The sequence below is a fragment of the Magnolia sinica genome, chromosome 12, assembly GCF_029962835.1.
Source record: "Magnolia sinica isolate HGM2019 chromosome 12, MsV1, whole genome shotgun sequence".
NCBI classification, from domain to species: Eukaryota; Viridiplantae; Streptophyta; class Magnoliopsida; order Magnoliales; family Magnoliaceae; genus Magnolia; species Magnolia sinica.
Genome location: NC_080584.1, coordinates 39058247 through 39202425, shown reverse-complemented (window position 1 = coordinate 39202425; position 144179 = coordinate 39058247). Strand labels below are relative to the sequence as shown.

At 40.3% G+C, this 144179-nt stretch overlaps 2 protein-coding genes and 2 long non-coding RNA genes across 9 annotated transcripts in view; 3 read left to right on the top strand and 1 right to left on the bottom strand.

Annotated features, from left to right (window-relative positions):
• The first annotated feature begins 33676 nt into the window (after positions 1–33676).
• On the top strand, positions 33677–83181 carry LOC131221248 (conserved oligomeric Golgi complex subunit 1). The gene is made up of 6 exons (XM_058216443.1): positions 33677–35933; positions 52830–53021; positions 77752–78056; positions 78286–78465; positions 80745–80925; positions 82251–83181. Exons 1-6 carry the CDS (start codon positions 33765–33767, stop codon positions 82377–82379), a joined length of 3156 nt encoding a protein of 1051 aa, XP_058072426.1. The 5' UTR covers positions 33677–33764; the 3' UTR covers positions 82380–83181.
• An 8080-nt stretch (positions 83182–91261) lies between these two features.
• On the top strand, positions 91262–99057 carry LOC131221245 (uncharacterized). 4 transcript variants are annotated; one of them, XM_058216442.1, is made up of 5 exons: positions 91610–91626; positions 95661–95803; positions 97830–98005; positions 98206–98476; positions 98573–98710. In XM_058216442.1, the coding sequence occupies exons 2-5, from the start codon at positions 95793–95795 to the stop codon at positions 98580–98582; spliced, it is 468 nt and encodes a 155-aa protein (XP_058072425.1). In that variant the 5' UTR covers positions 91610–91626; positions 95661–95792; the 3' UTR covers positions 98583–98710. The 4 variants fall into 4 exon arrangements, with proteins under 4 accessions (XP_058072423.1, XP_058072425.1, XP_058072424.1 ...); XM_058216440.1 differs by lacking the exon at positions 95661–95803 and having other exon boundaries at positions 91262–91626; positions 98608–99057; XM_058216441.1 differs by lacking the exons at positions 91610–91626; positions 95661–95803 and adding an exon at positions 93057–93594 and having other exon boundaries at positions 98608–99057.
• Positions 99058–103180: 4123 nt separating this feature from the next.
• LOC131221247 (uncharacterized) lies at positions 103181–106831 on the top strand. The gene is made up of 2 exons (XR_009159132.1): positions 103181–105104; positions 106489–106831. It is a non-coding gene; the product is annotated as an uncharacterized LOC131221247 (long non-coding RNA).
• A 35005-nt stretch (positions 106832–141836) lies between these two features.
• Positions 141837–144179, bottom strand: part of LOC131221244 (uncharacterized) — a 5218-nt gene continuing 2875 nt past the window's right edge. Inside the window, exons 1-2 of one of the 3 annotated variants that reach the window (XR_009159129.1) lie at positions 143360–143611; positions 141837–143157 (exon numbers count right to left, since the gene is read on the bottom strand). This is a non-coding gene — a long non-coding RNA (uncharacterized LOC131221244). Of the gene's footprint in view, positions 143158–143359; positions 143612–144179 lie in introns of those variants that run through there. The other 2 variants (XR_009159130.1, XR_009159131.1) reach the window with 2 other exon arrangements.

Genomic DNA, 144179 nt, shown 5'->3' with positions numbered 1-144179 from the left:
AGCTCCAAATACATCACAATGGGCCTTAATACATAGGCCCTAATACATCACAATGGGCCTCAATCCCATGGGCCTTGAATACATCACAATGGGCCTCAACCCACGGGCCCTAATACATCACAATGGGCCTCAACCCATGGGCCCTAATACATCACAATGGGCCTCAACCCATGGGCTTCAATTACATCTAATGGGCCTCATAACATGGGTTTCATATATATCAAGGTGGCCTCAACGGATGGACCATAACTACATCAAGATGGGCCTAATCATATGGGCCTCATATATGTACCAAGGTGGGCCTCAATGGACGGCCACAAATAAATCATGATGGGCTTCATACATCCCCAAAATCATATTGGAGTATCATTTGGCCCATAGCACAAATAGCAATGGAGATAATAATTTTCCTAGTTAAATAAATCACAAGGCCCACTATAAAGTTTATTTTCCAACCAATCTAATCATAAGGTCATAAAGACCTGGATTAAGAGGGGAAGACAAATATCATATAGGTCCAAACCCTATAGCCCAAGGGTTTTAATGGTGGACATTCAAACCCACTATTTCCTATAATGTGGTCCACCTGATCAACGGCTAGATGGTGTGGCCCACCGTGATGTATTTTGAGATCCAACCTATTCATAGGTTAACATAGTGAAGTGAAGATAAATATCAGTTTAGTTGAAAAACTACAATGGCCCTAGAAGTTTGAACGATGGATGTCACTGTCCACATTGATGGTGGGGGCCACGTCCAGTGGATGGACGGTTAGTATATAACACATACTTCATGAAGTGGCCCACCGTCCAGCCATATGGACGGTGTGGACCAGCTCATACATCACGGTGGGGCTTGACAGGCGCAGCACAGCGCAGGTGCAGGCATAGATAAAACACGTACCGCATGGTGGGGTCCACACATGTGGAATACAATGTATACATCAGTGGGTCCCATGTGGGGCCCACCATAATGTTATATGTCATCCAACCTATTGATAAGGTTACGCTGACCTGGATGGAAGGAAAAACAAATTTCATATTGACCCAAAACTTCTGTGAAGACCCAAATGGGTTTCAATGATAGCCATTCAATCACCATTATTTCCTATGATGTGGGCCACCTGAGCCACGTATACAGCTGAAATTTGGAGGGTGGCCCACTGCCCTAAGGGCCCATAAAATGGACGGTGTGGATATTAAAAACACATCATGGTGGGGCCCACGGCTGGGACCGTGGGTCCCTACCTATCCAGCGTCAGACGTCAACGCAGCAGCCGTAGCAGCGCCTGCTGCCTTATTTATTTTATTTTTTTTTGAAAAATGTGTGTTTTCACAATTTTTCGTGTGTGGGGCCGGCATCGGAAGAATCCACCCCGCTCACTGGTCCCCATAGCTCAAGACAAGTCAAACAAGCCCAATATTCAATATATTTTAGGGTATAGAAATGACATGGGATATTTCAACGGCAAAAATACTCTTTGTTATGCTATGGCCCACTAGAAAATCGGTTAAGCTTCATTTTTCGGCTCAACGCCTCAAATAATCTTAAGAATAGGATGAACAACATGGATTACATTCATGCATCAAGGTGGGGCCAACACAAGTGGCCCACCCCAAATGCTTTACACCAAGCTAATATTTGTGTTTTCCATTCAACGTCCAGCGTCTAGGGACGCTGGACTATTGTGCCTTTCAAGTGGGCTGGCCACGTGGGCCACCAAATGATGGATGGGGTGGACACAACACTTATAAAGTGGCCCCACCTATAGATGATTTAGATAAAATACATGCCTCATAGTGGGGTCCATCCAAGTGGGCCACACGGCCACATCATAACACATAAAAAAATGGATGAAAAAGAGAGGGAAAGAGAGATAGAAAGAGAGAGGGACACGTGTGATGGAGGGCTTCGCCACTATAAGCCCTCCCTTGCATTCAATCATACATCAAGTGGGTCCCATAACAACTGGGCCCATCAAATCAAAGATCAACGGTGGAGATTCCTTCTCCACTAAAATGGAAGGTTTAGATGACCTCTTTCAAACTTAGAAAGTAAACATCATGATGGGGTCCATGGAGAATGACCCCATCATGGAATGATCATGATAATCAAGGTGAGCCATCGTCACATCTTAGGGTCCAAATTGAGATCCATACCATTGATCAATAGGCCTCACTTGGCCCATCATAAAAACATGAAAATCTATCCTATAGAAGCACCCACCGTTCGATCTTCTTGGTCCATTGGAAAGCTGATCTCCTTGTGTCTCACTTTGATGGTGGAAGATGAGAAATGAATGGCTAGGATGAGAGTCTTAGGATGGAAGTGGGCCACACACATCTCACTTTCTCTCCTTAGAATACATGGACGTCCATCACTTTCTTTGGTCTTTGTTGCTTGGAAAATGTGAAGAGAAATGAGAGAGAGAGAGAGGGTTGTAAGGAGAGAGAGTGATGGGTGATGGATGTGAGGTGAGTGATGGATGTGAGGTGAGAGGTTGGTTGATTTAGTGGTTGCTTGACTTGTGGAGAAAGGAAGTATAGGTACTCTTGTACTTGACATGAGGTGATTGATTGATTGATTGAGTGATTGATTGATGGGACATGTTGTAGAGATTCTCTTGGGATTGCAAACGCATGGTGTTTTCTTGGAAATAAACGCCGGCCCACATCTCCCTACCAGGGTATCAGATCGGTATGCAAGGCGAGGCGTTGGAACCACGGTGACGGTGGAATCGCATTGGTACAAGTCTCGAATTAGGCCGACTCAGATCTATGGGATATGACTTAGGGTCGTGCACAAACATCGATTACAAGTCACGGGTTACCGAAATTCGACGAGAAGGATCGCGGGAGTCGACGGAACAGTATGGGCTAGGATATGGGTCTTACAAGGATCACAAAGTTTCTCCGACAAGCGAGACCAAATATTGTAATGTAGTTCCCAACATATACTTGAGGGACTTAGCTCACGTGCATCAACCTAAGTCACCTCCAAGCTGCCAGTCGACGGGTTTGAGTCGTTAGTTAACAAATTTCAAACCTGAAACGGATCTAAATGGCATGAATACGTGCGCGTTGGACCGTAAAAATAGACCATACAAGCCTAAGACCCCAAATCATGAAATTCGGTGGGGCCTAGGGAGTCCCACAGACCAAAACACGTCACCAGGGGGTGGCCACCGCCAGACGGACCAGATAGGGGTGACAGTGCCACGGGATCAGCGGCGCACTGCCGGCTGAGCCAGACAGGCGTGGCGGCGCTACACGATCGGCAGCACGCCGTCGACCAGTCTAGCAGGGCGCGGCGACGCCACAGGATCGGCGACGCATCGCCATCGGCTGACCAAGTGGGGTCCCTTCCACATGTGGGGGCCCCCTTTTAACACCCTTAGCACCATTTTTTCCCTCATTTCACCCTTTCTCAACCCCTCAAACACTTCCAACCCTCCCAAAAACCCTCTTTCTCTCTCAAATCTTCATTTCTATACTTCCAATCTTCCATTTTCTCTACATCCTACACCCCTCCACCACTACTTCTCTAAAACCATCCTTTACATCTCTTAATCTCTCTTATTCTCACTCATTTTAGCACAAAACCCTCCTTTTTGTGTCTCATAATCCCCATACCTTCAAATCCACCCCATCCTTAAGTGTTTCCATCTTCATGGCTCTTTTCTAGCTTGCAATTACCATCTTCTCCATTACGACGCTCCTTTCCCTTATGGGAAAGAAGAGAGTGGCCCCGGATGAGGCCGGGCTAAGTCGTCTAAATCGCTTTAAAAAGAAGACAAGTGCTGAGACAAGTGCGAGCGCCGAGCGGAGGTTAAAGCGGGACCTCGATCCTCAAATCCTAGTAGAGAGGTCCCTACCGGCAGGCACCTGACTCAGTAAGTTCCGTAATCACAAGGTTGTTTTTGAAGCTCATGTGGATAAGAAATTATTTGGGACATATCCAGTGATCGACCACCTCCTGAAGAACAGGTGGGGTCCTATATTTGAGGAAAAAACACAAGCCTTCTATGCACACATACGAGACCCAACTCTTGAGCCCCTCCAATTTATCATTCCGTTGGGAAGAACAGAAGCCAAGGTCGATGTGGATATCATGCCACGTATCATGAGAATAGAGCGTGGTGTTGTACATGTCAGTGATACTAATCTCGCTAGTGGACGGGAAAGAGATCGTCACACTCGCTTCCTTTATAGCCAACTTGGTAATTGGAGGCGAGGGAACAGCCTCGCATCGACACGTATGATGGAAGATTTCCACCTGCTCCACCATATATGCACGTACAACGTGTATCCTAGGTGGAGTAACCGTACAGAATGCACAAGATTTATGGTGGACTTCCTGTATCAAGTTGGACAGGGAGAAATGGTGTGCTTGCCTACTCTTGCCATGACTCAAATAGTTAGTACGGCAAGATCTACTTGGGGGGACACCTCCCTCCCATTCGGCCGACTCATTTGTAAGATTGCTCGTAACTTCGGATTCAGGATCCACATGGACAATCTCGCCATCAATGAGACTACTCTCAACAACATGAGAATAGGCCCCAAGCAATGCCAAGCCAGAATTGAAGAATTTGGGGATGAGATAGAAGAAGAGACCAAAGAAGAAGAAAACAATGAAGGAGAGGAAGACAGTGAAAAAGAGGAGCAGGACGAAGAAGAGGAGGCCTAGGACTCAGACGGGGAGCCTCCTACTACTCATGATGACCGCCATGATCGGGCCGCCATAGATGCACGCATGGCTAAGATCGAGGAAAATCAGGCCTACTTAAAGCAGAAGTTTGAGGAAAAACAGGCCTACTTGAAGCAAAAATTCAAAAGAATGTCTCATACCCTGAAGGCCCTCCTGTGCTGCATGCAGGATAAGGGAGCACCTCTGCCTTTGCCAGAATCGGAGGACTAGTAGTATAGTTGTAGCCACTTTTTGTCACTTTTTGTAATAGCCTTGGATAGGCTTAGTTTGGGTGCTAGGATAGTTAAGTGGTGAAGCTTTTTTTAGTAAGCTTTCATGTATTCTCTGTCATAGTACATGAATGCCACAGCATATATAACTGTGATAAATTTTGTTAAATGTAATGCATGAAGCTCCTTTTTGTTTAAGAAATGTGTAGAATGTTTGGAAAAAAGTGGATGTTGTTATCCTAATCATATAAATGTTGTACCCTATGTTGTATATAGGGAATGCCTCCTAAAACTACTCGGAACATGGCACGTCTCCCACTTAGCGGGTCGATTGATGGGGCCCCTCCCCCAAGCGATAGCCACACGGACCCTAATTTGGGCCCGAGTAGTGAGACGATGCTGGATTCACAACCGGCCACTGGCCCCATAAATGGGCCAACATCGAGTGCACCACCGGTTCTGGGTTAAAACCGTGTGTCTTCGTCAATGCCTCACATGCCTCAGACAACCTCTCCCCCTGATAGGTTGGAGCAGATGATGCTCCTAATGTAATAGTAAAATAGGTTCTGACCACTATAGCGGGGGCCATCCACAAAACATGAATGTGGCCCCGCTGATGCCACAGTACAGGCTACTGGGACTATGACTGCAAGTGGCCTATTTGAACGCTTTCAGCACCTCCGTCCTCCCACTTTTGCGGGTACTTATAGACCCGAGGAGGCTCACTATACTGAAGTAAAGCAAGTCGAGCTTGTTACGTATATGTTTGAAAAGGAGGCTAGTCTCTGGTGGGATAGCATCCTACGAACCATTCCCACAGGATTTGCGTGGATGTGGGACGAGTTCGAAACACGTTTTCACGAAAAGTATTTCCCCCTCACTTATCGTAATGAAAAAGATGGTGAATTTCTCTACCTCAGACAAGGGAGAATGACCATGGCAAAATACGAAAACCGATTCACGGAGCTAGCCAGATATGCTCCTTTGATTTTAGCAAATGAGCCAATGAGAATGCGGCGATTTTCAGATGGATTATGGGCTGACATCCTCACCAAGATGTGTTGCGCTTGCATCCCCAACTATGTTGAGCTAATGAACATGTCCTTGTGAGCTGAGTAGGATGGTGAACGAGTGTCTCGAACCCGCATGCCAATGGGCCCGAAGCCTCGGCCTAAATTACAGAACTGGCCATTTTTTGGCAAGAGGCCGCATGTGAACTCACCTCTGAGACCAATGGCTCCACCGGCTCAACAAAGGTGATATAATCTTTGGTGTACCTATTGTAATAAAGCGGGTCATACTGACCCCTTTTATTTTACCAAGATGAAGGACAACGGCTACACACCGCCTCAGAGGGTTAACCACCAGCCACCACATGCTATTTCGGCTCCACCTCTGCGATCCGTAGCACCAGCGCAACCATACAACTGACCTCCTGTATCCTGTAATAGGCCGCCCCAATGACCTATGATAGCACTGCCTAACTGCCCGCAACAAGCTCGCGTACATGCCCTCACCGCCGAAGCATCTGAATCTGCAGTTGTAGTACCGCTAGCCTTTGAAGTCACTGCCCACATCCAAGGTACACCTGTATTTCTATTGGTGGACACTGGGTCCACTGTTTCTATGGTAGCATGCTCTATAGTCAAGCGATTAGGGTTGGACACTACCCCTATGGTTGGGGTGAGAGTCATCGCCACAGTATGAACCTTCTCAGACGCCACTAAGCTTTGTAAGAGTCGCCCGATAGACTTAGGAAGTAGAATGGTGCGCATTGACCTGATCGTCACCAAGATATATCATTATGATGTTAACCTCAGCATGGATTGGCTCACCGAAATGAAGGCAGAATTGACTATGAAACCAGATTGGTGATAGCCCATGGGCCTGATGGCACAACCTTCACCTTCCCAGTTCAGGTTAGTTATGCTTATCGCATTCGTTGTTACGCCTCCCTATTAGAAAATTTTGATAGTCCATCACCTGGGGACATGCCAATAGTCTAAGATTTCACGGACGTGTTCAGAACAATCCCTGGACTACCTCCTCAGCGCGAGATCGACTTTAACATCGACCTTGTGCCGGGTGCGACACCTGTCTCCTTACCGACGTACCACATGCCTCCATGTGAAATGGAGGAATTGATGAAACAAATTGATGATTCGTTAGACTTGGGTTTCATACGACCGAGCGTATCTCCTTGGGGAGCACCTGTGTTGTTTGTGAAAAAGAAGGATGGATCACTGCGGTTGTGTATTAATTATCGCAAGCTAAATCACGTCACGGTAAAGAACAAGTATCCTCTGCCCGGGATAGATGATTTGTTCGACCAATTAAAGGGGGTTCAATATTTTTCTACGATAGAGTTATAGTTCAGGTATCATCAATTGCGCATCAGGAATGAAGATGTGCAGAAAATAACTTTCAGAACCAGCTTCGGGCACTACGAATTCCTCGTGATGCCGTTTGGACTTACAAATGCACCGACCATATTCATGGATTTCATGACCGGGGAATTTCGGCCATATCTTTACCGATTCATCATCATATTCATAGAGGACATTTTAATATACTCAAAGAGTCGGAAAGATCATGAAGAACACCTGCGAACAGTCCTTGATACTCTCAGGCAGAATCAATTATTTACACAGTACTGAAAATGCGACTTCTGGAAGGAAGAAGTCAAGTTCTTAGGACATGTAGTTTCCAAGGAAGGAATTGCCGTGGACCTTGCCAAAGTGACCACGGTACAAGACTAGGAGCATCCCGGCTTAGTTACAGAAGTGAGGAGTTTCCTCAGATTTGCCGGCTATTATCGTCGATTCATTAAAGACTTCTCCAAGATAGCCCGACCGTTGTCTCAACTTACACGGAAAGATCTTAAGTTTGCTTAGAATGAGAAAGCAAAGGCATCCTTTCAGGAATTAAAGGATAAGCTGACATTTGTGCCCGTACTAGTACTGCCAGAGCAAGGGGTTAGATATACTATTTACACCAATGCTTCTTAAGTCAGTTTAGGTTGTGTACTTATGTAGAAGGATAGGGTGATCACCTATGCCACACGAAAGCTGAGGAAACAGAAGAAAATTAGCCCAGTCATGATCTAGAGTTGGAGGCAGTCTTTTTCGCATTAAAGCTTTGGAGACATTACCTCTACGAAGAGGAGTTCGTGCTCTTTTACAACCACAAGAGCCTCAAGTACATCTTTACACAAAGGGACCTGAATATGAGGCAACGACGTTGGATAGAGACTTTGAAAGACTTCAAGTTTGAAGTCTCCTACCATCCTGGCAAGGCCAACCTTGTGGCTAATGTGTTGAGCCGTAAGAAAACGGTAGAATTTGCAGCCCCACTAATGGTAGAAGAGTGGAATATGGTGGAGCTCGTGCAAGATTTCGAACAGAAGCTGACAGTAGATGAGCCATTTGAGAGTGTTGCACACTTCCACGTGCAATCACTTATTGACGACCGGATCATTGTGGCTTAGAAATATGATGAGCTACTGTCGAAGATGAGAGAGCATGCAAGCGATAGTGAAGAATCAGAATGGAGGATTGGCTTAGATGGAGGTTTGGGATATCGTGGTCGCCTATGTGTACAGAACCTTCACGACTTAAGGAGAGAAGTTCTAGAGGCCGCTCACAATTCAAAGTTGGCGATGCATCCGGGTAGTACAAAGATGTATCAAGACGTGAAGCGTTCGTACTGGTGGGACAACATGAAGGCATAAATAGTAGATGTTGTGTCTCGATGCCTCACGTGCCAGCAAGTCAAGGCCCAGCACCGCCAACCCCCTGGTTTACTTCAGCCCATGCCCATAGCTGAGTGGAAGTGGGATTTCATATCTATGGATTTTATTTCTGGGTTACCATAGACGAGAAAGGGGCATGACTTCATTTGGGTAATTGTGGATCGGTTGACGAAATCAGCCCATTTCCTCCCGATTAGAGTTTCTAATTTGGCAGATGACCTAGCCAAGCAGTATATTAAGAAAATAGTACAATTGCATGGGTTTCCTATAGAGATTGTGTCAGATCGTGACACACGATTCACGTTTATTTTCTGGACTCGAATCCAAGAAGCAATGGGGGTGAAACTGTAATTCAGTGGCGCGTTCCACCCTCATACCGATGGACAAACGGAACAGGTAAATCAGATACTCGAGGACATATTACGAGCATACGTACTTGACTTCAAGGGCAGCTGGGATGACTATCTCCCTTATGTCGAGTTTGCTTATAACAACAATTTCCAAACAAGCATTGGCATGACTCCTTACGAAGCCTTGTATGGACGCCCATGTTGGGCTCTGCATTGTTGGGTGAAAATTGGCAAGAAGAGCTTGGTTGGCGGAGACCTGGTTCATGCGACCTCAAAGAAGATCGATATTATCAGGCGTCGACTCCTTACAGCTCAGAGGAGGTAGAAGAGCTACGCAGATACGAGACGCAAGCAATTGGAATTTGAAGTTCGGGACCATGTATTCCTTAAAGTTTCTCCAATGAAAAGAGTGCTTCATTTTAGCAGAAAGGGAAAACTCAGGCCGAGATTCATTGGCCCGTTCCAAATTTTAGACCGAGTGGCTGTGGTGGCATACCGTCATGCCTTGCCCACACCACTCATAGGCGTGCACAATGTATTTCATGTATCAATGCTGAAGAAATATGTTCCTGACCCTACATATATTATCAAGTGGGAGCAAGTGCAACTAAGTGAAGGTGCTACCTATGTATTGCGGCCCACGCATGTTCTAGATAGGAAGGAACAAGTGTTACGCAACAAGGTCATCCCACTCGTGAAAGTGTTATGGACACACCATAACGAGGAGGAGGCTACTTGGGAAAGAGAAGCTGAAGTCCGTAAGAACTACCCACAGATCCTCGAGGAGTACGAAAAGGTACTAAATTCGGGGACGATATTTTTCTTTAAGGGGGTAGATTTTAACGTCTCAGAAAAATCCATACAAGGACCCAAGTACCACCTCTGGCAGGACTGCCCAAGGACCGCATCCTGTCAAATAACTTTGGTAAAAATTAGTTAAGTACTAAACTAAATAATCGATGGATTAAGCTCGGGCCACCATTTCCACAAATGAGAAGGCATGAAACCATTAATACAGGGAGCTCAACGTCACTTAAAGACCTAGGAGAAATCTCAAGAGCTTGTCGCTCTCAGGAGTACATTGAAACTCTGTATCGTACCTAGACCGCATGTCGAGGGTCCTATGACCGCGAAACTATAGGACTATGTCCGTCTTGCTGGGCTTGACAACCATCGCGGGAATCAAGCCCATATAGTGTCCAGAAACGTACAACTTGAGCCAAGAGTGAAGTGTGTGAGAAGCGCGAATACCTTTAGAAAATGAACCAAAACTTAAGTGAATTGGGTCGTTCACTCTCACGCGACATTGAGGATTTCAGACCGTCAGTTTCTAGCCAAACTTCACCCATGGGGAAAGAAAATTTCCCTGCACATATTCGTCTAGTTGTGGACCCGATTGAGTAAGTATGACCGTTGATCTGACGCAGGCTCTCCACGGTCGATTAATTTATCCGATCCCACCGAAATCGTGTCCTGACATGGATCCATTGTCAGAGAGCATACCCTATGACGTAGGTGGGTAGTGGGCCTCCCTATGAGCCCTGTTTGTCAAGAACAATAGCCCAAAGGGTATAAACCATTCATATAGTGGCCCTAAGGCCATTTGCATCACTTCTAGGCTTATAAATAGCCCTTATTTCACACCACCTCTCTCATATACGAATTTCATCAAACCCTAAGGGAGAGAGGAGAGAAAAGAAGAGAAAAGAGGAAAGAGAGAAGGGAGATCTTAGGAGATCGTTGTAGGAATCCTCTCCACGATTCCACGCACCAAGTCGCCTCCCCATCGCGCTACCGAATCTCTTCCGGTTACGATTTTGGGCAAGAAAACCTAACCCTAATGTCGTTGTAGAGATCCAAGTTGATTGTTTATCAAACTAGCTAACCTATTTCATCATTTAACTGCCCGACATTCCGTTTTCGAAAACGTAGAATTTGAACTGAGTCCGAGTCGAGCATCCCAACAAAATGTACAGGCTATAAACAATTAGGTTGCGGTTATCAATGCTTTCATGTCAGCTAATGATTTATGTCTGACTTAATTATTGCTGTGTTGTCTTAGGTACGCCAATTTCTATATGAAATGTGCATACGAACTGTGATGAGTAAAAGATGCATTCCATGTGTTTGTTGAAATGTTTAAATGAGCATTTGAATATGATTTGTGCTTACCATAATTACTTATCTAGGATTAATCATTGTTATGTGCATGTTGATCGCTCTGTATAAGGAATTGTTAAAATATATGTTGCAACTAACCTAGTCTATACATTTGGTGAGGTGTAGTCTAAGTGTTTGATGAATTGTCCGAATGAGAAATTGTTGATGATTTGTATTTATTATGAGTATTAAGATAGGATTCTTAATTGCCTTATACATAGGTATAGTTTCTTTCATGTAATCATATTTGCCTCTATACAATTTATTGATAAAATGCAAGTGTTTGGTAACATGATCAATGCGTTTGATGAAATGCTCAAATGAGGAATTCACTTCGATTGTTAGTTAAAGGCTGAAATGATTATCACATGTGTTTATTTACTGCATCTGAGTAAGATTGGGGCTACAATGTAGTCCAGGCAATTGGTAACAGTCCCTGTTCGGGTGGCCGAATTAGTCTTGCCACATTGGGTACACTCGATGAATCCGAGTCACACGACGATTGTCAACAATAGTTAGGCCATAAGAAGTGCTTATGCGCTCCAGTCGATTAAGTCAACATGTGCCCATACCAATCGAGCTTGCCTAATAACCCGATTGGCCTATTATGTGTTTACCATGTATGGACACTACTGCTTAAATCTAAGGTACCTCTCACTAGTGTTAAGGCCCACTTTAACCATGGTACCACGATCCGCTAAGACTCATGAGCCGGGCATGGTGGTATGGGACACCGTGTTCGAGCTGTCAGCCTACGCTGGGGTGGCGAGCCTCCCCGTAGTGACAAATGAGCAATTAAGACTTGTGAGCCGGGTATGGTGGTATGGGACACCGTGTTCGTGCTGTCAACCTACGCTAAGGTGACAAGCCTCCCGTAGTGACCGCGAGTATAAATTCTTGAATTTACCTATCGACTGTTTTTCATTAGGAGTGATGACCCTACAACTTGCCTATCGTATGTGCTTAACTAGGAGTGACGACCCTAGATGGATCATTCGTTCAGGTCAATGATATAAAGGGAGGTACCCTTGCTTCCCAAACCTGTTGTATGAATAACCTTAATTAATTACTTAGCTAACACGACCATGCATCGCACTACATTAGTTAGGATGTGCTTTAAAGGCGATGAAGTTGCACCGTTTGAGGAAGTGATGTCATATACGAAATAGATTGTCGGAGTCGCTTATGAGAGAACTTCGATACGAGGGCATACATCATTACTTGCACTCCATTCCTGCATTAAAAAGAGTAGTTAGGAAGTGATTGTTATAATTGGCTTATCATTATTGCTTAATTGACTTGATAACATGTTAACTTTTACCTTATAGTACCACTAAATTGGCCACTCACTCCCACTCTGGGACGGTATTTTAAAATACCAACTAGACTCTGATTTAGATGCAGGTGCTGATGACGTCTATGCTATGGAGTAGGACTTCGTGGATGAGGTCGAATTCTCCTACTTTCAACTCTTGGGCAAGTCAATGTAGACCTTGTACCGATGCACAGGGACTATGGGGATATCTAGCTTAGTTGGACACTTTACATTTCCATATTTTGTTCATTTTGAAACAATTCATGTATATATTAAACCCAGTTATGTACTCATACTCTGGAGGTTTGTGAAATGCCCACATGTTTAAATATATATGTTTCAGACTTCCGCTTGCCTAATTTAATTATATCCGGAGTATGATATGTTGTTTTAATATAATCTCACTCATGCTTAACTCATTAATATGGACGAAATCTGAACATCATCATCCATATTGCATAAGCGATGTTCTGAATCTCGGGAGTAGAGCTTTGCTCGACTCTCGAAATTTAGGGCGTTACACTCAGTATGATGAGCATCTTCGCTCTTTAGAAGAGAAGGTGGATGCCTTGAAAGTTTCTCAAGACAATCTGCATGAGAGTCATAAAGCATCTATGAAATATATGCGAAAGTATTTTCATCGCATTACTAGAGGACTCCGTCAGATTGATCCATCTATTCCACCTCTTTCTTCTTCTGGATCAGATTAGTGATCTTTTTATTTATCTTTTTGGCATGTCTAACTTGGATTATCACTTTATCTTTTACTGGACTTGTATGACTTGATATTTTGGATGCTTATCTTTATGACATTTATTATCCCTCGTTATATTGTTTACACTTTACTTGCTTTAACTTTTCCTTTAAACTCTTCTTCTACTACTATTATCATAATCACAATTATGGTTGTTTATTGTTAATCTCTTCTTTTGTCAAGTTGTGACAAAAAGGGGGAGAATTTTGTAGGCTTTGTGGTTATGGGAGAGTTTAATTGGTGTATGGTGTAGAGGAGTGCATTTTTTTGGAATATATGTGTATTTGTTAATATAGGTACTCAACAACATGACGTCACGCCCCAAACTCGGAAACCGGGCTCACAAAATTTTTGATCGCCGAATTCAGCGCTGACAGCCTCCGTAGTACCCCATTTTCAACTCCTGGCACCCATATACCAGATTTTGAAACTAGGATCCTGCAATGAGGATTTTTCAGCATGAATTTATTCCGTAACAAGCATTACCATAAGCATAACCCACAAACAATAACCAAGACACCATCACAAAATCCACTATAATTAAAAACTTTAAGGTACAACGTGTATAAAGGGAAATACAATAACAGAATTATAAGCTCCAGAAGTCCGCTACACGCTCCAATCTCAATGTTGCTGCGGCATCCTAGCGTCACCTGCATGCAACGGTCGTGCATAAGCTTACGAAAAGCTTAGAGGGTGGTAAGAGTGTGTTCGCAATATAAGCGTGCTTAGAATGCAATATCAGAATAATACGGAATATGCTGGCGAATCGATGAATACTATCAGCCGTACCAAGGCTATGCGATGCAAGGCATAAATGATATCGGTCATATCAAGGCCATGCGATGCAAGGCATGAATGATGTCGGCCATACCAACGTCATGCGACACGAGATGCAACTCAGGCATACTAATCCTCATCTGAATCCACATATCAGTACTGTACATCTCTGGGATCATCACCAGGTTCTAGTACACTCCAAATGGCACTGCCCCTTTCCCAAGCGCATAGTCCAAGTGAGCATAAGAAACCTCACTATCCGCCTGTATGAGTGGCCCACCAAAAAGCCTTAAAATCAAACTACTTTTTATAGTGAGTACACCTCACTGTCTGTTCACACTTCAATGAACACGTCCAGCGTCCAGGGACGCTGGATGGACTTTGTTCACATTTAATCAAGGTGGGTCCCACATAGACGTGGCCCACTTGATTTGGATCAACCTGATGTGTGTTTTCCCATCACCCCAAGGTAGGGCCCAAATGATTTGGACGGTGTAGATCTAACACATCCATCAAGTGGGTCCCATGAAGGTGGACAACTTGGATAAATTGCATACATCATGGGGCCAACAACAAGGGAAAAGAGAGAGAGAGAGATCGAGTGATAGAGGGACTCTGGCACTATGGGCCCTTCCTTCCATGATTTACAACATACATCAAGTGGGTCTCATTACATATGGGCCCACCGATCAAAATCAATGGTAGAGATCCTTTCTCCACTGAAATGCAAGGTCTAGATGACCCTATCCATGCAAGGGAAATAAACATCATGATGGGGTCCATGAAGAATGGCCCCATCATGGAATGATCATGAGAATCAAGGTGGGCCATCGGCCATATCTAGGGTCCAAAGTGAGATCCATACCATCAATCGGTAGGCCTTACTTGGTCCATCATCAAAACATGAAAATTTAGCCTATAAACCACCCACCGTTCGATCTTCTAGGTCCAATGGAACGCCGAGCTCCTTATGTCCCACTTTGATGGAAGGTGATGAGAAATGAAGGGCTAAGATGATGGATCTTAGGATGGGAAGTAGGTCACACAACACACTCTCTTTTCTCTCTTTTGGAAGTGCTTGGACGTGCACTATTTTTGGCTCCTTTGTTGCTTGGAAAATGTGAAGAGAAAGAGAGAGAGAAGGGATGGTTGTAAGAGAGGTGATGGATGTGAGGTGATAGTTGTACTTGACATGTATGGGTGTGTAAGAGAGAGAGAGAGGGAGAGAGTTGACTTTGGGGTTACTCTTGTACTTAACATGAGGTGATTGATTGATTGATTGATGGAACATATTGTAGAGATTCTCTTGGGATTGCAAACACGCGGAGTTTTTCTTCGAGATAAACGCGGGCCCACATCTCCTGGCCAGGGTATCGGATCGGTATGCAAGACGCGGCGTTGAAACCTCGGCGACGGTGCGGTCGCAATGATACAAGTCTCGGATTAAGCCAACTGAGATTTATGGGATACGACTTAGGATCGTGCGTAAATGTCGATTATAGGTTGCAGACTGCCGAAATTCGATGGGAAGGATCGCGGGAGTTTACGGAACAGTACGGGCTAGAATACGGGTCTTACAACATTGGATTCATCCTTTGGTACCATTGAATTTAGGAATTTCCACCCAGGGACATCTATGGCGCCCTGATGCTAGTACAATATTTTTGGTATCCAATTCGGCTCTCCACGATGTGCCTGTGAAGGCCACGGCCCTGATATCACTAAGGCATACAGGGATCATATCACACAAATGCAAGATGCATGAATCATACTATCTAGTCATGCAGCAATCTTGCGCATACCGCACACTAATGTAGGGCAACTCCACCTATCAGGGAGTCCCATAATAATCTGTCAAATGGCAGATGGTATGATCAATCACTCCTCATATCAAGCATACATATAATGCGCATGGGCATGGGTCGTGAAGCTGTACTAAGCATGTTATATGATGATGATATACTCTCCTTACATCAAGGATGGGCCTAGACGGCCTGCTCATATTGAGAATGGGCCTAACGATCATGGGGGCCCAACGGTTTAAATTAGCCCACTAAGGGGAGGTGAGATGGGCCTAACAATGAGCCCTAAGGAGAGTTACAATGTGGACATTTAACTATCATTGCTCTCAAGGCATGGCCTATCATAAACATTATTACATACATCATGATGGAATCACACATCACATCGGTCCTCATATACATCGCTTTGGGCCTCACAGAAGGGCCTCATATACATCGCTTTGGGCCTCACAGAAGGGCCTCATATACATCGCATTAGGCCTCACTCATGGGCCTCACATGCATCACATTATGCCTCATACAAGGGCCTCATATACATCGCATTGGGCCACATCCCATGGGCCTTAATATATCACAATGGGCCACATCCCATGGGCCTTGAATACATCACAATAGGCCACGTCCTATTAGCCTCTCATACATCACATCGGGCCTCACTTATGGGCCTCACATACATCACACTAAGCCTCACTCATGGGCCACAACAATGGGCTTCATATACATCAAGTGGGCCACATCACATGGGCCGCACAATGGGCCTCATATACATCAAGTGGGGCACATCACATGGGCTGCACCATCTAGACCATATATCTATTTTAAAGATCATTTTAGAGCATTACCTAAAAAAATGGATCACATCAGAGGATCATCTAGACCATACCACAAATAGTAGTGGAGATAATGATTTCCACCGTTAAACAATTCACTGGGTCGGGGCCCGCCATCACATTTATTTCCATCTAATCTGTTCATACGGTCACAAGGACCTGAATTAAGTGGAAAAACAAACTTCATACTGATCCAAGACTTCTGGGATACCAAAAGGATTTTAATGGTAGTCGTTCAATCGTCCACTGTTTTTTACAGTGTGGTCCACCTAATATTGTAACGACCTTGGAATTTTTGTGCTAATCTTTCCTTAAGTAGTTGTTTTGGGGTAATTAGCGCTATACTCATTTGCTTGTGAAATTCGCATCAATCACTTTAAATTGTATCTGCATGGCTCAAAACTTGTAGATTAGTTAGCGCTACGTTACTCTGAAATCTGGGATCCATCGCTAAATCCAATTGTTCTGGGGAATTTTTGGAAGATCTGGATCGGACCTGGACCGCGCGTCGAAAGTCCTATAGTGATGATCTTAGGCTTTTGTGGTCACCATGTTGGGCTTGACCATCACCTCGAAAATCAAGTCCATCTGATGTTCTGGGTCGATTTGATTGAGTTCGGAGTGAAGAGTGTGAGAACGGTTGGATATTTAATAAGTTTTTATGAAATCTGAGTCGTGTTGCTTGCGCGACGATTTTAAGTTATCTGACTGTTGGATTCTGACCCAATTTCACCCTCTGATCAGGGAAGGTGGCCCAGGCATATCCTAGTGCTTGTGGACCTGATCGAGATTCCGTGACTGTTGAATTGAGTGTGGTCCGCCACGGCTGATCTGAAGAGCCGGTCGGTACGAAAACTCAGCTTGACCTAGATCCATGGTCAATGAGCTTAAGTCCGACCTTTCGTGGTTATAGGCCCACCAGAAGTGCTTCATTGGATTGCGAGAGTCGGGTTTTGGTTATACCCTAAGTATACCTTGACCCTGGGGTTATTTTCATCAATTATAGGCCTATTTATAGTCCTTAAACCCTAGCCCTCTTTTCCATACGAATTTTCTCTAGCCCTAGCTTGGAAAGAGAGTGGAAAAGAGAGAGATAGTGAGAGAGATAAGTTGGTGAATCATCTGGGATTCCTCCTTGTTCTTCTTCATCTTTGAACCTTCACTTTGAATCATTATTCTGACAGTTCTGAGTTCATTTTGGGGTAAGTTAACCTAACCCTAACCTGTGTTAGAGCTTAGATTAGTCTTGGTGTTATTGTATCTCATTTCTATCCTTGTTTTAGGGTATTCTATCGCCGTCGACGAAGACAACTCATCTAAATCAGTCCGGTGTTTCTTTCCTTGTTTAAGGTGCGGACTTTAAGTGTATAGGTTATGGTTTTCAAGGCTTTCAATGCCAGTTAGTGATTTATTCTTGTTATGGATGAGATTTCACATGCCAAATGTTGTGTTTACGTTGCTTTCCTGATATGCATGTGCTATATTGAGATTTGTGTATTCTATGTGTATTTATAAAGTACCGTATACGTATAAAATATGCACTTGTGTTTGCCATGATTATTTGTCATGTATGTATGCTAGATGTATGTATGACAACTCCTTGGTAAAAGGAATTGTCCAAATGCATGTATTCCAACATACGTCATGTATGTTGTATCATGTATGCTAAGTGTTTGTAGAAATGCATGAATGATCTAAAGTGTAACTTATTACACTAATTGCGGGCATTGAGAAGTGATTCTCAACACTCCTATTGATGTGCATGATTTCCTTTATGCAAGTTACATTCCATGTTATTTAAATTCAAGCATTTCATATGCTTACATTTATGTTAAGTTGTATTCTTCAAATGTCTATGTACCATGATTTAAGTTGTTGTTCCTTTACTGTTTTACATTCAATATGAACATCTGTAATAGTGTAATGTGTTTGGGACTATGCATTAGTTCAGGAAATCGGTAATCGACCCTATGTTTGTGGCTGAGATTACTTTCGCCACGTAAGACGTATTAGACGAACCCGAGCCGTATTAGAGTTGGCGGCAGTGGTTTGGCCACGCGGAGTGTTTGCGCACTCTATGTCGTTGTACTTAACGTGCGCTCGTGCTAGTCGAGTTCGTCAAGTAACCCAATTGTCCGATGGATGTTCACCATATATGGACGCTACTGCTTGAATCTAGGGTACCAAACTTACCAGTGAAATCCTGTTAACCATGGTACTTGATCCGCTAAGACTCATGAGCCGGACATGGTGGTATGGGACACCGTGGTCGAGCTGTCGGCCTACGCTGGGGTGACGAGCCTCCCCGTAGTGACCAGTGAGCAACTAAACTCGTGAGCCGATTATGGTGGTATGGGACACTATATTCGTGCTGTCGGCCTACATTGATTGGTGACGAGCCCTTTGTAGTGACCTCGAGCATACCTGGATATCGCAAGGAGGTGACGAGCCGAACTGTGGTAGTAAAGGTATGAAAGGCGTGCATTGATTGGTGACGAGCCCTTTGCTACGACCTGAAACCATATGATCGTATGAGATGCCTAGGATTGACGACCCTAGTATGGATCACTGTTTAGATGGTGATATGAGGAAGGTATCTTAGCTTCCCAATCCTGCTGTATGAAAAGGACTAATAACAACTTGGTAATCATATCCATGCACCGCATTTGCATGTGCTTTGTAGATGTGGCGCACTTTGAGGTCGTGTTATGCGTAACGTAAGATGAAGACGCTGAGGGTGTACGCGTGAGGGCACGCATCATATTGCATACATCCTTGCATTAACAAGAGTACTTAGGATTTATTTAATTGTTCTGCCTTATCATTACTACTTGATTGAACTGATAATATGTTAACCAGTGCCTTATTATTCCACTGAGTTGATCACTCACTCCCATGTTCTGGGGCGGTGTTAAACACCCACCAGACTCTGTCTTAGGTTCTGATGTTGCAGATGTTGATGCGACTTCTGAGGCAGAGCGGGAGATGGATGATGATGAGGCTGCTTTCTCTTATATGCAGTTTTCAGACGGGTTCTAGCGAGCCTTGGTCTGATGCGCGGGATGCTGGGATTTCTTTTTGAGAAATTAAATGATGTAACTTAATACTTATAATTTTGTTAAGTAACACTTTCATACGACCTGGTTTGTATATGTACTTCAGGGATTTACACTTGCACATATATTTTTCTATAAGTCTTCCGCTTGCTTTATTCACTTATCCCTGAATCATATCTGTGTTTTGGCTTAATCTATTCCATGTTTTATGCACTAATACAGACAACATACATCCATCATTAAATATGTTGCATAAGTGATGTTTTGGAACTCGGGAGCTGAGTTATGCTCGACCCCCGAATTTCAGGGCGTTACAAGCTGGTATCAGAGCATGATCTAGATTAAACCGGACCTGGGTTATGATCACACACCGCACGTTGTTGCCACTTTAGTGTATTTGGGTGCAGGTCTATCATAGATTGTGTTTGTGCTCCGTAGCTTCTATCGGCGAAAGTTTCTTGAAAACCTTCGCCGAGATCGAGTCTGTACTCTTACCTGTTCACACACAGCGACCCGAAACCTTTCCTAGACCATCTATTAATGAGTTTAAATGGTTTATCTTCCCTTTTTAACCTTTAAACCTTCAAGAAATCTCTATTTTAATCAGATTTCTGCCAGAATGACCCGATAGGCGTCAAATCATGCAAGGGGCCAATCGGGGCATTCCTGTGGGGCCCAGGGGGGAACCACATCATTCAGACTATGGGGGACCAGGAGGGCCTCGCCAAAACGGCGAGGCATCGCCGGAATGTCCAGAGACTGGCGATGCCATCGCCGGTTCGACGAGGGATCGCCGGCCAACGAGCCAGGCCGGGGGGGCCGGTGCTGGCCGACGCTTCCTTGGCCTAAGGTGGCACACCCCTCCATGGTTTTCTATTTGAAACCTTTTCTAAACCCTTTTCCCTTCACAAATACCCCTCCCAAGCTTTCCCTTTCTTGAAAATCCTCTCCAAATCCTTCCAAATCTCTCCCAAATCTTCTTCTTCTTCCATTTTTCGTGCAAACCCATCACCCCATCTCCAAATCCTCCCTCCCATTGCTGATTTCTCTTTCTTTCCTTCTCATTTGAGCTCTTGCATTCCTATTTTAGCTATTAGGTGTATGGAAGCTTCATCATCTTCCTATTTCTCTCTTTCTCTCATTTCTCATGGCCCTCTTTGAGATTGTGACGGCCATCTTTTCTATTTCTTCCCTTCTTTCCTTGATGGGGAAGAAGAGAGCGCCCGTGGATGAAGTTGGGCCGAGCCGCCCAACCCGTGCATAGAGGTCGAGAGGTGCCGCTGCGAGCACGTCCGCCGCTCTTGAATTCCAGACGAAGCGGGACCTTGATCCTCGAGCTCCTGTTAGTAGGACTTTGTTGGCGGAGTTGTCGCATGGAGCCTATGAAGGCCGTAGAGTCCTTTTTGAGGCTCATGTTGATCCGCGACTCTTTGGTGAGTTTATGTTGTTGGAGCGCCTAGAAGGGGCTGGTTGGGGTCCCTTGTTCGAAGGCGAGTATCGCCCGAATGCTAGCACTGTTCGAGCCTTTTATGCAAATATTCTTGATCCTTCACTGGAGCCTCTATAGTTCAAGATTCCATGTGGTAGCGGTCGTGTGGGTATTGTCGATATTGCTTTGATATCCCGCCTCCTGAAGGTGCCACTTGGTGAAGTGCATGCCAGCGAGAAGAATGTGAACAGTGTGCGCGAGAGGGATCGTCGCACCTGATCCTTATGTGGTCGTCTGGTTGAATGGCAGCCGAATAGGAGTCTTCTGGCTACCTACATGATGGACGACTTTCGTTTGCTTCACCACATCTTTACGTTCAATGTATATCCAAGGTGGAACAACCGCAGCGAGTGTACGCGCCTGATGGTGGATTTCCTATATCAGGTGGGGCAAGAAGCGAAGTTGTGTGTACCGACGTACGTCCTGCGCCAGATTATTCTCATCGCTCATTCGAGTAGGAGGACTGAGTCGCTTCTATTTGGCCGCCTCATTTGCAAGCTTGCGCATGAGTTTGGCTATAGGCTTGGAGCTGAGAAGTCGGTTCTTGTTCGTCATATCAATCTGAGGACTCTTAAGTTGATGGAGGTTGGTTCTGGTCGGCATGCCTCAGAGAGTGAGGCTGAGTCTGAGAGCGGTGGTGAAGAGAGTTATGCTGAAGGTGGTGCGGAGATTGAGGAAGAAACAGAGCAGGACGAGGAAGGAGATGAGGCACAGGATTCGAGTGATAGCTCTCCTCCTGTGGCGCCAGAGCAGGGCGTAGAGCAGACTGCCAGAGATGCCCGTCTTACACGGCTTGAAGAAGGGCAGGCTATTTTACGCCAGGATATTGTTGATCTTCGAGGCCTTGTTAAACATAAGTTTAAGAAGGTGACTCGAACTCTGAAGTCTATCCTGTGTTGCTTGCAGGATAAGGGTGCTCCGCCTCCATCTCCTGATTCCGACGAGTAGCTGTCGTCGTGGCCGTCTTTTGCTTTATTTGTTGTTTTCTTTCTGTGTGTAGCCGTTGTTGGCTTGTAGTTGGAGTGTTGTAGTTGTTGCAGTTGTTTGTGGTTGTTTGTAGTTGTTGTGGTTGTTTGAAGTGTTAGATGTTGTTGTTTTCATGCTTTCCTAGTCGTGATTCATGTATTGCTGCACTACTTGTATTGTGACGATTTTGATTAATGGAATGCATGTTGTTTACCTTTAGAGTTGTGCTGTGTTGTTGTATGGATGGATTATGTGACGTAGAATCTGACAGGTTGCATCCTCTGTTGAATGTAGGGATGCCTCCTAAGGGTTCGAAGTCTTCGGCCCGTCTCTCTTTGATTGAATCGCTTGCTGAGGTTCCTCCCTTGAGCGATAGCCAGTCAGATCCGCAAGCGGGTCCATCTCGTGCCGGTGTTGGGTCGACACCTATGGCTCCTCCAGTCACACCCTCGGTTCCTGAGCCGAGCCGTGCACCTTCGTCTGCTTCGCCGTCTGATAGGTTTGAGCAGATGATGTTGTTGATGCAGTAGCAGCAGATTCAGCAGCAACACCACCACCAGCAGCAGCAGGAGTTCCTCTCTTCCATGGCTGGCATCTTTGCTCAGTCAATGGGGGCGACTCCACCTGTTTCACCTATGCCTCCATCTGGGAGCGCCAGTGCCAGCGGCACTTTCGAGCGATTCCAGCGCTTGCGACCTCCTACATTTGTGGGTTCTCATAAACCCGAGGAGGCCGAGTATTGGATCGACCGCATCTCCAAGATGCTAAGACCACTGCACTGCACTGAGGTTGAGCAGGTTGAGCTTGTCACCTCCATGTTTGAGAAGGAGGCCAGTCTGTGGTGGGACAGTGTTCTTCGCACTGTCGAGGAGGATTTTGTTTGGTCGTGGCAGGCGTTTGAGGCGCGCCCACGAGAAGTATTTCCCGGTCACGTACCGACATGAGAAGGAGAGTGAGTTCCTTCGCCTCCGCCAGGGAGGGTTGTCGGTGACGGAGTCTAAGAACCGATTTACTGAGTTGGGGCGGTATGTTTCTTTGATCCTGGGTGATCAGCCGATGAGGATGCGGCGTTTCTCTGAGGGATTGAGACCTGAGATCCGATCGAAGATTTGCTGTGCTAGCATTTCTTCGTATGCGGAGCTGGTGAGCATGTCCTTGCGAGTAGAGCAGGACGGGGATAGAGCGTCCCGCATGCGAGCACCGATGGTTCCTAGGCCGTGACCGGACTTTCAGGGTGCACATTTCCTCGGCAAGAGGCCGCGAACAGATTCTCCTCCGAGGCGTTCAGCGCCGCCCGCTCAGCAGATGAGAGCTAATCTTCGTTGTTCCTATTGTGGGAAGATGGGGCACTTGGACTGTTTTTACTTCTCCCGTATGCGAGCCGGTGGTTTTACTCCACCGCAGAGGGTTAGACGTCGATGCCTCAGGTTATTTCTCCTTCACCTCTTCGATTAGCGCCGGCTCATCCATCCTTTAGACCTGCAGTTCCTAGCTTCAGGCCACCTCAGTGGCCCATAGTTCCTCCACCGAATCGTCAGCAGTAGGCTCGAGTTCATGCGCTTTTAGCTGAAGCGCCTATGTCTGACTTAGTGCCAAGGTCCTTCGAGGTGACAGCACACATTGAAGGTATTCCAATTTCTATGTTAGTGGATACAGGGTCCACTACTTCTCTTATATCTTATGCGGCAGTTAGGCGTTTGGGTTTGAGATCTGTTCCTATGCAAGGAGTGACGCTTGCTACCGCTACGGGGATTTCCTCTACTTTGGGCAAGCGTTGTATGGATTGTTTGGTCGATCTGGGAAGTGGATCGATCCGTGTTGATTTGTTAGTCGCACCGTTTTATCACTACGATGTTATTATGGGTATGGATTGGCTCACGAGGATGCGAGCTGAGATTGATTGTGAAGCTAGATCAGTGACGCTCCATGGACCTGAGGGTGAGACTATTACTTTCCCAGTTCAGGTCAGTTACCCTCTTCGTATTGATTTTTATTCTTCTCTGTTGGAGAGTTCGGCTGAATCGGTGTTGGTTAGTACGCCGGTAGTTCAGGAGTTTGAAGATGTGTTTAAGTCGATTCCTGGATTACCTCCTCAGCGTAAGATTGATTTTGCTATCGATCTTATGCCTGGTGCGGCGCCCATATCTTTACCCACCTATCATATGCCTCCGAGTGAAATGGAGGAGTTGAGGAAGCAGATAGATGGTTTGCTGGATTTGGGTTTTATTCGGCCTAGTGTGTCTCCTTGGGGAGCACATGTTTTGTTTGTGAAGAAGAAGGATGGTTCCTTGCGATTGTGTATTGATTATCGCAGGTTGAATTTAGTAACTGTGAAGAATAAGTACCCTTTGCCCAGGATTGATGATCTGTTTGATCAGTTGAAGGGGGCACGGTACTTTTCGAAGGTTGATCTGCAGTCAGGGTATCATCAGTTGCGCGTCAAGGATGGGGACGTGCAAAAGACCGCTTTCAGGACTAGCTTCGGTCATTATGAGTTCCTTGTGATGTCGTTCGGTCTGACGAACGCACCGGCCGTATTCATGGATCTGATGAACAGGGTGTTTCGGCCATTCCTGTTCCGATTCATCATTGTCTTTATTGATGACATCTTGATTTATTCGGCATGGACGGGCAGATAATGGACGGGCATGGACGGGCAGATGATGGACAGGGTGAATATAGATCACATACATCATCAGGTGGGCCATCATACAAGGGACAAAGAGAGAGAGAAAATCGAATGGTGAAGGGAGGGGCTCCGCCACTATGAGCCCTCCCTTAGAAATACAATATGTATAACAAATGGGTCCCACCACATGTGGGCCCTCAAATCAAAAGAATCAATGGTGGAGATCCCTTTTCCACAAAAAATACAAGGTCTAGTTGACCTTCTTGAAATGGAAATCAAATTAAACATCATGATAGGGTCCATGGAGAATGACCCTATCACGGAATTCATATATGAATCATGGTGGGCCATCGGCCACACATAGGGTCCAAAGTGAGATCCATACCATCAATCGGTAGGCCCCACTTGGCCCATCATCAAAAATAAAATCTAAGCCTAAAAACACCCACCTATGGCCTTCTTCTTTAGCTTATTGGACTCCTAGGCTCCTAAGCTAACTCTTTACAGGTGGATGATGAAGTTTGAAGGGTTGGATGGTGAGATGAGGGGGTAGGAAGTGATCCTTGATCTTTTCTCTCCTTAGAGCTTTTCTCTCATGAAAGCTTGGGAAATGGTAAAGAGAATGAGAGAGGAAAGGGTGTTGTAAGAGAGATAGGATGGGAGGAATGGATGTTGTAAGAAAATGACATGGAGGGTATGGGCTTGGTTGAATTTTGGATGAGAGAAGGATGGGTGGAGAGAGAGAGAAAGTTGACTTTGGATAAGGCTTGTATAAGAGAGGGATGGGTTGTGTACTTGACTTGTGATTGATTGATTGATGTGATGGGTTGTAGAGATTCTCTTGGGATTTACAACATGCGGTATTTTTCTCGAAATAAACGCGGGCCCACAACTCCTGCCCTGGTATCGCATCGGCACGCAAGACACGACATTGGAATCGCGACAATGGCGCGGTCACTAGGGTACAAGTTTTGAGTCGAGTCAACATAGATATACAGGATGCGACTTAGGGTTAAGCGCAAACACCAATTATAGGTCGTGGGTCACCGAAATTCAACTGGGAAGATCGCGAAAGTCTAAGGAACAGTACGATCTAAGATATTGGCCTTATAAGTCACCAAGCTCAAACTGAGGGGGAGTTTCTTTTTTTGGAAAGAGTGTTAAGATATTGTAGACTTCTGCATTATGTATGTATAGGTTGATCTTTCAAGTTGGTTTTGTCCCAAATTTGACAAAGGAGGAGATTGTAAGTGATGTATTATATATGAAGCACCCTTAGTTGTCAAATTTCGTTGTGACAAACCACTTTGGATTAATGAACCTGTGAAAGTGATGGAAAGTTCACCTTCAAGTGAAGATGTGCTACATTCAAGTCATGAAGTATTGCATCAAGTTCAAGTGCGGCTTCAAATTCAAGATCAAGTTAAAGTGCTAGCTCTAGTGCAAGTTCAAGACCTAGTTCATGTGCTACTTCAAGTCTTTATGTTAGCTCAAAGGCACTACATGGACAAGATTAAGTTTAAGAACTTCAAAGTACACAAGATCAAGTTTAAGAACTTCAACGTACATAAGATCAAGTTCAAGATTTCAAGTGTACAAGATCATGCTTAAAGAACTTCAAGTACAAGATACAATTGAAGTTACATGGTTCAATGTTCAACTTTCAGGTATATATGACCCTAGAAAGACCTTAGGGTTAGGTCATTCATATTGCATATTCTATATGGGTTAATATGCTTATTATAGGTTTTGCTTCGACTAGTCTTAACCTATGTTCGACTAGTCCAGGCTCTGGCTTGACCAGTCCAGGGTTTGTCTCGATCAGTCCAGGAAAAAACTCAAATTTTCGGATTTTTTTGGTAAGGTCACGACCAGTCGAGCACCCTGCTCTACTAGTCATGTGAACAGTGCTTAACCAGTTCAGCAGGGCTCAACTCGAACTCCAGCAACTATTTTTGGCCCCACTCGACCAGTCGAGGGTTGGTTTTATCCGATCGCGCTGGAATTTTTGAAGTTTGTTTATTCTCAGGACCAGTCGAAGGTTACCTTAAACCAGTTGAGGGAACTGTTTTTCTACCTATAAATAGAGGTCTTTTCTTAGTATTTTTCATTCATTCCAAGCTAAATCAAGCCACTACTCTGAGAAAAAAGTCCCTGTGATTAAAAAGCTGTTATTCGGTAATTTTAAATTCTTTTATAGCTTTTTGATTGTTTAATTTCTTGATCTCTTTTTCAATCTTACTTTATAAAAGGGGAATTCTTATCTACCCTTTGAAATCTAAGAAATTCAATCAAGTAGTCATGTTTTAAGCTTAATTAAAATTCATTTAGAACCTATAACCCTTCTATATGTGTGTTGGACATTGAACATCCTCATCTACAAGTGAAGCGGTTCTACCGGGCTACAACAAAGCAGAATCTACAGATAAGTACATTTTTATTTGCTTTATTGGTTTGTGAGATAAGCCAGAAAATCTCTATTTTGATTTTTGAGATAAGCTAAAAAATCTCTTGTGGTTTTGACTGAGATAAGCCAGAAAATCTTAGCGCAAGGTTTTTAATTGTGATAGCCCATTGAAAATACAATTGTAAAGGTTTTAAGGTGAACCTTGGAAAACCTTCTTTCATAGTGAAAGCCAATATCACGTGGGTTGTGATTATTGGGAGTGGAGTAGGTGTGGCTATTTGCGAACAGTTGGTGTACACACCAAACCACTATAATTCTTGGAGTTGTGGTGGATAATGATGATGATGATGTATGTGATGTATGTGTGTTGAATGCTTGTATCTCTTTCATGTACATGTGGTGAATGTTGTAATAGTTAGATTCTTTTCTATTGCTTCTTGCTTTAGTTTAAGTTTTTGATCCTTACCGAAGTTCAAGATATCAGGTTGTCCTACCATAAACTTTGATTTTTTGTGTAAGGTTGTCCTTCGAACAGCATTTATATCAACCTCTCAATATTATTGCAATTGAGATTGTAATTTATTTCGGCTATCTGCTTTTATCCGCATTTTATTTTTATTTGGCATAGTCCTATTCACCCCCTCCCCCCAGGACTAAGAGCTTACCGTCTTCATGTTCTTGATAGTCAGTGAAATTCAAACATGAATCCTCTTGGATCGTTTCTGGTTGGATCTCAAAGGTAGGAGATTCAAGATAATAATCATTATAACATGTTGTTGGTTCATCTTTCCAATTTTGATATTTCCACTAATCATAGTCATACGGATCATAAGTAGGAGAATATGATGGTTGTTGATACATATTATCACCCATAATATAATCATGCATTGTTTTCTTCTTATCTGATCGGTGATAATAGTTCTCACTCCCATAATTATGATAACCCCAACACTTACATACTGTCTTCTTAATCCGTGAGGTGCAATTATTTTCCCACATATGATCACGTAAGGACTTCTTAATTGGTGGAGCATTGTATTTCATTTAGTTCTTGATGATGGTTTCAGAAAAATTTTGAGACATAGGTTGATTTCTATCATAATCATCATACGTCCCTTCCCAATATCTCTTATCCATTTCAGCATACTGATGTACCCACTCTTGCATGGTGAAACCCTAACTCTGAACTTAATCCTAAAAAATAAAAGAAAAATCCTACAGTAATAAGAAATCTAGAAATAGAAAGAGAGAGAATTAGAAAGAAGTTACCAATTTAGAAGGTCTTATGTTAGAATCCTGCAGAAGAAAACAAAACAAGTCAGTTTCTAAAAACAAAAATTCTAAAATTAGAAAGTTTCTAAAAACAAAAATATAAAGACGAGTTAGTTTCTAAAAATAAATTAGGAAAGTAAACTAGTTTTTAAAAAGGAAAGTTTCTAAAAACAGAAAATAGAAAATTTCTAAAAAGAGAAAAGGAAAGTTTCTAAAAACAAATTAGGAAATTTTCTAAACCTAAAAATAGAAAGCTAAGGTAGTTTCAAAAATAATTCAGAAAACGTTAATCGTAAAAATAGAAACTAGAAAAACCATAATCTTAAACTAATTCCAAAACTAATTAATCTTAGAAAAACACAACCGTCAATCCCCGACAACGGCGCCAAAAACTTGTTCACAACCCCAAGTGTAGGGTCGCGATGCAATAATAATCTCGGTGAGACTGAGGATGAATCCACAGGGACTAATCTCGTGTGTTTTCTGAAAGTAACTAAAAGAAGAACTAGAAGAAGATGAAAACTTAAATCTAGAAATAAAGGGAGTAATTGTGATGTATGGAATTAGAAACTTAAGAAATTAGAGGTGGTAACTAGGGTTTCCAAGGATCCACTTTAGTAATTGGGAAGCTACCTTGTATGATTCAAGAGGACATAATTGAAATCAGAGTCCTATCCTAATCCAATTGGTAAGAAGAGATTTGTCATATCTCTAAACTTCTCATGGATCTAATCATCAATGGATGAGAGTGGTGAAGATTTGGAAGTGATTATGTCACCAAACCATGATCAGGAGACAAGGCAAACAACAACAATTTACCAAACCTACAACCAATCATAAGAGAATAAGGTTAGGAAAGATCCAATCATCTAACCATGCCCAAGGGACAATGGAGAACAACAGGATTTCCTAATTTCACAATCTCAATACATGAAAAGAACATACTCAAAGCTATCGCAGCTCTATTATAATTTAAGTCACAATAAACCATTGAAAACTGAAAGTATTCCTTATAATCAAACTAGAATCAAAGAGAGTAAAATATAAATATGAATCAAAGCAATAGAAACATCTCATCACGCTACAAGCTTCACCTCTTAGCCCTAGCTAAGAAGTTTAGCTAACCATAGACATGATTGAACTAGAATCTCTTAAAAAAAGCATAAAAACAACTAAGAAAAGGGAAGAAAAACTCTTGGCAACGGCTTCTCCATGCTTTTGCTCCACTCCTCAAACCCGAGATGATGCTTAAGGATGCCCTAAGGACCCCTATATATAGTTTTAAGCCTTAAACTTTTTCACCGAGTGAAAATTTCTGAAAATCATCTCAAATTTATGCAGTCCATGCAAAAATTGTGTAACGCTCGACTGGTCACGGGCTGTCCTCGGCTGGTCGTAGGACGCCCTCGACTGCTCGAGCAGGATGAAAATTTAACTATTTTAGTCGCTGGAGTTCGAGTCGAGCACATTCGACCAGTCGAGCTAGGACTGGTCGAGCAGAGTCTAAGACTGGTCAAGCGTACGCAGGACTGGTCGAGCCAATGTCAGAACTGGTCGAGGATTATGTAAATTCACTTCAAAACTCCGATTTTCTTCATTCTTGACTTGATTTTCTTAGATCTTTGGTGTGTACATTCTTCATTCTTGGTTTCATCAGATCTATTCTTAGCTTTGGTGATTTTTAAGCGTTAAATTCATGTTTTTAACATCCTTTTCAATCCAAGCTCTTAAATTCACCTTGCAACACAAACATGATTAAGATAAAACATTAAGCATTATCATGTTCATAAAATCAAGTAATAAATAGGGTCCAATATGCAATATTTGACCCTTAACAGTGGTCCAACAACATACTACCCAAAAAAAGGCTACACATTTCCTAGACAACTAGTATGGTTGCCGAGCATCAAAGTGCACAGTAGTTCTTGGAAAAGTAAGAGAATTCCATGGAAAGGTTTTCCGAGCTAATACTTTGAAAATAGCTTTTCTAATTAACGAAGAAAACTACTTGTGCAACCACAAAACCCACGACAATCCTTCTTTTTCCCTTGTATTTCCATGGAAAAGTTCTCCAAGCTAATACTTTGGAAATGACTTTTCTGTATGCAACCCCCCCCGAAAAGCTAAATTTCAACTTATGCAATGTTGGATACAGCTTTGAATTTTAAAGTTGAATTCCCTGAACTTAAGGAGCACGATAAAATGTACACATACATGCCTAGTGATGAAGACTGGATGAAAGCTGAACATGTTCATCAGTTTCTCAAAGTTTTTTACGACTGCACGAAGATTTTTTCAAGGAATAAGTATCCTACGACAAATCATTCTCTTCTAGAAATTATTTTTATTATGGATGCTATAAAAAAGTGTGCAGATGAGGGTCTAATTTTTTTTTCACAAATGATGGCTTTGAAAATGCAAATGAAATTCGATAAATATTAGGCTAATTGCCATTTGTTAATGGTCATTACAATTGTTATGCATCCGCGAAACAAGATGACAATGGTTAAGTATGTTTTCAGATCACTTTATTCCAGTTTTAAAATAGTTTCAACAGAGACCGCCATTATTCGTGCTGCAGTTGAAGAGTTGTTCACTTTATATGTTGGTATTTTGGCCATAACATCCAGTATAATAGTTACTCAATTTATGGGGTCGGATAGTACTTCTATTGGAGGAAAGAGACTTCGTGAATTTATGTCTTTTTTTAGACGAAGAAGAAATAGACACGCATAAAACTGAATCAGAAGTAGAGAAGTATCTAAAGGACCCGATCATAAGGTTATAAGAAGATGATTTTGATGTTTTGCAGTGGTGTAAGTCTAGAGCTCGTGAATACCCTAGACTTTCAGTAATGGCACGAGACATATTATCAATTCCAATTTCAACCGTGTCATCAGAATCAGCTTTTAGCATGGGGAGTAGGGTTGTTAGCAAGTATCGAAGCTCACTTGCCTCGAAAACAATTGAAGCACTGATATGTACGTAAGATTAGTTGCATTCAGTTTAGGGCAGTAGCAGTTTCGATGTTGAAGAGTATGATGACAAGAATGAAAGTGAAGATGATGTCCAAAATGCATCTAAAACTGCTTGAAGGAATGTAAGCTTTTAAAATTTTGTTTAAGCTTTTATATTTTGTGATGTGTTTTCGCCTTTTGGATTTGATGTCGATGACCAACATGTGGTATTTAGAGGTATATATGACACTTTTTTTTTGGTCTTAGTAATGTGGCATGTGAAACATTTTAGACTCAATATTGTTAATTTTTAATTCGTACTTTTTAGCAAAAAATAATAAATTGATGTGAGAACAGGCTCGACTCGACTCGATCCACTAGCTCTACTCAAAAGTTTTGGCAAACAAGCCAAGCTCCAATGTTGAGCCTGAGGACGAGCTCGAGTAGAGCACGTACAAGTCAAGTCGAGCTTGGCCTACCTTGACTTAGCTCGATGTACAGCCCTAATCAGGCCATCTAGATGCTTCCCACATTCTGATGATTGCTTCAACCGTTCAACAATACTTGACTTCCCCTGTTTCTCCTTCTACCATCTGTCCTATAGTTGCTTCCTCACGATTGGTCTTCCATTGGTCGCTTAAACAATAACATGACATTGTTTGATGTGTTCCAACTATATTACCAAGAAATCTTCTTTGTATATCTCTGCAAATCTTCAAATACAACATGTAGATTCATCCAGACTACATGAAACCTGATCTAATTGGTTCTTATTAGGAACGACGATAATGGGGATGAATAATTGGATGACATAAAAAAATACGGAGGGTATGACAGAGAGTCCGGAAGGAATTGATGGTAAGAGTCTTGATCAAAACTGTTCCCTGCCGTGTGACCCACATATATTTTGGATTGGCTTCATTTTTTGGGCACGATATGACAGAGAAGGGACACACCTTATGAATTGAGTGGATGTGGTTGCTAAACCACTGTGGGCCCAACACATAACATGGTGGAGTAAGCTTATTCTACACTAATTAGAGCAACCATCCTTGTTAAGAGTGTTAAAATCAAAATTGTATTTATGGACCACTTTAAAATGAACGCCACTTTCCAAAATAAACATGCTACATGGTATAGTTGTATGAAACCTATGAACCAACTACGCATGGAGCACAACTTTTTTCTTTTTCTTTTTTTAATGAGATTATACTAATATTATTTATTAGGTTCGAATTTGCACCACTCACTTTTTTTAGTTTTAACCATTCATTTCATAGATATTAATTCCATGGTTAGGATTGCTAGATCAGTTTGAATTTAAAAACATTCCCCATCCACATAGGGACCCACAACTTGGATGGTCTGGGTAGCTATAAAATCTTGTTAAATGTACGAAGGATGAGTCACCACCAATTTTAAATGGTGCAGAAACTAACAAAGGAGTGTAGGCCGCATTGTATGTTTCCCCCGCATTCTTTCCCTTGGCTGCCGTCGACCGACAGGGTGCTTACGTTAATCTCTCATCCGCCGTACGTTCAAGTTAGCAACCACCTTCCCCCAATCTTCTCCCACCCACTGGAGAGAAGTTAAAATACCCCACTCGGTCTTTCCCTTCAAAAACCCAATTCCTCCTTCCTAGAATATATATAAAATAATAAAAATAGAAATAGAAGGGAAATAATTCTGTGCGGTCTAGCTGTGGCCCCACTGTGATGCGTGTCGACATCTACCTCATCAGTCAGATGCACCGTTCGATGGTAGGCCTCTAGCTTAAAAATCAAGTCAATCTCTAACTTGTGTGGGCCACACCACCTACAAAAGTTGAGAGGGGTTATCCTCCCATTAAAACATTTTTAATAATTTTTTGGATCCATTGAAATTGGTTCACAAATCTAGACCATCCATTATGTGTGTTCCACTTGGATGAGGGGTCAGACCAAGTTTCAGATGCACTAAAAATTTTATATGGGCCCCATTAAGTGCTTTTATATGTTTTAGTATGTCTTCACATGATTTTAGATGACATAGCCCACCTGAGTTCCATATACGGCTGATTTTTGGAATATGACCCATCAATTGCACGGAGTTGATGTTCTACACGCATCACGGTGGGGCCCACACAGCTCTACCTCATGGGAAGGTCCCATGAGCTCGACGCATAGAACCATTTCCTGAAATAAAAATCCATTTTTTACGTTTGATCTCAACACAGCCCACTCATGGGGAGGTCCCAAAACCAAAAGCCCTCAGATCGCAATTTCTTAATGCCAGAGAATTAGGGCAAAACCAAAAGCCCTCAGATCGCAATTCCCCTAAGTTCCGAAATGAGGAAGCCTTCCCGCCCGTCGACTGACTCCACCGCTGTGGCTCCCTCCCGTGATGCCGAATCCCTCTTCAGATCCAAACCCATCTCCGAGATCCGGAATGTCGAATCCTCCACGAAGCAAGAGATCGAATCGAAGAAGGAAGAGCTCCGCCAGCTTGTCGGGACCCGCTACCGTGATCTCATCGAATCTGCTGACACCATTATCCTCATGAAATCCTCCTGCGAATCCATCTCCTCCAATCTCTCTGCCATTGACTCTGGCATTCATTCCCTTTCATCTTCGCCGCTTGAAACCCCCAAGCTCGCTCCTAATCCTGCCCGGGCCCGAATTTATGGGATCGCCACCCGTGTCAAGTACCTCGTTGACACACCGGAGAATATCTGGGGGTGCCTTGACGAGTCCATGCTTCTGGAAGCTTCTGGAAGGTACCTCCGGGCCAAAGTCGTTCATGGCCTTATAACCAGCACCGGTAATGCAGATCTTGATTTCCTCTTGAATTTCCCGCTCCTTGGGCACCAGTGGCAGATTGTTGAGAGCTTCAAGGCACAGATCTCGCAGCGAAGCCGAGAGCGACTGATGGATCAAGGACTGAGTGTCGGGGCCTATGCAGATGCGTTAGCGGCCGTTGCTACTGGCGACGAGCTCAGCCCAAGGCAGGTGCTTGCACTATTCTTGGAGTCACGCCGGTCGTGGATCTCACAGAAATTAGGTAATTCTGGATCTGCTACTTCCGTTTCTTCGGTTTTCTGTGACGTAGTGAAGATTATCCAGACTAGTTTAGGACAAGTAGGAGAACTTTTTCTTCAAGTCTTGAACGATATGCCATTGTTCTACAAAACGGTTTTGGGAACCCCGCCGGGCACACAATTGTTTGGTGGTATCCCGAATCCCGACGAAGAAGTCAGGATTTGGAAATTGCATAGAGAAAGATTGGAGTCCATAATGGTTATGCTCGAACCGAATTTCGTTGCCAAGACCTGTTTGTCTTGGTTGAAAAACTGTGGTGAAGAGACCGTTGGTAAGATTAATGGGAGGTATTTGATTGATGATGTTAAGAGTGGAGAAGAGCTTGCATTGGCTGAGAAGATGGTACGTGATACATTGGATGGTCGAGATGCATTGGAGGGGAGTTTGGAGTGGTTGAAGAGTGTCTTCGGATCTGAGATTGAGTCACCTTGGAATCGGGTCCGTGAGCTCATATTGAAAGATGATAAGGATCTTTGGGATGAGATTTTTGAAGATGCTTTTGTAAATAAGATGAAAGAGGTTATCGATTCAGGCTTCAAGGACTTGAGAAGAGATGTTGATGTGAGGGATTCCATTAAAGCCATTGTGGCGGGTCCTGGAGAGCAGAATGATTTTGAGGCGTACTTTAAGAAGCCTTCTACGGGTGGTGGTGTGTGGTTTTTGGAGCCAAACAATAGAAAGGTTACTATGGGATTGAGCTTGAAAGCAGCGGCAGCAGATGAGAATGATTTCCGTACATGTCTAAATGCATATTTTGGACCTGAAGTTAGTCGAATTAGAGATGCTGTGGACAGTAGATGTGAGTGTATTCTGGGGGATCTTTTGCATTTCTTAGAATCCCCAAAGTCTACTTCGAGGTTGAAGGAGCTACTGCCATATCTGCAAGATAAGTGTTACAGAACTATATCAACCTTACTGAAGGGACTTGAAGATGAGCTTGGGCAGCTCTCTACTGCCCTGGACAATAGCAAAGAGGAAAAGGACTCTCAGCCACCAGCTATTATTGTCGAAAGATCGCTTTTCATCGGACGCCTCTTATTTGCATTACGGAACTACTCAAGTCATATTCCACTGGTACTTGGTTCCCCAAGGCTATGGGTGATGACTGAAACAAGATCCACGGTTAAGGCATCATCTATGTCGATGCACTCCAGGTTGGCTTTGGATTCTCCTGTGCTTGATACACCTAGAAAGCAAATGCTTGAGAGCCCTAGAAGGCAAACTTCATCAGTTACTGCTGCTCTGTTTGGAGTGGATGACATTGCCAATCCAAAACTCGATGAACTTAACAAGGTTTTGTGTGATCTTTGCATTAAGGCTCATAGCTTGTGGATAGCATGGGTGTCTAATGAGCTATCAATTATTTTGTCCAAGGATCTTGACAAGGATGATGCATTGTCTGCAACAATGCCATTGCGGGTAAGTATCTAATATGCTTGCTAGCCCTCTTTTACCATGTACTCTTTTCTTTCTTCTCATGCATTTTCTCCCAGATACTCTACCTTCATTTCTTTTTTAAAATTTTTATTCTTATTTTTATTTTTTTATTTTAGTTTTTCCTACGGAGGTCTGTTTTGCACTTAAACAATTTTATGCCTACATGGATATGATGGATAAATGTGTCTTTAAAGTAGCGATGTTCACATTTTTCTGTTTTATTTAGAAGAAATTTTATTCTTATCCAATTAGTTCTTGCTATTATTGTCATAATTATAGTTTATTTATTTGAAGGTTGAATGGGTATAGTTCTTTTATTTATTTTTTATTTTTTATTTTTGTAAGTAATTGTTATAATTGTTGTTATCATCACTTTCTCAATTGTGTTGCCCCCATTTAGGAGATTGTTACTTCCTCTTCTCTCCATTTATAACTAGATTTATCCTTCTATTGCATTTGAAGATGATAAGTCTCATTGTGTTCAGCCCCCATCTCTATTGAAGAAGCTCCTTGGAGATCCATTTACAAGGATAGTGGTGCAACCCAATTATCGAATCGATGAGATTTCGGCACCTGAACGATAAAGAAATGGAGAGAGGGAGGAATACTTTATTGATATCAAACTTCTTATTACAAAACTTAAGAAAAATTACACTTATAAAATTTGAAATGACTACGTCTTGCACCACCCCTCCTTGTACACTCTAAGTGAATCTCTAATGAGAATCCCTCAGCTAAGAGATTGATTTCAAATCATTCATAGTTGACTTGAAATCAATTTAATTCACCTAAAATGATAAAAAGCCTAATAATAGTAAAAGCAAATATAAAAAATAATCTTAATTACATCTCTAAATAAGTCTGATAACTTCAATCACACCCCCCTTGTGTCTTTAATCACATCTTTAAATCAGCCATCCCATTGTCCAAAAATAGTAAATTGCAATATTTGATCTAGGCTCCCAAATCTATAAATAAATAATTTAAAAATCAACACATGTTAGGCCCTACGGTGGACTATGGGCCTGCATCATTGTTGGGCCCTATAGGGGGCCTAGGTGGGTTGTGGGCCTGCATCATTCCCCCTCTGTTGGAAAGAACTCGACTTCGACGAGTTAGACGCTTCATACAAATAATAGAGGTTTAGATCCAATCATTTCAATTCGTTGCTTGTGATCCATGTGCATTCAAAATATAACATGTTCTTTCATTTCACAAAGTAATGTTTGTATCGGCCTCGTCGAGTGTCAGTGGTCTTCATTCTCAACACTTGTTCAACTTCTTCCTTTTCTTTGGCAACCGTTTATCCATATTGATAATGGCTAAACGCTTTTCAGCGCTTTGCCATGTGACTTGAAAATCTGCCACATTGAAAGTCGGCGAGATATACAAGTCATTTGACAACTCGATCACATAGACATTGTCACCCAACTTCCTCTTGTCTCGGCATGGACTAATCCTTTTAGACTTGTGCTTGTTGTAAGTTCCCCTTGGAAACGTTTCTTTGCAGAGATAAATCATTACTAAGTCACCTTCTTTATCTATCTTTTCCTGCCGATGTTCATTTGTAGCTTCTCAGTACTTGGTGTTGTTTTATTCAGTCTTCTTCTTCATCTTGGCTTGCAATTCTTGTATGTGCCTGATGAAAGTGTTAATATCTTCACTCACTTGATCTTATATTGATAATGATATTGAGTCAAGTACATGATGTGAACTTTTCCTCTTTCCAATTTCAAATGAGGATTTTTCAGTGGTACGATTGATTGAGCCATTGTAGGCAAACTTGGCTTGGGGTAGTGCCAAGTCCCACCGAGATACGTTGCCGCCTACGATACGCAAGAAGTTACCGAGGCTCCTATTGACTACTTTGGTTTGGCCGTCTATTTGAGGATGATATGCACTAGAGAATTGAAGCTCAGTCCCTAACCCCTTCCATAAAGTGCATAAGTGGCCCACAAACTTCGAATCACAATTAGAAGTTATTGTTTTTGGTATCCCATGAAGTTGCACAATTTCTGCAAAAAATATGTTGATGTTATTCGTGGCATCCATTATCCTTTTGCATGGAATGAAGTGGGTCATCTTTGAAAAAGGTCAACCATAATAACAATTGAATTTGCTCCCCGTTGAGTCTTAGGAAGATCTAAAATGAAGTCCACAGAAAAATCCACCTATGGTGCGATTGAAATTGGAAGTGACGTATAAAGGCTGATATTCTGCACATGACCTTTGAAATCGTGCTATGAATCGTTTAACGCCATGGCACATACAAGGGCCAATAATATTTTTCTTCCATCATGGCCAATATTTTCTCTTCCAAAGTGTCCGCCCAGTCCCCCTCCGTGTAGCTTAGATAGAATTTTCTCTTGTAACGATCCTTCGGGAATGCATATGCGAGAGCCCTTAAAAAACAGATATCCATCTCATGAGATGAATTCACAGTTTGGATCTTGACTATTTCCACACCTACCTAGTACCTTACCAAAAGAGGGCTCCTCCTTGTATTGTTCTTTTAATACCTTGAATTTAACGATCTTTATGGTAAGAGTTCCGAGTAGAATCACTCTCCTCAAAGGATCTGCCACTTTATTCTAACTTCTAGCTTTTTAACGCAAGAGGAAAGTATATTCTTGCAGGAAAGCCATCTACTTCACTTGACGAGCACTCAACTTCTTTTGGGAGTTGAGATATTTCCACGCCTCATGGTCTGAGTATAAAATGAATTATCAATAAATCAACTAATGTTTTTAGTGTTGTAGTGCTTGGACCGCTGCATAGAGCTTGAGATTATACGTTGAGTAGTTTTTTTGTGCATCATTAAGCTTCTTGCTAAAGAGAGTGATTAACTTTCCTTAGCATCGCACCAATGAAAACATTTAAATCGTTGCTTTCCACCTCAGACTTTATTGTAGTTCGGAAATGCAAGAACTAGAGCATCTATCATCTTCTTTTTTGCTTCGATCCAGTCGTTTAGCCTATTTGAACTTGTCATCTTGCTTGCAATCGGTGACAAGTGCAATGATGGTGCTGAAATTTTAGATAAGTATCCGATAAAATGTAACTAAGCCATGGAAAGGACGAACCTTTGAAAGGGTTTGTGGGGTGGGCCACTCAACAAAGGCCTTGATTTTCTCTTGGTCAACCTTAGTTCCTTCTGCTAACACAACATTATCAATAAGGAAGGAGCACTTTTTTCAAGTTAACAAATGGTGACTCCCTCCTTAGTGTATCAAATATTTGTCGTAAATGATCAAGGTGAATAGATGAGTCAGGACTAAAAACAAGAATATCATAAAAATAGACTACTAAGAACTTTAGCATAAAGGGCCGAAGTACCTCTGTCATAAGCCTCGTGAAAGTGCTCGACACATTTGAAAGGCTAAATGGCATGATGAGTCACTCGTACAACCCGTTTCGAGTTGAAAAGGCAGTCTTCTATTCATCCCTAGGCCGAATACGTATTTGATGATACTCCAATATTTGAAAAGACCTTTTCTCCATGCAGCATGTCCAGCATATCGTTGAAGCAAGTAGTATGAAACTGGTACTTGACAGTAATTTGGTTGATCACACGACTATCCACGCACATCCTCCAATATTCATCTTTCTTTGGGGTTAATAATGTGGGAACAATAGACAATGACATGTGTTATGGGTAAAAATGGACTGACCAAGGAGAAGAGGTCAGCTTGGACATCTGTGCTCATTGCGTGATCGACTAGTGCCGAGCATGACCAAGGAGCCCCTCAGCGGCTAGAAAGCAGTAGTCCACTGCAGGGAAACCCGCCTATTCCTCGAGCTCGACCATCGGAAGATAAAGTGTCTCTGCTTGCATCGAACATCGAGCTATTCCACAGTCTTATCCATTTGCGAGCTATTGCTCGGATCATCCCTTGGTAAAAGACTTCGAGGTATGACTCAGTATGAGGCAAGACGTCGAGCTACTACGCTCAAGGAAGCCCTGCACCGTACAATAAGATGAAGATGATGGTCATTACCGACTTCGTCTATGTTCTACTAAGGAAGGGAGCTCAGCCTCAGTGCTCGAATATGACGTCCAAGGGCAGGTCGGCAGGTCAGTGATCCGCTCAATGATTGAGAGAAAACTCGACCACGATTCGCTAGAGAATCTAGGTCGGCAAACTACTCCTTGGGATTGCTATGTAGGCCACCTCGAATGCTCGACCTCGGCCTACTATATGTTTCCTCTGATTCCGTCTACTTAGATCTTATTGAAGAGATCTGCTCGAGATCTCAGCTGAAGAACTCGGAAGATAACTGCAACACGGGCTTGTCCAAGATCTTAGCCGAAGATCTCAGAAGATAATCGCGACACACTCGGGATACGAATCCCTTTACAATACGCACCTATTAAATAGTGAGATTGCCCCGTATGCCACCACACCTTTCAACTATAAATAAGAGCATCCCCAATGGTGAAAGGTAACGCACAAATCACACCTGAAAACCCTACGTTCTATTAGACCTAGTTTGCTTGTCTGACTTTGGCATCGGAGGGTCCCCTGCTGCAGCCAGGGTCTCCATCTTTGTCTTCTCTTGCAGGTCTCAGTGGTCTAAGGAGGACGTTCAGATTTGTACATCAACAGGTCCAGTGTGATGTTTGTGAGAAATTCACCTCATCTATTTTAGCAGCATACGGGCCGTTACGGGCCCGGTAACTTTTTTTTTTCATTTTTAGCTCATTTTTTGCTGTTTTTTTGAAACCTCTTGCTTCCAAACTGTTTTTCACTCCTTCTACTACTAATTTCGACCAACCTTAGCTAGGTATTTGAGATAAAAACACATTATATTACAGATTTTTTTGAATCAAAGCTCGGTGGGCCATTTTTCAGAAATTCGTCAAAAATAGGTATTTATACTTTTTTTAATATGTTTTGCTGTTTTAATCATGTCATATGATGTGTTAATCATAGTAGAACATGTTAATGTACATTTTACAGATTTGGGGTGCCATTTAATAATTTTTTAATATTTTTTCTATTTACGCATGAATTTTGGCCCCTTTTTTTAAAATTCGAAAAATCAAATTTTAATGGTTGTTTTGCTGTTTTAATCATGCCATTTGATGTGTTAATCATAGTAGAACATGTTAATGTGCATTTTACAGATTTGGGGTGCCATTTTATATTTTTTTAATATTTTTTTCTATTTACGCATTTATTTTGGCCCTTTTTTTGAAAATTCGAAAAATCATTTTTTAATGATTCTTTTGCTGTTTTAATGACGTCATATGATGTGTTAATCATAGTAGAACATGTTAATGTGCATTTTACAGATTTGGGGTGCCATTTTATATATTTTTTATATTTTTTTCTATTTACGCATTTATTTTGGCCCTTTTTTTAAAAATTCGAAAAATCATTTTTTAATGATTCTTTTGCTGTTTTAATGATGCCATACGATGTGTTAATCATAGTAGAACATGTTAATATGCATTTTACAGATTTGGGGTGCCATTTTATATTTTTTTCTATTTACGCATTTATTTCGGCCCTTTTTTTGAAAATTCGAAAAATCATTTTTTAATGATTCTTTTGCTGTTTTAATGATGTCATATGATGTGTTAATCATAGTAGAACATGTTAATATGCATTTTACATATTTGGGGTGCCATTTTATATTTTTTTATATTTTTTTCTATTTACGCATTTATTTCGGCCCTTTTTTTGAAAATTCGAAAAATCATTTTTAATGATTCTTTTGCTGTTTTAATGATGTCATATGATGTGTTAATCATAGTAGAACATGTTAATGTGCATTTTACATATTTGGGGTGCCATTTTATATTTTTTTTATATTTTTTTCTATTTACGCATTTATTTCGGCCCTTTTTTTGAAAATTCGAAAAATCATTTTTTAATGATTCTTTTGCTGTTTTAATGATGTCATATGATGTGTTAATCATAGTAGAACATATTAATGTGCATTTTACATATTTGGGGTGCCATTTTATATATATATTTTTATATTTTTTTCTATTTACGCATGAATTTTGGCCATCAAAAATAATTGCAAACACCTAAATGTAAGATATTTTTATATTACATTCATTCTAATATATCTCTCATTGATAGTAGATAGTTAGAAAATTAAATATATGAATTTTGTAGTCAAATTCAGGTTATCTGGTTTATAAATTCATCAAACAGTCTGATACAACTTCTCACCAAAGAGTGGACCGTTACACCACCATAAACATGTTCCAATTTATAAATGAATGCATATTTGGAATGCTTAGAATATTCCGGATTTAATCCATATTTTTTCATATTTTTTTGGCAAAAAAAAAATTTTGCGCTGTTACGGGCTGTTACGCCCCCGTATCCGTATCGGTTTTGGAGGTCACCGTTACGCCAACCGATACCGATACGGGACACCTTGGTCTCAAGTGGTCTAAAGAGGACGTCCATATTTCTGCATCAACAACATGCTTTCTTGAATTAAACCTTTCTATAGCGACTTAATAACATGCCAATAGAGCTCAACATGTTCAGTTGGACTCATTTGGTAGCGTGCAATATTTGGTAGATTCGAACCTGACGCTAAATCAATGTTGTGTTGAATATTCTTCATAGAGGAAGTCTAGTGGGGAGTGCTTCAAGCACTAAGTCTTTATATTCATGAAGGAGCTCTTGTATAGGAGGCGGAACATCTGTTTGCTTTGTGTCTTCTTTGGCAACCAAGACATAAATGATACCAATATCCTTGCTTTACTCTTCAAACTTCTGCAGACATTGATTTTTTTTATTTTTTTTAAAAATTATTTTTTAAGGCCAACCAAAATATTATTAAGAAAGCTTCAAGGTGGCGCAAAAGCTACAAGCTTATAATTGAAACAAAGAGGAAAACTTTACAATCCTTAACCGAAGAAATACAAGAGGCTCGCTCCACGACAAGCATGATAGCCTTAGAGGAGACATTTCCTTCCCACCCTGGAAGATTCATTTAGGAAGCACTTTCTATTTTATTTCCCCTATATTGCCCACAAGGTGGCAAGAAGAGCCAATCTCCAAAGAGCCTTCTTGTCCATGGTTAACTTTGCCCCATGCCAAATAGAAAGAAGTGTTCTATTGAGGCCGACATAACTCACATTGCATAAAAAAGGTTGAAAATGTTGATTCCATATCTATTTTGTGAATGAGTAAATGATGAAGAGATGATCTACAGATTTGGGATCCACAAGCACATCACATAAACAATAGGAAGTATCATAGTTTTTTTTTTTTTTTAATTTTTGGAGATTGTCAATGGTTAAGACCCTATTTTTTCCAACTAATGATATGAAGGCTGCGATTTTCGAGGGAGCTTCGTAGAGTCACACATAAGATGTATGAGAATAAGGAGGATCCTTGGAGGAGGATTAAAGAGAGTTGAAGAAGGATCGAACTGAGAATCGATCCTATTTATCTAAGCCAAATCATACTATCGATACAGGAAGGCAATGTTGGAGATGGTGAAGAAGCATAACGAATTCCTGAATTTCCTCGTTCAACAAGTTCCTACAGAAAGGCGGGGTGCACACCACCTCATCCCCTCTCCATGTGAAGCATCTTAAAACTGAGATGTTCTCCATAGATAAACGAGCTAACGTTGGGAAATCGAGTCTCCCTCTTATACGGTATGCCCACTAACTAATTCGGGGACCGATACAATATGAACTAGCAGTCGAAACCCGGTGCTTGTACATCCTCCCAACATTCTCACTCCCAACTCGATTCGGGTACACAATCGTCTTGAAGCTGGAGGAATTGAATCACTAGAACCAGGCATGGGGTGCCTGCTTAAGTCTGTAAAGGCATATTCTGCATGCATGGGGGGCCGACGTCAACTTATGCACCATTTGTAACTTCATCTAAAACCCTAGCAGATTTCCTAAGAGGGGCTAGGGTGGAGTTGATGTTTCCATCTCCTGAGGGTGGGTTGCTAGCTCTGTTCACCATCCAGGATGAGTAGGTTATGGATTCCTGGATTCATTCTCGTCCGGATCCACCATTGAATTTTTGGAATCTATAAAAACATTAACGGAGACGACTCTTGAGGGGGGAGGTCCCAAGTCACACATCCTGCCAAAAGTGGATTCTTTCTCCATTTCTAAGGGAGAAGCCCACCCCTTCCATGAACCTAGCATGCACAGTCGAGATCCCCTTCCATAAGCCTGATGCCTTGTACATCGAGGAATCTCTGATCCACCAATCACCAACATGCAACTGTACTTTTTTGCTACGATTGCTTTCCACATATAGTTCTCTTCCACCTTGAACTCCAATACCATTTTTCTAAAAGAGCTAGATTCATCATTTCCAAACTCCTTATACTTGCCCCCCAAGATTTGCAAACTTCTTTGCAATCAATAATGTGGAACTTTGTCTTATCATTTGAACCTCACCATAAAAAACTCCTGTCTTAGATGTTCTAGCCTAGCCAGAACTGACCTTGGGCATTTAAGGAGAGACATAATATAGAGAGACATATAATATAGAAGTAAGTTTGTTAGTGCTACCTTAATGAGGGTGATGCAATCTCCAAGGGATAAGTATTTACTTTTCCATTTTGAAAGCCTCCCCGTGAACCTTTCCACAACGACATCCCAAAGATGCTTTGCCGACTTGTCGATGCATAAGGGGAGCCCAAGGTAAGTAGAGGGGAAGGAGGCCGCTTGACAACCAAAGATGTTTGCCATTCGCACAGTTTCTTCCTTGAACAAATGAACACTCAACACTTGCTCTTGGCAATATTGACTTTTAATTATGACACCGATTCAAAGCAAAGTATAATCGTCCTTAGCTTGTCCACAGTGTCCTCATCAGCTTCGTAACAAAAGATTGGGTTGTCAGCAAATTGAAGATGGGAGATTGGAGGATTCGCCTTGTTGACCCGAACTCTATGGATGAGCCTAACCTCTCGAGTCTCGACTCTTCGCTAACATCCTACCTAAGGCTTTAGCCAACACCACAAAGAGGAAGGATGAGAGGGGATCACAATGCCGAATTCCTCTTGGTGGCTTAAAGAAGCCTTTTGGGGACCCATTGATTAAGGCTGAGGATCCAACTAAGCTCACACACTCCCTCATCCAATCTCTCCATTTTGGACCGCAACCTAGGCACCTTAGCAAGTAGTCCAAGAAGTTTCAATTAATGTGGTCAAAAGCCTTCTCAATATGTCCAATTTACACACTCCCTCCTCCCCCCCCCCCCCCCCCCTTTATGTCAAGAATAAATGCATTCATGAGCAATTAGAGCACTGTCCAAGATTTGCCTTCTAGTGATGAATGCACTCTGGCTTTTTGAGATGACGTTAGCTAAGGTTGCTCGAAATCTGGTGACTAAAGTCTTTGCGATAATTTTGTATGGATCCCCAATCAAACTAATTGGCCTGAGTCTTTTAGGCTATCCACCTTCGTCACCTTTGGTATGATAGCAATAAAGGATGCCCTCAACAAATACGACAGTCGACCCTTTAGGTGGAAGTGGAACTCAGCCATGAAGCTCATAACATCACCTTTCACCACCTCCAAGAATTCCTGATAAAAGGCCACAAGGAAATCATCAGGGCCTCAAGCCTTGTTGCCTTCCAAAAACATAACTGCTGCCTTGACCTCCACCTCTAAGAAGAGGTTCTGAAGTGAGGCGGCTTTAGTGAGGGAAAGATGATCGGAGTTTAGACCATCCAATAACGGCTTATCCCCACTTCTCATCTATTAGAAGGGAACTATAAAAGTTAATCATTGAATCACATATATGTTTTTTTTTCCTCGATTCTCCTTCCCCCCCACCACAAGGCTAATAATCTTGTTTCTCCTAGCTAGTGCACTTGCAATGCTATGAAAAAACTTCATATTTTTTGTCCCGCTCTTTGAGCTAGTGGCCCTCGAGCATTGTCTACACTTAATTTCCTCCTCCTTAATGTGGTTTGAGTAGTCTTGGTCTAACTTCACCTTGAGAAGTTTATCCTCTTCTAAAATCTCTATATTCTCTGACTTAGTGCCGAGAGCCTGAATGTCTTTCAAGATATTGGCAGTTTCTTCCGCCTGGTTTCCCAACACCTCAAGTGCATATATTTCCTTTTAAGAGCTTAAGCTTTTGAGATAATCTGAAGCTTGCGTAAACTTTCATGTGAAACGATTGCCACTGATCTTTAACTAACCTGGAGAGAACTTCTACCTTGAGTTAAGCAAGCTCGAATCGAAAAGGCTTTGGGCCCCAGCTCTCGCATGATAGGGCATTGATCTAAGATGGGTTTCAGTAGCCCCCCTCGAAGAGACCAAAGGGAATCTTTCCAACCAGTCCATCGACACCAAGAACCTATACAACTTGGACATCACAACTTTATCTTTACCATTCAATGAGTGAATTTACCATCAGCCAATGGGAGATAAACCAGTTTGTGCGCACCAACCCAATTGGAAAAATCTATCATACTTCGAGTGATCTTTCCTCCACTTGATTTTTCAGAGGTACATGGCCCAAATAGGGCTAAATTCAGTCTAGAAATCCCGCCTCTTGGCTTACTAGTTCGGATAGTACACAGATGTGAAGCACCACTGGAATCCCGATGTGTTGTCCTGGAGTACCATAGAAGCAAAGAAAACACCTCCCCACCAATCCCCTCTGGACTAGATATTGGAGTCATAGGCTACCACTGCCCCCTTAGCTGAATCAACAGAATTGATAGTGACCCACTCCTTCGAATGAGCACTCCACAGAGAGTCCATTTTTTTGTCAAAGGCTTGTAACTTGGTCTCCTCAAACGTGATCACTTGAACTTTCCAATCATGACAAACGTCTCTTATCTAGCGCCCTTTCTGTTAGCAACCCAGTCTTTGCACGTTTTGACTAAGAATCTTCATTTGGGCATTGATCGACCTCGTCCCCTTCTTCAAACTAAAGGTTGAGCCCCTCAACTCAAAATTAAAATAAGAAACTAGACTTACCAATTCCCGATGCCCCTTGGGGGAGAGCAGGACCTTCTGAGACATATGAGAGACACCTGGCTTCTCTGATCCTTGATGAACTGGAAGAGGGCTCGGTTGAGGAGACCCCGACCATTTGGCCCACCTGATGTATCGTAGCCTGCAATGCAACCACCTTTTGCCACTAGCAATCGTCGCTTGACAGTGGAGGGTGCTGAGCTCAACATCCCCATGATCTCTTGTTGGAGCTACTTGGATTGGCTTAACCTCGAGAATCTCCCTCAGAGTCTCTTTATAGCCGTGATCTAGTTAGGGGTTCTACTCGATACTCGGAATTTCCAAGTCTTCAGCACAAGGGACTACCACTAAGCCTATAGATATCTAGCGCCAAAACCAGATTCTTTGAGGAGAGCCTAATTCCATGATCAAGAGCAAGCCAACCTTCTCAGACTCACCTCCTAGGAGGGATCCCGGGGTGGGGAGCTTGGAGAGAGCTCTCTCAGTATATGAATTGGGTTTTGGTGGTGGTGGTAAGGATTCAAAAGTGATAACGTTGGTAAGTGGGAGGGAATGTGCGAGAATCCTCGAGTCCACACGAGTGAAGGCTTGCTTGATGCAAATTTGTCGTAGAGGTAAGTACTGGTCTAAATGTTAAGACCAGTTTCCAACTTGAGGACGAGTTCTTTCAATGCCAGGGAGAATTGATGCAGGTCCATCTAGGGCCATTTCCGGGCCCAACCCACTTAGGACCATGTAGGGCCACACTGTAGGGCCCAACAAGATGTAGGCCCATAGCCCACCATAGGCCCAACATATGCTGATTTTTGGACTATTTGTTTACAGTTTTGGGGGCCTAAATTAAGGATTGTAATTTACTATTTTTTGGGAGATATGAGGGGTTGCTTGAAAGATGTGATTGAAGATGATTTATGTAATTGAAGATACGAAGGGGATGTGATTAATATGATTTAAGATATTGGGCTGATTTAGAGATATAATTACTTTCTATGTTTGTTTTTTATTATCAGGGTTTTGTCATAGTAAGGAAGATTAGATCGGTTTGAGGTAAATTGTGATTGATTTGAAATCTGGGGGATTTTAGAAAAGATTCATTTATGATTTATAAAAAGGGGTAGTAGCGTACTGTGTAAGAGATGGTCATTCAAAATTTTTTATTTTTTTTCAAGTGTGAATTTTCTTGAAGTTTTTTTATAAGAGAAGAAGGTTAATATCAATGAAGTTCTCTCCCTCTCTACTCCACTGTTGTTCTTGTGAACACTTTATATATATATATATATATATAAAACAATTTGGGTATCAAGATCTCATTGACTCGATAACTGGGTTGCACCATTGCCATGTTGATCTTCTCAGCTGACGTCATTTTCGACACGTGGAGATGGAACTTCGTCAAAAGAGAAAATTGTCAGCGTTGTATTCTCCTCGGGACACATGTCCACAACTGCAATGATGTAGCCGATCCTCGAGGTTCCACATGGCGCTCGAGGAGACATTGCTGTCCTCCAAGCGTCCACATCTTGACTGAGGCTGACGCCCGAGCCGATAGCTGGCAACTATCTCCCGAGCCTCCATGCCAACATTGAACTTGCTGACCGAACCTCTACCTGGCGTTCGATCCATCAAAGTCGTCGATTGAACCTCCACATCTCTAAACCTATGATCAAAAGTATTACCCTCTACCATAGCAACCGAAATGTCAGCATCTTAACCATGTGTCACTCCGTGAGACACCCGTTCAGTACAACGAGGGTCATGCGATGGACGCATATCCTTTCCACCTTTTAGAGCTCCAGCAGAGCACAGAAGCAGTGCTCCTTCAATCACCATTGTCGCTTGAGAACTCCCAAGAGGTCTGAAACCAACAACCTCTTCCTCCCTAGGTGACTTTGAAGTAGGCTTAGCGTGGCCGAGTACCTCTCTCAAGACACCCACAACCATCGACTCCTCCCAACCTTGATCTTGATCATCTTAGGGAGAGTTACCGCCTTCTTCCACTTGATGAAGATCCTTGCCATCGGAACCTTCAAGCATGTCTTTGCCACTGGATCGATGGGGGAACTTCTCCGATACAAGAGCCTATTAGCACAAAGGCTTCCATGAACCAGAGATCTAAGGGAAGACCACTCACTTGAAATCAAGCTCTCCCAGTGGAAAACCAATCTATCTTCCCATCGGCAAAGCCTTAACAAAGGGCCGTCATTGAAGAGAACACTTGCCATTAGAACTTGTTCAAGCTCCATTTGTGGCCTAAAGAAGACCTAAAATTCCATCTCCAACTGAGGTTTGAGGATGAAGTCATAATCATGAACCCCAACACCCTCCATAAACCAAGTTTGAACAACTTTGGTTGGGTTGTTGATTCGGACGTTTGCCACCTAGCTCCATTGAAGCTTCCCAGGTGTTTTCTAGGACCTTCGAGTGCACCTCCACCATAAGACCTATGATAGAGGGCTCCTAGAGCCAACAAGTCTCTAGAGGAGGGTGCATAAGGTTTTCTTTGGGCTTTCCACCATCCTCTACATGTTTCTCAGCTACAACTCTAACAACCACATTCTTGAAGGAGGTGCCGGAGATTGCAACAATGACACTGCTCTTTCCTACTAGGATTGTTCGTACCCATTCTGGCCAAGCCCTGTTTCGACCAATCAGGGTCATTTATGTGTGATCTTTACGGATATGCATGAGGCATTTAGAGGATTTCCTACAAATATGTATGGTTATGTCCGAGAAGCGGAGCTACAATGTATCGATTACGGCCGAACGCTAGTAAAGCGGTCGAGAGGACAAGCGGTCGAGCTTTGATGAGTAAATGACAGGTGCCAAGCGATTGAGTTTGCATGGTTGCTTGATAGGTAACTAAAAAGAGAAAGCAAGAAAAACAGAACGCGAGAAGCATCCATAAGCAAAGTAATGGTGAACGGTTACCATAATTGTCAGAACATGGGAAGAATTTAGAATGGCTAGAACAAAGCTATAAATAGAAGAAGATTGCAGCAAAATAATTCGTCTCATACCAAACTAATCAAACCAAATCAATTATCTTTTCAATTAACTTTCAAATTACTAGTTTCTTTGCATTTCGTAGTGTGAGTCTTTACTTTTCCTGTCAAGTTAATTACATTCCTTAGTGTAACTATTTACTTTCCGAACTTCTTGTTTTACATTCCGTAGTGTAATCATTACTAATTAAGTAGCTAGTAACTTTTAGCTGTAATTTTGGGTCTACGCTCATATGCTAGATTCAATTTTACATCGGGGAGGTGTTCTTTAATATCTCGTAGTGGCCGACTGTAAGAATTTCTTTCTTGTTTCATTTAATCTGTATCGAAAAGTCCTTTTGTACGGAAGGCAAAGGAGTAACCCATCTTTAGGGGACGAACCCCACCCTCTGACTATCGCCTGATCCATTTGCACATTGAGCGAGTGGCTAAATTGGCAGCCAATCTCCAGATCTTGGTCATACAATGTGTTTGCATATCTTAGTGCTTGGGGTCATTGTTGTTCAGCTCAAATTGGAGCCGAAAATCCAATTCTGGCACGCCCGCATACACTATGAGAAAACAACGTCGAATAATTTTATGGCACGCCCGGTGGGACCTTATCTATTGACTACCGGTTTGATTGTTGCCAAAAATGCAAAGAAGAAGTGCCCGAATTGCCGAGGCCAAACCTGTGACGCCGACCGCACCACCTCCAGGTGATGATGTGTAGGTCTAGGCGGCCCCCAAAGGTGCTTAATTTGAATGCTAACCTGATCGGAAATCAGGCTGGATCATCCACATATCGAGCCATGCTCCCGGACAAGGTATTTGTCGTACTTTGAGATGTTCAAATGAGCATCCAAATGGTGTGGGAATATGGAAGGGCCTAAGCAGAGCAGTTCCGTGTCCAGGCTGAGACTACCAATTGTTACATGGCTAGCCATATTGAAGCTATGCAACGGTTATTGGCCGTGATAACAAAACTGATGCCACCCATGTCGCAACATAACGAAAACTCGGTCGGTAATTCATTCCCATTACCACTTTTGCCACCTTTACAATGTAACCCACCACCGATTCCTCCTTCGGAGGTCAGGAACACGCCACCTCCCATGGAAGTTAGGTGACCTGAACGGGTGGCCAAGGAATTCATGTCTGAAAACAGAAATCATGGACCTCTAGCTGGATTCAATCCGTTGTAAGGCCCTAGATTTCAAGATAATCTTAATCGATTTTGGCCAGATCAACCGTCGGTGGTAGAACCTGAGTGAATTGATCCGGACCAGATAATGTGACTCGTTCAAGAGGTTGTTGCCAAGTGTTAGGCCGCAACACTATCCCCATCTATCACAAACCATACCCAGAGTATGTAGATCGGCAACATCCATTGCCAAGGAATTATCGACCGGATTTCGCTCTGTTTTTTGATAAACCTGTTTAGTCGACTATTGAACACGTTGGTCAATTCACCATGCAATGTGGTGAGTTAGCTAACAATAATTATCATAAGTTATAGTTATTCGGTCACTCGTTAAATGCCGCGACCTTCACATGGTATTCAAACTAACTGCCGAATTCAATATATAGTTGGCAGGAATTAGAGGAGAAGTTTCATGCTAAACTTCATAGCTATTAACTTCACTTCCGATTATCCGCAATTTTCTTGTACTTGAATACCTTTTTCACCGTGCTTAGCTAATCAATGAAGTCGTCAACGTGCAACTGACCATGGAATTCTGAAATGGCTACCTTTATTCTGGATTCTCTATCATGTTCCAACAACTAAAGGATTCAATCGTTGGTGTCTTCACAAGTCAGGTTATTCATTGTCGGTTAGGGCCTTGGTGGGAACCTTCCCCTATATGTCCATGTATTCCAACTTTAGTCTCCAGATTCCCCCCAATGCTGGAGCTCTCCCACTTGATTAGTGAGATTGCCTACTGTATGTGTGAGTTGATCTATTTGCTTTGGGAGTGTGTGGATCAATTGAAGTACTTGTGTGAATTCTTGCTGTCTCACCCCTTTCGATTCCATTTGGAGATGACGTAGAGTCGAAAATTCCCAATGATGACTCGCTTTGATACCAAAAATGGTGAAACCTGTTTATCAAGCAATTAGATCTCGACACCCAAATTGTAGAGAAATGGATAAGAGTACACCCAGTGAATATTTGAGTAGAGAGGGAGGAATTCTTTATCAACATCAAGCTTCTTCTTACAAAACTTAAGAAAACTTTTGCTTAGAAAATTTAGAATGTCTACTTCCTACACCCCCCTCCCCCATGACTCTTAACTCTTAAGTGAATCTCTAATGAGAATTCCCCTTACTAAGAGATTGATTTCAAATCAAGCATGGCTGACTTCAAATCAATTTAATCTACCTAAGATGGTAAAAGCCTAATAATAATAAGAGCAAATATAGAAGATAATCCTAATTACATCTTGCCTGAATTTCATGTTCTCTAGATAAATGTAGGAAGGAAAAAAATTTCTAGTGGACATGGTCAACCGTTTTCCCTTGTGGACTCTGTAAGTAGTCTTGTAGACCCTTCATGATGCCTTGAATCTATGTAAATCTTCATTTCTTTTGCACCGACTTCCTTTCACCAAAGATTACCATAAATATTGTAGAATTGGACACATTGGGATTCCAGTTGCTTCCCTTGTATGGAGTGCAATAAACTACCATTTTTTTCCATGTCTGAGATTCTGAGTACATTCCTTTCTCTCTCCTTTTGTTTTCTTGTTGCTATTGTGGTTAACTGTGCACAGAATGATCAGGTTAATAATTCTTTCTGATATGCTAATAGCAAGTACTTGAACGCATGTTTCACATCTCTATGTGGATGAAGTATTCACTGATTTAACGCTTGTGTCTTGCTTTTTGTATTCAGCTCGTGTTTCACTCTTTAGGTACATTTGTAGTTATGTAGTGATTTTTGTGTAGGGTTGGGAAGAAATAGTGATCAAACAAGAACAATCTACTGAGGCATTGGAGATGAAAATTGCACTTCCTTCCATGCCTTCACTCTACATTACAGCTTTTCTCTTCCAAGCATGCCAAGAAATTCATAGAGTTGGAGGTCATGTCCTTGATAAATTGATCCTACAGAACTTTGCGGGAAGACTCTTGGAAAATGTAAGTACGCAACAGTGTTCTTGTTTCATTTCATTTCTGTTCATTCTTCTAAATGTTCCTGAGCATTGTGAGCATTGCTCAGCCATTCTTCTAAATGTTCCTGAGCATTGCAAGAATTTTGTAGTTAATGTTCAATACTTTATGCATCATATAGTCATTTGAATAATACTACCATGAAGTGGGCTTCATGAAGTTCCATGAAGCGTGCATCCAAGGCATTTTCCAGGCCACTGGCATTAGAATTTCACAGTTTTGGATTCTACGGTGTATTTCCCTTTTCATACTTTGGTTTCTCCCTGTCCATATAGGCCCTAACGCTGATACACCTAGGGATCATTAGGAGCCTGTGATTCCCTGTGATGAAGCCGATGATTCACTTATGTAGGGTTCTCTGCAGGATGAGCACCTGACTTCATGGTTTCTTGAATAAGATCCGGGGCATATTTCTATTGAGAGATGAAAATTCCTTTCTTAGACCAGGCCACCTTGATACTTGGGAAATATTTCAGTAAAACTAAGTCTTTACCATTGGAAGTGCTGGTCAGCAATGATTTTACTATCGTGATCTCATCTTCAGTATTATTAGTGATGACAATATCAATGACATACTAGGATAATTGTGGATGCACAAGTGTGTTTTATGATCATGGAATGATCACATGGGTTCTATAAATGTCAATCTGAGAGATGGCTCTACTAAATTTCTCGAACCACAGTTGCAGAGACCATTTAAGACCATGCAATGCTTTCTTTAGCTAGCATACTTTCCCTCTTGTGCCAGATATACGTAATCTAGGAGGAAGAGACATAAACGTCCCCGTGAAGATCACCACGAAGAAAGGCATTTTCCATGTCTAATTGGTGGAGTGGCCAATTACGAGGAGCAACAATAGACAGAAGAATACGGAAGTGTTTAACTTGGTGACACGAGGAAACGACACGTGTAATTTATTTTCCGTCAATATGTCCTGCAAATTTTCATGATAATAGGTGAGAACTATTGGGTAAACCCCTTCGCCACAGGGCAAGCCTTGGAACTAGCAATTGAGCCATCTGGATCATGCTCTAATGTGTACACTCAACTATGGCCAACCATATGCTTTCATTCTGGCAACTTAACAAGTCCCATGTTCCATTTTTGTCAAGAGAAGCTATTTCTTTGATCATAGTAGCTTTCTAATGAGGATGAGCCAGAGCATATGCTACTCTAGAGGGAACATAGACATGAAAAATCGAAGAAAAAGACTTCGAAAGCCAGTGAGATGGAATGACATGACACAAAATTACTTACCAGGTGAGATGTACATGAGTGACCAGCTTTGCGAAGAGAAATTGGTAAGTCGGGATAGGATGGAGGAACTTGACACAAGGACTGATAGTGGTCAGTCATCTTTGAGGTTGGCTCCTTATGTTTCCCTCAAGTGTCCAGCTTCAACGATGTTTCCATAGACTCAGAAGATACATGAATGGGACTAGGGGGAAGAGTATTGGTCCAGGAGGGATACCCAGTAGCACATGAGAGCTGGAAGCTCAACGAGACAGAAAGGCGCGGTCCAAGAGAAAGAGATGAGAATCCTTGATTACTAGGAGAGTTGTATCATTACAAGGAAGTCCTGGTTGTTGTGTTTGAGGAGATATTGAGGGATATTCTCTAACAAAGTAACATTCTTAGGGGTCGTTTGGATGCCTGTAAGTTTTTAAGTTGTAACAAGTTTCAGGTGTAAGTTGTTTGTAGGTAAATGAAATCAGTTCTTTTTCTCAGGATTTCAAATGAACTGAAAAGCTGTGACTTACAGATTGTCACTCACAGGTGAAATTTCGTGTCTGAACACCACCTGTAAGTGAGTTACCTGTAAACCCTTTACAGCAAATAATACTTACAGGCATCCATATGACCCCTTAGAGATACCTTTCTATTCACAGGATTAACACTTTATCCTTTCTGACTGTTAGCATGCCCTAAGAAAATGCATTTCACAGACCGAGTACCCACTTATTTTTAGATGATCCCAACACCTGAACAAAATAAATACACATCTAAAGGTTTTAAAGGAACACTGAATAATGCATGATTGTATTCTAAAAGTCTGAGATCATAGCTATTCCCAAGGGAGTTGGCATTTGGTTGATCATATAGGTGACAATAAAAATTGACTCATAGATCTTGGGAACCCTCATCCTTATTAAAATGGATCCAGTTTCCTCAAGAAGATGACGATGTTTCCGCCCAGCAATACCATTCTGTTGAGGAGTACACAGAGTCATAGACAGGAATGGAATTCTATGCCCTGGTCAAAAAGATAACTGTGTAACTCATGGCATAAATATTCATTCACATTGTTTGACCAAAACACTTATGTTTTGATATCATTTTTTTGAGATCCGTTGATATTTTATTTTGACATCATACTGTGTGAGAATCAGTGTGGAACATTTTCACAAAGGATGACACTCAAAACCCTGATTCTTCAAAAAGTATATCGAAGTAGATCTAGAGTAGTTTTCGATAAATAAAATAAAGTATTTATAACAAAAAAAGCAATGAGAGTTGGACCCCATATATCAAAATGAATCAAATCAAACAGTGTGGACCCCATGCATCATGCTGAAATTCAAAATTATTTGGAAATAAAAATCTAAGAGACTTGACAGGCACATGACCTAAGCGTGCATGCTATAACCGCACACACTCTTTATTACGAAGATGATACTCATAAATTAACGGAGTGCAGATGTCCCCTATCATGTAGGTATAGCTCACGAGCTTCATGTTCACCACCAATCCTTGTCTTCATTTGCAGATCTTGTATAACACAGTGAGATGGAAAGAAGGTGACACAACGATTTAATTGCGTTAGTAAGAGCACTCACGGATAACTAATTTGATGGAAAGGAAATGACGTGAATGGCAGAAGATCATACTAGAGATGAAGTAAGCTGATAGTTTCTTTTCCCGTATGCTATGGAAAATGATCCATCTATGAGTTTGACGGTGACTTGAGGAACTAGAATACAAAAGGAAGTTAATTTCTTTACCAGCCATATCCTGGAGGTGGAAAGATTGGAGTGGGATTAGAATGCATGGTTAGCAGAAATACCCGACTGCTTGCTCAATGTAATTAGGCTTGGGATGTGAGGATAAAGAATCTAACAATGCTTACAAACATGGTGGTGGCTGCCACAATGTGGCAGATGAGTTATTTTTATCATTGTTTCTAAGGATTGTGACTGTCTTGGTGTTCCACCTTGAGATGGCTTGGGCCCAACAACAAGAGCTGATCTGTTTGAAAGTGCAGAAGTCTGCATCCTAGAAATAGCATGGTGACTAACTTCTCCTCTAACATTGTTCTACATTGATTCTAGGGAGGCTAAAGATTTCATTCCCACAACTTTAACACATCGAAGCTTAAAAACAGAGTGAAGCCTAACAAAAAAATTGAATATATATATATATATATATATATATATATATATATAGGTAAAGACGTCTCAAAGGTAAAGTGGCAGTCGTTACATGTACTCCAGATGACGAAGACAATGCAGACCTAGACGACCATGGGGGTATCAAGTGGAGCCAGGTTTCCCATCCAAAGCGCATCTCCTCGTCTTCATCCGCGAGGAGTAGATATTCCTATCCTACATTATTTGTTAGGGGATACCCAGAAGGTTGGCTCCCTATTAACATTTCTAGGGTTCGGGCGAGTAGGCGCGGTCATGGACGTCGTTATGCCGAGAGATCGGGAGAGCGGTTGCTATCGGGGCTTCTCTCTGGTCCGAATGAGTTCTGAATTAGAGCTTGCCAGAGCAATTGAAATGCTCCACGGAGTCAAATATGGTGGTGTTCCGATGCTCGTCCAACGTGCGAGATTTGGATCGAAACACGGACCAGAACCATAAGACGGCCAGTTCCGAGCCCCTTAAGCAACCTTCTTCACACACTTCGATCCCCCTTTCCACGCGCTCGGACGATCTCTCTTTTAGAGATGCTATTCTCCTTCATAAATCGTCCCCCTTGGAGCATCCTCAAATCCAATCTCAATCCGATAGGGTAGACAATGCCTCGTTCGGTAAAGCCAAAGAGAACCATTACTTCGTACAACAGGATTTCACCATCTCGGTTAGCCAGAATAGTTTCAATTGAGCTAGAGCTGAGCTTCAGGGTACTATGGTGATTATCACAACAAATGGAGCAACGCGCTCACAAGTCAAAGACTGGATTAAAGAATGCACCAGCTTCCACCCCGGTAATTACACCATCAAACCCATAGGCCACAACGATTTGTGGTAAAGGTATGTCCGGGGATCAATCATGAAATGTTAACCATGGCGGGCCACCTTCATTCGGAACAAGAGTCATGTCCTGGGAAGATTACTCCCTCTTTGGGATGGAAAATATGTGGGTCCTCATTTGGGGCATCCCTCTGGAATGTTGGAACGATGACTTCTTTATCTCGGCCGCGAAATGCTTAGGCTCCCTTCTCGAGCTCGATTTGAAGACGAAGCTGGGGGGAAGAACTTGGTGTTATCAGAGTTCGAGTGAGAAGAAAGAAGGGCTTCCCCCTACCCCCCTATTTGTCAGTTAACATTGACAATCGTCAAATTTTCCTCCCGTTGCGGGCGGAGATGCCCGATATGGTGTATTTCAGGTGGGGAGATCTATGGAGGGCGAAAGAAGCTTCGCCTCCGGCTCAGTTTCAGACAAAGCAGAACAGTGAAGGAGCACAAAACCCAAACTCTCGCGGACCTTAGGGCGTGGCGTCTATCAGAATCCCTGGCCCCATCGTAGATAGAGCCTCAACCCAAGCTCTTGAAGACACAGGTGGCACAATCCTAGACGATTCGCCTCTGGCCTCTGACACCCATGAATCTCGAGACACTTCGCGTCAACCCCAGATGTCGATTAAGCCTTCACGTGCCTCATTTTCAAAATCGAGACCTCGACGAGAGAGTCCCTCAATTAATGTTCCGACGGAGAAGCCTTTGTGCGCGGCTCCAGGCATGACACGTATCCACTCCCATCATAACCTCTTGAGACGCCTGAGGTCTGATGGCACTCTCTACTTAGGATGCCGACACGTGGAGAGATCTCCAGAAGACGCTTCCTATACCAGATCTTCCGAAATCACTGCCGATTCTCAACACCTTACCTCTCCTTTAGCTTCTGTGAGAGTAGAATCACGCACGGGCCTTGCCTGCGATTCGAGTCTGGATTCTTCTCGGTCCCTCAGTCATCACTCATATCTAATCCCGGCCTGTCCCATTCCTGAATCCCAACCTCTCCTTCTGATTCCTAAAACCATCTCTCCCTAATAACCCACTCGATCAACCCTAAGCAATTTCGCAAGCCCTGCTTTAGGCCTCTTCACTCTAGATACACAGGATGCATACCTCCTATGTTATGGGTGAAGTCGCCTCTAGAACCGAGGACATCGACAACCGATTCTCTGAGTCTTAAGCTTTATCATCCCTTCCCACATCCCCTCCCAACTCCATCCCTCAATCTCGAGACTGGGCAGATATGGGGCCCATTACCCTTTTCCAGGAAGATCTCCATGACAATGTGATTGTTGCCGAACCCCTGTAGATGCGTGCTAACTTCTCCCATCAGCAACAGGAACCCTCAGATTCAAATATGATTACAGTTGCAGACAAAAGTAGGGAAGAAAAGATCGACTCCCTACAAAACAAGAAATGGATTAGAGATGCTGTGGGACGCGTTGGTAGGTCGCTTGGACTGACGTTTGGGGACAGACCCGAAGATTACAACGCCCTCTTTTAATGTATCGAAAACAGAGGAAGACCCATGCCCCCTCATCGCACTCCAACGAGACCCATCCCAAGGACCACCAAGAATCGGGAACTTCAGAGGCTACAACCAAGCCCAGGTCTTCTGTCAGCCTCCATAATGAGGCAAGGAAGACAGGGATCCCGGGGAAGATCAGTGCCCCAATGAGAATCCTTTCTTGGGGGGGGGTGGGCTCCAAACAGAAGAGGTGCCTGATTAAAGATTCAATTAGCCGTAGAAATCCGGACGTTTTATGCCTTCAGGAAACTAAGGTTCCCTTATTCAAAGACTCTCTTCTAGCTTCTCTGTGGAATGCAAAGGACGCTAAGTGGGTCACCCTCAACAACTCGGGAAGTTTTGGCGGCATTATTATAGCCTGGAAATCTTCCAAATGGGACCTTCAGTCCTCCTTTGTTGGTGACTTCTCGGTTTCAATTGCTCTAAAAGATAAGTTTTCTTGCTTCTGTTGTTTGATCTCGGTGGTTTATGGTCCAATAGACCAACATTTTGGGATGAGCTGACTTCTATTAAACAATCCTTCTCAGGCCCGTGTTGCTTTGTAGGCGATTTTAATATTATCAGATTCGCGAAGGAGCATTCTAGGCAGAGAAGAGTTTCTTCAGCTATGGAGGACTTCTCCAACTGGATCCAGTCCCACGAACTGGTCGATCTTCCCCTCTCAAGGGCCAAGTTCACCTGGACTAACAGGCGCCTTCATCCCATCCAATCCAGGCTCGACAGATTCATTTTATCTACCGATTAGCTAGAGGCTTTTCCCTCGGCATCTCAGGTGGCTCTTCCCAGAACTACCTTGGACCACTGCTCGATCTTATTGATGCTGGAAGATGATAGTTGGGGCCCAAAACCTTTCAGATTCAATTCCTCCTGGATCACTCTCGATGGCTTCAACTAAAGAGTAGCGGAATGGTGGTCCTCTTTCTAGGTTGAAGGGTTTGCTGGTCACAAACTCTTATGCAAGCTCAAGACTTCTAAAAGAGAAGCTGAAGGAGTGGAAAGCATGCGAGTTGGTCAAGAGAGAAGCTGAAATGACTGCATTTCTATTGGAACTCCAGCGGATTGATTCGGACGCCGAGGGTTCCTCGATGTCGATTCAAGCTCTGGGTAGACGTATTCAGATTATCCAAGACATATCGGCTAGGGCGCTGCAAGATGAAACATCTTGAAAGCTAAAATCTAGAGTGAGATGGATCAATGAGGGTGACAAAAACACCAAATTCTTCCACAACATTGCCAATATGTGTGTCCGTGCCAAGGCCATTTTCAGCATCACAGTGGATGGCGACCGTATAGAGGACAGAAAGGAGATAGCAGATCATGCCATTCATCACTTCAAATCCCTCCTATCCTCTGAAGGTTGGTCCAGGCCTCGCCTCGATCGCATTCAATTCCAATCGCTTGACTCGATGGAAGCTTCCCTCCTGGAGATTCCTTTCTCGTAGGACGAGGTGAAATTGGCAGTCAATTTGCTGGGCAGAGATAAAGCTCCAGGCCTGGACAGCTACCCCATGGCTTTCTTCCAAGCATTCTAGGACATCATCCGAGTAGAAGTCATGGAATTCATAGCCAAATTCCACAATGGAGGCAGATTGTCTAAAGGGTTAGGAGCGTCCTTCATTGCCCTTATCCCCAAGGTGGCAGGAGCTAATTCTTTTTCTAAATTTAGACCCATCAGTCTGATAGGGGTCCTTACAAAATTCTTGCCAAGGTGCTTTCTTCCCGTCTATCAAAGGTTATGGGGAAGCTCATTTCGGAGAATCAGAGTGCCTTCATTAGGGGTAGATAGATCGTAGACTGTGCTCTCATAGCCAACGAAGTCCTACATTCCTGTCACAAATCTGGTGAAAAAGCAGTTCTGTGTAAATTGGATATTGAAAAGGCTTACGATCACGTAGATTGGGGTTTTCTGGAATACATGTTAGGCCACATGGTTTTTGGCGAGAAATGGAGAAAATGGATCAGAGAATGCGTCATATTGGCTCACTTCTCTATCCTTCTAAACGGCACCCCTACTGTTTTCTTTAACAGTTCCAGAGGGCTTCGGCAGGGTGACCCCGTATCCCCGCTCCTATTCCTTCTCATTGGTGAAGCCCTTTCCAAAATGCTGCTTAGAGGTCAGGAGACAGGCATACTCTGTGGCATCAAGATGCCCGGGGTGTCTCCTCCTATTTCGCATATCCAGTTCGCCGACGACACTCATTATATCCATGGCATCCCAGGATTACATCGAAAACCTTCATACTACTATTCGATGCTTCGAGGCAGTCTCAGGATTGAGAATTAATCTGGCCAAGTCTAAACTCTTTGGAGTTAACCTTTCGGATGCGAAAACCTCCAGTTATGCAGATCTTATCGGCTGCCATTCTGCCTCTCTCCCCTCATCTTTCGTGGGGCTTCCCCTCGCTGTCTGTATCCCTCCGAAATTGATGTGGGACAAGATCATTGTTAAATTCCAGAAATTTCTTGCGAGATGGAAGTGCAAATATCTATCGATAGGGGTTCGTCTGACCCTTATCGAGGCAGCTTTGTCTAATCTCCCCACATTATGTCCCTCTACAGATGCCCTCCCTCGGTGCTGTCGACCATTGATAAGCTGAGACGTGACTTCATGTGGTGTGGTAAGGACAATCAGAAAAAATTCCATTTGCTTGACTGGCAGGAGGTCTGCAAGTATTTCCAACAAGGAGGAGCTAGCATAAAAAATCTGAAGATTATGAATAAAGCCCTCCTTGGCAAGTGGATCTGGAGATTGGGTACTGAAGGTGGTTCCCTCTGGAACAATATAATAAAAGGCAAATATGGCTGCTCCCGAGGTGGCTGGTGGACCAAAGATTCCACAGCTTATAGGGCCTCCGCCTTATGGAAAGGAATTCTGCGTTCTAAAAAGGACTTCCTCAATAGCATAACCTTTGAGTTGGGTAACGGCCTTTCCATTCGTTTCTAGGAAGACTCCTGGATAGGTGATTCGCCTTTGATGTTACGATTTCCAAACACATCATTTGTCTCTGCGCAAAAATATTCCTATTGCCAGCTGCTAATCCATCACGAACGAGAATGTTGTTTGGGACGTCAAATGCGCCAGGAACCTTCATGACTGGGAGATCTCCGAGTTCGTCGATCTTCTTGGCCTCATCTCCAAAGCTGCTCCAGACCTCTCCTCTCCCGATAAGCTGATATGGTCTCCGGATAAAAGAGGAGTCCTTTTGGTTTGCTCCTTCTACGCACAACTATCCCCTCCTTCAAATTCTTCGGTTCCCTCCGCCCTGATCATTTGGAAGTACGTTGCCCCTCCCAAATTCATTTGTTTTGGCTGGCTTGTAGGAAAAAACAGAATCCTTACGATTGATAATCTGAAGAAAAGGGGCATGCAGATCGTTAACATATGCCTATGTTGCATGAAAGAGGAGGAATTTGTGGATCACCTCCTCATCCACTACCCTTTTGTCTCGCTAATCTGGGCTGAATTTTTTGGCCGTTTTAATATTAACTGGTGTAATCCATTGTCAGCCTGCTATTTGCTTTCGACCTGACATGGGGTCAAGATAGGAAAAGCCAAGTCTCACATTTGGAGGTTGGCTATCCTCGCCATCTGGTGGTCAATCTGGGAGGAAAGAAACGATAGGTGTTTCAATGACAAAGCTGCTTCGGTTCATACTGTCTGGTCCAAAGCTAAAAATCTGATTTTTGAATGGGCGGGCATTGTAATCGGTCTTAAGGATGTTGATTTACTTTTCTTAAGTTGCTAGTTTTTTGCTATCTCAGCAGATTCTCTTCCCTTTTTGTATCTTTTCCTTCTCTAATGAATGCAGTTATCCTTTATATATATATATATATATATATATATATAGGGAAAGCAAGCGAGGAATATTATCTTATTACTTACCCAGGGCAGAGCTTGAAAAGATACAACAAGCGGGGCGAACCCCAAGGAAAAAGGAAAAAGAAGCAACCCGCACCCTAGGTGCAGGGGAGCAAAAGAAAAGAAAAGAAAAAAACAAAAAATAGAAGATGGAATAGAGGGCAGAAGACCATAAGGGGAAAGGAGAATGCATAGCTTGAGCTAGGCATCACAGCAAATCAAAGATCTCTACCTCAGTGATGAAGCGAGGAGAGGAGTACATAGAGACCACAACAAGCTTTGAATGCGCTGTACAAAAGTGCCCAGATGTAATCCCGACATGGCTATTGGAAGCAGTAATATACTAGTGCAAACTCTGGGCAAAAAGGCACGTCTCCCAAGAGGAGGATAGAGGATCCGTGATACTTGGAAGACTTTGACGATTGTGGACCAAGATGCAAGCACTTGCAACATTAATAGAGTGAAAATTAGCTATCTTGGGCAGAGGTTTGAAGGCACTTATCCAGCGTCCCTTGCATGCCAGAATCAGAGACTATGCCCCAAATTGGACGCGCAAGGGGGGGGTGGAGGTGGTTAAGCAAATGAGACCAACTCTAGTTCTTGAGATCTCAACATAGTTAAGAGTCTAGCAAGAAGTAGGTCGGTGCAACGGAATCACATGGCAAGTAGGAGGGTGCAAAATGGCATAGGTGGTAGGGAAGTCCCAGGTTGCAAATATAGCATTGGGAGCCTTAGCTGCAATAGAAGGCCCAAATAAGAAGGAAACTCTAGCTCTCAGACTTGAAACAATATTCCTAATGATGGTTTCCTTTGGGGTATATTTGGAATTAAAACTATGATTGTTTCTCTCTCCAAATATGCCATGCGAAGGTGGGGAAAGAGAACCTGTTGAGAGAAGTAAAAACTTGATTATTAACATTTTCCACAAAATTGGAAACTGATTGAAGACTTTCAGGTTGGTGAACAAAAGGAATAAAAAGCTTAGAGTGCAAATTCTTCCATATCCAACTAATGAGCCCGCAAGAGAAGAATAAATGATTAATAGATTCAATACCATGTCGACAGAAAACACATGCAATATCATTTATAATATTGAGACTAGAAAGTAGGTTTTAATTTTGAGCATCCCTAGAAATACCATCTAAGCCATAATGGAGTGTCTAGGAATGGAACCATTGGACCAAAGGAAATCACTGCAAGGTGGGCTTGGGTGGGTGGATCTGCAGGCCTTCACAGTAGAGGTGAAAGTAAGGGCACCAATTGGGGAAAGAGTTCAAATGATCTTGTCATCGACTGAAACAATTTGGCACAATCTAATTTCTTGTAAGAGTTGGGCCAAAGCAGGAGAATTGGGATATGTAATTGCGTGGATTATCTAACATGATACCGGAGAATTAGGACCACTTAAAAGTTCTTCCAATTAAATCAATTTAAGCCACAAGGCTAAATGTGTAAAGAATACAACTATATGTGCAACAAGTCTATGATGTGAGATAGGGAAATACTAATTGTGCGTGCTCTAATATAAGTACCTAACATACAATCTATTTCATACATTCATATAAACAAATCGTTCACAAGAATAAATAGAATTGCATCCACAAACAATTGTAAACACAAGAATGTATAATGCTTCGGTTAACTACCTACTCTACTCCCGGCTGACGCACTCAAACTTGAATTTATCGGATTTCACTATCTCAATGGTTTTCTATAGGTTCACCATTAACCTTTATAATGGTTTTCAATGGGTTCACCACAAACCTACATGTACGCACCCGTGTCAATGGCTCCCTCGAAGACTCACAAGGTCTTCTATAGGCTAACCAAGAACCGATACGGTCCTACACAAGGACCTACGTAAATTCCCACCAGAGGCGATCATACACAAGGACCTACACGTACACACCTGTGTTGGTGGCGGTCCTACACAAGAATCTACACGTACACACTCGTGTTGGTGGCTACTTCAGAGACTTTAATGGTTTTCTATAGGCTAGCTAATAACCTACATGTACGCACCCGTGTTGGTGGCTCCCTCAGAGACTTCAAGGGTTTTCTATAGCCTTACTAGTAACCTTTGTGGTCATACACAAGGAATTACACGTACACACCTGTGTTGGTGGTGGTCCTCCACAAGGACCTACGTATACTCCTGTCAGAGGCTGAGTTTGGGTATCAAACTTGATGGACTCTCAAATAAACTCTTGCTAGTTTGGATGAGCCCCGTTGATAGTGTTTTTGTAGAGATGTGTCTTCACACTTGAATCGACTTCTCTTCAGCTCTCTCGATCTTTGAGATGGATCTTCTTTAGCTCCTTTGATCAGCTACCTTGCAATGTACCTATGGGGATGCTAAGGTAATAGGAGAGATGGGTGGTTGAATCTCCTACAACTAATGGGATGGTTCCAATTGGGAATTCACTTAGATGGGGATTCTAGAGAATGATAAACATAAGGATTTACCTATATGATTAATGTCTAACCTCTAAAGAATGCAAGAGAACATGTACATCTTCAAAGGTGAACTTAGAATGCTCATATAGAGTGATGAATCACAAAGAAGATGACATGAACTCCGTGGATTAGAGCCTAGGAGCAATGGATAGGAGTTACGTACCTAGGGCCTCTAAAACCATGAAAAATCCATTTTTGCAAAGGTCTGAGTGCCATATTTATAGAGAAAAAGCACAAATGGATCTATAATGGCTAGTTCGACTGAATCGATCAAACTCGAATCGAAATTGTCGATTGGACCATCGATTCGATCGACATTTCACAGAATTTTCCAGTTTGCTTGCTGAACAGTTTTACCCGATTTCAGTTGGACCGAATTTGCAACTTCGGTGGGACTGAGTTGAACTGAAAGTTCAATTGCTTGGACTGAAAATGCACAGAGTTTTTAGTTAGCTATTGGACTGGTCATTTTAGGTTGGATCGAAAATGGTCCAGGTCGAACCGAAAAACCCTGGAATACCTCTAAAGCCTAGCTAATCTTGTTCAAGATAAATCCCAAGGGTTGAGACAATCAATCAGGTGTTTTCCTATTAAGGGAAGGATCATCTAGAGGTAGGTTGTTTTGGAACTTAAGGGGTCTAGGGCTAGTTTCACCAAGGCACTTTAATTTACTTGTGTCTTCGAGCGTTGATGCTGTAAGTCTTCAATTCTTCAGTCTTCCAACGTCTTCCAATGGGGGCTCAATTGACTTAAGACTCACTAGCACACATCATTTACAAATTGGGACACTTACAAAATTGCCATTCAATTTCTTGGATTAGGAAACTGATAGGGAAGTTAGTTCAGAGGCCAAGGCCTTGAATGACCAAAGCTCCCATGCGATAAAAAATTCTAATCTCCTAACAAAGGATCAAACCAAAAGTCCTTAGATTGCCCTTTACCTACCAGAAATCTGGTGTGACACTTAGCAATACCACGAACACTGAGAATGCAATACCATGCCAATGAAGCATTAGAGGCATTTGAATGCTTCGGATGGATTTAGTGCTAATATATTTTTCATGGACCCATTTGACCCAAAGGTTGTCTTCTTTGCGGATAATTTTCCAAAGTTGTTTGATAAGATGAGCTTTGGCAGTAATGTCTAGCGGGGTAGTGCCAAAGCCGCCTTCATCTTTAGGTTTGCAGATCTGCTCCCAACTAATGGTATGGAAAGTCGAAAAACCCCAAAGAAAGTTTCTGATGTGCCTTTCAATAATGTGGTTAAAACTTTAGGGAGTAAGAAGGCATGGGACCAATAGATATGAAGATTAGAAGGAGTGGATTTAATTAGCTCCAATCTAACCTGCAAAGAAGAGGAGGGAAGCTTTCTAGCCACCAAGCTTCCTATTAAGGCTATCAAGCAACGGTTGACAATCCGAAATATGGAACCTAGTTGAGAAGAGAGGAACTCTAAGGTATCTTATAGGGAGCTTTCCTTCACTCATGCAAATGATACTTTTAATTTCGTCTCTGCAAGTGTAGCAACCAGAGATAATTAAAACACTCCTATGAAGATAACTTGAAGGCCCGAGTTTTCTGCAAGGCTGTGGAAGAAATTTCTTTGATTATAAGCATAGTGCGGGTTAGTACTAGAGAAAATCATCAAGTCATCTGCGAACAGGAGATGGTACATGGATAAACACCCAACATTGAAGGGAGTACCAATTAATCCATTTTCATAGCATTTTTCCAATAGAGCCAAGAACATCTTCATGACAATCGTAAAGAGGAAAGGAGAGAGAGGGTCTCCTTGCCTGATACCTTTGTTGCTTTTGAAAAAGCCGCAAGCCTCCCCATTGATGATAATTGAAAATGAGGGGGTGGATATAGCGGCAAAGATCCAATTAATCCAAGTATTAGGAAAATTTAGGACTTTGAGGGCTTCTATGATGAAATCCCATCTAATGGAGTCAAAAGCCTTCTTAAGATCAATTTTTGCACACATTCTAGGCGAACCTCCATCAAGGTCAATTATGAATGAGGTCACGGCTAAGCAAAATATTGTTGGAGATATTGCGCCTAGGAATGAAAGCAGATTGAGTTTGACTAACAATGGATGGCACAATAACTTTCATTCTGTTGACCATAATTCGGGATATGATTTTGTAAATCTCATTGGTCGAAGAGATTGGCCGAAAGTCATTGGGAGTTTCAGTATTGTCTATTTTGGGGATTAGAGCAATAAGGGTATTGTTGAGCTGCTCAAGCATTTTGGCTAAGTTAAAGAAACTGATCACGGCAGCAGAGTTATCCTTCCCAATAATTGGCCAACAAACTTTATAAAAATGGGCATCAAAGCTATCATGTCCGGGTGCCTTATTTGGGTTAGCAGATTTGATGGCTAATTCAATCTCAGGGATGGCAACAAGTCAGATGAGCTAATTACCCTCCTTTTGAGACAGCTTGGAGATATTGTCTATGAGACCCAAATCAACTCGAGGCTAGTCCCTTTGAGTAGAGTTAAGGGTATCTTTGAAATGGATATAACAGATATCTGATAGCTTGGAGATATTTTCTATGAGACCCAAATCAACTCGACAACTTTATAATGATCAATTGACCTATCTGATAGGAACTTAACTATATACTCCCATTTACACTAGTCTAGAGTCTTACCTGAAGGAAGATTAGTTAGTTTCCAAGTATCATTGGAGTACATGGCTTTCATCTCTTCATCCATACCTTGTTTCCACTTTTCATTGGAAAATGCCTCTTGGAATGATTCAGGAATGGATATAACAGACAGACTAAGCTAAGGGCAAACTTATGATAATTTGTGAATAAATAAGTGAAAGTGACAAAGTTGGAAGTAGGATGAGTAACGTAAGAATGCTTATCCTTCTGGACCGCAATAGAAAGATCATTTGCAACCCCAGGAGACTCAAAAGAACAAAGAACCTCAGTAGGTGTAGTTGCTGACTGTGTGGATTGAAAATGAATGGTCTGTAATGCTTGGTCTTTTCTCCTTTTTTTGTAATGAGTCTATGTGAAATCATTCCTAGTAACAAGGCTCAGGTCACTTCCATTGTTTGGAGTATCCCCGATATTATGGTAATATCCCTAATTTTATCTGTATCTCCAGCTCAGTGATACCGATGACACTAGTAGTGATATTGATAACACTGATGGTATCAGAAATTTCAGGTATCCGCAATATATCTCTAAGTATTGCCAATGTATCGATATCGCCAATATTTTCGATTGTGTAAATTCCAAGTGTCACTTGTATCACCAATGTTTTCGATTATGTAAATTCCACGTGTTACTTGTATTGCCAGTATATCAGCGATATCTTTGTAATATCGCCACTGTATTGATATTGCCAAAAATCCGTTTATTAAAAAAATTCTAGTTTGAAACTTTTTACGGGCACATGGTTGTATGATGAAATGCATTTTTGTATGTGTGTATAGTGTATATCTATGGATGGATGGATGGATCATGGATGGATGTATATATATTATAGGAAATAATGGGATGGATGGATGGTTGGATGGATAGCCAGTTAGGTATGTTTTTTGAATTCATTTACTTTTACATGCCTTAGTTATTGTATGGTACCTACATTTGTATTATATAAACTCATTTTGGTGGAAGATTAGGAAGACGAGTAATCCCTCCCATAATCATTTGTTCCTTTCATTTATCCGCGTGTATTCTCCTCCTTATGCCCATTATCTATTAGAATTTGTTACTATTGAACTGATTTCTTACAACAACACACTTTTAGGTCCCTATTAAATGGGAACTTATTGTATATGCATTCTTTTTGCAATTTTTTACTTTCTAAATATGCAAATGTGTATTTTAGCTTCTCTTGAAGTTTCACTAAGAAATTCCATTGTTTTCTGCATGTTTCCCCAATGTTTTGGGTATCAGCGATATTGATATTGTTTTTGTATCCCCAACCTACAAAACTTGTAGCAATACCAATACTTCGAACACTGCTTCCACCAGATGTCTGTTCTTGCGTTCAGCTACCCCATTTTGTTGGGGGTGTATAAGCACAAGAGGTCTAGTGGATAATGCCTTGACTTTGTAAATAGGTTTGAAAATCCTTTGGAACAAATTTCAGGGCATTATTTGACCTAAACATGCACAATTTTGCACCAAATTACTTCTTTATTTCATTATAAATTTTTTGAGATACATGATAGACTTCCGGCTTATGCTTTATTAGATATAACCACATTATCCTAGAGTAATCATCAATAAAGAGAACATAGTATCTAAAACCTAAGAAACTTGGGACTCGAGCCGATCCCCACACACCACTATGAACTAATTTAAATGGAACATCCCTTCTTGAATCAATTCTAGACGGAAAATGAACTCTATGATGTTTACTCAACTCTCATGCTTCACACCCGAACTTTGACATCTTGGGAAGAGATGGGATGAGAGTGTAGATTTTGGAGAGATGGATGTCCCAAACGACGATGCCATTGAATTGCCGAATTTGAAGGAAGCACTACCACACCTATTGTTTCTCTTTCCAATTAATACAAACCATTCCTCTCATGACCTCCACCAATTGTCTTGCTCGTCTTGAAGTCCTAAAACACACAATAAGAAGGAAACACTAAGAAACTTGTGGACTATAGGTCCATAACCAAAACCAAGAGGGCCATGGGCTTGTACCCAACCGTTAACAGATCCCATTGATACGAGGTTTTTCTGATCACCTAACATCAAATAATCTCCCATAACGATGATTCACGAGGGTCCCATGTATCTACTAGGTCTTGAATCATACTTAATCATGCATAAACTGAACAGATCTTACTGCATGTTGTCCAGATCAAACTTGTGGGGCTATCTTAAGCTTGGATTTGGACATGTCATGAATATGAAATTTCTGAATTTATAGTAAATTAGCTTTATTTTATCGTTGTATTGCTCTAGTTAATTAGTCTTTTAATTTCATGGCATTATATTAGGTTAGATAATTCCGTCCTGCATTAAGGTATATGAAAAATTAGGATGAGAGTTTGGAAGCTTAGTTTATTAGTTGTGATATGATGCATTTGGTTAGGAAGGAACAATTACTGTTTCAGAAATCGGATGGGGCGGATATTTTTAAGTCTTCAGTAGGGCTGAATTGACTGTAACGAAATGGTTGATAACATCAAATTCTATAGCCATTGCCCATTTCTCTGATTTATGGTTTGAGTTGTAGTTAGCTTCCTTTTCTTCTCTTCATTTTTGCTTTAGGCTCCCAATAAATTCATCACCGTTCAAAATAAAATATAATAAAAATAAATAAATAAAAATTAAAAAACGATCTCCTGAAGGACACTAAGGGCACATTTGGGAATGAAAGATTCGATGTCCTGAAGGACACGAAAGGCGCATTTGGGAATGCGTTGATAAGCTACTTATTTGATTGACAACAGTGAATCAATAGCTTATGTGACAAAAGCTAGTCTGGTAAAATGCTATCTAAAAGTTGTTGAACACCTTGTAATGACTTGTGGATTTTAGAAAAAATTATCCTGCTTTTTTAACTTTTGTTGAAGGGAGAGAGAGATTGAGAGAGGGGTTGAAGGTGGTTTCCCCATGATGGACAACCAACATCAAGGTGGGCCCCATGTGGTGGATGGTCCATATTAAAGGTGGCCCCTTGCATCGAAGGTGGGGCCCATACAATGGATGTTCCACACCAAAGGTCGGCTTCACATGATGGGTGGTGGACACTGAAGGTAGGTCCCACATGACAGATAATTAACATCAATAGTGGGCCCCACATGATGGACAACTGACATCAATGGTGGGCCCCCACATGATGGATTGGCCCACATCAAGGTGGGCCCCACGTAATGGGTCCACATCAAATGTTGCCTGCTAATGATGAATGGCCCACATGCAAGGCAGGCCTTGCATGGACGACCCACTTCAAAGTTGGGCTCCTCATGATGGACGGTCCACATTAAAGGTGAGGTTTGCATGATGGACAATCCACATCCAATGTCTGACATAATCGATGGCCCACATCCAAGGTGGGCCCCACATGATGGATAGCCCACATTGAAGGTGGGCCTTGCAAGGTGGATGGTCCACATTGAAGGTAGGCTCCATACAATGGACGGTTCACACTGAATATAGGGCCAGAAGGGCCTAACATAATGAACTGTCTACATCAAAGATTGGCCCCACATCAAAGGTGGGTCCAAATGATGGATGATCCACATCAAAAGTGATGTTGCAAAAATTAATTTATATGTGTTGTAATTTATGGATTCTTTTAGAATTAAGGATATTGTTTACCAAAAATACTTATGTGCTGAATACGTGGAAACCGAGATCAGCTACTTGAGGCATAAGTAGTTGAAGCAAAACGACTTACTATCCAAACACGCCCTAAAGTAGAAGATACACGTATTAACAATGATACCCATTCTGCACATATACTGGCATATCTAGACAAGCACACAATCTGCAAGAGTTTAGAACTCCCCATCTTAGTTTCATGACGGAACAGGTGTTTACTTGAGAGTTGTTTGATGCCAAGGCTTCCAAGGGAAACTGGATTGTTGATCGCTATCCAATTAAGAGCGTGTTTCCCTTGGAGGACCATGTTGCTGTTCCAAAGGAAATTGCATTGGAGCTTTGCAATCTCATGTATGGTTGAAGTAGGGAGCTTATATACAGACATGGGGTGATTTGGGTAGTTTTGCAAGGATGGATTTCTAAGGAAATTGCATTGGAGCTATGCAATCTCATGTATGGTTGAAGCAGGGAGTTTATATTCAGACATGGGGTGATTTGGGTAGTTTTCCAAAGGAAATTGCATTGGAGCTTTGCAATGTCATTTATGGTTGAAGAAGGGAGTTTATATACAGGCATGGGGTAATTTGGGTAGTTTTGCAAGGACAGATTTCATGAGTGTCAGGCATCTGAGTGGAGAAAGGAGTTTGGCTTCTCAGCACTGCCGTCAGGTTTGGATCCAATTCAATTACATATTGGAATTCTTGTTTGGTACAAGCTTTATTTGACAGTGAGGCTGAGGTACATGGTGGGCGTTAAGGCAGTTGTGGCTTAAAAGTTGTTTGAAATGGACAGGGATCATGCTCTTTTCCATACGTGTTTATGCATCTAGGATGGTGGAAGTGGTTACACATTTAGGAAGAGAGTTTTGAGAGAAGAAGAGGATGTGATAAAAAAATGATAAATGTGAAACTTTGAGGCCTCTGCAACTGATATGGACTGGGACAAGATGTCCTTGGTGTTATCCCTATTGGTAAGTGGAAGAGAGCTTCAACTCAAAGGATGAAGGGGAAAGGTGAGAGGGGGTCTCCTTGATGGAGATCTCTGGAGGGGTTAAAGACTGGAATGAATCCCATTGATGGGGACAGATAAGGATATGGATGTTACACATTCCATGGTGAGGTCAATTCACATTTGGGAAAAGCCCATTTGAGCATTGACAGCTCCTAAGAAATGGCCATTGTACATTGTCAAAGGCCTTTTCGATGTCTGGTTTTAAGCACACCTACTCTGCCTTTTCCTTAAAATTGATAACAAGTTCTTGGATGATGAGGATGTTATCCTGAATTTGACGGTTGGGAACAAACACAACTTGGGATGTGGAGATGGGTCTGTAAATCACAAGTTGTAATTTAGCAGCCCTTATCTTGGGGATGATTTTGTCACCCATGTTGCAAAGATTAATAGATCAGATAAATGGATTTGGCCTACTTCACTTGCTTACTAACTTTGGGGATGAAAACAATATTTTTTTTTAAATAGTTCTTGAAGGAGATGGCCCTTTTAAAAAGAAATAAAAATAAAAAATCACCATGTTTTGCATGGAACCACCAATAAAGTGCCAAAAATGTTTTTGAATCCATTTAGCCAAGGAGCTTTGAGGGAGTGGATATCATGGAGGCAATTATATATTTCCTGGTTTGTGTCACGGGCCAATAAGGCATCATTGTCATCAGAAGCCAATGGTCTTAAGAAATTTGGGATAGATCAAACTTCTTGGGGTGTATGGCCATTATAGGAGCTTGTGTAGAGTCATTAGAAATGGCTAGCAAATTTTTTTTCAATGATGGTGCGATCGTGGGTCATATTAGAACTTCTAAGAAGTTTAGTTAGGTACTTAGGTTACTATGTTATTTTTATTTTTACTTATAAGTATGGATAAGTGGAAGAATTTGGTAATTTGGTCGCCCAATTGTAGCCAGTTACATTGGGATTCGATACTAGTGGACGTCATGTTGTTGGTGTAAGTGGTGATATTCAGTTTACAAGTTTGAATTTGGTCAATTTGGTTTTTGTGAGAGTTGAGTCATTGAAAGATATTTCCATAGTGATTTCGGTTCTATTTTCTGATATGATGTTCGAGGCATGTAACCTTTTGACATTGACATGCAAGAGAACCGTTAGAAGGACTGGTAATGATTCGGATGAGATCTGTGGTGGACTGGTGGGTGGGTTAGTTTTGCTGAAAGGAACATGGATTGCCATTACAGGTTGACCAAAGCTCTACTGAGTTTTTCTTACCACAACACTTTCTGGACTAGCTAGCGATGGCATTAGAATCAAGCACTGATCTGTCACGGAAAAGTAAGATTTTGTGCAATGTATGGCATTTGACTCAGAGGGCTTCCTAGGTTTGGATGCAAGGGTTCTTGTAAATGCAAGATAGTAGTCATGGTGGTGTGGTGGGCTGCAAGGAGATGATTGCATGAACTACTGTAGAGGAGATTGAGGTGGTCTCTACAGAAATTTTTGCATTGAACCAGATCACCCATATTTCTGCAACTCCTGTTGTTGGAAGAAAAATTGTCTTGTTGCTTGAGAATGAAGAATATGAATACATCTTCCTTTAGGGATATCAGAGAGGTGAGTCTCAAGCAGTGTTTTAAATATCGACGATATCGACCGATATATCCCACAATATATCTTGTATCCCAGTGCAATACAAATCGCACAAGTAGTGTGATACATCTCACATGTTCGATCTGGTGAGCATTTTCAAATTTCGATTGTTTTATTTTCTGTAAATCATGTTAAATTGGTGTCGAATTGTTAGAAATCCATGATTTTTCATGTTTTGCATGAAAAAACATAGATTGCGAGCTTTGATTTCGAGATTTGGAGGAGATACGTCGAGTTGCGGAAAATTGAAAAAAAAAGAATCGAAATTTCCCAATTTCTCGCAAATCGTTTGCAATCTTTGTGTCTAAACATCAAATCAAATATGTATGTAACCTAAGCTAGTGATTATTCTTTTGCCTTTGAATGTATTGCTTGTGATTCCACATGTTTTCTTACATTTATAAATTATATGAATAAACATTGAATATACTTGCATCAATCCAATAAGACAACACATAGATTAGGACCTCATACAAAGAAAACATATTATGTGTACTTGCTTTTTTGTAATGTTTTGATTTATAAGTGTGTATTGATGTCTTTTTTAACAATCATTGAAGTTTCATTGAAAAATTCAACCAATTTCCCAATGTTTCCCCATGTTTCCAACAACAGCGATACATCACACGATACAACTGATATATCCCATGCGATAACCGATACATATCTGTATCCCAAGAATGGGATATGTAGCGCAATACTGATATTTCGAACACTGGTCTCAAGTAATGCAACAGTATCCGACTGGTGCTCACATATAGGATCAAGTAGAGTATGGTGAAGGTCTCTAAATGCCGCTCTGTGGAAATGCCATGTGAGATTCTTCATTGCGAAAATAAACTAGATGGGAGAATTTGTGTTGCTTGGATCATGTTGGGAGAGGAAGCTAATAGCTGGCGGGAAAAGCATCCTCCTTGTTCCATTGTTCGGCTGGTTGGAACCCAGAGGCCTGGGTCCGTGTAGCTTCTGCAATATGTCCATGCAGTATTTCTTTTCAAGCATGATTTTTGAAACAGTATATGTGACTTGCGCTGGTAATCGCATCCTGAAGTTTAACTTCCTCAGTATCCATTCTGAAGGTGAAGTTTGGATCAACAGATGCTAGCTAGTACTTTGGACAAATTGTTTGGAGTGGTAGGGGTTGGTTTTCAACAATAGTAAAGGAAGAGGTGTTGTGATTTTGGGTTCCCAGGAGACAAAATAGTCAGTTCACGAAGTTTTGTGGGAGTATCTCAGGTCATGTAATGGAGAGGGGCATTTGGGATGGGAGATGGTTGTTGGTGTTTAAGGTCAAGGTATGTGGTTTGTGTTGGACCATTTTCAAAGGAGTGTGATAGGGAAATTAGGGGCCAGAAATGGGAGGATTGAGGGGTTGGGATGGGTTCAACGTGGTGTGCTATTGCAAGTTATTTAAGAGTAGGTTAGTCGGTTGGGCATTTATCGTAGAGGTTTGGAAGGGGAATGTGGGCCTTTAATATTAGGGGATGTGGGAGTTTTGATAGGTTGAAAGGGCATGATGGTCCTTGTGATGTTTGAGTATGAGATTTGCGTTTTGGCCTCTAGTGGGTTGATGGATTTTAGTTTTTACTTTATATAATATATGGTGGGGGGTGGCTAAATAGGTAACTTTGTGGGGATATGAGGAAGATATTTTGGGGGTTGAGGATAGGCGACATCATTCCTATGGTCTATCTGAAGTTATGGCACTTGATATAGTGGAATTGTGGAACAAGATTAGGTAGCCGATCTCAGTTGGTTGGGATAAGGCTTAGATGATGATGTGATGGCAGATAGGTGGCATGTAGATGAGTTGTCAAGGTGCATGTTGGGTTGACAATGTGTGGAGGATGAGGGTTTTGGAGTTTTGTTGGGTATTGTTCTTTGCATGGTGATGTTGGGTGGGGGTGAGGATTGTTCGGTGCATAGGCTATTGGGGATTAGGAGGAGGCTAACCGAAGAAGATATACTGGAGGTGATCTGAGTGCCAGATCTGCACTATGTTTTAGAAATTTCAGGAGTCTAGCGAAGTGCGCGGCTTTAGGATTCAATGTTTTCTTTTTCCTAGTGAATCATTAATTTTAAGACGATCTATACTAATAGCTTGGTCGTCCAGGATTCACGTAGATGAATTCTTAGGGTGCATGCTTGGTTAATGATGCTTGGAGGATGAGTAGGCTTTTGGAGTTCTATCATGTCTGTTGTTGTGCATGTTGGCGTTGGGTGGGTTGAGAGTGTTCGGTGCACGACTATTGGAGACTAGGAGACTAACTAGAGAAGACATACCGAAGGTGATTTGATTGCTGGATTTGGACTGTGTTAGAAATTTTGGGAATCTAGGATGAAGTGTGTCCATGATCCATAGGCCTTCGTGTTCTGTGAAATCATTACTCTTAAGAAGATCTAGACCGAAAGTTTGGCCGTCCATTATGTACGTGAAAGGAAAAAGAGCTTGATTGTCCATTTAAGTGTGACCTGCTTACCATTCTCTAGTTGGACAAATATTGCCATTGTGTCCCACTCGCTCACATTGGAAGCAACAGCTTGAAGGTAATGTTTCATTTATTGTTGCTGACCATGTATCACACCCTTAGGATACAAAATCATATCGGTATTGCATGGGAAATATCACATGTATCTAGGAATGTATCTTAGTAAGAGGTAAGCTGTAAACAATTGGGAAACGATGGAATTTTTCAATGTTAACTTTAGGAGATGTTAAAAGAGACATTATTACACTTAGAACTCAAAACATCAAAGTTAATTGGATCGTGGGTCGCTTTGGTACATGGTACGGGAATGGGTACGTGGTATGATACTTCCTCCAATACCGAGTACGCTACGTATGAAATGACGAATGTAATATATACACTATGTATGTAATATAGTTTTATATGTGAACTCATATTTTAATTTACATATGAAATGACGAATGTTATTGTTATAGACCCCGCATGGTTAGTGTCATATTCTAACTAGAGAAATGAATGTATTAATCTCTACATTGTAAATATAACTTCATTAATGTAATCAATATTAAGAACAAAAAGCACTAATTCTGGGTCACTAAAAATATCAATCTGGATTGCAAATGACCCATAATCTGGAACAATCAGTCCAGAACGTAAAATGCGGGGGGTTTAGTGTTTTAGGTAACATCGCAAAACATTACAGAACACAAGTATGCATAATAGACTGGCATTGTAGAGGCCCAAACTCATTGTTGGACAAAAGTCATGTAATGCTTTTAAAAAATAGTTCATATCATTCAATTCTCACAAAACGACACATTGAAAATAGTACATATATAGTTTATTCAATTTTCTCCACGGAACTCAGGTGGGAAGTAGTCTTCAACGTCACTTGGTGACCGCTGAAGACTACTAACTTTATAATAATAATAATAATAATAAAATCTATGTTAAACATCTTCTAGCATTGGCTGATTTGATCTGCATGGTGAAATGAACTGACACTCGTTGATAATGACCATGTATGATTTCATCTTTAACTGAGGCATGACACAGCTGTGTAGATTGTCGTATCTGATAATTGAAGTAGATACTTGTTTTGTAATTTATTCCCTCACTAGGACACAGATGGGTACCTCAAGATGGTAGGCTTGAGAGCACTTCCAATTGATTCGAACATCATCTGCATGTGTTGACTTTCTTGTTATCTTGTAGGTAGTCAGCATCTATGCTGCCTTCGTTTCGAATGTAGAGACTCGTACACCTCAGGTTTCAGAAAAAGGAGTTCTGCAAGTGCTATTAGACCTACGATTCACTGTCGACATTCTGTCTGGGGGTAAAGATTCGTCCCTTGGCAGTACATATTCGAATGTGCAAGAGGATCCAACAAAAAGCTTTTTATTAAAGTCTTCTTACAGACGGAAACATTCTCAAGTCCAGCCCAACTCTGCTAGTAGAGAGCGTGTCATGGGAATGATACATACCCTGTCTCAGAAATTGGATCCGATAGACTGGGCTACGTGAGTTTCTTTTAACTAATACATTTTTAATGCAGTTTGAGATTCTGAAATTAGTTTCATTTCACTCATTTTCTTCCAAATTGTATACATAATAATCTAAACTGGACCAGTATGTTATTTCCACAATTCATGGTTGCAAATCTTTCAAATCTAGGGTTGCAACTCTTTCAAATCTAGGTGTGACTGTTTCAGATGGCAATATTTTAAATCCATATTCCAAAATTAACAGGTATGAGCCATACCTCTGGGAGAATGAGAAGCAATCATATAACAGATATGCTGTCCTCTTTGGATTCTTGGTACAACTAAATCGTATGTACACCGATGCTGTTCAAAAGTTGCCTACAAATACTGAGTCAAATATATTGAGATGTTCTACAGTTCCACGGTTCAAATATCTTCCAATCAGGTTAGTGTTCCTACTGTAATTTCTTTGAAAGCAATCTTCTTTTTAGTTAGTATAGCATTAACTTTTTTTTAAAGCGGCAACATTGACCTTTAAATCATCATCATCCAAGCCTTATCCCAACTAATTGGGGTTGGCTACATGGATCATGTACGGCATTCCACTCTATCAAGGACCATATCCTCAGCTAAACCATAGGTTAACAATCAACATCAACCTCAACCTTTTAATCATCATCACCATCATCTATGCCTTTATCCTATCTAATTGGATCAGCTATGCAAATCCTGTTTCGCCATTCCACTCTATCGTAGACCATACTTGAGTGAAACTTAGGGGTGTAAATCAGTCGGGTCGACCCGATGGGTCATTGGACCTGACCCAAAGTTAGTTGGTTTGGGTCCAAAATACAAACACATGGGGCGGGTCTGGGTCCTCTCAAAATCAACCTGACCCAGACACAATTTTAAATGGGTAGAATTTGGGCCATGCTAAAATGGACCCAACGTAGACCCAAGAAAAAGGCCCCTCACCCCCTTCTTTTGGTCTAGACTACAACAATGGTTCAGCCGTTGACCACCTTTTTCTAAAACATGATTACCGTTCTGCGACTTGTGACAGTTTGGACTATGCAAATCATGGGCCATTGTCGTTGATGAATATACTAACTGTCATACTAATTGGACTACCATAACCCTCTTATTTTACTCATTGAATCTGGTCATTTTATTCTTTACCATCAAAATTGATACCCACCACCAATTGGATTGTTTGGAACATTATTTGTGTTTGAACTCAATTGTAATTACCATACCTGACTGGAACCTGAACCATCAAGTAAATGGGTTGGCTATTTTTGACTTGGACCATCCCAGAATATGACCTGAATTTTAATGGGTGGGATCTCGGTCTAAAATTCTGACCTGAACCATTAAGTAAATGGGTTGGCTATTTTTGACTTGGGCCAACCCAGATCCGACCTGAATTTTAATGGGTGGGATCTGGGTCTAAAATTCTGACCCAATACTATGATAGCATGCAATGGCAGAACAGGTTTTGTTTGCCAAACTGCTTTTAATCTGTACCAACATTCAGGAAAGCTTTTTGAGTTGACTCTGAACTCTGCCACACTGACTCAGTTTAGTCCTGAATTGAATGTTTAATTACCCTAGCAAACAGCAGGTGCAGTGTTACATTTGCATAGGCATTAGAAGATGGTGTTGAACCGCTCATCCTAATGGCCTCATCCTGGATATGTCCCAGGAAAATCACAGTGATCAGAAAATAATGGCCAATCCCATTAGTGCATGTTTGACGTCTTAAAAATCAGGATAGCACTCCTCAGGTGGCCATCACACATGCACATCACATGCAGACGACTCTTATCATTTTCTTAACTGTCCACTTCGGGTATGTGTGGCCCACCTGCTAAATGGACCAACTGGCTTTTCGGCTGAGCATTCACCATATGGACCACCCTATGGACAACCTGGATCTGACATGTGCCAATTTGGTACATGTAAGGCACTTGTGTTGTTTGTTAGGAGATAAAGAGTGTCAGAAGATAGCATTCATGTGTAGTTTTTAAGGAGAGGGAAAGATCCATGGAGATGCAGGTTGGTTGGTTAGAGAAAGATGGTCGACACTTGACCACTAGACAGCCACAAGGAAATTGCTAGAATGTCCTTTTAAAATGCCTTCGTTGGGTGGAAGCCTCGAGTCTCTTCCCTCCTAGTCTGTTAACGTGTTAGCTCAATAATGGCCCTCGGGCTTTTCTATTTGAGAAAAACATTTCTTACCAATAAAAAATGGCTGACAATTGTTGCTTAGAATTTTCATTGGCTTGAATGTTTAATTGTTGGGAGTTCTTTTTCCCTGCAATTGCTGTTAGATTATCACAGAGGTTAGCTGCGATTTCTTATCAAATATCAGAAACTGACTGCATGCTGTACATTTTCTTCCCCATTATCAAGTACCTTCTATTGTCTTGACTGAGCTACTGATTTTCTCCTTGCTTGGGCTGACTTCCACTTGGTATTCCATAGACCAATTTCTGAGTCAAGTATGAACTTCTGGGCATTGGTTTGCATTGCAGGTTCGGGTATTACCTTAGTTGAAATGATTGGTTAATAGTTAATACGCAATACGAGATTTTAGAATAAGTATACTTCGAATGCATACGGTATATATGTGTGTGTGTATATATATATATATATATAGATAGATGGTTTATTACTGTAGCTTCAATGTTGCCAACTTTTCTTTTAAAAAAATTGGTTCAGTGCTCCTGCGCTGTCTTCAAGAGGAGCATCTACATCAGCTCTTTCTACATCCTCGGAGGATATATCTTCTAGAAGCTCCTGGAAAGCCTATGCAAATGGGGAACTATCTCAAAAGCTTGAGCTCGATGATACTTCAAGCTTCGGGGTTGCGACGCCCTTGTTGAAGTCATGGATGACCCAGGTACACCTCTTGTTGTCTTTCCTTCATTGGTTTTCTCAAGTTCAAAGTATCTTGTTTAATGTAACCTAACGATAGTTTAAAATCAAATAATGCTCAAAAATCAAAATCGCTATTAGAATAGCAGGGTATTCTAATGGGCTTTAAGGCCCAATCCAGCATTGAGCTGGATCTGGATCTGCAAAGACTATTGTGTTCATGCTTCATCAGTAATGGGGCTCACTTTGGGGCCTACATTAAATATGGGGTTAAAAGCAATGCCCACGGTACTTTCTAAAAAATAGACGTAATAGGAATTGCACAAGCTTTTTTCCTTTTTTAAAAAAATATGGAGTTTAAAATCAGAATTTTACAATGGTCTGACCAGCTGGACCAGTGGTTTAAAACATTGCATTTGAATGTTATTGAGAAATTATCTTTTTCTCATTTTGTTTAAATGATAATGGATCATTTCTTTCCTTGCTCATATTAGAGACCACTAATGAAGCACATGGATTTCTTGCTTATGTTTGAAAATTGCAATGAAAGACCTCTGTTTGTGGTTAGGGCATGTTTGGATATAACCAATTCCATGAAAGTCAGCGGATATGGAAAAGGTTTTCCATTGATGTGACAGTTTGAGATGTTTGGATGGCAAAGAAAATGAAGGATTCCACAAAACAATCATGGTACTTTTCCATAGGTGATCGTTGTCTCACAAATATCATGGGATTTCCACTTATCCAAACAAGACCCCTAAATATGGAATTCCTGTTTCAAAAGTGCTCATTGAAATGATCATTGCCTAATCATTAACTTTTCATTCCTATTGTTGTGGAATAAATACATCCGAACATGGCGTTGGTAACTTCTTCATTCTTAGCAAGAAGACTGATTCGTTGTGTAATAGTTTAAAGTAAATTTCTGTTGTATGAGAAGTTGAGAGAACTTGACGGCTATCTGATTTTGGCTTCTTGCTGGGATAGCTTACCCCATGCCCGGTAGTTTCCTAGTGGGGTTCTCATTGTGGTCCCAAATCCAAACCGTTTGATCAAATATCATATGGTGTTTACATAATCACTTTTTGTGAAAATTTTGGTGAAAAGCGAATGCTTTTCTCTTAGTGATTCATGATAAGATGCCCTGGTTCTAATTGATATTGCTGGAGACTGAATGGGTTTACATGTCCAAACCCAAGAAGGCCTTGAGCTAAGAATCAAACACATAAACGGGTTTTGATTTCAGGCTCCAGACAATCTATTTTTTATTGTGCCCAATTCCGTTGATTGAGCCTATTAACCGTCTTTCCATTGACAAATAACAGTGTTCTGCACCAATGACCATCACAGGTTGGCAGCCGAATTGGGGAGAGCAAATTGAGATTGGGGTCCATGTCAACATTTGGCGACATGCTACCCATCCAGGCAGCAGGCCTGTTGTCGTCTTTCACAGCTGGGGCTGCCAGGTCTGACTCTTGATTTGCAGACTGGGCCATATTTTTCTCCTTTCCAAGAGAAAGATCTCCATAGTTTACAGAAGCAAGTATATCGATTTATCCTTTCATAAATGGGAAGAGGCTGTAGAGCTGCTACTGCTTGAAGACTCGATGGCAAGATGGTCTGCAGATTCATGGTGCAGTAGACAAGAACAGATTTATACTCTGCCTATGAGAATGAGAGTTCTTCTCGTTTATTCCTTTCCATCGATTCTCGGAACTGGAACCAGAAAGCAACGGTGTGTAGGATTATTTCGGCCATCTATGTAGGATTCTTGGGAGCTGAAGAAAAACCTTGTAATGCAGTGTATAGCGGACCTTGCAGGGAAATCATGTTTAGTGAAATCAAATGAGCACAAGGTTCCTACCCGCTTGTGTGTATTTTTTATTTTATTTTTGGGTTATTTGTTTATTTTATAGCATAGATGGAGGAAAAGGGAAAAGAAAGTGAAATTGAACAATGCTCAATGTTGAAGCCTTAGATTTTGATAAAGGAGAACTTGTTTATTGCATCCTTCAGAAAAGAATGGAAAAAGAAAGAAAAAAATCAATAAAGGACTGCGTGGGGCCCACTGTGATGTGTGTATGGCATGGCCCACATGATGTGTGTATGGCATGACACACATGCGTGGGGCCCACTGTGATGTGTTTATGGCATGGCCCAATTGTGACTTGTGGTTTTAAACTTTGTAATTAGACATCATTAATTAAAGTAGTTTGCTCAAAATGTTTTTGATGTGATACTAATTTGATTTAGTTTAAATATTTGAATTGGCTTGCTTTTACTTGAAAAATGAAACATGTGTAGACATTTCCATTTTTATTTTTTTCATATTTATTCTTACAATGTATTATATGTTTTCTATTTTTTTTAATATAAAAAAAGAAGTATTGTGTTGCGTACGCTGCATGCTATAGATGGCTGAACACTGGTATTGATATTTTCTAATATAAATAACACATCATATATATATATATATATATATATATATATATATATATATATATATATATATATATATATATATATATTTCAATTTTAAAAAATCACCCAATTTTAAAAAAAATAAAATAAAATAAAAAATAAAAAATCAGTTGCATAATCTGTAAAATGCACGTTCCTATATTCTAATTTGAATAAAGCATCATATTCAACCATAATATATATATATATATATATATATATATTAAAAAAAAGGTATAAATAATGCCGAATCGGTCCTGGCAGGGGCTCTGTGGGGCCACAGTCATGCATGTGTTTTATCTGGCCATCCATTTTAACAGATCATTTTAAGGCAGGAGCCAGCAGTTCCAATGCTCAAGTGAGCCACACCACAGGAAGCAGTGGTGATAATGACACCACCGTTGAAATCTTCCCAGGGTATACTATGATGTTTTTATTCTATCCAACTTGTTCATAAGGTCAAGTAGACCTGGATTTAGGGGAAACACAAATATCAGCTTGATCAGAAACTATTGTGGCCCCAAGAAGTTTTCAATGGTAGGTGTTCAATCCTCACTGTTTCATGTGGTGTGGCCCACTTAAGCGTTGGGTCTGCCTTCTTTTCAGGCTCGTGTCTTAAAATAATATGTTAAAATGGATGGACAGCGTGGATAAACCACGTACATCTAGGTGGGCCCCACAGCCCCTGCCAGGACCGAGTCTGTCATGGCAGGGTTAGAACGCAATCCGCATCCCCAATGGATGGTTAGGATTCACTGTTCGCGGAGCATGTTAAGACGCCTTTGTATAATGAGTCGGGAATATTGGATAAGGTTTGGCCCCTTGAAGTGCATCCAAGAAAATACGGAAAGGCGTATCTCATAATTCAAATGAATGTCCTAAACATTCGGAAACAGCTATGAATAGATGGATGGGGCTGCATGAGGGAAGAGAACAAACAAGAGTCTTGGCCCAACATAAATTAGTTGGCCGGCGTAGGCACTAGTGTTTTGTTATTTTACTGTTGGATAAGACAGAACGGAGCTGGGCCTCGGACTAGGCCATACCTGTTATAAAGGAGTATGCATTTCCCTATTGCCGTACATGCAAAGAGGTCCTTTCAAAATAAATAAATAAACTCCAGAGATGGAATTGTTGTGGCTCTAAAATTAAGGTTGGGGGCCAACCCATTTCGGACTAGGTCATTGCTGTCCTGGGGGAACAAACGAGTTTGGGCTAGCCCAATTTTTTAAAGATTTTATCCCACATGTGTTCGACTAAGTTTCCAACAATTGTTACACTTCGGATCTTAGGGAGATTTGGCGAACCAAATTGGAGGTTCGGCCAGCCGAATTTTAGCTTGAGCTAGCCGAATTTTTGAAAGATTTTATCCCGCGAAATTTGAGCACCGTTGGAACATAATCGTTAGAATTCAGTCAGCCGAACCAAAAATCAGGTCAACCGAATTTCCAAATCCTTTGGATACAAATAAAGGCATTCTCTCATTCATTTCTACAATGAAAATTTGTGAGTAATCTTCTCAAGTATATAGAGAAAGTCAGGCCCTCAAGCTATTTTTGTGGTAATTCTTATATTTATTTTGGTTTATTCTATTCTCTTTCTCAAGTTAGTTTTAATCGTTTTCAATAGCGTAATCTACACTCTACTTGAGAATTATAAAATTGAATTTGCAGCATTAAGGTTTTTGTTTATTACTTAAAAATACATTAGATCCCTGTATTCTTTTTGAGTTGAACACATATACGGCTTCATCAATATCCGAAGAAAGAAGATCGCTACAATCAAGCGACAATTACGTCTTCGACTTGGCATCTAAAGATAAGTATTGTATTTACTTTTATTATATTTAGGTTTTTTTTAAATATTCCGAAAATCTCAGTGGGTTGTTTTATGGTAAGCCCGTGAAAATCACAAATTGGGTTTTGTTGTGAAGGTCCATGAAAATCACAAAAACTGTATAAGTTGTTAAGGTGACCCTGTAAAAAGCCTGAAATAGTGATAGTCAAAATTATGAGGGTAGTAATTTTGAAAGTGGAGTAAGTGTGAGGTTAAGCACCGAACCACTATAATTTTTTGTGCATTGGCAGTGATTGATTATTTCTTTATTGCTTTCTTTGTGATTAATTGTCTCTTAATAAGTTTGATATTTTGATCTCAAAAATGTCGTGAAATAAGCTTGTCATGTCTAAATCTTTTAGGTAAAGGTTGTCCTACGAACTATTTGGAACCAAGATTTAAATACTCTAAGCAATTGAGAGTATTTGTTTTATTATTCTGCATTATATCGAAATATATTGTATTGTCCTATTCACCCCCTCTCTAGGACATCTATAGCCCGTCCTTTAAAAAATGGAGATGGAACGAAAATGAGATGAAAAAATGGAGGTGATGAAGTCAAATGGGGATAAAAAATGAGAGAAAGTGAGAAAAATAAAGAAAATATAAGAAAATTAGAGAGAAGGTACATTTAAGAAGAAGAAGGAAGATAAGCGATGGGCTGATCCAAAGTTTGCATCTGCTTAACAATCAACCTTCAATGGAAATCCAATTTCCTTAAACATTATAACCATCCTCTCAATGTACCTTTTATCAGTCGAGTTAGTTTGACCTAACCCGAATAAGATCACACTTGTGAAAATGGGATTTTCATCATGACGTGTTATTTGACTTTTTTCCCTACAGAAATAAAGTTTATATATGTATATGAAAAGGTAAGCTATTGATGTCTTAGAAGGGGGGTTGAATAGGACTGCCAAATAATTGAAATAAATGCGAAATATATAAAGAATATAAAATCTCAATCGCTCAAATATTGAAACCTTGATTCTAAATAATTTGTAGGACAACCTTCACCTAAAATATTAGGTGGGACAACTTTATTTCACAAATGTCTTTAAAATTAATCTTTCAAACTAACAAGAGAAAATAAAAATAAATATAGCATTAGCTATAAAGAATGAAATAAATAACATTCACCACTAAAAGGAAGTAAGCATTCACCACAGGGCACAATGAGTTATAGTGGTTCAGTATTTAAAACAACCACACCTACTCCACTTCTAAAATTACCACCTTCATAATTTTAGCTTTCACTATAACAAGGTTTTCATAGATTCACTTTAACAACCTTGTACAGTTCCTTATGATTTTCACGGGCTCACCACAATAAAACCCATTTTGTGATTTTCATGGGCTATCACAAACAAAAACCCACTTTGTGATTTGCACAGGCTATCTCAGAAAATCCTAAAGGAAACAAAATAATAGAGTACTTATCTTCAAATGTAGATTAGAAGATGCAGTAAAAGCTTATAGCAGAGATCTTCTTTCTTGAATGTAGATCAGACAATATTCGTTCAACTGAAAAAAAATAGAGTTCTAAAGAGTTTTTGAAATGAAAAACCCAATTGCTACTGATTCAATTCTCTTAAATCTCAAAAGGAGTATAGACTACTCTTAAAAATAAAATTGAAATAATCTTGAGAAAGGGAATTGAATAAGCTTAAAAGGAATTTATAAATACCACACAATTAGTTGCCGAGGACTTGAGCTTCTCTCTCACTTGCAAAAGGTTAAGAGTGATCTTTCGTTGTTGTTTAGAATGAGAGTAGACGTCTATTTATAGCCAAAGGTTTTGAAAATTCGACCAGCGTAAGAATATGTTTAACCGCCTGAATTCCACTGAATTCGTTCAAACGGCTATCGAATTGCACATGATAAGATTTATCCAAAATTTAGCTAGGCCGATGTGAAATTCAGCTGGCCGAATTCTCACGAAATTAAAAATTTTGCATTGCTAGAATTTGACCCGAACTTCACTTGGGCTAGTCAAATTTCAAGTTAAGCTTGCTGAACCAAAAGTTAGGCTGGTCGAATTTTCAACAGATTTTGAATTTTAGCCTGAACCTTCAGTTAGGTTAGTCGAGGAAGTTAGGCTGGGCGAATTTTCAACTGATTTTGAATTTTAGACCAAACTGAAGTTAGGTTGGTCGTGGAAGTTAGGTTGGCCGAACTCCAGAAAACACACAAAAAATAACCCAAAATACATGATTTTTTGAAAACACCTAACCTAAGGTCTTTCTAGGGTTATATCACCTGTTGATTAGCAAATATAGAGATCATGTAGTCCTGAAATCGAGCAACGTCTTTTTGAGATGATAAGCCGATCTTGAATTGATCTTTAGACATGTAAAGTAGTTGCGATCTAATCGTACTTGTGATTTAGCTAGTATCACTTTGTCTCACAAAATTTAACAACCTTATGTGTGCAAAACATAGAAGCATTTACAATATATGTATCATAGTACATAAATAAAGGTCAAGGGCATGTTGCTGATAACATCTATATATTGCATATTTATTCTCTCAATTGTACGAGTTTCGGTTGCATTTAAGTATTAAATTGATTTAATTACATATATTTTCTACAAGCGAGGTAATTCAGAAGATAAAGTTGAATATGTGTTTAAAAGGAGGAATTAAAGCTTAAAAGAAAGAAGATGATGAAGAGTTGGAGATTTGGAAGATATTATTGAAGAATTCAAGTGCCAAAGATACAAGGAAATCAAGTACAAAGATGGAGAAAAGACTGAAAAAATCATGCAGTGCATTAATAGAAATAACAGATTGTTTGGTCCCACCTGAGGTTGGTTTGGTCCGACCGAAAGTGCCTAGAACAATTCAGCAATAATTTGTAATTTTCAGAGGTAATTCGGCTCGATAGATGGTCTGATCGAATTTAGGTTCGGTGCCACCAAAGAAGGGTTTGGTCCGACCTAAGGGAGATAAAGACTTCATAAGGAATTTTAGGAAATTTCACTGCAACCGAGAAGCAAATATGGTCCGACCGAAGCGATGTTCGGTGCGACTGAAGTGTAGTAAAGTGTGGAATTTTGAAGTCCCGAAGTCGGTGTAGATTTTTCCTATTTAAATGGGTGTTTTAAAGTGTTTTATATACAAATTAGGGCTTAGGAGAGAGACTAAGGGGTAGTTTAGATTCTACGGGGCCATCTTTCTTTTTCAATCTTTCGGTTCTAGTTTGTCTTTTGAGTTTTCTTTTGTTTTTGTTATAGGATGTTTGTAACACCCAAATTGCTCGGGTGTTACCATAAAGACCTAACTTAGTAACTCAAATTTATACTTTTTATACGTTCACCTTCATTCTAACCTAAATCTAATCATTAGAAGTAATTCTCATCTATAGATTAAGTTATCCATCCGTTGATTTTCAAGGTGGACTATCACATCATCAGATCCACCGCTCATTGGGCCCAAAATACTTAATTTAGTTATCAATCATTTCTTGATAACAATCAAGCCATTAAATTTTAAAATTCCTTTTAGATTAAATCTCGAACCCTTGGAAACCTTGATGTTCGGGCTTGGGGCCAGAACCCTTGGAAACCTTGATGTTCGGGTTCGAGGCCAATCTGACTATTGAAGTTGAAAATCAATCATTGGATTTGAAACTGGTCATTAGATTAAGACTCACATCATCCAATCAAGGGTCCGCAACTATTAATAATTTCTTGATAACAATCAAGCAATCAAAATTTGAAATTCCTTTAGATTAAACTGGGAACCCTTGGAAACCCTAATGTTCAAGTTCGGGACCGATCTAACTATTAAAGTTGAAAATCAATCGTTAGATTCAAGACTGATCATTAGATTGAGACTCACATCATCCAATCAAAAGTCTAATAATAACAAATAGCTATTAAATTTCATCCTGATACTTTAAATGACCGTTATAACCATTGATAATTGATTAAGATAAAGCTTGACCTTTAGATTTTAAGAATCATCAATAAGAAGCAAAGATCCATGTTTGATGGCCCATGAAATTTTAGACTATGAACATTAGGCCCAAAAGGGGCTGATTTGATTAATGATCGGTCCTAATCACCTTTCCAACCATCTAGTTAAAATATAAACACAATAAATTAAAATAATAATAATAATAATAATAATAATAATGATGTTATGAAAATATTGTAATAATGAAATCCAATATTATAAATAGGCCACCTGATTACTAATCGAACCATTGATTTCTAACTAAGTGGTCCCTAGGACCCTTTTGACCATTAATGTTCAAATTTGGAATGATTCAACCATCAGATCAATGAGAATTCACAATTAGAACTCAAAATTTAGAAGTGTGGGCCACTTATAAAAATTGAGATTTTGTATTTTGAAAAAATTGAAAAGTTAAAAAAATGAGATTTCGCAAGAATAACTTATAATGAATTCTAATGGCATTCTAATGGCAAGAATAACTTATAATGACGAGATTGATCAAATTATATGATCAAGCCATCCTAAAGTTAATTTGAACGGTCAGATGTGTTCGTAACTTGCTAATTAAGACAGACTACAAAATTGAGCCCATTATAACTTGTAACGGATTAGATCTGTCTAAAACACTCTTTAAATAGGCATGATCAGATTTCAGACAATTTGATCAATCTAGATTGAAGAGTAAATAACTTTAGATGTCTAAATTAAACTTCATTCAAATCTGACCATTGGATCGTAAGATATGGCCCATCATATTGTTGATTAATCTTGTCTGCTCAATATGTTTCTCATCTAAAGCCTAATCGAGGCAAGAAACCAGTCAAATTGAAGCTCTTGATTAGTAGAATAGAGTGAATGGATTAGATTTGTAAATCGGGCCAAATATTCAGGTCAAATTTGTGCCACAACTTATTGATCTCGTGATTGATATGGCCCACCTGAGATTTGGATCTTCTTACGATTTGGTATCACATCTTAAAATATGATGGAAAAACATATGAACGGTGTGAATATCTAGAAAATATATCAAGCCGGCCCTACACAATAGGGCAACACTATAGAAGAGTTACCTAAATAGGGAAATGATACTCTAAGATCAACCTCGTGAGAACTTCCTATTAGGTCAAGCTGTGTGGGCCCCACCATGATATATGTAGAACATCAACACCATGCATTTGATTTGTACCCTTTAGGTTATGGGATATCCTAAAAATCAGCCATATACAAAACTCAGGTAGGCCATAGCATCTAAAACTATGTGAAGACATCCTAAAACATATAAAAATACTTAGCGGGGCCCACATGAGTTTTGGATGCGGCTGAAACTTGGTCTAGGCCTCATCCAAGTGGGACACACGTAATGAATGGGTTGGATCTGTGAGTCACATCTAGGTGGACCCGATATATGATATGAATGTTTTAAGGCATGAGTAACCCCTCTCAAGTATAATATGTGGTGTGGCCCACCCAAGTCATGGATTGACTTTATTTTTAAGCCCGTGGCCTACCATGGAACGGTGGATCTGACTGATGGGACAAATCCAAAGTTCAAGTGGACGCCATCTTAGAAAAGAGTGGGATAGTCACACTAACAGTTTAAACCTTCTTAGGGTCCATCGCGATGTTTATTTGAGATCTAACCTGTTTATAAGTTTATGCAGACAAAAAATAAAGTGTATCCAATACTTAGCCGGGCCACACGAGAGGAAACAGTGGAGATTTAGCGACAATCGTTGATACATTAATATGGATACAAAAGTTTTGTATCGGCTTAAATTCTGTGTTTTCACTTCATCTCAGTGAAAATGACCTTATAGACGGTTTTGATGGAATATAAACATGGTGGAGCCTAGAAAGGTTTCAACGGTAGTTATTTCTTTCCGCACTGTTTTCATCTCGTGTGGCCCACTTGAGTTCTGGATCCTGCTAATTTTTGGTTGCATGTCCTGAAATGAGCTCGAAAAACGGATGGACGGGTTGGATTTCTCACAAACATCACAGTGAGCCCCACCCAGAATCCTTTCGCAGGAACCTCTTGCGAAAGGGTTTCGCAGGAAATCCGCGTCCAAGCGCAGGCCCCAGCTCTCTCTCTCTCTCTCTCTCTCATACCGTCTCCTCTCTCTGTCCGTCTCTCGCCCTGGTCCCTTCTCTCCTCTCTCTCTTCCTACAGATCTCTCCCTCCTCTCTTCCTGTCGATCTCTCTCCCTCTCCCTCTCCCTCTCTTCCTACAGATCTCTCTCTCCTCCCTTCCTGTCGATTTCTCTCCCTCTCCCTCTCTTCCTCTCGACCTCTCTTCCCACTCTCTCTCTCTCTCTATCCCCACCTAAGATAATTGTTCCCGAACGCCCTACCCACGCACGTCCTCTCTCTCTCTCTCTCTCTCTCTCTCTCTCTCTCTCTCTCTATATATATATATATATATATATCTGAAGCTCGGTTGAAGGCTACAAATTTCATAAAGATTGAGGTATGTCTCTCTCTCTCTCTCTCTCTCTCTCTCTCTCTCTCTCTCTCTCTCAATCTCCATGCCGATTTAGGGATTTGGGGATTTTTCACAGAAAGATTGTTGGGTTGTGAGGATTTAGGTGGACCATTTGGCTCGGTTGGGTCAGATTTGAGAGTCAACCTGAGCCTGAACCAACTTGAAGAGGACCCAAATTCTCTTTATGAAATTCTCTTATTTTCTCTATGGTAGTTGTAGTTCAATACTAGAGGACTGTTGAGCTTGCTCACAATCTTGCATTTGTGATCTCTAGCATTCGGCTAGAGGATTGTCAGGTCTTTTTCCGCAATATCTTTCTCTTCTTATTGATTTATTTGCGCTTTCGGGTTTGCATCAAGACGTGAATGGAGGTAGTAAGGAAAGACTTGATGATTTATGATCTAACTAAGGTCTGGCCCTTGATAGAGTGGAAAGACAGAACAGGATTCATGTAGCAGACCCCAATTAATTGGGATAAGGTTTAGACGATAATGATGAATAGGAAAAATATGATAAATAGTAAGAATAAATATAAAAACAGCAAAAACTGTGTGATTGTATATGCCATCCAACCCATACATCATGCGAGCCAAACTCTGGTGATGGGATGCCCCAAAAATTAGGGCAAGGGAAAGGTCTAAAAGGATGTGAATGGAGGTAGTAAGGAAAGACTTGATGATTTATGCTCTAACTAAAGGTATGGCCCTTGATAGAATGGAAATGCGGAATGAGATTCATGTAGCTGACCACAATCAATTGGGATAAGGCTTAGATGATAATGATGAATAGAAAAAATATGATAAATAGTATAAATAAATATAAAAACAGCAAAAAGTGTGTGACTATATATGACATCCAACCCACACAACATGCGAGCATAACTCTGGCGATGGGATGCCACAAAAATTAGGCCTATCCAATCATTAGGTGGACTATACCGTAGAAAAAATGGACAATCACTCAAAAACATCCACTGCAGAGTGGTGGCCCACATGATGGTTGGACCAATACTACAGGACTAGACAGGTTGCATGCTAGACCACACCATAGAAAACAATTGCCAGCGACACATGGTGCCATTTGTGCTTGCCAAATGGTGCTCCTGGCGCTCTTTCATTGAGCCATGTCAGGGCTGCAGTGCAGCCGCCAGATGCAGGCAATCCATGTACAACCACCATACAAATCAGGTTTATCCAATCATTATGTGAGCTATGTTGTAGAAAAAAAAATGCACAGCCACCCAAAAACCACCACTGTAGAATGGTGGCCCACATGGACTGGACACAGTGTTTGAATTACATCCGATATTATCGAAATATCTCTGATATTATCTTTATCTCTAACTTAGCGATACCGATAATGCTAGTAGTATTAGAAATTTCAGGTATTAACAATGTATCTCTAAGAATTGTCAACGTATCAATATTGCTAATGTAATCGCCAATGTTTTCAACTATGTAAATTCTAGGTGTCGCTTGTATTGCCATTGCATCAATATCACCAATGTATCGCCAATATTTTCGGCTATGTAAATTTTAGGTAATGCTTGTATCATAAGTGCATCAACGATATTTCAATAATATCGTCGATAGGGCCCCATACGGTAAAGTTAACACCCACTAAGGTGTTACCCGGGTAACAGCTAATCTGCTCGATGACTACGCGTGGTCAGAAAAACGGAAGTCTAAATAACGAAAGAAAATCTTTGGAAAGAGGGTATTCGAAAGCCCAAGCACTCAACCGAACATCCTTCCGTTTGATTCCCTTGATCGATAGAACTGTCGGACGGTAAAATCTAAAGTATCAATCAGCCCTATGAGAAGAAGAGTCGTCTGAATTCTCACACGCATTGGAGCCCTAAAAATGGAGAAGATCGAGATTTCCCCTTCTCACGTCCACATGCATCTGGAGCTCAAGATTTCGATTTTTTGATTGATTTCAACCTAAATAGAGGTATTTTCTTATTCTTAATCTCAGTTAGTGACCTCTATTTCATTTTTTAATGTAGATTTATGGTTTTTTTTTTTTTTGATGTTTTTGATTTTTTTTTTCTTTTTAAAATTGGTGTTTCGGGTATCGTATCGTTTGCCACCGTTACGACCCCGTATCGGGCTGTTTCATGGACGATGCTGGTACGTATAGGGCGATACGTACATGTTTTGGGCGATACGTTAAACCTTGGGCGTGTTCTGATGCAATGTTGTAGAATGAGCCTTTTCTACAACCCTTTGTTGTGTGGGGCTTGCTGTGGTGTGCGTATGGCATGACTTCCAATACGTCCAGGCCATGTGGGCCACCATTCTACAGTGGTGGTTTTTGGCAAGCTGTGCATTTTTTTTTTCTACGGCATAACCCACATAATGATTGGATATGCTTGATTTGTATGGTGGTTGTACGTGGATTGCCTGCTTCTGGCGGCTGTAGCATGATTCCTGCAGCCTTGACATGGCTCAATGAAAGAACACCATTTGGCAAGCACACATGGCGCCATGTGTTGCAGCAGTTGTTTTCTATGGTGTGGTCTAGCATCCAACTCGTCTGGTCTTGCAGTATTGGTCCAACCATCATGTGGGCCACCACTCTACAGTGGATGTTTTTGGTTGACTGTCCATTATTTTCTATGGTGTGGTCCACCTAATGATTGGATAGGCCTAATTTTTGTGGCATCCCATCGCCAGAGTTGGGCTCGCATGTTGTGTGGGTTGGATGTCATACACAGTCACACACTTTTTGCTGTTTTTATATTTATTTATACTGTTTATCATATTTTTCGTATTCATCATTATCATCTAAGCCTTATCCCAATTGATTTGGGTTAGCTACATGAATCTCGTTCTGCGTTTCCATTCTATCAAGGGCCATACCTTTAGTTAGACCATAAATCATAATGTCTTTCCTTACTACCTCCATTCACGTCCTTTTAAACCTTTCCCTTGCCCTAATTTTTGGGGCATCCCATCACCAGAGTTGGGTTCGCATGAGTTGGATGACATATACAGTCACATAGTTTTTGTTGTTTTTATATCTATTTTTACTATTTATCATATTTTTCCTATTCATCATTATCGTCTAAACCTTATCCCAATTAATTGGGGTCTACTGCATGAATCCCGTTCTGTCTTTCCACTATATCAAGGGTCAGACCTTTAGTTAGATCATAAATCATCACGTCTTTCCTTACTACCTTCATTCACGTCTTGATGCAAACCCGAAAGGAAAAGCAGATAAATCAATAAGAAAAGAAAGAGATTGCGGAAAAAGACCCAACAATCCTTTAGCCGAATGCTAGAGATCACAAATGCAAGATTGTGAGCAAGCTCAACAGTCCTCTAGTATTGAACTAGAGACCACTCCCCTTCCCTTCAACAACTACCGTAGAGAAAATATGAGAATTTTATAAATAGAATATTAATCAGCTTGTTTTATTCCATAGGCCATAGGCCCTATTTATAATCAAACCTTACAATCTATAATAAAGGATATGGAATCTAAAAATCTATGAAAAAAGGAAAGCATCTAAATAACAAAGCATTATAATCAAGAAAATGCCTAAAATAAGAAGATACTTAGATAAAAAAAAATATTTAAAATTATTCACTGCCTAAAAATAAAGATATGAAAGAAAGAGTATATTTCCTAATCTAGAGATTTGAAAGAAATGGAAGGTAGAGATTAGCTAAAAAAGAAAAGTGGGCATTTTCTTGTGCACACGTGCAGAATGTGCTCGCGTGAGATGCGGGCCTTTTCTTCAAATCTTTATCAATCAGCATGTGTGACCATTTGGTTGCATCACTTCTTTTTAGACCTTTCCCTTGCCCTTTTAGAAACTTTAACTTGTACCAACTCACTACTAACTGGTGGGGTTCTTGGTTTCCATTGCACACGACCAAACCATCTAAGTCTACTTTCTCTCATCTTTTTACCTATTGGTGCTACTTTTAAATTCCCATGAATGCATTCATTTCTAATTCTATCCTTTCTTGTCTTGTCACTCATCCATCCGAACATCCTCGTTCCAGCTAAACTCTTCCCCAACTGCCAACATTCTGTTCAAATGATGGAAGTTATGGTTAAGTTCGATGGTAGCTGCCAAGCCGATGCAACCCTCCTTTATCCGGGCTGGAGACCAGCACTGAGAGCGCAAAACTTGCATGGGTGCAATGTAATAGACTATTACATTACAATCAAGTGCTTTCTAAAGTTTATCACATAGGTTGATTACAATAAAGAAGTTTTTTCCGATTATTTTAATAAAAAATTACAATACTGTGAGCCCCTTGGGTTGCGTTTGGATGCACTGTTGAATCGTAAATTAGTTCAATGGAGAGGAGATGACTGAATTCCAGTTTTCCTTCTTTAGTATTCATAATGAGGAAGTAGCCCTCAGATTTCAGGTCTGTTCCTTTCAAGCCTGTCTTTTGTTTTGTTTCGTTTTTTTTTCCCCCTATTTCTTGAAAGGTTTCAAGGCTATCTTGAAAGCGATGAAATTGCAAATTTGAACATGTTTTCTCAATACAAGTACTGGGTAAGGTGATTGCAGTTAGGGCTGTCAGTCGGTTGGGTTCGGGTTGGGTCCTATAGTACCTGCACACAGACTAACCTGTTTCGGGTGTTGCCCGGTCTGAGTCTCGTTCTTGAAGACCTGGACCCTGATCTGATCAGTTCTGAGTACCCATCAGGTCTTTAAATCTAGATTTCTAGTTGGTTTGGGTCAAACAAGAGTGTTTTAACATTTGGGCGCATTTGATGGATGGATCTAGATCACATTCATGTGCCAATTTGACACGTGTTGTGTGTAAATGGGCTCCCCTACATGTCTACGGCTTGGGAAACATTATTCCATTGCTAGAATAAACAATGGAATAAATATAATATTGCCATTAAAACTGACCGGATCTGACCGGACTGGACCTGAATGTAACTGGGTTCCAAAATCTGAGACTTGAATCTGACTTGATTACTTGATGAGTCCGACCTAAAAGGACCCGGGCCTGTTAAACTTAAAATCATTGGGTCCATTGGGTACCCATGGGTCAGGGTACCCATTGAAAGCCCTAATTGCACTTTGGTTGTTTCCACTTTCTTGAGTTAGTAATTGCAATCAGTGTTTTAAATATCGACGATATCGGTTGATATATCCCACGATATTTCTTATAATCCCACCTGTGTGACACAAGTAGTGGGATATATCCCCCACACGATCGATCTGGTTAATTTTTTTTTATTTTCAATCTTTTTTCCTGCAAATCGTGTTAAATCAATGTCAAATTGTTACAAATCTATATCTTTTCATGTTTTGCGTGAAAAATCATGGACTAGGAGCTTCAATTTTGAGATTTGGAGGAAAAGGACCGGCTTGCAGAAAATTGGAAAAAATTAAAATTTCTCAATTTCTGGCAAATTGGTTGCAATCTGTGTCCAAACATAAAATCAAACATGTATGTAACCTGATTTAGTGATTCTTCTTTTGCTTTGGAATGTATTGCTTGTGTTTCCACACATCTTCTTACATTTATCAATTATATGAATAAACTTTGAATATGCTTGCATCAATTATGTTAGATAACGCATAGATTAGGACCCCATCAATTCTGTTAGATAACGCATAGATTAGGACCCCATACAAAGAAAACCTATTATGTGCACTTGTTTTTTTTGTAATGTTTTGATTTGTAAGTGTGTATTGATGTCTTTTTTTAACAATCACTGAAATTTCATTGAAAAATTCGACCAATTTCCAATGTTTCCCCATGTTTCCAACAACAACGATACATTACGCGATACAACCGATATATCCCATGCGATAGCCGATACGTATCCGTATCCCAAGGGTGTGATACATAACACGATACCGATATTTCGAACACTAATTGCAATTCAATTCATTGGTTGTCCAGATGCAGACTCGAAGCTTCTTCAAGTGAGGGATAATTTAAAAGCTTTTGGAATTAAAAAAAAAAATATTAAACCAATCCATGCAGATTTGATTTTCTTAACTGGTCATGGAGCCGATTGCTATTGAAGCTTGAATTTGATATACTTTTTTTTATTTTGGGAACTGCTAGGATACTTATTGATGCTATTCAATTTCCTACATCTTTCATTTTTAAAACCACATTCATGTCCGGAAGTTCTCATTCAATTGGTAATGCAAAACTTACCGGGTTGATTCATTTTGTCTTCTCTAGAGGGTCAATGGATCTGGCAACAGAGAATCGGCTAGCTGCATTACTGATGGAAGAGGCAACAAAATTGCGAATGCAAGCCGAAAAAGAAGGTGTTCATGTTTACCTCCGCCAACCCAAAGTAAGGGGTCGACCAAATTCGCGGTTTCTTACTGCGACTGTTCTTGGGGTCCAACAAGGTTAGTTTTGAAATTTTGTAGAAACTTGAGGCCAATATAAAGCACAGGTGGCAGAGCTTCCCGCATTTTTTTGGTTGTTAAATTACTAGTTATATCCATTTTTCATGTAGGATTACCCTTTCCCATTCCGTTTCTTCATCTCTTGGCAAGTCGGCGTCTGCATGTTTGATTAATTCTGAAGTCTTGTCTGTTCTCTTCAGCTAATCGAACTGCGGAAGTCAATGAAATGTGGCGGGTGCGGAAGAAAGAGCTGGAGCTAGATGAGAAGCTGATGGGTATATCTAGAGATAAGGGCAGCGATCGGAGTAGTGGTCGCCGTACTGATCATCCAGAAGGAAGCTCAAGGCGCAGGGAGGGGGATAAACATGCTACTGACTCCTGTGGATCAAGAAAACAGGCAAGTGAAGATTGCAACACTGATGAGGATAGCGGTCTGAGGGATGAAGAGGTTGAAGAATTCTTGCATTCGAGGTTAGAAACCAGCTTCTTTGTGTATATGCACGTGCTTGTGCTCATGAGGGTGAATGTTTGTGTGAATTTGTGCTTGCATGTCTTCTGTGCCTTTAGAAGTTCTTAAGGATTGTTATGCTGTTGAGTGTCAGGGTGAAGAGAGGAAGAGGTGCTATAGGTTCAAGGATGGATGAGCCGGGCCCGTTTCTTCCATCTTCGTCTTCGGGTTCCAAGGGAAAGTTCTTGGCTAATCATGAGATGCGGGTGGTGGAAGAATGGGAACAGCGTGTTCTTGGGCCAGAGAAGCCGTCATTCCTGAAATCATGTGAAACAGTGGATGAAAGCATGTTTGCTCATAATAGGAAGGTCCAGAAAACGGATGTATTGAGCTCAAAGAAGGGACACACAAAGCACAAATCGGAGAAGGGCTCAAACAAGTTACGAGATGAGAACAGGAAAGAAAAGAGGTCTAAGCATCGTCATCATAGTCGATGAAAACAATTATGTTGTAAACAGGATGCATCCACTGCTCGTGCAGATGACTATGTAATCTTGAAACCTGAAAGGAAATCAATTATCTTCAAATAACTACTCTTCTGACTTCTCGAGCATTTGCCCTTGATGTCTGTTAATTAGAGTTTGATCAAACTATTTTGTTGAAAGCTGAACCAGATCCACCATATTGGCCCGATTCGACTGGAACCAGTAGGTTTGCCAGCCTCCCAAAAGACCTGGCGGAATTGGCTTGTTTATTTTCCTGGCTGATAACAAGATTGGTTTCTAAACAGGGCATATTAGTAGCTAATAAAACTGATCTAAGTGATTATCACTCTTCAGTGTTGGGAAGTGGGCCCCATTTTGTTCCACTCCTCCTAAAAGTTATTGAGTGTGGCCCCTTTCCATCAATGGATCTGATCTTGATCCAAAAGTGATAACATTGGCCCTATGTTTCTTTGTGGATTGTGTTCCTTTCATGTGATTTCAGTTCATTTAACTAAAGGGTTTCCATGTAATTCAGCTTTTTTTCCTTTGGATATTCATCATTCTAATGAAGGGTTCAGGTGCACTACGGATTTATTCTGTGCAGCAACCACCACTATTGGTTCTGGGGGTTCTGCATGTGGTTCAAAAAGCAAAGAAGCTATATGGGGAGTTGACGTCATTGCTATAGGGAATTTGATGGGAGGGGCTGTACTTCCTTTTGTGCCCTTGATCTCACTGTAAGTATGATGGAACTTTAACAAACATATGTAGAAAATGCATCCTTACGTTGCCTTGCTTGATACCTTGCATACCTTCTTCCTATATTTTCATTTTTACTTATATTTTCTTATATTTGTAACTATAATATAAAAAGAAATCTTATATTTGTGGAGCTTTGAGAACTCTTGACGAGATCGAACTGCTAGTACAGATTAGGGGTGCACATCCAACCGGTCAAACCGTGGAACCGGACCGGAACCGACCAAACGGTCCAGTTTGGTCTGGTTCTAGAGTGCACCGGTTCCGGTTCCAAAAATTAAAGAACCGTTTAGTTCGGTTTGGGGGTATGTAGAACCGAACCAAACCATGGATCCGAACCGTGGAACCGAACTTAGAACTGAACTGTGGAACCGAACCGTGGAACCAAACTTGGAACTGTGAGTTTACAATATGTTTTAGTTGTATACGGAGAACGTTCGACCTGCAGCAGATAATCTCCAGCAACATTACACTGAAACTATGCACATCCACCTTGCAGTGATTGCCATGTTCTTGAACCATTCAGGTGTGACGTATCCTCTGGTCCCTCTGATGTATGTGGTAGTTTGAGTCTGGTTAGCCCTGAGAAGCTTTGCTAGCCCAAAGTCAGAAATCCTAGCTGTGAAGTTGTCATCTAATAATACATTTTGGGGCTTTATGTCGCAAGGGATGATCTGGCTCCCGCACTCCTCGTGCAAGTATGTGAGCCCTCTTGCAATCTGTGATCTTTGGTTCCAGCTAGGCCTTGAACTGCCAAAGAGGAAGCTTGCCAAAGGGCCATTGGTATAGTGTCCCGTATCGGTATCGGTTGGCGTAACGGTGACCTCCAAAACCGATACGGATACGGGGGCGTAACGGTGATACGGGGGCGTAACGGCCCGTAACGGTGCAAAATTTTTTTTTTGCCAAAAAAATATGGATTAAATCCGGAATATTCTAAGCATTCCAAATATGCATTCATTTATAAATTGGAACATGTTTATGGTGGTGTAACGGTCCACTCTTTAGTGAGAAGTTGTATCGGACTGTCTGATGAATTTATGAACCAGATAACCTGAATTTGACTACAAATTTCATATATTTAATTTTCTAACTATCTACTATCAATGATAGATATATTAGAATGAATGTAATATGAAAATATCTTACATTTAGGTGTTTGCAATTATTTTTGAGGGCCAAAATTCATGCGTAAATAGAAAAAAAATATAAAATGGTACCCCAAATATGTAAAATGCACATTAACATGTTCTACTATGATTAAGACATCATATGGCATCATTAAAACAGCAAAAGAATCATTAAAAAATGATTTTTTGAATTTTCAAAAAAAGGGCCGAAATAAATGCGTAAATAGAAAAAAATAAAAAATATATATAAAATGGCACCCCAAATATGTAAAATGCACATTAACATGTTCTACTATGATTAACACATCATATGGCATCATTAAAACAGCAAAAGAATTATTAAAAAATGATTTTTTGACTTTTCAAAAAAAGGGCCGAAATAAATGCGTAAATAGAAAAAAATATTAAAAAAATATAAAATGGCACCCCAAATCTGTAAAATGCATATTAACATGTTCTACTATGATTAACACATCATATGGCATCATTAAAACAGCAAAAGAATCATTAAAAAATGATTTTTCGAATTTTCAAAAAAAGGGCCAAAATAAATGCGTAAATAGAAAAAAATATAAAAAATATATAAAATGGAACCCCAAATCTGTAAAATGCACATTAACATGTTCTACTATGATTAACACATCATATGACATCATTAAAACAGCAAAAGAATCATTTAAAAATGGTTTTTCGAATTTTCAAAAAAAGGGCCAAAATAAATGCGTACATCGTAAAAAATATTAAAAAAATATAAAATGGCACCCCAAATCTGTAAAATGCACATTAACATGTTCTACTATGATTAATACATCAAATGGCATGATTAAAACAGCAAAACAACCATTAAAAACTGATTTTTCGAATTTTAAAAAATGGGGCCAAAATTCATGCGTAAATAGAAAAAAATATTAAAAAATTATTAAATGGCACCCCAAATCTGTAAAATGCACATTAACATGTTCTACTATGATTAACACATCATATGACATCATTAAAACAGCAAAATATATTAAAAAAAGTATAAATACCTATTTTTGACGAATTTCTGAAAAATGGCCCACCGAGCTTTGATTCAAAAAAATCTATAATATAATGTGTTTTTCTATCAAATACCTAGCTAAGGTTGGTCGAAATTAGTAGTAGAAGGAGTTAGAAACAGTTTGGAAGCAAGAGGTTTCAAAAAAACAGCAAAAACAGAGCTAAAAAAAAAAATTACCGTTTCGGGCCCGTTACGGCCCGTTACGCCCATATCGGCCCCGTATCGCCCGTATCGGGTACAAAAAATCGAATCGGCCGTTTCGGCCCCGAAACGGGTAACGGTTCGCACCGTTACCGTTACGTATCGGCCGATACGGCCGATACGTAACCGATTTGGCATACCATGTCATATACTCATACACCAGCAGCCGGTGGGGCCCCTAATCGCAAAATCCTAACAATTGGACTAGATTCTTATGATGAGTTCGGCTGATTGCACTCACTTCGGTCTTGAATTCCTTCTCAGCTTCTTTCACCACTTTATCTAACCTTTTCACTGCCACAAAATTTGCACGTTCCGATTCTAGCAGGCCTTTATAAACATTGCCACAGGAACCCCTCCCGAGTTCTTCCTTGAACCCATCTGTGAGTTTCTCCAGCTCCATGTATGTAAAAGAGCGGAGATTTACTCCAATCAAGCTGGAATCTAGCTGGATTTTCACTAATTTTTTATGATTTGTGAAGAAAATAATCCACAAAATCAATGATAGGAGGAAGAAATTGAGAAATGTGGAGCTGCCCAAAATCGCTGATATGATGAGTATTGGGGTCTGATTATCTTTCTTTCCTTTGCTTGAGCCAGGTGAAGAAAGAGGTGGAGATGTGTAACTACCTCTTTCCATTTTGATCGGTGCTTTTCCACCAACACTAGGATTATAAAAAAACCCAGAACCGTGGAACCGATCCAGAACCGAACTGGTTTTCACGGTCCGGTTCCGGTTCAGTTCTAGGGTGCTGACGGTCCGGTTCCGGTTCCAAAAATCTGAGAACCGTAAGGAACAGTTCAGTTCCGGTTTCACCCCAGAACCGGACTGAACCGAACCGTGTTCACCCCTAGTACAGATGCTCCTTTTCAAGGCCAATAGAATGCATTAACAATATGTGTGGAGACTTGAATAGTACATTTGGGTGTTCCAGGTTTGCAAGGCCAAGAGGATGAACTCTGACCGAATCAGAAGCCTAGTTATCAGAACTCCATATTTTTTAGAAAAAATCTCATATAATGGATCAAATGTTTAAAACTGTATATTTCAAAAGATTGGTATACCGTTTTTTCACGAAATTTCCTTTCTCCTAATTTTTATTTTTATTTTTTGTTTTTGTTTTTTGGACGATTGAAACCGAATTTGACATGAACGTGTCCTGTCCCATTTTTTTGATGTTTGTCGTTTTGCTAACCATGATCACGGCTGAGGAAAGAACAGGTCCCAAGCCATGAAGTTTCATAAGAAAGGGGCCTGTCCAATGCTATGCGCCTGTTCAGATTTGGGCAAAGTCGTGTCATGACAGGCATTCATGTCGCAAGGCTAGCTGGTCATGGACATGCTGTTGCTGACTAGTTGTTTTGCCCTTTGTTTGTTAAACACCCTAGATTATGGACTGGACAGATTGTGGCATTTGTGGGGAAATTAAAATTTGGTTGGTACAAATGTGCTGTGCACATTGGGCACATGTACACATCGACACGTGCTACATTTTTCAGTGCTTGAAAATTGACGGTGGCATGTATGCTCACATGGGATGCTTAAACTTGGATGGTCGCACTCATGGCACATTGAGGCATATCATGTATGTGCATGGATAAATGTGATCCTCATGCACACCAAAACTATAATGTGTCATTGAGAGGTTGTCCCACCTCCCCACCACAGATGCCCAATTCATGGTCAAATGGTCATTATCCATGACTACTAGACTAGTTCAAACGTGCATTGGTTCTCATTCACAAGGGGCTTGATGCACCATGGACATGTATGGTTGTTAATGACTAGTGGGGACACAACTTTGCCGAATCCAAACAGCCCTCATTGGGAAAATGGTAAAGCAGGAAAGAGAAACCCTCATTGATATAGTTTCTGTCTTCCAGACTGCCCCAAACGCCATGGAAGCTCCACTAACCATGATTTGGTAGTACACCCAAATGCACCAAGCGGAGGGAGGGAGCTTGAAAGTAAGTGAGACGTGCATGTTGTAGCCTAAGAATCTGTGTGGATAGTCTCTCTTGGAACACTTGTCTTCATTTTTCAATGGCTTGTTGCTTCCAAATTTTCTAGGTGGAGTTACCTTTCAATTAGAAGATACAAAAGTAATTTATGGTTCATAAGCCCTTGTATTCAAAGTTGGATATATCAATGGTTCCTTTTTATATTGTTTATTGTGCTCCCATCTGATCCATTTTGCTGCAACATCTGCTATCTCATTCCCCTACACTTTCAGGTGTAGCTTTAAAACATGGGATTGGGAAGCCTGATGCATATAGTCGAGAAGGTTTGTGATGGTACTGTTGAAGGCCCATCTTTTAGCGGGCATGCATCTCTCTTTTCTTCCCCATGATTCCATCATACAATGCCGCTCTATGCTTTCACTTGTTGTGTTTTGTATGTTCAAGACTCAGAACAGTATTGTAGACCATTTGGACTACTTTGATGTTCAGCTCCTGTGCGGAGATGTGGGGCTCATGCTGAGTTGTAATGGACGAAGTACTGTAATGGATTGCATAGATCTCAACGGCAGCTTTGTCTTATTGATGGATCCTTCTCTTCCGTCCTAAAACTAAATACACAAACTGAAACCAGTCACATCTCTGTTAAGATTTATTCAGGGGTCAACAGCTATATTGTCTTACAGTTGGTGTTTCAAGCATATCTAGTTCTTCATTTAAATGCATGTGGAAGAGAACCTATGGAAAATTCCTTGAATGGGTTTTAGGAAGAAATCTTAGTCGAAGTTGGGCATTATCACCCTTCATGTGAATATGAATCCAGATTGGGATGAACACTGTTAATTTCACCTGAATTTTCAAGTTTGTCGTTGATTAAACTATTTTAACTGTATGTACAGGTTTTGGAAATTCATATTCTAGGTATCCATCAAACAGGAGTCGAACAGAATCAGCCTTCTCCCATCTTCGGCATTGTCAAGTAATTTTGGTTCCTCTTGTTTTTCAACATGCTTCATGTGCACCAAGAACACAAAATGCTAATTCAATTGAGTTGACTCAGGGGTACAATGAATCCATGGTAAGTTCTATTTGAATAACACGCATGTGTCTCACATTCCCGGATATATTGTTGAGAAATTGTAGTCCTAATGCACCAGATATTCCAATTTCTGAAAGTGGGTTCCATTCTTGGTTATCCATTTGATGACCTGATGGGAACCGCTGTGGGATGCCCCCAAAATCTCCTACTATGAAGATCCTAACCCTTCAATCTATTCGGCTACAAATAACCTGTTTGTGACACAGCCCTGCTTTGGAAAAGATGCCAACGAGTGCCAGGATGGTTCTTATCTGAAGATTTTTTGGGGCATTCACCTTTCACAGTGGGGGCCTTTCATATCAACAGTCTGGGTCTGTGGATCATTTGCCCTGCCCTGTTTGTGTTGAACACAGACTCTGGCATTGTGATGGAGAATAAGCAAATGCTTAGAAATTAGTTAGAAACTGCATATGTAGCTTATAAGCAGTGTTCGAAATATTGGTATCGCATTCTTGGGATACTGATACGTATCGGTTATTGCATGGGATATATCGGTTGTATCGTGTAATGTATCGCCGTTGTTGGAAACATAGGGAAACATTGGGAAATTGGTTGAATTTTTCAATGAAACTTCAGTGATTGTTAAAAAGGACATTAATACACACTTATAAATCAAAATATTACAAAAATCAAGTACACATAATATGTTCTCTTTGTATGGGGTCCTAATCTATGCAGTGTTTAACTGAATTAATGCAAGTATATTCAATGTATATTCATGTAATTTATAAATGCAAGAAGACATGTGGAAACACAAGAAATATATTCAAAAGGAAAAGAAGAATCACTAGATTAGGTTATATGTTTGATTGATGCTTAGACACAGATTGCAAACAATTTGTGAGAAATTTTGATTTTTTTTTTTTTTTTTAAATTCCACAACTCAATCCATCTCCTCCAAATCTCCAAATCTCAAAATCGAAACTCCCAATCCATGATTTTCTATGCAAAATGTGAACAATCATGGATTTGTAACAATTTGACACTAATTTACTATGATTTAAGGAAAATAAAATTATCGAAATTCGAAAATGCTCAGCAGATCGAACATGTGAGATATCTCGCATTACTTGTGCATTTCATATCGCACTGGTGGGATACAAGATATATCGTGGGATATATCAGCCGATATTGTCTATATTTAAAACTCTGCTTATAAGTAATTCAAATTAAACTGGCCAAATTATTGGTCCTAGTTTTGATGTATCAGAACCAAAAAGTATGTTTATTTGATTATTTCGGAATCGGATTGGTGGAAATTTATTGGACATTTGAAAATGAAAGATATCCAATGGTCCCATTTCAAAAAACAGGTGTCAGAAGTTATGATTACATAAAAAGTCTGATTTTGGGAAACTTACAGGTTGTTTGGCTCTCTGGAATCTTGAAAACAGATTCATAGTGAAAGAGATTGCATCTTTGGTGGTTGGGCACTGGGAAAGCTATTCTTATAAATCCAGCTCGTGTTTGATGCTAGGAAAACTATTCTTATAAATCCAATTTGTGCTTGTACTCTGAGAAACAGTTGTCAGGTGAAGACGACTTTTCCATCGTATTTCCCAAAATTTTGGACCCATCTTAAAGAATAAAGGTTCAAATTTTGGGAAGTAAATTTCTGATTCAAACCTAAATTTAGCCTCTCACTAATGGAATCCATTTCCATGGTGCTGGATTCACACCTGGGAAGTGGATGGTGCTTTACACAATTTAGTTGGTTCCATTTGAAATAATGTATGTCATGTGTATGCATAATCTCTGAGTGTGCACATATCAAGCGTGGTTTCCTGCTAGGTAATGAAATAACTGCTCTTCTACAGAATGAGTGCATCAGGAACATGCAATTTCTCAAATATAGACTTTTTCAAAGACAAATGAATAAAATCAATTATCCCAAAATGACCTTCCAAAAACAAATCAAAACACGAACAACATAGGACTGAGTGCATTCACAGGCAATCTAAAACGCTTTTGAGGCGTATTTTCATTCTTCTAGGCCTGTCGGGTGTGGTACTGGCTTCACAGTGCATTGAGGTATTGGATCCTTCTATTCTGCCTTCTGGAAGATGGCGATTTGCATGATGCTGTCCCGTGTTCTTAAATCCTCTACTTCTGACCTGTCCTATATTCTTTAATCCCTTGCTTCTGAGCGGTCTCTTGTTCTTTTAGTTCGCTTCTGATCAGATTTCAATAATGTACGTCCATCATCACAAAGATTAGGAGACTGGCCCATCCCTGTGAATGGATCACTTGCGTCGGCTCGTTTCTTGTCCTTTGATTGAGTTCGCAGTATGTGGATTTTTCATTTCACCCACTCCAATCTTACAAATGACTAATTCCAATTCTTCTTCAGCCTGCATGGTTATTATAAAACAATAACCCTTGTATCATTATTTTTCATATGAGAGAAAAATGATATGATGGAATCATTTTTTTTTTTTAATCATTTAGATTATGTTAGAGATTATCTCATAAGAGAGTAAATGATTTTTCTTCGAGCAAGTTCTCTTGTTTCTTCTAGGGGGATTTATAGTATGAGATTAGAGGACTATTGAGTTTGCTTACAATCAATGTTTTCCGTATCGTTATCGCCTAATATTGCACCTTAGGATATGAATACATATGATATCGGTTATTGCACGGAATATATTGGTTGTATCGCGTAATTTATCACTTTTGTTTGGAAACATTAGGAAATTGGTTAATTTTTTATATATTATTTTTTTCAGTAAAACTTTAGGAATTGTTAAAAAAGACACCAATACATAGAAAAAAAAAAAAAAAAAAAAAACTAATCACAAAAAATAAGTGCATGTAATAGGTTTCCTTTATATAGGGTCCTAGTTTATGCACTGATTGAACTAATGCAACTATATTTAAAGTCAATTAAAAAATTATAAATACAAGAAGGCATGTATGGAAACTCAAGCATTACACTTGAAAGCAAAAGAAGTAGAAAGCTAGAATATACTTGTGGATTTTGAAAAAGAAATATTTTTAACACTTTTAATTGTTTTTAATTAAAAAAATTACATGGCTAAGAATGTGTAAATCAGGTTATATACATGTTTAATTTCATGTTTGGATGCCAAGATTCAACTGATTTGGAAAAAAATATGGAGAAATTTTGATATTTTCCATTTTTTCACAACTTGGTCAATTTTCCAAATTCTTGAAAACATGCAAAACATGAAGAATTATAGATTCTTTACCATTTGACAGTATTTACAACATATAAAATTGAATTAAAACTAAAAACAAGCACTTTATAAAATTCGGCCCTAAAAAGCTTCTTATCGCAATTTTAGAGAAAGTTTGAAGATTTTCTTTTAACAAATTAGAATGAATTGGTCCAAATCACCTTAAATGTATTGGGAAGATGTTTTTTCTTTTTTAAATTATTTTTTGTCATTTTTGAGGATTTTTTAATAGAAAATAGCATCGGTTTCCCTTTATCCCTCTTGATATTTCACTCGATATGAACATATTGCATGATACATTAAGAATTTATATGGGAAAGTGTGGATAGATATCACGATATCCACGATATTGCGCGATATATTGCATGATACCATGAAAAATAGATATTAAAGTTGGTTTTGCATCGCCTCATTGGGATAATAGATATATCAATGATATCGTAAGATTGAAAACACTGCTCTACACTGCTCACAATCATTACATCCTTTTTTTTTATGTGATTCAAACTTTCCATCTAATACATTGAACTTCACTACAATTGGTTTCTTCCCCCTGATCTAATTGCATTATTTTTGGTATCAAAACAAGTTTTGCTTTTATGAGATTATTTTCTCTTTTAATTTTCATCTTCCCCATATTTCTACAAAATTTGGTCCAATCTTCATCCCAAACCTACCATCAATTTCCTAAATTAGGCTATTATTTTAGACATTCCATTATAAATCATATACAACCTACATCTTACTTAAGCCATCGCCCTCTATCTATCGTAAATAGTACAAAATCTTACTAGTTGAACTAATTTATCATATATCCAACCTTTCCAAAACCTTACACACACACACACATATATATCAAGTGGTTGATTTAATAATGAAATGATTGGATAATATGGAGGGTAATTTCATGATTAAAGATAATACTCGGGAGCAATGGGTTATTGTTCTTGAAGAAGCGGGAAAGAGAATTAACTAGAATTGTCAAACATTTATTAAGGCCTTGAGGGGGACTTGGAAGAATGTTGATTTAAGGCTTCTTTGCCAAAATGGTGACTTCCATGAGGAGTATGAGCTGAGCTACGGATCCAACAACATGTTTGTGGATCCATGGTTGCGCAATCAAAAGCATGAAGAATGAACAACCCCCGACAAAACTATCTAAATTATCCTGAAGGAGGGTCAAATGAGGGTCAAATGTTCACACGGTAGATCTCGCCAAGCATGTCAAGGTTGAAGTTTTGGATTATGATGGTACGAAATGGAAGAAGCCATAAAACTATATTTTGTTGCCAAGAAATTTAAGGACGCAACCCAAGATTGGTGGTACGCTATCGAAAAAGACTTACAGTGATGTGAAATAAAAGAGAGCTTAAAGCATTGTTTTCTGTTGCTGAATTATGAGACGACTTCCTTCTGGGAGTTCCTTATATTACGACAAAACACTCACTATGGAGGAATACACATAATGTTATTATGACTTTTGATTCATTGTCACCCAACAAAGACCAAAAACAACAAGTGGCAAGTCATTGTAGTGGACTACAATTTAATATTTAAAGAGAACATGTGACGGCTTAATAACGTGGGCGAAGCATATCAGATGGCTCAAAAAGTACATGAGCAAAAGTTAGTGATAAGACGTCGTAGCCCTCAAGTCGGGGGCTGTACATCCACCAAACCTATTGTAAGTGGCTCCACATGTATCTGCAACTTGTTGCACCATGCAATAATTTTCCTTGGGGATTACAAAATTAGTCAGAACATCTCTTTTCCAAAATGGTAATACAGAGTGAAAATCTATTATGACAACTTAATTGAGGTACTAAAATTTGTTTCAAATATGGTAGATGTGGACATTATAGGATAGGGTGTTACTCTTGCAATCTCTATTTTTATAAGCGACAAGATGGTGCAAGTACAAAGAGAATTATGTTGCGGATCAAGTGAGAGGTGAATATGAAAGCAAACCAAAAGATGAGGATTAGGAACTTGACGAAGGCATATATGGCCTTAAGGAAAATAAGTTATTATTGGTGGTTACGAGGATTATAATGACACCAAAAGAGGAGTCCCAAAAAAGTCTGGTCAATATCTTCCATATACGAGTATAGTGTGGTGGAAAGGTTGTCCAGGTCATTATTGATGGAAGCAACATTATTAATATGGCCTCATAAAGTATGGTGGACAAGTTGAAGTTGAAAACTCAAAAGTATTCCAAGTCATAAAAGATTGCGTGGGTGAATTATTGAGGGTTAAATATTGCACATTATCTTCCATTTATATCTTGGTTTTATGAACATGATAATACTTAATGTCCTATTTTACTCATATTTGTGTTACAATGTGAATTTAAGAGCTTTGATTGGAAAATGTGCTAAAAGTATGGATTTGATGCTCAAAAGATTACCAAAGCAAAGAATGGATCTTAGGAGACAAAGATTGAAGATTTTAAGGTCCCAAGATTCAAGAAAACCAAGTAGAGAAGGAAAGAAGTCAAAAAGAACAAATGCAGAATTCACATTGACTGTGTCATCAATTATCGTTCGATGACATTGAATTTATGGATGAAAATCGAGTTGGTCGCTGGACAAATTGAAGACATTTCTCGATGACATCGAAGCTAGTTCGATGACATCAATATTCTTGTGGATTTTCGGCAAAACTCGCTGGACATATTGGGCACAATGTTCGATTACTCGAAGGCCTCCGCAATGATATCGAAGATGAATAACATGTTCATCCTTGTGGCCAACCGATGCTTTGAACTTTCTTTATGTTGTCACAAAGAATTGCTTTGGTGTGATATCATTCCAATGAAAGTCAAACACACATGCTTTCCATGAGGTCGAGCTCCATATGCTTCACTATGATGTATGTTGGACATCCACATCGTGTATCTGGTGGCTCCCCTCTAGGTTATGGGATATCTTAAAAATTAGTCATATCCGGAACTTAGGTGGGCCACAAATGTAAAATCATATGAAATCATGGCTAAAAAAATGTAAAGCACTTGGTGGGGCCCACTTAAGTTTTAGAAAAGCCTGAAATTTGATTTGACTATTCATCTAAGTAGGACAATATAATGGATGTGTTGGATGTCTGAACCACATCTCATAGGCCTTATAAATAATCAGGAAGGTTTCAATGGGTGGGCATCCACTCAACCGTTGTCCATGCTATGGCCTACCTAAGTCATGGATTGATTTAACTTTTAGGCCCATGACCCATCATGGAAGGGTGCATCTAATTGATGTTGTGGATGTCCAAAACACATCATGGTGGGGCCAGAAGCTTTCATGAGTTCAACCTCAGAGAGAGAGAGAGAGAGAGAGAGAGAGAGAGAGAGAGGAATTCGAAAAGACAAAGCCGGCTTCCACGGTAAGAGTATGACACAATTTGGGGAGGAAAGTTGAGAATGCAGAATCATTCCACGGTAAGAATATGACACAATTTGGGGAGGAAAGTTGAGAATGCAGAATCACCAATGCTCTAATAGGATGTAAGACTGATCCAACTTGTGATGTTGTGATGTTTCTATCTAACACCTAAGATTCGGGACACCTGTCTGAATTTCAAAATTTGGTCCCCAATGAACTACCCAGTGAACCAAAATTTTCACTTATACATGTCATTCAACATGCAATTAGTTTAATACCTGGAGTGTTATTACTAAATCGTATAATATGCGGAATGAACTCAATAGAGCATGCAGAGCTTTATTGATGAGTGGGGAATTGCTGGCAAGGGAATTCATTTGTAATAGTATATGCTCATGTTCAGTGCGAAAATTGTTGACACCAATGAAGCATGATAGTTGATGGATGTGTGTTGACAACCATGCCATCAACAAGATAACAATAAAATATTGTTTTTCAATTCCATTCTTTATCTGGGCTCCCTTGTCTCGTCATCTCAGATCAGACAATCAAAGGTGAACCCACATCATAGACGGGCTAGACAATTTTTGGGCACCTATTATATCACCACCTACCATTTATTTTCTTAGCCAATGTTAGAATGAAAATCATGCTAGTGTGGGAGTAAGGCAACCAAAAGGTGGAGCCAAGACTTTTTCTTTACTATATGCTGGTTAAGATCGCGTCAAAGTGCCCTTTGTTTTTTTTTTTTTTTTTTGCCAGGGCTTATTGATCAAGAGTCTCTGTACATGATAAACGCTGCATATCACTAATGTCCCTCCTATTTTAGGATAGTAAATGAGCACCTTCTACTTCCTATGAATCGAATTGGACAATTTGGATCATCAATTAAACTGGATCCCTTATCATGGATGGTCAGGATCATCCGATTGAAGTGATTTTAGAGGAACAAATGTGGGCCCACATGATGGTATTCAGTATTATTAATTATAAAAAAATAAAAATAAAAAGGACCATTCATTCCCTACCCATTGATTTGATGGTTAGTAGAGGTGGGCAGGATCAGACTCGACTCAATCGAACCGGTCGGATCGGCCCCGACTGGAACCGAAAGCCAGGGTCAGGTTGGATTGAGTAGACCCACTTGGATCCAACACCAAATCGAGTCGAGTTCGAGTCATGTAGCAACCGGAATCGGGTAGTATAAAGTCAGATTTACTTCTTTCTTTTTTTTTTTTAATAACCTTTCCCTTCTTCTACCCGAACCCTAACCCTACCCACAGCCCTAACCGACTTCCTCTTCTTCCCTCCTTTCTCTCCCGATTTCCCTCCTCTCCTTCTTTCTCTCCCTCGCTCTCCCGATTTCCCTCTCCTTCTCTCTCCTCCTTTCTTTCCCTCTCTCTCCCGATTTCCCTCCTCTTTCCTCTCCTCCTTTCTCTCCCCCTCTCTATTGATTTCTCTTATGTTTCCTTCTTAGCACGAGAGTTTCCGGCTGGGCTTGACTCAGCCTAGTCCGAATCGACCGGGCAGACTCAACTCAATCCGACTCGGTTTCCTTGACTGAATCGAACTCGGTTCGGATTGAGTCAGCCTTGCTGGACTCTGTCCCGAATCGAATTGAGTTTGGATCAGGTACTTGCAAAAACCGGATCGAGTCAAGTTGGACCTAATCCGGTCCAACTCAACTCAATGCCCACCTCTAATGGTTAGGATCATCATGCTAGAGTTATTTAAGAGGATCCATGGTCAAAGGTATGTAAGGAAAGAATGAAAGGGTGTTATGAAGCTTTACCATTTTCTGAGGAAGCCTGTATTCTTCCATGATCCAGTTTGGTTCTTGGATTATCGAATTTATTTTGTTGGGCTGCTGCAATGGTGGCTTCTCCACGAAAGCTAGAGTTCTCTTGATGCCTATAACAAACCCTGTTTGAGGGTCGAAGATTTTCTCATCTCCTGAAACGACCCTCCAAAGCCCACGTCCTTCAACAGTATAAGATTGGTCGGTCGTTTTTCTCTTTTTTGTGTAGAAGTATAGCTTTTTGCCAGAGAGCTTCATATCTTCTGAGCCTGTGAGAAACGGTTTGATATAAGAGACATGGCCATGATATAAAAGACACTAGCGTCCAAACTCCCGTGTTATGGACACGATTCTCGTTGACGTCCCACTAGGGTGGGCTTAGGTGGGCCTAACCTTCATGTGTATGTGAAATGCTTAGGTGGGCCTTAGCTTTATGTGTATGTGAAATCCAACCCATTAAAGATGATTCACCTTTTATGTGTATTTAAAAAAAAAAAAAAAAATCATTCCAACCATTACAAGACACATTAAAATTGAAGTCCAGGCCCAAATATCTTCTCACAAGAATGGAAACAATTTAGTTTGGAGGGTAGCATTCCTTAACACTATTTTCACTCATATGGCTCACTTAAATTAGGGCCACGCCTAACGTGGACTAATACATCAGAGTGAAATTCCCATACAAGTCATGGTGGGGCCCACTTGAACCTGCGAGACCTTATGGCATAAATACCAGTGCGCGAGAGGCTATATATATATATAGGAAATGGTTCTATGCGGAGTTCATGGGAACTTCCCATGAGGTAGAGTTGTGTGGACCCCACCGTGATGCGTGTTGAACATCTTCCCCATCAGTCAGATGCACCATTCCATGGTGGGCCTCAGGCTTAAAAGTCAACTCAATTGATGACTTTTGTGGGCCACACCACATACAAAAGTTGAGAGGGGTTACCCTCCCATTAAAACTTTTCATAATCATTTGTTGGGCCCACTGCGGCAAATCCAGCCCATCAATTATGTGTGTCCCACTTGGATGAGGGGTTAGACCAAGTTTCAGCCACATCCAAAATTTAGGTGGGCCCCACCAAGTGCTTTTATATGTTTTAGGCGTGTCTTCACATGATTTTAGATTGTATGGCCCACCTAAGTTCCGCGTACGGCTGATTTTTGGGATACCCATCATTTAAAGGGAACTCATCAAATGCTAGGTGTTGATGTTCAACATGCATTACAGTGGGGCCCACAGAGCTCGACCTCATAGGAAGTTCCCATGAGCTCGACTGCATAAAAGCATTTACACACACACACACACACAGCTCTATGCGGTCAACGGAACTTCCCATGAGGTTGAGCTGTGTGGGCCCACCGTGATGTGTGTCGAACATCTACCCATTAGTTAGATGCATCGGCATCGGGCTTAAAAATCAAGTCAATCCATGACTTCTGTGGGCCACACCACATACAAAAGTTGAGAGGGGTTACTCTCCCATTAAAACATTCATAATTATTTTTTGAGCCCACTGAGATGTGGTTCACAAATCCAGCCCATCCATTATATGTATCCAACTTGTATGAGGGGTTAGACCAAGTTTCAGATGCATCTAAATTTCAGGTGGGCCTCACCGAGTGCTTTTATATGTTTTAGGCATGTCTTCCCATAATTTTAGATGGTATGGCCCACCTGAGTTCTGTATATGATTGATTTTTGGGATATCCCATGATTTAAAGGGAACCCATCAAATTCACAATGTTTATGTTCGACAAACATCACGGTGGGGCTCACATTGCTCATATATATATATATATATATATATATATATATATATATATATATATATATATATATATATATATATATATATATATATATATATATATTGAGGCAAGCTCACTTACGCACCTATGCACGTGCGCACGTGCGCACCTTCGCACACGTGTCATGGGTGTCGAATCCGAACGGTCCATAAGATGCGGAATCCCATGAAATCGTAGGGGGTGAGTTTTCACTCTGATCTAAGATTCTGGTGGGCCATAGCAAAGAGAAATTCAAATCAAGGGAAGAAACTGTTTGCATTTTTCATGGCCCACTAAAGTTTTGGATCAAAGTAAAAATTGGTAAAAGGGGGTTTCATGAGGTTCTGCTTCATGTGAACCGTTCAGATTTGTGAGAATCATCAGATATGATGAATTCTCAAAAAGTTCGTATGTAGTATGTACAAACTGGTTCGCCGGTGAGTGTTTCCGATTATATATATATATATATATATATATATATATATATATATATAGAGAGAGAGAGAGAGAGAGAGAGAGAGAGAGAGAGAGAGAGAGAGAGAGTAATAATCTCCTGCGCATTGTACCACAAAAAGTTTATATGTGAGCTTTCATGTAAGCCGTAAGATGAAGAAAACGGGTGGTATTCAACTTCATTGAGAGAAAGAGAGAGTCTTAAAAATAAAACTCTCCTACACTCACGGAGAGAAATTTAGAATTGCAAGAGGATTTTCTAGGAAAGCCTTTTGCATGAAGATCATGCGAAAGCCTTTCACATGAAGATCATATGAAAGGATTTTGTGTGGGGCTTATTATGATGTTTGTGATAAATCCAACCCATCCATTTGTTTTTCGAAATTAGGACATGCAACCAAGAATGAGGAGGTCCACCGTAATTTTCTTCCTTCTCATGGAGGTCAGGTTTTTTGCCCCCTTCTATCCACCTTCACACACAGATCCCGCTCTATAGTTACCTTTTCTCAAAGATTAGTTATATAAGATCATGAGATGGGCCACTTTTATATTAGATAGTTGTTTTGTTTCTCTTATCCATCCATTTATTTTGTACACATACAACAGCTTCCTTCATCATATCATATACTGATGCAGGAGTCAGCTGGTGAGCAGCTTAAATAGATCACACGTGATATATTCTTCACAACGTGCGGTCTCCTAACCCATTTGATGATCAGACCTTAAATTTGCCATATAGCATTGTGTTAACACAGACATGAAAGAAGAGAAAACACTAATATCAACTTGATCAAAAAACTTCTGTGGCCCTTAAAGTTTTTAACTGTGGGCATCACTCTCCCCACTTTTTTATGTGGTGGGGTCCACTAGAGCTTTTGATCTGCCTCATTCTTTGCATAATGCCATAATATGATCTCTCAAAATGGATAGATAGTGTGGATATAATACATACATCATAGTGAGAACCATAGAACTTGGTGACATCACTTCAGCTATTCAACCGAACCTCTCATTAGCTAATCCGCGTCGAGGATTTCTTGCGAAAGCCTTTAGCAAGAAGTTCTTGCGCTGGGATGAAGGTGGGGCCCACCTTGATGTTTGTCATAAATCCACCCTGTTCAACTGTTTTCTTATATCATTTTAGGCCATTCTACATAAAATCTGATGGATACAAAACTCAAGTGCGCCGCACGAGAGGAAACAATTTTGATTCAGTCACCACCGTTGAAATATTTTTAAGCCTACGAAAGTTTCTTATCATGCTAATTTTTTATTGTTTTCACTTCATCCCGGTGGGAATGATCTTATAAACGGTTTGGATGGCATATAAAAATCAAGGTGGAGCCTAGGAAAGTTTCAATTGTAGAAAACTCTTTCCCTTCCCTCTTGTATGGCCCACTTGACTTTTGAATTCATATCATTTTCGGTAGCATGTCATAAAATAAGCTCGGAAAATGGATGGCCGGGATGGATTTATTAAAAACATCACGGTAGACCCTGCCTAACATCCCAGCGCAATAACTTCCCTCCAAGGCAGGAATTCCGCATCCATCCTACGTCCCTCTACGAAAAGGAAGCGGATTTGCTGATGTACCACACATCAGCTATATAGCTGGTGTTTTGACATCAGCAAGTTCTGTGGGTCTCATCATAAGGTATGCGTTATATCCCAAACGTCCGTCCATTTGGCAAGCTCATCTTAAGGTTTGAGCCGAAAGATAAGACGGATATAAAGATCAAGTGGACCACACTACAAATAGCAGTTGGGGAACGTCTACCAATGAAACCCTTTTGGGGTCACAGAAGTTTATGATCAATATGAAATTTGTTTTTCCTCCATATCTATATATTTGTGATCTTATTAAGAGAAAGAAGGGAAAACACAAATATTAACAGAAATCTAACCTGTGGAAGTTAAAAACAATACATGAAAGAAGGGAAAACACAAATATCAGCTTGATCTAAAACTCCCGTGACCTTTAAAAGTTTTTAATGGTGGGCGTCACTGTCCCCCGCTGTTTTCTGTGCCGGGGTCCACTGGAGGTTTGGATTTAACTCATTCTTTGGATATTACGCTAAAATGATCTCTCCAAACCGATGAAAAGGCGTGGATACAAAACATATATCGTGGTGGGCCCACAGAAATTGGTGACGTCACTTTAGCAGCAAGTCTCGCTGCTCAACCTGTCAGTATCTAATTTGCGCCGGAGCGTCGAGCTTCGGCGGAAACGGATTGGTACTCCCCCTGACACCAGCCCCGTGGCTGATGTTCTGTGATTTGTGGGCCCCACCATGATGTATTTGTTTCATCCATTCTGTTTATTCATTTTTAAAGATCATTTTATGGCTTCATAGTAAAAATAATAGGGATATAAATCTTAGGTGGACCACACCACAGGAAAACAATAGTGATTGGATATCCATCATTTAAATCCTCCTAAAGCCCACTGTACTGTTTATCTGACATCCAATCTGTTGATTAGGTCATAAATACGCAGATGAAGGGAGAAAACAAAGATCAGCTTGATCCAATACTTTTATGGCCCCCAAAAAGTTCTTAATGGTCAACGTTCATTCAACACTCTTTACTGTAATGTGGTGCACTTGAGATTGGTATATACCTCATTTTTTGTGTAATAGCATAAAATGATATATAAAAATATATGGACGGCATGGATGAAATACATACATTATGATAGGGCCCACAGACCATCAAACACCAGCCATTGGCTGGTGGGCAGGGGGAGTAGCCAATCCGTTTCTGCTTTCGGCGAACAGAGGATCCAGACTCCTACGCTTAGCTTACTGAGTAAACTCCGTGGGGTCCACCATGATTTGTGTATTTTATCCTCTCCGTCCATTCATTTTACCGGATAATTTTAGGGATTGACACAAAAAATCAGGCATAGTAAATGTTCAAATTGACCACACCACTGGAAACAGTTGAATTGAATATCTACCGTTGAAAAATTCTTGGGAGCCACAGAAGTTTTGGATCAAGCTTATGAACATGTTGGATGACAAATAAACATTGCTATAGGGCCTATAAAGGTTATGATCCAATTGATCTGTGTATGTGATTCAATTATGGCCTCAACACCTTAAATTTGAACGATGGTCACTAAATTCGGACTGTTTCCTCTCATGTGGCCCATTTGATTTTTAGAACCTCCTCATTCTTGGTCGCATGTCCTAAAATGATTTCAAAAAAATAGATGGAGGGGTTGGATTTATCACAAACATCATAATAGATGCTTTAGGGGGAAATCCTCTTGCAATTCCAAATTTGTCCAGGTGAGTGTAGGAGAGAGTTTTTTTTCGAAGACTCTTTCTCTCAATGAAGTTGAATCCTCCCCGTTCTCCTTAAATTAAGACTTACACGAAGGCTAGCATATAAACTCCCTGCGGTATACTGCACAGGAGACCATCTCTCTCTCTCTCTCTCTCTCTCTCTCTCTCTCTCTCTCTCTCTCTCTCTACATATATATATATAGGTTGAGCTGTGTGGACCTTATCGTGATGCATGTCGAACATCTACCCCATTAGTCAGATGCACCATTCCATGGTGGGCCTCGAGCATAAAATCAAGTCAACGATGACTTTTGTGCGCCACACCACATATAAAAGTTGAGAGGGGTTACCCTCCCATTAAAACATTCATAATAATTTTTTAGGCCCACCGAGGTGTGGTTCACAAATTTAGACCATCCATTATGTGTGTCCCACTTGAATGAGGGGTCTGACTAAGTTTCAGATGCATTCAAATTTTAGGTAGGCCCCACCAAGTGATTTTTATATGTTTTAGGCATGTCTTTACATGATTTTAGATGGTATAGCCCACCTGAGTTCCGTATATAGATGATTTTTGGGATATTCCATAATTTAAAGGGGACCCATCGAATGCACGGTGTTGATGTTCGACACACATCATGGTGGGGCCACACAACTCGACCGCATGGGAAGTTCCCATGAGTGCATAGAACCTTTTCCCCACACACACACATTTATATATATGGAACATGTTCAATGCGGTCAAGCTCATGGGAACTCCGTGTGAGGTTGAGCCGTGTGGGCCCACCATGATGTATGTTGAACATCTCCCCCATTAGTCAAATGCACCATTCCATAGTCAGCCCAGATGTTAAAAATCAAGTCAATCCCTGACTTGTGTGGGCCACACCACATACAAAAGGTGAGAGGGGTTACACTCCATTAAAACATTCATAATAATTTTTTGGGCCCACCGACACGTGGTTCACAAATCCAGCCCATCCATTATGTGTGTTCCACATGGATGAGGGGTCAAACCAAGTTTCAGATGCATCCAAATTTCGGGTGGGCCTCACCAAGTCCTTCTATATGTTTTAGGCATGTCTTCACATGATTTTAGATGGTATGGCCCACCTGAGTTCCGTATATGGCTGATTTTTGGGATATCCCATAACTTAAAGGGGAACCATCAAATGCATGGTGTTGATGTTTGACATACAGCATGGTGGGCCCCACACAGTTCGACCTCCTGGGGAGTTCCCATGAGCTCGACCATATAGAACCTTTTCCCACACACACACACCATACTGCAGTAGACAATCATGAGGGCCGAACTTGCTTGGGTTGGGGCTGGGCTTTCTTAGAATGGGTAGGCCGGAACGTAATGCATTTGTGAAATCAACACCAACCATTAGATTAATGATGAAAATTTAGGTGTATTGTTCACAAACCAATCAGATTCATGATTCATTTGGGCCAGACGCCGAGGGAAACAATGGGAGAGGGGAGCTACCATTGAATCTTTGTAGGGATTAGCCTGATGTTTACGTGAAATTCACTTCTTTCATTAGATGAATAATAAAATTTATGCATGGGTCTCAAAAACTACAACTTTTAGGTGGTAATAAAATTTATCTACTCTTAAGTGGCCCACATTAAGGGAAATAGTTTGGAAGGTGAATAAATTAAATCCTTGTACACTTTTCAATCGTACGGTCCACCTGAACCTGAACTATGGATGAGGCTGGTTTTTCATCTCCAAGCGTAAGATTTGATCACTCAACTAATGGGGGTGAATTGGATTTTAAAAATACATTACGGTGAACCCACCCCAACTGAACCACCGTTTACATAATTTACGTAAAGCATGGAGGGAAGCCCAAAATTAAAGCATATGCAAAGTTCAAGTGAACCCACCACAGAAATCAATGAATGGCGAAAATGATGTCTACCGTTGAAACGATCTTAGGGCCATACTGCTATTCATTTGTCATTCAAATTGTAAATTGTTCATAGGTTAAAAGAAAGACCTGGATGAATGGAAAACATAAATATCAGCATGAATCAAAACTTCTATAATCCCCACCAGTTATGTGGGCCTCGTAGAGTATAGGGTGGTGACCACCTCATTGCACAGTCAGTGTGGCTCACCAAAGTCATGGATTGGCCTGATTTTAGGCCCATGGCTCACCATAGAAGCGTGAGTTTGATTAATGGGATGGACGAACCTAACACATCACAGTGGGTTCCAAGTGGAACTCATGTGGGCCTCACCAATTGACTTATTGTCATGGTTTCATACTGTTTTAGATGATGTGATCCACCTAAGTTTTGGAAACGGCTGATTTTTGGGATATCCTATATACTAAAGGGAACCCACCAAATGCATGGTGTGGATATCCAACATAGATCACGGTGGGGCCCACAGAGCCAAACCTAATGGGAGGTTCACATTAAGTCCAGTAGTGTGGGCCATCACGATTTATATATGTTATATCTACCCCATCAATCAGCACCTAAAATTCATGTTAATGTATGACTTAGGTGGGTCACACCATAGATAACAATTGAGAGTGAATACCCCACCCAAACCTAACCTTTGCCAAGATGTGTTTCAGACATCCAAACCAACCATTATGTGGTCTATCCAAAATTCGGATGGTGTTTTGGAGGGGATTAATTATAGATGTTCTAGGCAAGATTTTGCAGTTTCAGATGGTGGTGTTTTGGAAGAGACCAACCAAATGCATGCATGGTGTTGATGTCCAACAGAAATCTCGGTGGGGCCCACAGAGCTTCCCAATGTAGAGAGACAGTTGAACCTGGGAATTCCATTGGTGGAACCGTATAGAGAGAGAGAGAGAGAAAGAGAGAGAAACAAACTCAAGTGGGCTGCATGACAAGAGAGAGAGAGAAACAAACTCAAGTGGGCTGCATGACAAGAGAGTGACAAGAGAGAGAGAGAGAGAGAAACAAACTCAAGTGGGCTGCATGACATGAAGAAATTGGATAAGAAAATGCCTACCATGTGAAATCTCCTAATATATTGTGATGTTTACATGCTATCTAAATTATAATATTATTCTCGCATGATATGATATGAAGAAATTGGATAAGAAAATGTATAAAATATCTTAGGTATACTGTGATGTTTACATGGTATTCAAATTATAATATTATTCTGAGTAGGATGAGTTAAAAACACAAAAATATTTATCTTATTTCAGAACTTTTCTGGCTTAATGAATGCTTCAACCGTGGACTTTTAATCTGCGTTGATTCCTATGTGCAGTCCACTTGAGTTCCTGCGGCGCACTTGAGTTTTGGATTTACTTCATTTTTGAGTGCATTAACATGATTTTGATAGATGAGGATGGGTGGATTTCTCACAGATATGAAAGCGGGCCCACTTAGCTTCTGCACGGCAGGTAGTTTATGTGACATAACATAGGCTCTGTCTCGCCGGGTAGTAGGGCCCACTGTGATGTTTATGAGAAATTCATCTTGTTCATATGTTAATGAGCTACGTGTATAGCCTGTCCTAAGCTCTCGACGGGGGTAGTACCTAATGTACGCCCCCAATTAATGAGCTACGTGTATAGCCTGTCCTAAGCTCTCGGCGGGCAGGGGCAGTACCGAATCCAAGCCTTGGGGAAGACACAGATTGCTTGTAGTCAAGATTCCTGCAGTCCTAGGCTTTGTGGGGCCCACTGTTATGTATATGTTAAATCAAATCCATCCATCCGGTTTGCAAGCTCAGTTTAAGTAGTCACCCTAAGCACAAGGTAGATCTAAAGCTTGTGCTGATCACACCACATGAAACAGTAGGGATTGAAGTCCACCATTAAAACCTTTTTGAGGGACATGGAAGTTTTGGATCAAGTTGATATTTGTGTTTTTTTCTTATCCAAGTCCCGAACAATCTTATGAAAATGGGTTGGATGGCAAATAAACATCACAGTGGACCTCGGGGAAGTTCCAACGGCAGACATCATTTTCCCCATTGCTTCCGCGGTCTATGACCTGAAACAATAGGGCAAAACAGATGAACAGCGCAGATATAACACATACAACATGGTGAGTCATGCTGTAGGATGCGGATTGCGTACAAGTAGCTCTACCTGGACGGGTCCATCCAAGCAGGGCAGACACAATCCGCGACCCATCTGAGAGATAAAAGTAGAAAAGGAATTGCGACTTTGAATGTAGTATTTACACTTTGATACTCCGACAAAGTATGATGGATGATACACAGACAGACACTGAGATACCATACATTTGGCATGTTTAACTCAAATGGTACTATCTAGTTAGTGGACCCCAAAGTGATGCCTTAACTAGTTAATTAGTTAATATCTATCGGATGGTTAAAATTAAAAAGTAATCAATGGCTATAAATCAAGAAACAGATTTCTCCGACACCAGATGATAAAGTTATTCAATTAATACCATTTAAGGCTTGTAACCTATCTACTATGGGCCTCAAGATTTGGACGGTCTGATTTGAGTTACATACAAACCACGTGTACTTTATCACACAGAGTGCCATCCAACCCATCCATCAAGTACCCTTTTAGGCCTAAATCCTAAAATCTAAAGAGATTCATAACTCAAGTAGTTAGCATAAACTGAACTGTTTAAAATATGACTATCGTTTTTAAATTTATCATGATAATAAAAAAAAATACCACTTATCTTATTATGTGATTAGTAAATCAGTGGACATTTATTCGATGGTTAAAAGTGAAAATATCCAATAGTGTCCATGAATGATAGGTTAGGATTTAACGATTAAACCATTTTAGGATTGTGACTACTTCCACAATTGAGTTGTTCTAATTTGAATTAGTATTTGACATTTGTATAAACTTTAAGTGCATGTGTAGCAAGTATAGCCAAAGTATCAAATGACTAAGTTTCACTTACCCTTACTTGTCTACTTGTCTCCTTGTCTCCACCTACCCTCTTTCTTGCTACATAAACCCCTCACTCTCCCCTCATTCTCTCACCACTCCAGCTCTCTCCCAAAGTCCCATGTCTATTCTTGCCTCTTTCTCCCTTAAATCTTCCCATGTCTATTCTTGCCCCTTTCTCCCTTAAATCTTCCCATGTTTATTCTTGTCTCTTTCTCCCTTAAATCTCATTGCCATATCCAAGAAGTATGTTCAGAAAATCTTAGGTTAAAGAACAAAAAGAAGGAATAAAGATTTTATGTATGTAGGGACTTTTTTTAATCCTTATTAACTAACCAAAGCTAGGTTGGCTGATTATTTTTTTTTATTTTTATTTTTCTAAAATATAGCATGTGGGATTTGGTTTCTTTGATCTTTTAATGATACATGTGCATGACTGGCCCATTGAGAGTTTTTAGAAAGAGATGGCCAACATAGAATGATTGAGGTGTAGGACGATTTTTATTTTTATTTTTTTAAACCACTAATAATTGTGAGGCTCTTTTTTTTCTATTTTCGAAGAACTTTTATATGCATTGTGAAAGCTCCTCTATTTGTAGTTGATTTGCATTTTAGAATGTTGTCTACCATTTTGATTTTGGTGATTTCCTTTTTATAGAGCGATGGCTCTAATTTTATATTTTTTTCTTTTATGGAATTGAAAATAGATTGTTTTAACATGATTTTCTTTTCAGTGAGAATATACATGGAATTGAACTTGGCTTGATTTCTCATGGAAAGTTTCTTATTGAGATGTGTATGGAATCAAACTATACTTATTTTGACTTGCTTTATATATATATATGAAATATGCATGGAATTGATCATTTAGAAAGTGCATAAATGATTTAGCCTTAAATTAAATTTGAATGAATATTGTCATCGATTTGGGGGCACTCAAATGCTCAAAAAACATTAGCCCTAAATTCATGGAAGCTATGATACTTATTTTACTAATGCAGAACCTTGACTAAGTGACTTCATTTTCGGCAATGAATTTTAGAAAAAAATAAAATTAAATTCAGACAAATAGTGTCGATGATTTGGGACTAATTTTAAAGACTACTCGATACTCCAAGTTATCCTCAAATTTATGCAATCTATTGACACTCATTTCACTAATGTAATTGACCCTATATCAATGGATTTTTATTGGATAGTGAAGAATAAAAAATATCCAATGATCTCAATTTATGCTTATTTTATTATCCTACCATCGGATTGTTTGACATTTATTAGACAATGAAGAATTAAAAATATTTAATTACAATAAGAAAGTGTCCATAAATAAATGGTTAACATATCATCACATCATTTTTATTTTTGAATTTTGAATTTTGACTTAGTAAAAGCAGGCCTCACATTTTAATGGATTCAGTTTTAATTTAATACATATCAAGTGAACAAATTTCATATACATAGAGCTTTATACTACAATAGACTCATGGGTGTTACTCTCACCGTGGGCCCCTGTAACACCCGAACTTTTCAATACTCGAGTATTGAAAGTTCTCGAGTGTTACCAAGTAATTTACCTAGTATGTACACGTGTACGATACCAATCCAACTATTATGGCCTTACATCCTTGCCCTGACACAAACTTAACCGTTGGGAGTTACCTTCATTCAATAGATTTAACCATCTGACAGTTGATTTCAAGACGAGACCGTCCATCACGTGATTTGACGTAAATACTTTCCCATGAATGATACGATGAATAGCTCCCTATTTGTAATGATTTAGATATATATTCTTTTGTAAGAACTTCTTAGAAATATGCCTATAACCATGTAGAGTCATTGGATTTCCTAAAACTCACATATCAACAACAATTACGAAAATGCTATTGACTTAGACCCCTGAGTTCTTGATCATATGGTTCCCAAGATCTGTTTCATGTGAAATTGTATATTAGGCCTAATTATCATAAATTAACCATACATGTCAAATTTCAGCCCTTAGATCGTAGTAAATTAGCTACTTGACCTCTACATCCGTTCATACACTTATCAGATCAATATTTTGACCCGTTCATCTCGTTCACCCTATATGGATATGCTTAACCTACCATTAGAATTACAATCTGATGAACTTACACATGTGAACAAGTCACTCGAATCCAACAGTATACGTGTTCGGCCCATTGATTGCTCTAAACAGCCATTTGTATTCATTCATTTATAAAATTGACCGTACAATTACCTAAATACGTGATTAGAATACTAACCACCAAGTTTACTTATTTTTAGCAAGTCATCTTACCACACATCAGGTTTGAATCCGTCAAATGGGTCATCCAAATATTAAGATGAATCGGTCATTTTGAAGATCCTAAAGTATATGACCAAAATACCATGTAATAGTTCAACTAGATGTGTACAACTGGCATTCTGAAACATAAAGTGTGTTGACCATTTAAAAAGAGTATCTTGGACATCTTCGGAAGATCGGGGCCTAAACTTGACCGATGGAAAGAGGACGAAAAACGAGAAATATCTGTCAAATTTCAAGGCATTTGGACGGTGCAATTAGATATAACTAACGGTGGAAAGTGTTTGAAGAATTGATGACAAATTTGTAATTAAGATGCATGACGTGGGAATTGTTTCAACGGTTAATACTATTCCATGCATTGGTCGATCGTACAGTCCACTTGGAGATCGTACCTATTTCAAATTTGAGGCCAAGGATCAACACAACGTGTTGAATATACGTTGAAGGGAATGGATCTCCCAAAGTCAACATAAGCCAACCCCACCTATTTAAAATATCTTGAAAAAAAAAATGCACTCGTCCGTAATAGCAGCGACTACCCCCAGGCACGACTATGAGTTTCACTCCCAGCTTATTGATGGCGTGGCTCACCACCGTGGCCCCACGCAAGATTCGAATGGTACATTTGATGGAGAGCCCGCGGCTAACCAAACCTCAGCTTGCTGGAACACGCGGCATGGCCACAGATTCCGACGGAAACAGTGTGTGCGGAAATCGGATTGCGTACTGAGTTACTCACAGTGCTTTTATCGTATTGAGTAAACTCAGTTGGGACTATTGTGAATGTATGTGAATTATCCACGCCGTCCATCAGTTTTTCCAGCTCATTTTAGCAGTTGAACCGAAAATTTAAGCATTCCCAAAGCTAAAGTTGACCACACCACAGGAAACAGTGAGAATAATGGCTTCCACTGTTGAAAACTTAGTAGGGCCAACAGTGATGTTTATTTTTCATCCAACCTGTTCATAAGATTACACAGACATGGATGAAGGGAAAACACTAATAATAGATTGATCCGAAACTTCTGTGGCCCCAAGATATTTTCGACGGTAGAATTTCAATTCACACTAATAAAAGATTTACATAAACTTCATTTTTAGGATAGCGACCTAAAATTATCTTTTAAAATAGATGGATGGAGTGGATATAATATTTAAATCATGATGGACCCCACAGAGTTTACTCAGTACGCCTAGCGTGCTGAGTTACTCAGTACGCAATCCGCGGCTGTTTTTCTTTCAAAAATAGAAACTGTCAGCGCGTTGGCTGGCAATCCGCAGGCACGCGTCCCTTTCAGTCTCGGTCCTACAATGGTAGGAGAAATCTCGGCCCTCCACCTAAGCAACGTGGTTCAGGGCGTTCAAGCAAAACCAATAGCCGGTTGCGGTTCCTGCCCACTGTTTTTGAAGACGGTTTCGGCAGATTCAATCTCCACCGTCGGCGTTCATCTGACGGCCCTAGAGAGCCAGGGTTTTTCCATGAATGAAGAGGGAGCTAGTAGACGCAGTCGCTCTCCACCTCCTACAGCAGTTCGAGAGAAGATCGGCCGAAACTTGCTCCACTCGAACCCACCACTCGGACGTTCCCTAAGCTTTGAAAAAGCTTGTCTACGAGCTCCATGCGATTCATCTGGACTGCCCAGAAGAATCGGTTCGAGGAAATACATCCCCGACGTCAATCTGCCATTAACGGCCAGCTTTCTTCCTCGTCCTAGCTTCAAGCCTAACCGAGTCAGGTGATCTCTCTCTCTCTCTCTCTCTCTCTCTCTCTCTCTCTCTCTCTCTCTCTATAATCGTGTGTGCCCACCTGATGTGTGCCTCTCATCCGGGTCGTCTAGCGCGTGGACCCCACCTTGATGGTGTCCCGTCCAGGCCGTCCAGCCCCCTGGACGCTGGAGCCTTATATATATAATAATAATAATAATAATAATAATAATAATAATAATATATTGTTATGTTATGGTGGGCCCCACGTGGGACCCACCTGATGTGCAGAGCCGATTGGCTGGAGTCTGTACACCAGATATATTGCTGCTGTATTGACGTTACCACTTCCGTGGGTCTCACTGAGGCATGTGTTATTGAGCACCGTCCATCCATTTTGTTTGAAGTGGGACCCCACTTAGATGTATGTTATATCTCCACCGTCCATCCCATTTTCCAGCTCATTTTAGGCGTTGACCCAAAAAATGAAGCCAACCCAACTCCCTGGTAGGCTACACCAGCAAAAAGACTATCTTAATAGTGGTAAATCATTAGGGCCCACTGTGATGTTTCTGTGCTTCAAAACTTATCCAATATTGGGTTCATTGGACCTGTCTGGAGCCCTGGAATCCAACCGGCGGAGTAGATCCCCCTGAGGTGGGCCCCACCTATCAAAAACTACCAGAAAAGAAAAAAAATAAACAAATGGATAAATATGAAACATGCCGTCAACGTACAGAGGACGCTGCCTCCTTATGCTTAAGATTTTGGCAAGGACCATGGCCCCCACCACATGCCCTGCCATGATGTATGTTGAACATCAACACCGTCCATTTGATGGGTCCCTTTTATATATGGGGTGCCCCCAAAAATCAGCCATGCACAGAACTCAGGTGGCCCACACCGTGTACAATCTAGTGAAGACATGTTAAACCATAAAAAAGCACTTGCGGGGGTCCATCTGAGATTTGGATGCACTTGAAACTTGGTTTAACCCCTTAACCTAGTGGGACACACATAATGGATGGGTTGGATTTGTGAAAAACAACTTGGTGGGCCCAACAAATGATTATGAATGTTTTAATGGTGAATTATAGTATCTATTATCACGATTAGATCCACTATTAATACTTGATAGCTATTATTATTATCATTAGTATTATGATAATAATTGTGGTTATTAAACACAACTAACCATTGGTAGATTATCCATGCTAACAGTAAAGCTTACAAACAAAATTATCATTATTAAATATTAGTCATTTAATTATCATTCTTAGGTACAATCATTAATAGTAGATCATAGCATTATTAGCATCATAATGATTATTGTTAATAAATTGGCTAACGTTAATTATAACACTAATGTTAGTTAACCATTACTTTTCAATTATTAAATTAATATGATAAATTATCATATGCCAACTACAATCCAAATCCTAAAAATTTATCATAGACCTAAACTCAAGGGTGAACCCTAGACCTATGCAATCCAAACCCTGGGTTAGGGCTTTAACCATAAACAGGGTACTAAGCAGGATTAACCATTGGTTGATTCTTCATATTAGCATTGAATGTTATAAACAAAACTATGATTATTATACACTTACACTCCTTAAGTGGACAATAGGTTATTGATCATTATAAGAATATTAGATAAGTTTGATACATTTAAATACGAACTTATGAACCATCATTATTAATATTGATGGAATAATACCCCTATAATAAATATTATTCGATCAGTTGTACAATAATAATAATAATAATATTAATATTAATAATTCAGGATTCAAATTCTAGAATCTAAGTTTAAGACTAAACCCTAAGATGAAAACCCTAATCCTACATTAAAACTCTAAGATAAATAATCTAAACCCTAGGATATAATCTCAACCATAAATAGTGTGTAGAACTCGATCTAACCATGTAATTTCTTAATTCATAATAGGACTCGATTATAAGGGACCACACGTGCCCTAGCCATGCTGGTAGGCGATCCAACTATAAGGATGAGTCTTCCCTTTGAGCTTTCCATTTTTCCATTAGCTTAAGTTATAGTTTTTATTTTAATTTATAATTGATATCTCTCTCTTATAATCACATGCGTTAGTTGGTGGAAATGGAATTGTTATATTGCTTGCTTAATGTTTATCGTGTATATTTGTTCATGAATTATTTGTGGATTGCTTATGGAATTTAAACTGGTACATCAGTGGGAAACCCCCACCTATAAATGTATACCCGTGCTTAGGACATAACCTGACTGGTTGTGATTGTAATGGACCTTCGGCTTAGTGGTTATTGAATGATGATTTAAATTAACCATTGATGTGGGCCTACCATCTAGGGTTGTTGTGTCCAATAGTTTTCAAGGATAGTCTTTTATCGCATAGTTTTGAAACTCGCCCTATGTGGCCTATTTGGTATCGGCCTATGAGGTTTTGTTCTGGTATTTTCCCTAGATGGGTTTGATGTTTTAAATAGTGTAACCATGCGATGGTAAGCCCCATATACTGTAATGTGATTGGCCACTAGTCGACAGGTTCCATTAAACATCATACGCTAGTGACCTACGTACGAGATATGTACGATGACTCGGCACCATGTTATATGAGATATGCTACGCTGATGACCAGTCATATTCATGGGTGACGAGCCCAATGCTTGTCTGGATGTTTTACTCGGGGCACAGATCGTCTGGATGTTTTACCCGGGTTGATGATTGCATATGTGATGACCCCAACGTCTATCTGGATGTTTTACCCTGGATGATGATTGCATTCATGCATATAATAAGACTACATTTACTCTGTTTTAACTGCCTGAATGTTTTATATTATTTCTTACCTTATGCGACGGTGTGTAATCTTGAGGAAAATTCATATTGAGTTGACCACTCATTCATCGAATATACAACCGTACAGGTAGTACAGGCGGCTCAGATGATATTCACATTCATGTTGGTGATGAGTAGCCTATAGTTGACAAGGGTGCATGATTCTATTTGCTAAGGTTTGATACAAGATTTCACAGTTAAAATTGTTGCAGTTTACCTTGTTTCACATGTAATGTTATTCCATTTTATATTTGTAAGAATGGGGACACTGGTTTGTACAAGTCATTATGGGCAGCTCTTGTATATTTCAAATGTAAAAGAAATTTTCCATTATGTATGATTTGTCCATTCTATGGTCATCTGCTTACTCTGATAGTTAAAAAAAGAAATACTCGAATTTGACCATCCTTTAAGGCTAACACTCGGGTTTTTGGAAAACGAGTCGTATACTCGGGTCCTGAAAAGTCGGGGCATTATAGCCCCACCTTGATGTATACATTATATATCTATGACATTTGTCAGTTTTTTTAGGTCATTTTAGAGGGTGGTCCCAAAACGAAGCAAATTCTATATTAAGTGCACTATATAGTAAGAGTTAAATGTCCACTTCCAATCTTTGTCCTTATTTATAGGTTGGATGGCAAATAAAAATTATAGTGGCCCTGGAAAGTTTTTAATGGTAGAAATTCAATGACTACTTTTTCCTATGATGTGGTCCACTTGAAATTTGGATCTGCTTAGTTTTTTTTTGCCATGCCCTAAAATGAACTAAAGAAATTGGTGGATGACATGAACATAAACATTAAGGTGGTCTGACCATCAGGAAAAAGCACAAACGTCTCAACTGCATCTAGTGTCATACATTATCCAAGTATTAAGAAAGAACTCTTTTTTCAACTTTCTCACAAACGCCAATGCGTGCAGATTGTTTGGAGCAGAAAGAAGAGAGACGGGAAAAGAGTGGATTTAAAAGCAGTACAACAAAAAAGAAGAGGGGAAAAAGAGAGAACTGAGAAGGCACTATAGCCAAAGAAAAAGAAAAGTAACAGACTAAGCATGGTGCACCGGAAGAAGAAGAAAAAAAGAGGTACATACAATTTTTATTTCATTTACTTCTAGGGTTATCGTGCATAATAGCTGTTGGAGACTTACGGAATTGTAATGGGTCGTTTTTACACCACTTCATTTCAGACCTTTTTGCATAACGGCTAATATGTAACCGATTCAGCACACCTCGGCACTAACTGACTCAACTCTCAATATTCTCAATATAGTGGGCCAAGATCAAAATCCCTCTCCCAATAACCCATCTTAACCATTTAGATCAATTAATAATTATAAAAATAAAGTGTCAACCTTTTTTTCCACTAACTCAGTGGTTGGGCCTATGACCATTTTGTTGGGAGAGATTTATCCCGGACATCAGATCCACGTAAATGGTGGACCCCTCCATGAAGATCCTCAACTGGTAAGCTGTGCTGTTGAAATCAATGGATGGCCCAGGGTCAGACTCAGCGTACACGTTTGGCCCATGTAATGAGTGGATCAGCCTAATTTTCAAGATATGTGATCCTCATGGAGATTGAAGAGCCCCACTGATTACATGGTTCAGAGATCTGACCTGTTGATGTGATGGGCCTTACCCAAAATGGCAATGCAATAAAAATTCCCCAAATGGGAAGATTGAAACTCTGGAGTGGCAGACCTTTTGTTGAATGGATTGCTACACTTTTTATATTATGAATTGCCTGTCAACACCTAGATCTATAGCTCAAGTGGTAGACTGATTGGAAGATACCTCGTTTCAACAATGAGGTCTTGGCATCCATTCCCTAATGGGGGTGGCTAACACTGAAGTGTGATCTAACAGTGGGTGTACTAACAAGCTAACAAAAAAAAAAACATTATGAATTATCCATTTGTTAGGTCACCTATTTAATGGTTGGGATTTTACCATTTATAATATTTTTGGTGCATCCTCCATCCAAAGAGAGGACTCTGATGACAATGGTTTAAATTAGGGAATGATGGTACTTACCTGCTATATGGTTTTACAAAAACATCCAAACCCAAAAATATTATGCCGAGTCCTATTAATTTCCATTTTTTAAACCAACCGAGTTGGTTTAATCTTACACAATGTATGATATCTCTGTAGAAAAAAGTTTGTACTGCTTCTATTTTGACTTGGGATGGACAACCCTTTCATAGCATCATCTTACAGTATAGACCAATTACCACCTTTTAATGAGTCGGATGGTTGGTTTGTTTGTTTGGTTTTTTTTTTTTTTTTTTTTTGTGTGTTTAGAGTTCTCACCATCCAAGCATATATGATCCGATGGATAGTCGTATGGTAGAAAATTATACATCCTATGGTGGACCAACTATTTGGACCGTTTTCAGTTGCGTACTGCCCATCACATAAAAAGTCTCACTCTTCTTCTTGATGCATGGGTGTGATACATTGAAAATTGTAAGGTTGACTATTGTTAAATTTGATTGTTTGAAGGCCACATAATCTATGGTTGTCACACAAATGTGCTGGATTGGATCGAATGGTCACATGTAAAATGATATATGACATTGATTTGTGATCGAGTTGTTTGATTGTTAGGTTCAAAGTAAAGGATGGCATGAAATTATTGTTGAATACATGGTTAAAACAGACCAAAACAATATTCGTACATAGCATTGCACTGAGAATCTCAGCATGCATTATGGTCTCCGCCCAATAATGGTAAACAAGAATTTTAAGTGCATTTCATAATAATCATTTCAAAATCAATGTATGAAATGCTTTTATATTTTATCCAATAATCTTTAAATGTTCCAAGACAATGTGCCCAACTCGTACTGATTCATACATTCACATTATGCTCATTTTAATGGGTTAATAATATCTCTATTTATTTAATGCAGGATTATTTGGGAATGTAAATATTGGGAATGAGTGGTGTTGGAAAAGGTCAGTAAATATTTTTTAAATATAATTTATGGTTGATTAATTGTTTGATACAGCTTGACTAAGACTACATATGATGCCTAATATACACTTAAAAAAATAGGGACTTTTCAATATGTCGGCATAACTTTTTGGCTATGGACCAAAAACCACCTGCTTATCTCATAACCCGCCCATATTTCAAAAGCACAAAATTACGCTTTACGGCACCTGCAATCTGCCTGTGGATTCACTGGCGCGCCATCCCCCGGAAAAACAGATGGTAAAGGTGGATTTCTGACAAACATGCTATGGCCCTACAATATTTCAATATCAGTTACGGCATTCAATTCCAAATGTTCATGTTCATCTCGCCTACTTGTGCTCTGCATTCACCTTAATTTTTCATCACACGCCCTGGAATGAGGTGTCAAAACAGATGGACTGAGTGTATTTGTCACAAATATTATTTTGGCCCACCAATGATTGAGCAACTCTCACCTCATGTACCTAATGTCTGCGACTATCACACTGATTGGCCTTTAAGTGCTGTGAAAATCAAACCTTGACTGTACGCGGGGCTCACTTTTATGTTGTTAGAAATCTACTGTGTCCATCTGTTTTCTTAACTCATTTTAAGGTATGGGTCTAAAACTAAGGTAGATAAAAAGCTGAAAGTGGAGTGGATTTGTCACAAACATCATGTTGGGCTCACCTAAGTTAAGCAACCATTACCTGTGGACTTAAATGTCCGCCAAACCTCTGAATCTCATGATGATTAACATTGATTGGGGTGCCAACCCAACTCTGACTATGCATGGTGTGACGATTGATGGTTTTTGGAAATCCACCCGATCCATCTGTTTTTTCAGCTCATTTTATGGCATGAACCTAAAATTGAAAAAGATCAGGAGCTGAAAATGAGTCTCAGGGTGGGTCAAAATCATCCATTTTGTGAGATCATTTTAGAACATGATATCAAAAATGATTCCTATCTAAAGCTTACGTGCATCACACCAAAAATAAAAGCAGGGACAATGATTTTCACCCTTAAAACATTCATAAGGTACAAATATCATATTGATGGTGTTATTTCCACTTGGATAAACTGTAGGTACAAATATCATCTTGATACACAACATCTGTTGCCTCCACAAAGTTTTGATGGCGGGCGTTCAATCCCATCTGTTATGGTGGCCCCTACCAATTTTTTAACGGTGAAAATTATTATCTCCACTGCTACTTATGGTGTGGTCCAGATGATCTTTGGATATCATTTGTTTTTTTTTTATAATGCTCTAAAATGATCTCTAAAAATAAATGAACGGCATAGATATAATAAATACATCACTGTGGGGCCATAAAACTTTGATCTCCTTTGAACCGTTCGTACAACTCGGAGCTCGAGGAGGGTCAGTGCTTGTCTTCGCACGACACGTAACTACATCAGCTATATAGCTGGTGTGCGGTACACCAGCCAATCCGCTTCTGATTTCCGAACGCAGATTGCGTATTAACTCAGTACGCTCTAATGTACCAACTAAACTCAGTTGGGCCCACTGTGAATGTATTTGTCTTATCCACTCCATCCATCCGTTTTTTTCATATCATTTTAGTGGTTGAGCCCAAAATTGAGGTATATCTAAAGCTCAAGTGGACCATACCACATGAAACAGTGGGAATACTTATTTCCACCGTTGAAACCTTTCTATGGCAAAAGTGATTTTTATTTGTCATCCAACCTGTTCATAATATCAAAAAGATATGGATGAAGTGAAAATACAAATATCAGATTGATCTAAAACTTATGTGGCCCCCATGAAATTTTCAATGGTAGATGTTCAATTCACACCCGGTGGTGTGGTCCATTTGAGGTTTGTATAGGCTTCATTTTTTGTCTGCCTACCTAAAATTATCTGCTAAAATGTATGGACGGAGTGGATAAGATGAATAAATGACTGTGAGAACCACAGAGTTTACTCTGTACCAGTTCCTTCGCGAGTGAATGAGTTGACTGTTTTTGAAAGACTCAATTCTCTCAACTGAATGCAGACTGGCTGTTTGAAAAGTCCGTTCCCTTGTTTGGATGAGCTGACTATTTGAAAAGCCCATCCCCTAGCTTGTGATAGGGTCCTTGTGAATTGTCCTTTTCTCATGCTTCACCAGCTAATCCGCTCGACATGGAGCGCAACCACAACTCCAGTCCTCCATACCACTTGGCAGAGGATCCACCAGCCCATTCACAATGGCAAGGAGCAAGGCTGGTGGTAGTGTGTTCACGTAGGATTGGAGGTTGATGATCGAATTGGTGGACCTTTAGTGGATCAAATGGTCCGGCATCAATTCCCCGTAGCAAAAATAAGTGGCAACGAGTTGCCTCGGTCAAGGTTAGCAAGAGTCCAATATGCTTACAAAATGGGCAAGAGCCTAACTTTGAGACCCAAGATGAGAAGTATTGGCTGAAACATGAGCATATTCCTAAGCCCAAGTCCTGCCAGCCAGACCAACTCTAAAAACAAATTCCATTAGGAGACCTCAAATGTGATAACTAATCTTTTTAGGCCTCTACCTCTAAAGCACATACACATGCACACATCTGTTGAGCACTACGTATTTATTTAAATCATATCATCATATAAGACTTATTTTGTATATGTATATATAGATAGATAGACAGACTTAGGTGGGCACACTACAGACAACAGTTGAGAGTAGATACCCACCCATTGAAACCTCCATGATTGTTTATTGGGCCTACTGAGATGTGGTTCAAACATCCAGCCCATCCACTGTGTGTGGCCTACTTGTATGAGGAGTTGCACATAGTTTCAGCTTTATCAAAAACTCAAGTGGGCCTCAATAAGCAGTTTTAGATGTTTTAGGTACAATTTCACATGGTTTCAGATGGTATGGCCCACTTGAGTTCTGAATACAGCTAATTTTTGGAATATCCCATAACCCAGATGGGACCCATCAAATGCATGGCATGGATGTCTGAATTAGATCATAGTGGGGCCTACAAAGCTCGACTTCATGGGAAGCTCCCATGTACACACGTGTGTACTCAAGTGGCCCATATTTTTTTTTAACTATAACCAACCTGGCACCCTATAAATTCGATAAGAGGCCAGGCTTTTAAGAAGGTGGGGTTGGTTGACCCACGGGCTGACCCATCCATTACAATTAGTAGCTGGTGCCTCAAATTTTGAATGAAATCAATTCATAGACCACTTTGTAGATGGCTAAGAAATTATATGCCACATTTGGAGAGCAATCAGGAAAGTGGGAGAGATTGCAACCTAGGGTAATCTATAAGAATTAAGAAGAGGCAAAATCTAGAATTGGAACCCACCCTGGAATTGAAATCCAGGAATTTCAAGGGTGTCAAATGAATCCATTTTTACAAATCATGAAGTGCCAAATGACCCCTTAGGTACAGAATCATACTTTCAAGTTAAAGAGGCAAACAGATGTAGCCCATTGGCCTACATTAGGCCTCCCTAACTTAACTCCAACTAATCCTATTTAGTTTTTTGTGTTTAATAAATAACACAATTAAGTAAAAAAAATAAAAATAAATTAACTTTTAATAAAGAGTTATTCAAAACTTCTAAAATGTATACAAACTGTATGACCCTTGAGGCTGTACACATTGGACAACACCCCAAACTCTTCAAACAGTTTTGTATATAATACCCCTATAGACAGCTGATTGGACTGTGAGCCTCACAGTCCAATTTGGTTGTGCAAATGGTGCATCAAATTGGATCCGTGGGCTCCCCACAGGCCAACTTGACCACTGTCTTGATGTATTTTCCACATAAACAAAAGTAGGATCTGTTTGTGGAACTGGAATTTTTTTGCAGGTTGGATCATCTTCAATCAAATTCCAATACATTTTAATTCACTTACTCATCAATCTACGCCACATAATCAACAAGGCATTTTTAGGATAATCCAAAACTCTTTTCGAATTTGTACCATCTATTAACTGTATTTTGCAACTAACTCCTTGTCCTCTTTTTAATTGTTATAGAAAAATGCCACCTCTGCGGTAGTTCAACCTAACGGAGACATTCCTCCAGCAGCTCAAACTAACGGAGACATTCCTACGGCAGCTCAACCTCTGGATAATGGAGACATTCATGCCGAAGAGGATCCTCAGGTTGAGGATGACGATGAAGATCCTACTCTTCTCAATGGAGAGCTACACGGCTCTAACCACGCTCAGGTTGAGGATGACGATGAAGCTTCTGCTATTCCCAATGGAGAGCTACACGGCCCTGACCACGGAAACGAGATACCTCAAGTTGAGGTTGACAATTAGGATGAGGTCGACATTGAAACTAATGCTCTCAGGTTCGTTGCTGCAGTGTTTGATGACATCATACTCGAGGGTTTAGAGGATGAATTTCTGGAGTTAATTCTCATTACTCATAATAGCTCATTCGATGTGCTATATCAGAAAATAACCGCTCGCTATGATCTAATAAACCGGTTTGACAATGCATTTCGGATCGTCTTACACAGTCCGAACTGGGAAGGCACACTCAAAGATACACGCCTAGGTGACATTGAGACCTACTAATGGGTCCAATTTTTTGAGGAAGGTCACACCATCAACATCAACTTCATTGGACATGCCTGAACATTAAAATCTTTTTTTTTTCATCCAACGTGTTGGAAAGGAATGTTCAAATTCAAAATCTTGGCTGGACTGTAACTGTTTATGAATCATGTTCTTTCACTTGCTATGTTGGTTGGATTGCTTTTAATCAACCAACATAGGTTGAAGTTGACAATGAAGTGGACACAATTGCTCGATGAGCTCAAGTTCGTTGCTGCAGTGGTTGATGACATTATACTTGCCGGTTTAGATGATGAATTTTTGCAGGTGAGATGATGAATTTTTGCAGGTGATTCCTATTACTCACAATAGCTCATTCAATGTGCTATATCACGAAATAACTGCTCGCTATGATCTAACAAACCGGTTTGACGATGCATTTTGGATCATCTTATACAGTCCGAACTAGGAAGGCACACTCGAAGAAACACATCTAGGTGACATTGAGACCTTCCAATGGGTACAATTTTTTTAGGAAGGTCATTCCATCAACATCAACTTCATTGGACAAATGCCTGAACATTAAAATCTTTTTTTTTTATTTTTTATCCAACATGTTGGAAAGGGAATGTTCAAATTCAAAATCTTGGCTGGACTGTAACTGTTTATGAAACGGATGTTTATGAATCGTGTTCTTTCACTTGATATGTTGGTTGGATTACTTGTAATCAAGACCTCATAGTCATTGTTAACTGCATTAAAGTGCAAAGACATGAGTTCTTTTTATATTCATGACTCGTGGACTTATTACTAGTGAAGTTGATGAGTGTTAATTCCAGATGGCCTCACGTGTGCTGGATTTGGGATGCTTTAGTAGTCCCCATTATGAGGGTTTTTTAGCTTGAAAATCAGGCTGGTCCAGTTATTGGGTGGGCCATGGGCCATGGACGTATGTGGGAACAGATTTTTAGAAAGGTGATAACCAACTGTTGACATCCAAAGCATGTGTTGCTTGCCTGATGAGTAGGCTAGCCTTGATTTTGAGGAACCGGACAGATGCTGTGAGCGAACTAACTTTTGGCCCTTGAGGATGGGGTTTCTGGAATTTTACATTCATTTTCGGAGTTTGTAGTGGGGTTTCTGGAATTTTACATTCATTTTCGGAGTTGGTAGATATGTTAATTAGGATGCTTGCAGTGATTTCTTAAATGGGTATATGTTCGTTGCTGGGAGCTAGTAGATGAGAAGGGAATTTCATTTAGAGTTGTTTTAGGTCGTTAGTCATTGGTACTTTGCTCGTCACAAATTCTGTTCATCTCCCTTTTTTTTCCCTCCTAAAAAAAAACTTTAAAGTGTCATTATTTCTAAGATTCTCCTTAGAAACTAGATCATAAAATTTTTATAATCACTTGAATGGATAAAAACGAAATACAAGTAAAAGTGCTATCGTGAAAACTTTAATTGTATTTTAACATGCTACTTGAGTTCATGTGAGCATTATACAAAAATCGTCATTTAAGAACGGTTTTAAACCGTTCCTAAATGAAGCGCCGCAACAACCGTTTTGGGTACCGTTTCGAATTTTTAGAAACGAAATTTTAGGAACGGTTTTAAACCGTTCTAGTGCCAACGTCAGATTCTAGGAACGAAATTTTAGAAACAGTTCTAATCCCTGATTAATGTTGCCAACGGTTTTAAGTCCATTACTGATACAAACAGAAACTGAAGCTGTTTCATCTTTCATTGAAACAGGACCAGCTCCACATGCTCAGCCCCATTACTAATACAAACTAATACAAACAGAAACCGAAGCTGTTTTCCACCTTCATTGAGAAATAGGACCAGCTCCACTCATCAGGTGGCAAAAACATCAGTGTGGTCCACCTGATAAATGGACCAGCCCCATTATTGGATCTAGGCATACAACCAAGTAATTTCTGATTGAATTTTATAAACAAAGAAAGAATACAGAACCACTTACGAATCTCATCTGAATTTTGAAGCTGTTTCCACATTCTTTGAAACAGGACTGCCTTGTCCATGCATCAGGGAGCAACATCATCAAACAGAACATGCTGGGGGCCCACCAGATGAATGGACCACCCCTACTATTGGAACAAGCCAATTATGAGTAAAGAAAGATTTTCATGAGCAAAGAATAATTTCTTACACAGCCTTTCAAAAAAAAAAGAAAAAAAAAAGAAAGAACACGCTTAAACGAACCATTCAATCCCAACTGAAATTTGAAGCTATTTCTGCACATTCTTAAACATGTCATAAACACGCCACTCCTCAGGAAAGAGTCACTAATAGAGAGATATCATCAGAGAGATGAATCTTCACTCCCAAAAACAAAACTACTTCAACCAGAGATGATAAATCAAATGGAAAAAACATAAACAGACCCGCAACCAGTGGTCAGTGGCTGTACATGTTGGGGGGGAAACACAACCCAAACCAGTCAGCAGTCAGGTGGAGGCAGCGTCCTTCATCTCCTTTAAGAATTTCGATGACGGAGGGAGTAAAGTGACAGTTCCACGCAGAGGATTAGAGTACTTCCGGTGGACCGCCTTCAGCTTACTATCTGCAGCAGAAGAATGGAAGTTCACCAAGAGCTTTGTGCAGTCCCTGAGAATAGAGAATAGCATAATTAGATAAATGTTAGTGAATATCTGCTAACATGAGTCACAAGTGTGGCCCACCTTGATTAAATGGGACCCATTTTAGAATAGGCAGATGACTCTGCATTCAGATGACTCGATCCTACCATTGATTTTTTAGCCCTTGTGGGGCCCAACTGAATGACTGGACCTCACCCATTTGCATATATCCACAGCCCTATCATGCATTTCTGCTTCCGTCAACTCCTTCTGGACTTGCAGTCCACAGTTCTTCTTTGCCCCACCAGAACCTGGGGAATTCAAGATTCCCGTAATAGAGGAAGCAGAAGATCTCTGGATTTTTGTTCCTATCGCTCCATTCATCAACTGACACTCGAGACCTGCCAGAATTTCACATGCATGTTCAAAGGATTTCATATACGAATCCGGGCCATATCAGCTTTGTACATGAAGACTTTACATATAATTACGATCTATAAATCATGTTGAAAGCATAAAGAAGAGCATTTCAGTAAGATGCTCTGTTGTAAGCTATTTTGTAGGAAGAACTCCAATTGAATAACACTCAGAACAAATTGAGGTTCTTACGAATATCAAACCCAAAAAGTAATTCATAGATCAGCAGCTATCTTTAAGAATGTAGGATAACTTTCTATTGCCTTTTCTTTTTTATAATTGAAGGACTACCATTCAAATGATACAGTGTAGATGCAATATGCAAAGAATCTGAACTTCTCTAATGCTTTGATCGAGTCATCCAACCAGCCAAAAATTCATTACAGAATGACTTCACCAGAAGCAGCTCTGTTACCAGCTACTGATCATTTACAAACCCTTGGCCACCATGGTCATGTTTCAGTCATATATGCTGGAAAAATAAAAGACAGTCCCCACCCAATCCTGTCCCAAAATAATAATGAACTAACAACAACAAAATAGAAGTTCTGCAGAAACATAAGCATCACACAACAAAAGGTCGCAAACTTTGGAGCTGGTTAGGACTTCCACAATTAGTTGCTGACAACCATGTATTACTGAAATGCTCCCAAGTTCCCAACTCAATCTATTGACATACAGATGCACACCAAGTAAACATGTTCTTCTTTATGGTTTTCCTACTAAATACCAATGTAGAAGAAACATGGAATTTTACAGTATAATCATCAGAGGAAGAGCTATCCGAGCGAAACTTACAATGAGTCCAGCATATACAAAAAGTTCTCTGAATAAGAAAGGTTGCTCGAAGGAAGAACTGGCGGCCTTCCAGTCATCCTCAAATATGCTGCTGCTGAATTGTTGGTGCCTGCATATATAAAATACATTTTACAGCATTATATTGGCAATTATCAAATAAAATCGGACCATAAAATTCTGGCAGTTGTGCTTTATTCATGATGGAATTATTCAGCTATTTGCCAAAGAGAAAGTGCACCAACATTGCATGAGAATCAAGATCCCTACGCACCAAACGTTCATAAAGATTTAATATTTTTCAATGAGAAGAACATGTCAAACATACCTTTCCAAGTATGCGAGCAATTTGCTTCTCTCTCACTTGCTTTGATTGGTAAAGATCTTGACCCTATGAGAGCAAATAGGCGTCTGATCAGAAATGATGGAAGACATCAAGGTATCACATTATGTAAAGAAAGGGCCAGTTATTAAAATGACATCAGATCCAAATCTAACACACCTTAGGAGAACCAAAAAGAAATTGTTGGGAGAAGAGCTATGATGATGATATCAATCTAAACGGGATAAAGAAACAAGCTACCATACCTTTTTAGGAAATTGGGTTTTTAAGAATTTGTAAAATAACGTCTACTTCAGTTTTGAATTCGAAATTCTCATTAATCAATTAATCACACCTAAATCTCACTGTTGAACGGTATGAACTTGTACCAAGACACATGAGAGGGTTTTTCCATATCTTCTTTCCTGGAAACAGATGCATTTATCCTTCTTTTTTTCCCACTACAACACAACACAGTTACCAATTGGGTACGCCAGATCTTTATATCTAATATTGCAATTTATTAGTATGTATGAAAATATCAACCAAGGTTGTGCTTCTGCCTTTAGCTTGTGCTTCCGCCTTATTCGTCGAGTGTTTCTGCAAATAATAAATCAATATCAATCATTATATACCAACAAAACTATATATAATCTAGGACATAGTACATATGTAAATATATACATGTTTACCGGCACTTTTGCGGGATGCCCCTAAATCGTAAGATTTTACTGCACTACCACAAAAGTGGTCAAAAACTACGGATAAAATTTGTAACCATAGAGCTTATAGCTACCAAAAATCCGTAGCCATAGAGCAAATCTTTCTCATCAAAAAAAAGAAAAAAGAAAAAAAGAAAAGGTGACCCTCATGTATCCTAGTTTTTATATTATTTTATTTATTTTTTTACACCAGTCTATGTAGCTAACGTACCTTGGTTAATGTCAATGATCTCCTTGTTGCAAAAATCAGAAATGTTCAGAAGATCCAAACTGCAAAAATCCCATAGCATGGCTTCCAGTAACTACCTAGCCTTGACAATGGCACTAATGGTATCCTGTTCTTGTGGACTTAAATGGCCAGGATCCATGTCCACACTTCAGGTCTCCTACATTAAGTGTGCATCAAGAGCATCAGTATTGAGCAGCCAAAACACTGGAGTTATGACAACTATGAAAAGAAAGTCATAACTCCTGGTCATGGGTTGTTGCTGCAAGACAGAGATAAAGACAATCCCTTAGTCCTAGAAATTTCAAATATTCTTCCCAGGTTAAACACTGCCTTGCAACTCTTCCTTTGTATCCACCAGATAGAACTTACAATCCTCCGGAAATTCAGAAGCAAGGCGATAGGAGCACGACTTCTTCATGTCATTCCTATTTGTACAAATCCGCAGGAAGATCCAAAAGGCATAAAATGAAAATAATTAGTTTCACTTTCATATAAAGCATATCCCATGAAATATCCTGTGCATATACAGTGAAGATAATTGAGTACTCGCACGAATCAGGACGATTGTACTAGGTAAACCTAGTGCCCTGAAGTTAGAAAGACATTGACTTCCAAAAGAATCCATAAAGCTACCAGATTCACCTCCCTCATACAAAGAGCTTCCTGATGCTACAAAAGCGATAAGATCGGCAGCCTGAGCAGGAAAGAAAAACCCACGAGTTAAGAGCCCAAAGAAAAGCAAAGTGAGAGTTTCTAAATACTTCAAAGAGTCTTAGAAAGATCAAATGCCTTCACCATTTCC

Bases quoted from the DNA above. Each gene is read 5' to 3' on its own strand.
- LOC131221248 (XM_058216443.1), top strand. From the start codon at position 33,765: ATGAGGAAGCCTTCCCGCCCGTCGACTGACTCCACCGCTGTGGCTCCC. The intron at 78,466-80,744 runs GTTAGTGTTCCT...AAATTGGTTCAG, and splicing joins TTCAAATATCTTCCAATCAG to TGCTCCTGCGCTGTCTTCAA. The intron at 80,926-82,250 runs GTACACCTCTTG...TGACCATCACAG, and splicing joins TGAAGTCATGGATGACCCAG to GTTGGCAGCCGAATTGGGGA.
- LOC131221245 (XM_058216439.1), top strand. The intron at 98,006-98,205 runs GTTAGTTTTGAA...TGTTCTCTTCAG, and splicing joins TGTTCTTGGGGTCCAACAAG to CTAATCGAACTGCGGAAGTC. The intron at 98,477-98,607 runs GTTAGAAACCAG...GTTGAGTGTCAG, and splicing joins GAAGAATTCTTGCATTCGAG to GGTGAAGAGAGGAAGAGGTG.